We start from the raw sequence: 143,757 nt of genomic DNA, 5'->3' as shown, positions 1-143,757 counted from the left end.
AGAAGCATTTATTGAATGCTGAATTTTCAGAATAATATAGTACAAGACTACAACAACAAGAAGAAGTCTAGCAATGCTTTCTTGTTTATTTAGAACTCATTTAACTCACAGCATTGCTGGTGAAGTAAGTATAATTATTTTCCCTTTTTCCAGAGCAGGAAACTGTGGTGCAGGGAGGTGTGTGGATATGCTCAGAGAAGGGATCCAGAGCCAGAAGAAGCCACCCAGCTCAGGGCTGTTGCCTGGGCCTCTGGGTCCCCCTGCTGGCTGCCAGAAGCCTGGGTATGGGGTGAGGATCTTGGAACGGCCGGCTTCCACTCCAGCAGCAGAGGCTCCCTTCCTGGGCCGGCTCTGGGCTGGGTTCCTGAGGCTAGGAGGAGGCTCAAGGCTAGGGGGACCATCAGATGCACTGTGAAAGGCTTCAGGTGGGATGCTCCAGGGTAGAATGGACAAGACCTGTGGGAGACAGACAGAGCCCATGCCCCCTAACCTTTCTAGGCTTTGCCCATCTCCTCTGGAGAGCCCACCCAGAGGGAATGCATAGACTGCTCTCCTGACGCCCAATCCAAAGTTCTTTGTTCCCCTTTTTCTAGGCAAAGCCTTCTAAACCAGCCCAAAGCAATGGGATGGCTCCTATTTAGAGAAATTTCTAGAGAAGAGGATTTTCCAGCTTCCTTTACTTTTCACCACACCTCATCTAGCAGCTCTCAGTTCTGACAGTGAGAAAGGCTAGCTTAGATCCATCCACGTCTTGTTCCTTCTGGAAATGTGGGTCTGCTGGCTTTCCGCTGGATATTTTGTTAATTCAATCCTCCTCAAGGATTATGAGTTTGGTCTGTAGTGTCAAACAAATTTGGCATCAAATCTCACTTCTGTCCCTTCTTAGTGTCTGACCTTGAGCACATAACCAAGAAACCTCATTTTTCTCACTTATAAAATGGGCTTAACTTTCATAATGGGTTGTTGGGAATATTCAGTGATATATCATAAAATCAATAGCACTGTGCATATAGCGTGTTCAGTAAATGTTATTAATAATAATTATTATTTCTGTAGTTCTTTTACCTTTCTTACTCTATCACTTAACTAAAGAGGAGTGGGATGAGGGGTACAGTAGGCAGGTAGGAGTTCTGGACAACAAAGTGTGGCGCATCCTGTCATGTGCTTGAAATGTCCCCAACCTAGTCACCTCCTTTTGCTCCTACCCTTGTCTGCAAAGGGAGGGATGGCAGCTGCTCCCCCCCACCTGCCCAGGCCCTGACCCAGCCAAAGGACTGGCACAGCTGCTGGAACGGCGCAAATGCCTTGGATTTAGGGCTAGGTAGAGGACAGCTGAGGATGGGAGAATAGGGTGAAGGGCCAGATAAGGAACACTCTTCTCTCTCATTATGTCCACTTACCCTGCAGCTTCCTAAGCCTTTCAGGTCAGCCTGGGACCTCTGACCTCATGCCTGCTCCACCCTGGGGGTTGGACAGGAGGTGCTCCCCCTCTTTCCCTCCCTTGTCCTCTGCCCTCTCATGCTTCCTCCCCCATGGCTGAACCCGCCCACCCCACCCCCATGCCCCTGCTCCCTCCCCCACCCATGTGCTGCCCAGCTGTCACTGGCCCTGAGCTGGGCACTCTGCCTGCCTGTATCACTCATGAATTGCCACTATTCACACTCTGGCTCCAGGGTCTCCACCTGTTCCCCTTGGTCTGCACAGCAGGACTGTGTGTTCTCATCTGTTGTCCTCCATCCAGGACCCAGTGCAAGAGACTAAACTTAAAAATTCCCAACTTCCACCTGCCAGGACTGGGGTAGGGAGGACTGGCTGAGAGGCAGAGTCTGAGTTAGGGGCATCCTCATATCCTGGAAGAGCAGGCCTGGTTCTTCCCTGTCCCCGGCCCACCAGCACTGTCTGAAACAAACTGCAATGCAGTGTGAAGAAAAAGCAAGAAGCCCACTCTTCCCAAAAGGACATTTGCATATTTCATAATGTTCTCTTATTACATTTCACTTATTCGTAGCCAGGGCCTGAATCAGGGGCTGGTCAGTGTACAATGTAAACAGAAAGACACACAGTGGCAACATTTTAAAAATTAATTTCTTATTATACAAGCAGTATGTGAATACACTTTCCTTGATTGGGAAAATGAAACCATTGCAGTTAAGGCTCACATTCCCTTTGATCAGTCCTCTAAATCCAGACCATTTCCCCTAAACACAGAGGTGACCACTATTACCAGCTTGTCTATATATTTGCATAATATATCCATAGAAAATATATAATTTTATCATGTGGGTTTGGGTTTTGCTGTTATTTTTTACATAAATTATAAACTACAAATATTTTACAACTAAATTCACTAAAAAATGTCTTATCTAAGTCAGTACATATAGATTTACAACAATCTCTTTAAATGCTACATGATATTCCTAGCATAGACACATCACAGTTTATTTAGCCATCTCCCTATTGATAGACATCAGGTTCTGTCATTTTCTCCCATTATAAACATTGTGTTCTGTCACATGCTTGAGGCTTCTCCAATCTGGTCCTGCCTGGTCCCATGTTCCTACCCCTGTGAAGAGGAAAATTTATCATTTATACTGTTTTAAGGGTGCAGAAATGGCAAAAGTGTCCTTAGGAGCATTTTATAACAAATTTTTAGTAACTTAAAAAATCCTGGGTCCTATTAAGATGATCTCTACATCCACCTGAGGACAAATTACTGCTCTAGGAAAGAGAGTGCACCCAGTGAGGTAGAAGGAGATGCAAAAGAGAGTGAAGAGAGTAGAAAGTGAAAGAAAAGTGAACAGAAAAGAGCAAGAAAGAGAAAGATGTAAAAGGACACGTATATGACAGTTCTCTCTGCAACAGGATAAAACTGGAAATGTCTAGCGGAAAAGAAACAGTTAAGTAAAATTTGTCATGTACATTCACCAGAATATTATGTAGCCATTAAAATGATAATTATGAAGACTATGTAGGAGTATGAAAAATGCTTCTGATATTAAGTTAAAGAGTAGAGTACAAAATTAAAACTGCATTATGATGGTAACCATGAAAAATGATGGGAAGGGAATATAGGCAAATAAAACAATTTGATTTGTTGTAGTAGCAGAATTGTGGGTATACTATTATTATTGCTTACTTACATTGTCATAATATTATTTTGCAATATATGATTAATGTTAAAGTTAAATAGCAACAGGAAGAAGGAGGGAAAAGAAAATGAATAAAAAGAAAAAGGAGAAGAGAGGTAAGGGAGAAGGGCATGGAAGAAGAAATGAGAGAGGAGAAGAGAGATGAAAAGAGAGGGATTGGAGTAAAGCCCATGTTTTGAGGGCTGGGCCATCTTTAGCAGCCACATCAGCCATAGTATTGACTCAGGCTCTTCTTCCAGGCTCTTTGGACTGACAACAGTTTTCACTGTACACAGAAGATGTTCACCTCCCACCCTCTTCCCTTCAGTATTTTTTAAAGCCTATTAAGGAGTTAGGGATACCAAGCTCAGGATTTCAAGAAACTCAGATTCTAGTGGCTAGAGAGAGATAGGGGCATAGATGTGTGAGCAAACAATTACAGCCAATCAACAAAAGCTCAAATAGAGGTCTAAATCTCTGTAGGTGGAGGCCGTAGGGTCCCAGAAGGCTTCATGAGCAAGCGACATTTGAGCTGCGTTTCAAAAACTGGGCAGGAGATTATCAGACAGAGAAAGGGGGGTAGCATCCTAACATCCTAGGCAGAAGGTACAAGTGCAAAGGCACCAGGGCCTAAACACACACATACACACACACACACCACATATACTACCATTTAGTATGGCTAAACATAGGGTTCAGGAGGAACAGAGGCAAGAGATGCGGCCTTGAATTTATCCTAAGGGCAATGAGAAGGATTAAAGCGTTTAATCAGAGCAATAGCACACTCTAATTTGTGCTTTAGAGAGATGACTGTTGAGGCAATGAGGAAAGTGGGTGGTAGTAGGGCAAAGTGGAGAGAAGGAACATAAATTAGGAGGTTATTGTAAGAGTTCGATAAGAAAGAGTAAGACCCTAAACTGGGGCAATTAATGGCATAAGGGTGGAGGGATTAACTCAAGAAATCTTTATGTAGAATTAATAGAACTTTATTCATTAACTCATTTAGTGAACAACTTTTGAGAGCCTCCTATGGCACTGGGTAGTCAGTGATCAAAGACAGTGTCTGTCTTAAGTGGGGAAGATAGACAGAGAGACAGCTGGTTACAGATCAGTGTGAAAAGTGCTATGATAGAGATAAGCCAGTGAGGGATAGGCCTTGAGAGATCAGGAATAAATGGGATATGGGAAGGGAGGGAGGAGGGGTCTAGGATGACTTCCAGGTTTCCACCTCAGATGTTGAGTGGAGAGTTGAGCCACTGGCTAAGGTGAGGAGCACAGGGTAAGTGTGGGTCTGGAGATACATGGTCATTTTGATTTGGGTCTCTCACTCTTCCTTTGCCACCACCCCATTGAGAAAGGCCAACTGTGGTTTAGGGAGCCTGTTGTTGCCTTCCCAGTTGGAAGAATTGCATGGAAAACACCTAGTATAGTTCCTGGCACATAGTAAGTGCTCAATAAATGTTCAATAAAGAAAACTAGTAAAAAGTGCAGAAACTTAAAGCAAGATTCATACTTACCATGCTGTCTCTCTCCATAAAACCACTGAGGGATGTGTGGCCCACTGGCCCTGAAAGGCAGTCCACCAGAGACTTTTGACAGAACCTCAGCCTCCCAAGAAGAGGTTGTTAAAAAGAGTATGGATATAAACATGCAAAAACTGAGCTCACTGTTGGTAGATTGGGCTCCCACAAAGAAAAGGATAGATGGGGCAGAGGGCTCTCAGCAGTTTATTCCCATCAAAAGGCATCAGCATTGCATCATTTGTTTAAAGAATATGTACTGTGAACTTTGAAAACCACCTCATTGCATGATACCATGGAGGACGTCACCAAAGTTGTGGATTTTCTTTGTTCTTGTGCTTTTACTATTGTCGCTTTACTGAAATTTTAGAAAAAGATGAAGCAGAGTATGGAGACCTTGTTTATGTCGATGCTGTTGGGTAGTAAAGTCATGGAAAACTTATTGAAAGATTTACTGAACTGCTTCTCCACCACAGGGAATTAAAAGACTTTGAGGGACCCAACTCATCAGACCTCAGGCAGCTCATGTCTTCCAGATGTGACAAGACTTGTAAACACTCTAATCTTGAAAGTGAAACACTGCTGATGCATTGGATGGAGGAAGTGCTCATGTTGAGCTTAAACTGGACATGTGGACTGACTGACCACTAGAACCTGCTTTCATTTCTTATTGCTTCACTACACTGAACGCAATGAAATCACCAACAGTGAAGAAATGCAATGCTGTTTGATGGACATAAAGTCACTTTTAAGAGAAATTCTCAGATTTTGGTAAGTATGAATCTTGCTTTAAGTTTTATATTTTTTTACCTTTTTGAAATTAACATGTATTGAGTGCTTATATGCTCCAGGCACTAGTCTAGGTGTTTTACATGTACTCATTCATTCCAGCCTCACAACAAACCTAAGAGGTAGTTTCTAGCATTATTCCCATTTCACAAATATTAACAGTGAGGTTAAGAAGAAAGACTTTTAAGTGGGGCAGCCTGGACTCTACCCTGGCAGTCTGACTTCTGTGCTCTTAACCACTCTGTGTAAACTTGAAGATGTGTCTAATCACCAAGCATCAACCCTATCAATGGGGCTTCATTTCCAAGGAACTGATTATAGTGAAAGTCAATTATGCTCACCAAGAAGACTCAATTTTCCTAGAATTTTAGAAAGCACTGAATAAATCTCAGAGTCTAAAATATCCTACTCTGTGGTCTAGCTCTGGGCAACACTTGGGTCCATTTTCTTTTTCTCATGAAACCACTGAGGGCAGTGTTGAGAAACATCACTAGTGAGTAAATCTGGAGACTGTGTTGAGAGGTGCCCTGCTGCAGCACCCTCCACAACTCCATTTGTTTAAATTCCTGTCCTCATGGACTTCATCAGTGCTCTCAAAATCAACCCACATCTAGCATAGGCCTATAAGAGTGCACTTTTGTATAAATTATGTTAATCTAACTGCTTTTATACTGCTTTTGTGTTGTTGTTAAAAATCCATAAATTTGTTCAGCCAGCTTCACTATTGTTATTAATTTTTAAGTTACAGACTTCATGTTCTGAGGTATAGCAGCTTACGTTGTTTTTTTTTTTAATTTTTATTGTAGTATAGTTGCTTTACAATGTTGTGTTAATTTCTACTGTACAGCAAAGTGAATCAGCTACACGTATATATATATCCCCTCTTTTTTGGATTTCCTTCCCATTTAGGTCACCACAGAGCACTGAGTAGAGTTTCCTGTGCTATACAATAGGTTCTCATTAGTTACCTATTTTATACATAGTATCAATAGTATATATATGTCAATCTCAGTCTCCCAATTCATCCCACCACCCCCCCTTTCCCCCTTGGTATCCATATGTTTGTTCTCTACGTCTGTGTCTCTATTTCTCCTTTGTAAATAAGATCGTTTATACCAATTTTTTCAGATTCCACATATACGTGGTAATATACAATACTTCTTTTCCTCTTTCTGACTTACTTCACTCTGTATGACAGTCTCTAGGTCCATCCACATCTCTACAAATGACCCAATTTCATTCCTTTTTATGACTAAGTAATATTACATTGTATATATGTACTACATCTTCTTTATCCATTCCTCTGTTGATGGACATTTAGATTGTTTCCATGTCCTGGCTATTGTAAACAGTGCTGCAATGAACATTGGGGTGCATGTGTCTTTTTGAATTATGGTTTTCCCTGGGTATATGCCCAGTAGTGGGATTGCTGGATCACATGGTAGTTCTAGTTTTAGTTTTTTAAGGAACCTACATACTGTTCTCCATAGTGGCTACATACTGTTCTCCATAGTAGTTGTATCAATTTACATGCCCACCAACGGCGCAAGAGGATTCCCTTTTCTCCACACCCTCTCCAGCATTTATTGTTTGTAGAAGGTTTGATGATGGCCATTCTGACCAGTGTGAGGTGATACCTCATTGTAGTTTTGATTTGCGTTTCTCTAATAATTAGCGATGTTGAATATCTTTTCATATGTTTTTTTGCCAACTGTATGTCTTCTTTGCAGAAGTGTCTATTTAGGTCTTCTGCCCATTTTTTAAATTAGGCTGCTTGTTTTTTTGCTATTGAGCTGCATGAGCTGCTTGTATATTTTGGAGATTAATCCTTTGTCATTTGCTTCATATTTTCTCCCATTCTGAGGGCTTTTTGTCTTGTTTATGGTTTCCTTTGCTGTGCAAAATCTTTTAGTTTAATTAGGTCCCATTTGTTTATATTTGTTTTTATTCTCATTACTCTAGGAGGGGTGTCAAAAAAGATCTTGCTCAAAAAAGATCAGATTTATGTCAAAGAGTGTTCTGCTTATGTTTTCCTCTAAGAGTTTTATAGTGTCTGGCCTTACATTTAGGTCTTTAATCTATTTTGAGTTTATTTTTGTGCATAGTGTTAGGGAGTGTTCTAATTTCATTCTTTTACATATAGCTGTCCAGTTTTCCCAGCACCACTTATTGAAGAGGCTCTCTTTGCTCCATTGTATATTCAGGCTTCCTTTGTCATAGATTAGGTGGCCATAGGTGCATGGGTTTACCTCTGAACTTTCTATCCTGTTCCATTGATCTATATTTCTGTTTTTGTGCCAGTACCATACTGTCTTGATTACTGTAGCTTTGTAGTATAGTCTGAAGTCAGGGAGCCGGCTTCCTCTGGCTCTGTTTTTCTTTCTCAAGACTGCTTTGGCTATTCAGGGTCTTTTGTGTTTCCATAAAAATTGTAAAATTTTTTGTTCTAGTTCTGTGAAAAATGCCATTGGTAATATTATAGTGATTGCATTAAATCTGTAGATTGCTTTGGATAGTATAGTCATTTTCACAGTATTGATTCTTCCAATCCAGGAACATGGTATATCTCTCCACCTGTTGGTGTAGTCTTTGATTTCTTTCATCAGTATCTTATAGTTTTCTGCATACAGGCCTTTGCCTCCTTATGTAGGTTTATTCCTAGGTATTTTACCCCTTTTTTGTTGCAATGGTAAATGGGATTGTTTCCTTAATTTCTCCTTCTGATCTTTCATTGTTAATGTATAGGAATGCAAGAGATTTCTGTGTATTAACATTGTATCCTGTGACTTTATTAAATTTGTTGATTAGCTCTAGTCTGGTGGAATCTTTAGGATTTTCTACATATAGTATCATGTCATCTGCAAACAGTGACAGTTTTACTTCTTCACTGCCAATTTGGATTCCTTTTATTTCTTTTTCTTCTCTGATTGCCATGGTTAGGACTTCCAAAACTATGTTGAATAATAGTGGTGAGAGTGGGCACCCTTGTCTTGTTCCTGATTTTAGAGGAAATGCTTTCAGCTTTTCACCATTGAGAATGATGTTGGCTGTGGGTTTGTTATATATGGCCTTTATTATGTTGAGGTAGGTTCCCTCTATGCTCACTTTCTGGAGAGTTTTTATCAAAAATGGGTGTTGAATTTTGTTGAAAGCTTTTCCTGCATCTATTGAGATGATCATATGGATTTTATTCTTCAATTTGTTAACATGGTGTATCACATTGATTGATTTGCATATATTGAAGAATCCTTGCATCTCTGGGATAAATCCCACTTGATCATGGTGTATGATCCTTTTAATGTGTTGTTGGATTTGGTTTGCTAGTATTTTGTTGAGGATTTTTCCGTCTATGTTCATCAGTGATATTGGCCGGTAATTTTCTTTTTTTGTAATATCTTTGTCTGGTTTTGGTATCAGGGTGATGGTGGCCTCCTAGAATGAGTTTGGGAGTGTTCCTCCCTCTGCAATTATTTGGAAGAGTTTGAGAAGGATAGGTGTTAGCTCTTCTCTGAATGTTTGATAGAATTTGCCTGTGAAGCCATCTGGCCCTGGACTTTTGTTTGGTGGAAGATTTTTAATCACAGTTTCAATTTCATTGCTTGTGATTGGTCTGTTCATATTTTCTATTTCTTCCTGGTTCAGTCTTGGAAGGTTGTACCTTTCTAAGAATTTTTCCATTTCTTCTAGGTTGTTCATTTTATTGGTGTATAGTTGCTTGTAGTAATCTCTTATGACCCTTTGCATTTCTGTGGTGTCCATTGTAACTTCTCCTTTTTCATTTCTCATTTTATTCATATGAATCCTCTCCCTTTTTTTCTTGATGAGTCTGGCTAAAGGTTTATCAATTTTTTGTTTAGCCTCTCAAAGAAACAGCTTTTAGTTTGATTGATATTTTCTACCATTTTCTTCATTTCTATTTCATTTATTTCTGCTCTGATCTTTATGATTTCTTTCCTTCTACTAATGTTGGTTTTTGTTTGTTCTTCCTCTAGTTGCTTATGCATAAGTTTAGGTTGTTTATTTGAGATTTTTCTTGTTTCTTGAGGTAAGATTGTATTGCTATAAACTTCCCTGTTAGAACTGCTTTTGCTGCATCCCATAGGTTTTGGGTCATCGTGTTTTCATCGTCATTTGTTTCTAGGTATTTTTTATTTCCTCTTGATTTCTTCAGTGATCTCTTGGTTATTTAGTAACATATTGTTTAGCCTCCATATTTTTGTGTTTTTTACAGGTTTTTTTTTCCTGTAATTGATTTCTAATCTCATAGCATCATGTCGGAAAATATGCTTGATATGATTTCAATTTTCTTAAATTTACCAAGGGTTGATTTGTGACCCAAGATGTGATCCACCCTGGAGAATGTTCTGTGTGCACTTGAGAAGAAAGTATATTCTTCTGCTTTCATATGGAATGTCCTATAAATATCAATTAAGTCTATATCTGGTCTAATATGTTACTTAAGGCTTCTGTTTCCTTATTAATTTTCTGTCTGGATGATCTATCCATTGGTGTAAGTGGAGTGTTAAATCCCCCACTATTATTGTGTTACTGTCAATTTCTCCTTTTATGGCTGTTAGCATTTGCCTTATGTGCTCCTATGTTGGGTGCATAAATATTTACAATTGCTATATCTTCTTCTTGGATTGATCCCTTTATCATTATGTAGTGTCCTTCCTTATCTCTTGTGACAGTCTTTATTTTAAAGTCTATTTTGTCTGATATGAGTATTGTTATTACAGCTTTCTTCTGATTTCCATTTGCATGGAATATCTTTTTCCATCCCCTTACTTTCAGTCTGTATGTGTCCCTAGGTCTGAAGTGGGTCTCTTATAGGCAACATACATAGGGGTCTTGTTTTTGTGTCCATTCAGCCAGTCTGTGTCTTTTGGTTGGAGCATTTAATCCATTTACATTTAAGGCAATTATCAATATGTATGTTCCTATTACCATTTTCTTAATTGCTTTGGGTTTGTTTTTGTAGGTCTTTTTCTTCTCTTCTGTTTCCTGCCTAGAAAAGTTCCGTTAGCATTTGTTGCAAAGCTGGTCTGGTTGTGCTGAATTCTGTTAGCTTTTGCTTGTCTGTAAAGCTGTTGATTTCTCAGTCAAATCTGAATGAGAACCTTGCTGGATAGAGTAATCTTGGTTGTAGGTTTTTCCCTTTCATCACTTTAAACATATCCTGCCACTCCCTTGTGGCCTGCACAGTTTCTGCCGAGAGATCAGCTGATAAGCTTATGGGGATTCCCTTGTATGTTATTTGTTGCTTTTCTCTTGCTGTGTTTAATATTTTTTCTTTGAATTTAATTTTTGTTAGTTTGATTAATATGTGTCTCGGCATGTTTCTCCTTGCGTTTATCCTATATGGGGTTCTCTGTGTCTCTTTGACCTGACTGACTATTTCTTTTCCCATGTTAGGGAAGTTTTCAAGTATAATCTCTCCAAATATTTTCTCAGACCCTTCTATTTCTCTTCTTCTTCTGGGACCCCTATAATTCGAATGTTGGTGTGTCTAATGTTGTCCCAGAGGTTTCTGAGACTGTCCTCAATTCTTTTCGTTCTTTTTCTTTATTCTTCTCTGTGGCCGCTATTTCCACCATTCTATCTTCCAGCTCACTTATCTGTTCTTCTGCCTCAGTTATTCTGCTATCAATTCCTTCTAGTGTATTTTTAATTTCAGTTATTGTGTTGTTCATCACTGTTTGTTTTTTTCTTTAGTTCTTTTAGGTCCTTGTAAACGTTTCTTGTATTTTCTCCATTCTGTTTCCGAGATTTTGGATCATCTTCACTATCATTACTCTGAATTCTTTTTCAGGTAGATTGCCTATTTCCTCTTCATTTTTTTTGATCTTGTGGGTTTTTACCTTGCTCCTTCGTCTGCAACATATTTCTCTTTTCGTCTTGTTTATGGTTTCCTTTGCTGTGCAAAAGCGTTGAAGTTTCATTAGGTCCCATTTGTTTATTTTTGTTTATATTCGCATTACTCTAGGAAGTGGATCAAAAAAGAGCTTGCTGTGATTTATGTCAAAGAGTGTTCTTCCTATGTTTCCTCTAAGAGTTTTGTAGTGTCTGGTCTTACATTTAGGTCTCAAATCCATTTTGAGTTTATTTTTGTGTATGGTATTAGGGAGTATTCTAATTTCATTCTTTTACATGTAGCTGTCCAGTTTTCCCAGCACCACTTATTGAAGAGACTGTCTTTTCTCCATTGTATATCTTTGCCTCCTTTGTCATATATTAGTTGACCATAGGTGCGTGGGTTTATCTCTCGGCTTTCTATCTTGTTCCATTGATCTATGTTTCTGTTTTTGTGCCAGTACCATATTGTCTTGATTACTGTAGTTTTGTAGTATAGTCTGAAGTCAGGGAGTCTGATTCCTCCAGCTCCGTTTTTTTCCCTCAAGACTGCTTTGGCTATTCGGGGTCTTTTGTGCCTCCCTACAAATTATAAGATGATTTGTTCTAGTTCCGTAAAAAATGCCATTGGTAATTTGATAGGGATGGCATTGAATCTGTAGATTGCTTTGGGTAGTATAGTCATTTTCACAATATTGATTCTTCCAATCCAAGAACATGGTATATCTCTCCATCTGTTGGTATCATCTTTAATTTCTTTCATCAGTGTCTTATAGTTTTCTGCATACAGGTCTTTTGTCTCCCTAGGTAGGTTTATTCCTAGGTATTTTATTCTTTTTGTTGCACTAAAAGATTTTTCATCATTAGTGTATAGGAATGCAAGAGATTTCTGTGCATTAATTTTGTATCCTGCAACTTTACCAAATTCATTGATTAGCTCTAGTAGTTTTCTGGTGGCATTTTTAGGATTCTCTATGTATAGTACCATGTCATCTGCAAACAGTGACAGTTTTACTGTTTCTTTTCCAATTTGTATTCCTTTCATTTCTTTTTCTTCTCTGATTGCCATGGCTAGGACTTCCAAAACTACGTTGAATTATAGTGGTGAGAGTGGACATCCTTGTTTGTTCCTGATCTTAGAGGAGATGCTTTCAATTTTTCACCATTGAGAATGATGTTTGCTGTGGGCTTGTCGTATAGAGCCTTTATTATGTTGAGGTAGGTTCCCTCTATGCCCACTTTCTGGAGAGTTTTTATCATAAATGGGTGTTGAATTTTGTCAAAAGCTTTTTCTGCATCTACTGAAATGATCATATGGTTTTTACTCTTCAATTTGTTAATATGGTGTATCACATTGACTGATTTGCATATATTGAAGAATCCTTGCATCTCTGGGATAAATCCCACTTGATCATGGTGTATGATCCTTTTAATGTGTTGTTGGATTCTGTTTGCTAGTATTTTGTTGAGGATTTTTGCATCTATATTCAGCAGTGATATTGGTCTGTAATTTTCATTTTTTGTAGTATCTTTGTCTGGTTTTGGTATCAGGGTGATTGTGGCCTCATAGAATGAGTTTGGGAGTGTTCCTTCCTCCGCAATTTTTTGGAAGAGTTTGAGAAGGATGGGTGTTAGCTCTTCTCTAAATGTTTGATAGAATTCACCTGTGAAGCCATCTGGTCCTGGACTTTTGTTTGTTGGAAGATTTTTAATCACGGTTTCAATTTCATTACCTGTGATTGGTCTGTTCATATTTTCTATTTCTTCCTGGTTCAGTCTTGGAAGGTTATACCTTTCTCAGCATTTGTCCATTTCTTCCAGGTTGTCCATTTTATTGGCATAGAGTTGCTTGTAGTAGTCTCTTAGGATGCTTTGTATTTCTGCAGTGTCTGTTGTAACTTCTCCTTTTTCATTTCTATTTTTATTGATTTGAGTCCTCTCCCTCTTTTTCTTGATGAGTCTGGCTAATGGCTTATCAATTTTGTTTATCTTCTCAAAGAACCAGCTTTTAGTTTTATTGATCTTTGCTATTGTTTTCTTTGTTTCTATTTCATTTATTTCTGCTCTGAACTTTATGATTTCTTTCCTTCTGCTAACTTTGGGTTTTGTTTGTTCTTCTTTCTCTAGTTCCTTTAGGTGTAAGGTTAGATTGTTTATTTGAGATTTTTCTTGTTTCTTGAGGTAGGCTTGTATAGCTACAAACTTCCCTCTTAGAACTGCTTTTGCTGCATCCCGTAGGTTTTGGATCATCGTGTTTTCATTGTCATTTGTCTCTAGGTATTTTTTGATTTCCTCTTTGATTTCGTCAGTGATCTCTTGGTTATTTAGTAACGTATTGTTTCGCCTCAATGTGTTTGTGATTTTTATGTTTTTTCCCCTGTACTTGATTTCTAATCTCATAACATTGTGGTCAGAAAAGATGCTTGATATGATTTCAATTTTCTTAACTTTACTGAGGCTTGATTTGTGACCCAAGATGTGATCTATCCTAGAGAGTGTTCCATGCGCATGTGAGAAGAAAGTGTAATCTGCTGTTTTTGGATGGAATCTCCTATAAATATCAATTAAATCTATCTGGTCTATTGTTTCATTTAAAGCTTCTGTTTCCTAATTTATTTTCATTTTGGATGATCTGTCCATTGGTGTAAGTGAGGTGTTAAAGTCCCCCAGTATAACTGTGTTACTGTCGATTTCCTCTTTTATAGCTGTTAGCAGTTGCCTTATGTATTGAGGTGCTCCTATGTTGGGTGCATATATATTTATAATTGTTATATCTTTTTCTTGGATTGATCCCTTGATCATTATGTAGTGTCTTGTCTCTTGTAACATTCTTTATTTTAAAGTCTATTTTATCTGATATGAGTATAGCTACTCCAGCTTTCTTTTGATTTCCATTTGCATGGAATATCTTTTTCCATCCCCTCACTTTCAGTCTGTATGTGTCCCTAGGTCTGAAGTGGGTCTCTTGTAGACAGCCTATAGATGGGTCTTGTTTTTGTATCCATTCAGCGAGCCTGTGTCTTTTGGTTGGAGCCTTTAATCCATTCACATTTAAGTTAATTATCGATATGTATGTTCCTATGACCATTTTCTTAATTGTTTTCGGTTTGTTTTTGAAGGTCCTTTTCTTCTCTTGTGTTTCCCACTTAGAGAAGTTCCTTTAGCATTTGTTGTAGAGCTGGTTTGGTGGTGCTGAATTCTCTTAGCTTTTGCTTGTCTGTAAAGCTTTTGATTTCTCCATCGAATCTGAATGAGATCCTTGCTGGGTAGAGTAATCTTGGTTGTAGGTTCTTCCCTTTCATCACTTTAAATATATCATGCCTCTCCCTTCTGGCTTGTAGAGTTTCTGCTGAGAAATCAGCTGTTGACCTTATGGGAGTTCCCTTGTATGTTATTTGTTGTTTTTCCCTTGCTGCTTTCAATAATTTTTCTTGTCTTTAATTTTTGCCAATTTGATTACTATGTGTCTTGGAGTGTTTCTCCTTTGGTTTATCCTGTATGGAACTCGCTGCGCTTCCTGGACTTGGGTGGGTATTTCCTTTCCTATGTTAGGGAAGTTTCGACTATAATCTCTTCAAATATTTTCTCTGGTCCTTTCTCTCTCTCTCTCCTTCTGGGACCCCTATAATGCGAATGTTGTTGCGTTTAATGTTGTGCCTGAGGTCTCTTAGGATGTCATCATTTCTTTTCATTCTTTTTTCTTTAGTCTGTTCTGCAGCAGTGAATTCCACCATTCTGTCTTCCAGGTCACTTATCCGTTCTTCTGCCTCAGTTATTCTGCTATTGATTCCTTCTAGTGCAGTTTTCATTTCAGTTATTGTATTGTTCATCTCTGTTTGTTTGTTCTTTAATTCTTCTAGGTCTTTGTTAATCATTTCTTGCATCTTCTCGATCTTTGCCTCCATTCTTATTCTGAGGGCCTGGATCATCTTCACTATCATTATTCTGAATTCTTTTTCTGGAAGGTTGCGTATCTCCACTTCATTTAGTTGTTTTTCTGGGGTTTTATCTTGTTCCATCATTTGGTACATAGCTCTCTGCCTTTTCATCTTGTCTGTCTTTCTGTTAATGTGGTTTTTGTTCCACAGGCTGCAGGATTGTAGTTCTTGCTTCTGCTGTCTGCCCTCTGGTGGATGAGGCTCGGGTCATAGTTACTCTTGCTTCTGGTGTCTGACGCCAGTGGGTGTGGTTGGTCCAGTCGCTTGTGTAAGCTTCCTGGTAGGAGGGACTAGTGCCTGTCTCCTGGTGGGTGGAGTTGGATCTTGTCCCTCTGATGGGCAGGGCCGCATCAGGTGGTATGTTTTGGGGTGTCTGTGGGCTTAGTACGCCTTTAGGCAGCCTGTCTGCTGATGGGTGGGTTTGTGTTCCTGTCTTGCTTGTTGTTTGGTGTAAGCGTTTAGCCCTGGTGCCTGCAGGCAGTTGGGTGGAGCTGGGTCTTGGAGTTGAGAAATAGACCTCTGGGATTCCCTGGGGTTGGGAATTCTCTGGCATTCCAATTTCCTGGACTTGGCACTCCCACCCAAGGCTCAGGCCCCACTCCTGTCCTGGGAACCAAAGCCCTGCAAGCCACACATCTTGGCTAAAAAGGGGAAAAAAAGAAAAGAAAAAAGAAGAAAAAAAGGGCAGGATGAAAACAAACAGACAAACAAGCCCCAAGACAAATAGCAAAGCAAAAACAAGCAAACAGCAGCAACAATAATTTAAAACAAACAAGCAAACAAACAAAACCCCAGATAAATGGTAAAAGCAAAACTGAACAAACAAAAACAAAAAAAACCACACATACAAAAAAGAAATATAAACAAAACAGAGAAAACAAAAAACAAGAGAACAACCAGACAAACAAAAGGACCCCAAAATGAAATCAAACAGTTAAAAACAAAACATAAAAAACAAAAGAAAAGCAGAATGCAAACTGAAGGAAACAGGAAAGAAAACAAAACAAACACACAAAAATGATTTTTAAAAAAGGATTAAAAAAGATAACACATAGAAGAAAGGAAAAAAAAGATAAAAACAAAATAGAACAAAGGAAAGAAAAAAAACAAGGAAAAAACACAGAACAACAAATAGGTAACATAGAAATAGAAATATAAAAAAATAAAAAAAATTTAAAAACTAAATAAAAACAAATAATAATTTAAAAAGCAACAGCAGAACAGAACAAAGCATTAAAAAATAGTAAAAATTACATTTTTCTGGTGTTGCAGCTGTCATTGCCCCAACTGTGAGTCACTGCCAACCTCCACCTCCCCAGGAGGCCCTCAAAAACCTCTAGGTAGGTCTCTAGTCCCTCTGTGGGCACTATGGGTGCATCTCAGACTCTGACGTGGCCCAACTTCCACGGGTACTAATCCCCAAAGTCCACAGCTGCTAGAGCTAGACCGGTTTCAGTTGTGGGAACACTCATTGTCCATTCAGATATTCCATAGATGCAGGGTTTACCAAGCTGACTGTGGGGTTTTAAACTGCAGTTTGTGCAGTGACACAGAAAGATTTTCATTCCTCTTCCTTAGTTGCCTTGCCCCTGGGGCTCAGCTGTGTTTTCAGCTCCACCTCTGCATGTGGGTCATCCACAGGAGTCTGCTCCCAAGGCTGCCCTGGAACACTCTGGTCTGCCCCGGTGAGGACAGGGCATGGAGGTTTCATGACTGCCTGAGTCATAGGGGCCCCGGTGGCAGCAGGTATGCAGGAAAGCTGGTGGCCATGGGCGCGAGAGATCCGGCCCTAGTGGAAGACTTCCTTATCGCCTGGCAGCCAGCACAAGAGGGTCAGCCCTGGTGGGGGCTTTTCCTAGCACCTGGCAGCAAGTGCAAGAAGGCCAGCCCTAGTGGGGGCTTTTCCTAGTGCCTGGTGGGGCAGGGGACTGGCATGTGGGGAGAGAGAGGCTGCAATGGTGGCTCCAGCCCCTGCACATCACTCAACAGTGGCACCTTGCTTCTATGGCAGTCTGGGTTTCTTCCACAAGCATTTCCAGTTGTAGATTTCCTCCCTCTTGTCCCCTCAGGCTGTCTCCTCACAACCAACAGCATTTCCACCCTTGGGTTTTCTCTCTAGTCCTCACGTTCAAGCTCTCAGCCCCAGTGTGCACCAGTGGACACATGTCCCAGTCTGGGGCATGCAAGGCTGTGTCACGGACTGTCTGTGTAGGTCTCACTCTGTCCTGTCTGCCACAGACCAGCCATTTCACGCTCCTCTGACAGCCACAGATATTCCCCTTCTGTCCCAACTGATTTCCCCATTGGTGAGGAGGCTTCCCTGAATGAGGGAACCTCTTCTCTGCTTCAGTTCCCCCCCCAGGGGTACAGATCCCATCCCGTTTCATCTCCTCTTCTTTTTCCCTTCTTTCTTTTGTCCTACCCAGTTATGCAGGGATCCTTCTTGTCCTTTCCAGTGTCCAAGGTCTTCTGCTAGTGTTCAGCCATTGTTCTGTGAGAATTGTTCCATCTGCAGATGTATTCTTGATGCATTTGTGGAGAGAGATGAACTCCACATCCTCCTACTCCTCCACCATCTTGGTGAAATCCAGCATAGTACTTTAGTGATTGATCCTCTCACTAAGGAAAACTAAAAATGCTGGACAAAATAATTAAAACCTATTTTTAAATGCATCAGTAGACTGGGAAAAATTACAGGTAAATGCAGAAGCCTTAACATCACATAAAAACCAGAAATATAAGCCTGTACTAATGTCAGCATTTATAATGAGTTTCAATTTTCACAAATCTTGCAAGGCATGGAGGACTTGTTAAAGGTAAAAAGTCTAACAGGAGTCCACACTCCCAGTATAAACCCATAAACCTGGAACCCAAAGGCTACAAGTCATCATAAGGGTGAATTAAAAATAAGTCTGTGCTCTACCCACCTGCCTTAAACCTGGCACTGAATAGAAGGGAGGAAAACATCTCTCTTGAGAATTAGTAACTACCAGCTAGCCCTTGTGCAGATTTGCTGCCCAAAATTCTCACTATCTTGATGGTTCAAAAAACCTAAATCTAAATATTTATTTTTTGTGTGATCCTGAGCTGGCAGAATCCTCAGGTGCCTGGCAGTAGCAAATGGAAAACAGTCCCAAAGGAAAACATTTCAATCTAGGCATCAGAGAATTCTCACAGATATAGGTTTAAGAAACATGAGCTTACCTAAAAAAAATCACAAAACACAAGGAAACAAGACACCATGAGTGAGGTCCCATAAGGGAAAAAGTAGAGGCCATATAGTTGTTCACAAGCTGGGGCAATATTGCCCTCCAGGAGACATTTTTGGTTGTCGCAATTGGGAGGGGAATGTGTGTGCTCTTGGCATCTAGTGTGTAGAGGTCAGGGATGCTGTCAAACATCCTCTAATATGCAGGACAACCTCTTAAAATAAAGACTTATCTGGCTCAAGATGTCAATAGTGCTAATGCTGAGAAACCCTGAGATAGCAGAATCATGCCTTCAAAGTTTCTATTTTGGAATCATCTGAAAAAAACATATATAATAAATATAAACTTAAGGAAAATGAAAGAAGAAATTTAAAATATGCATAAAGAGCAAGGGAATATATTATCAAGCAGATTTGAAGAATGAAATAAAATTTCTAAAAATGAATTAAGTAAAACAATTGAAATAAAAATTTCAGTGGAACAAATATTTTGAAAAATAGCTTGGAATTATCTAGTAAAATTAAAGGTATACATAACCTGTGACCCAAAAATTACACTCCTAGTACATAGTCTTAAGAAATTTATGCACATGTGTTTCAATATACATATACAATGATGTTCATAGCAGCATTGTTGAAAATAGTCTCCACAAAAAGGGGAAAGAACTAATCCAAATATTCATCAAAAATAGAATAAAAAATTATAATATTCTCATGAACTATACTACCTCCCAGCAGGGAAAGTTAGTGAACCACAGGTACAGACATGCATTAATTTTAAAATATTATGTTGAATAAAAGATGCAAGACTCATAATACAGAGTATTACATTAAAACAAACAAAAATTGATATAGCTGGTAAACTATAAAGAAAAGCAAAGAAATGATTACACTAAAGTCACAGTGATGATTTTCTCTGGCAGAAGAAGTGGTGGTTGGGGATCAGAAACAGAGACACAAGGGACTTCTGGACTATTGATAATGTTCCATTTATAGGGTGATTATTTGGTATTTGTTTCATAATTAATTGTTAAGCTATACATTTATATTTTTGCACTTTTTTGAATTGTGCTACATTTTCTCAATTTAAAAAAAGTTTAAAAAATGAAGTGGACAGGTTTAACAGCAGCTTAGACAAAGCTGAAGTGAGAATTACTGTATTGGAAGACAGATCTAAAGAAATTGTCCAGAATGCAGTTCAGAGAGACAAAGAGATAAAAAGTAGGCAAGAAAGATTGCATTGGAATTCTAAAAGACATGAGACAAAAAAGGGGCAGTATTTGAAGGGTTGATGGCTAAAAATTTCTCAGAATTGAAGAATAGATAACTGACAAAATTGGGAAGCCCAGGTAATCACAGACAGTTTAAATAAAAAGTAATCCACACCTATAACACATCATAGTGAAACTTTCAGAATGTCTAAAATTTAGGAAAAAAAAGGTCCACATATGGGAATGCTCATGGTACTTGGCCCAGCTTCTGTCAAAATGTCTACTGCTTATGAAATTCTGTACAAGCCCAGCCTGAAGGGTGATTACACTACACCCTCAAGTACATACAGGTCAGTCAAAGCATACAACTCTGATGCTGAGTAGAATGCTTTGAACATTGAAACAGCCATCAGGACCAAAGGTATAGATGAAGTTATCATCATCAACATCTTGACCAAATGCAGCAATGAACAGAGACAGGATATTGCCTACCAGAGAAGGACCAAAAAGGAACTTGCATCAACACTGAAGTCAGCCTTGTCCAGCCACCTGAAGATGATGATTTGAGGCCCACTGAAAACACATGCTCAGTATTATGCTTCTGAACTGAAAGCCTCCATGTAGGGGCTGGGGTCTGATAAGGACTGCCTCATTGAGACCATTTGCTCAAGGACCAACCAGGAGCTACAGGAAATTAACAGTCTACAAGGAAGTGTATAAGACTGATCTGGAGAAGGACATTGTTTCTGACATATCTGGTGACTTCTGCAAGCGGACGGTTGCCCCTGTAAAGGGTAGAAGAGGAGAGGATGGCTCTATCATTGATTTTGTATTGATTGACCAAGATGCCTTGGATCTCTATTGTACTAAAGAGAAGAGGAGAGGAACTGAGGTTCTCAAATGGATCAGCATCATGATCAAGTGGAGTGTGTGTCACCTCCAGAAAGTATTTGAAAGGTACAAGAATTATGGACATTATAACATGTTAAAGAGCATCAAGAAAGAGGTCAAAGGAGACCATGAAAATGCTTTCCTGAACCTGGCCCAGTGTATTCATAATAAGCCCCTGTGTTTTGCTGTATACGACTCCATGAAAGGCAAGGGGACTCATTATAAGGTGTTGATTAGAATCATGGTCTCCAAATTGCTGTACTACTACATCCAGCAAGACACCAAGAGTGACTACCAGAAAGTGCTCTGTACCTGTGTGGTGGGGACGACTGAAGCCTGAGACAGTGTGAATGTCCAGAAGTGGTGCTCCTATGCTTCCAGCTAACAGTTCTAGAAAATCAGCTTGCTACTAACAGCCTCCTTGTGCCCATTCCCTGTGAGGATGATGTTAGTATTGCTCCCCTTGGCCCCAACCTTATTTTAGTTGCCTAAGCATTGCCTGCCTTTCCTGTCTAGTCTCTCTTTCAGCCAAAGAAATGAATATTCCAAGGGGTGGGAAGTGCAATCTATGATGTGAAGCACTTTGCCTTTTGTGTACCTTGTCATAAATAGATGATAAACTAAATTTTTATTTTAAAAATTAAAAATTAAGAGAAAAGAAAAGATATTAAAAGCAGTCAGAGAGAAAAGATATATAACCTTCAAGTAAATGACAATTACACTGACTCCTATTTTCATCAATAGTGAAAGCTAGAGAACAGTACAACAATATTCTTAATGTGCTAAAGAAAAAGTAAGTCTATTCCTAGAATTATTAAACTTAGTGAAAATAACATCCATGAAAGAAAGAGATCTAAAAACATTAAATAACTCATGGATTAAAGAGTAATTATAATTGAAATTAAAAATATTTAGAAAGGCTTAGAGACAAAACACTACATGTCAAACCCGTGAAATATAATTAAAGTGGTACTTTAGAGAAAAATTATAATCTTAAATGCTTATATTAGAAAATAAAACAGAAGGGGGATCAATATGGTGGAGGAGTAGGTCGTGGAGCTCACGTCCTCTCACAAATACATCTCTGTGTGGAACAGTTCTCATAGAATATCTACTGAACACAGGCAGAAGACCTCAGACTTCTGAAAGGGCAAGAAAGTCTCCATGTAACCAGGTATGACAAAAGAATAAAGAAAAAGAGAGAGAGAGAAAGGAATCGGAATAGGACCTGTGCCTCTGGGAGGGAGCCATGAAAGAAGAAATGTTCCCACACCCTGGAAAGTCCCCTCACTGGCAGGGAGACCAGTCAAGATAGAGGGGGAACTTTGGAGCCTTGGAGGAGAGCATGACAACCGGTTTGTGGAAGGCAAAACAGAGAGACACCTGCACGGATGGTCGATACCACCACTGTGCACTCCCCAGCCTGAGACGCTTGTCCCCGGTGTGGTCGGGGGCTGGGTGCTAAAGCTTGGGCTTCAGAGGTCAACTTGGGGAGAGAACTGGGATTGGCTGAGTGGAGACAGCCTGAAGGGTCTGGAGCAGGGAGTGGCTGCAACTGAGGGTATATGCAGAAGAAGCCTGAGCCAGCCAAAATGGCAAGGCACCATTGTTGGGGGGTGCACAAGGAGAGGGGTGGGACCACATAGGAAATTCTTTCCCCATTCAGGCTCTCAGGTAACAGGACGGCCTACACAAGCTCTGAGGGTGGGCATGAGCCCCCACTGCCATCATGGGCTTCGGAGGTGGGTGTGGGTCCCTGCCACTTCTGAGAGAATCGGGAGTGAGTGCCAATCACTGTCCCCACCCTGTCATGGGCCCAGGGAGTGTGCTCAGACTGCTGCCACTTCTGAGAGACCCATGAGCAAGAGTCAGTTGCTGCCTCTGCTGTTGCAGCCCCCAGGAGTATGTATGAGCCACCACATCTGCACACCCCCTATCAAGGGGATAACAACCAGGACATGCTGAGGAAAGAGGTGGAAGGCATCCAAACTAAAAGCAGCTCTCATGCCAAAAATATTAAACCCACACAAGTTACACAGGGATGCTCCCACATATATCTAGCCTTCCAAGACTACAGTAGATAACTGTTTCTCCTAAACTCACAGAGTAAAAGAAACAGAAGTAAAATGAAGAAGCAGAGAAACCACTCCCACTTAAAATACCAAGAGAATTTCCCTGAAGGAACAAACAATGAAACAGACCTCTTCAGCCTAATAGACACCAAGTCAAAAAGGGGTAATGAAAACACTGACGGAATTAAGAAAGGCTATCAACAGAAATGCAGAGTACTGTAAAAATGAATGAGAAAATATAAGGAGGAGGCAAGAAAAATTAGAAAATTCATTTGCTGAGACAAAAGCTGAACTAAAGGCAATGAATAGCAGAATGAATAATGCAGAAGAATGAAGAAGTGATCTGGAAGATAGAATAATGGAAATCACCCAATCAGAACAGCAGACAAAAAGACAAATGAAGAAATATGAAAGCCATATATGAGACCTATGGGATAATATAACAAGCCAATCTACACATAATAGGGATTCCAGAAGGAGAAGAAAGAGAAAAGGGGATTGAAAATGTATTTGAAGAAATTATGGCTAAAAATTTCCCAAACCTAAAGAAGCAAACCAATATCCAGATACAAGAAGCACAGAGGGTCCCAAACAAGATGAACCCAAAGAGACCTACACCAAGACACATACTCAAAATGACAAAAGTTAACAAGTTTTGAAAGGGAATAATCTGCAACCTAGAATACTCTACCCAGCAAGATTATCATTTAGAATAGAAGGAGAGATAAAGAATTTCTCAGACAAGCAAAAACTAAAAGAATACAGCAATACTAAACCTATCCTAAAAGAAATAGTGGAAGGTCTTCTCTAAATAGAAAAGAAGCAAGAAGAAATAGGAAAGAGGAAATCACAATTGGAAAGTAAATCACTTAAATAAGCCAGTATACAGATAAAAAAGGGAAAAAAAATCCATCTGTGAAAACAATGATAAACACAAGGAACAGCAAAAGGATAAACATGAAGATGTAAAAAAGGACATCAAAATCATAAAGTGTGGGGGAGGAGAGTAAAAATTGTAGATTCTTTTTTTTTTTTTTTAGAATGTGTTTGAGCCTATATAACTATCAGCCTAAAGGAAGCAGATATAGGAAGGGGTTAACATACTTGAAAAAAAGGGTAATCACAAATCAAAAACATAAAATAGATTCACAAAAAACAAAAAGAAGAGAACACAAACATAAAATAAAAGGAAATCATCAAACCACAAAAAGAAAAAGAAAGGAACAAAGGAGAAACATAGAATAAACAGGAAAACAAGGTTTAACATGGCAATAAATACATGTTTATCAATAATTACCTTAAATCTCAACAGACTAAGTACTCTAATCAAAAGACATGGAGTGGTAGACTGGAAAGAAAAACAAGAGCCTACAATATTCTGCCTATAAGAGACCCATTTTAGGGCAAAGGAGACACATAGATTGAAAGTGAGGGGATAAAAAAAGATATTTCATGCAAATGGAAATGACAAGAAAGCAGGGTTCACAATACACATATTAGACAAAATAGACTTTAAAACAAAGGCCATAAAGAAAGATAAAGAAGGACACTATATATTGATAAAAGGATCAATACAAAAAGAGGATTTTACAGTCATCAACATATACGCACCTAATATAAGAGTGCCCAAATACATTAAAAAAATACTAACAGACATAAAAGAAGAAAATGACAGGAATACAATAATAGTAGGAGATTTAACACCCCACTCACATCAATGGACAGATCTTCGAGACAGAAAATCAGTAAGGCAACAGAGATCCTAAATGATACAATAGAACAGTTAGACTTAATTGATATTTTCAGGACATTACATCCAAAAAAAAAAGCAGAATACACATTCTTTTCAAGTGCACATGGAACATTCTCTAGGATTGACCACATACTAGGGCACAAAACAAAACTCAACAAATTTAAGAGTATAGAAATTATTTCAAGCATCTCTTCTGACCACAATGGCATGAAACTAGAAATCAATCATAGAAAAAGAAATGAGAAAAACAATGATTACCTGGAGACTAAATAACATGCTACTAAAAAAAAATGGGTCAATGAGGAAAGCAAAAAGGAAATTCAAAAACACCTTGAGACAAATGACAATGAAAGCACAACCATAAAAAATCTATGGGATGCACAAAAGCAGGTATTAGAGGGAAGTTCATAGAGATACAGGCCTTCCTCAAAAAACAAGAAAAATCTCAAATAAACAACCTAACCTACCACCTAAAAGAATTAGAAAAAGAAAATTAAACAAAACTTAAAGTCAGCAGAAGGAAGGAAATAATAAAGATAGGAGAGGAAATATATAAAATAGAGATTCAAGAAAAAATAGAAAAGATCAATAAAACCAAGAGCTGGTTCTTTGAAAGAGTAGAAAAAATTGACAAACCTCTGTCTAGGCTCACCAAGAAGAAAAGACAGAGAACACAAATAAACCAAATGAGAAATGAAAATGGAGAAATATCAACTGATACTGCAGAAATACAAAACACCATAAGAGAATACTATGAATAATTATATGCCAACAAATTCGGCAGCCTAGAAGAAATGGACAACTTTCTAGAAACATACAGCCCACCAGACTGAATCAGGAAGAAATAGATAATTTGAACAGACCAACCACTAGAAATGAAATAGAATCTGTAATTTAAAAACTCCTTACAAACAAAAGTCCAGGACCAGATGGCTTCACAGGGGAATTCTACCAAACACAAAAAGAAGAACTTATACCAATCTTTCTCAAACTCTTTCAAACTCAAACTCAACCATCACGCTGACACCGAAACCAGACAAAGATACCACCAAAAGAGAAAATTACAGGCCAATATCTTTGATGAATATAGACACAAAAATTCTCAATAAACTATTAGCAAGCTGAATCCAGCAACACATAAAAAAGATCATACACCATGACCAAATGGTATTCATCCCAAGTTCACAAGGATGGTTCAACATACACAAATCAATCAATGTGATAAACAATTTCAACAAAAGAAAAGACAAAAACCACATGATCATATCAATAGATGCAGAAAAAGGATTTGACAAAATTCAACATCGATTCATGATAAAAACTCTTACCAAAGTGGGTATAGAGGGAACATATCTCAACATAATAAAAGCTATTTATAACACAAACACATGGAGGATAAACAACATGTTATTAAATAATCAATGGATCACTGAAGAAATCAAAGAGGAAATCAAAAAATACCTAGACACAAATGACAAATAACATGACAATCCAAAACCTAGGGGAGGCAGCAAAAGCAGTTCTAAGAGGGAAGTTTATAGCAATACAATCCTACCTCAAGAAACAAGAAAAATCTCAAATAACAACCTATCCTTACACCTAAAGAAACTAGAGAAAGAAGAAGAAACAAAACCCAAAGTTAGCAGAAGAATAAAAATTATAAAGAAGAGCAGAAACAAATGAAATAGAGATGAAGAAAACAATAACAAAGATCAATGAAATTAAAAGCTGGTTCTTTGAGAAGATAAAAGAAATTGATAAAACTTTAGCCAGACTCATCAAGAAAAAAAGGGAGAGGATTCAAATCAATAAAAGGAGAAAGGAAAAAGGAGAAGTTACAATGGACACCACAGAAATACAAAGGGTCATAAGAGATTACTACAAGCAACTATACATCAACAAAAAGAACAACCTAGAAGAAATGGAAAAATTCTTAGGTTATAACCTTCCAAGACTGAACCAGGAAGAAACAGAAAGTATGAATAGACCAATCACAAGTAATGAAACTGAAACTGTGATTAAAAATCTTCCACCAAACAAAAGTCCAGGGCCAGATGGCTTCACAGGTAAATTTTATCAAACATTCAGAGAAGAGCTAACACCTATCCTTCTCAAACTCTTCCAAATAATTGCAGAGGGAGGAACACTCCCAAACTCATTCTAGGAGGCCACCATCACCCTGATACCAAAACCAGACAAAGATATTACAAAAAAGGAAAATTACAGGCCAATATCACTGATGAACATAGCCGGAAAAATCCTCAACAAAATACTAGCAAACCAAATCCAACAACACATTAAAAGGATCATACACCATGATCAAGTGGGATTTATCCCAGAGATGCAAGGATTCCTCAATATATGCAAATCAATCAATGTGATACACCATATTAACAAACTGAAGAATAAAATCCAAATGATCATCTCAATAGATGCAGAAGAAGTGTTCGACAAAATTCAACACAAATTTATGATAAAAACTCTCCAGAAAGTGGGCATAAAGGGAACCTACCTCAACATAATAAAGGCCATATATGACAAACCCACAGCCAACATCATTCTCAATGGTGAAAAACTGAAAGCATTTCCTGTAAGATCAGGAACAAGACAAGGATGTCCACTCTTGCCACTTTTATTCAACACAGTTCTGGAAGTCCTAGCTATGGCTATCAGTGAAGAAAAAGAAATAAAAGATATCCAAATTGGAAAAGAAGAAATAAAACTGTCACTGTTTGCAGGTGACATGATACTGTACATAAAAATTCTAAAGATGTTACCAGATCAAACTACCCCTGGCATTTTTCACAGAACTAGAACAAAAAATTTCACAATTTGTATGGAAACACAAAAGACCCTGAATAGCCAAACCAATCTTGAGAAAGAAAAACGGAGCAGGAGGAACTAGGCTCCCTGACTTCAGACTATACTACAAAGCTACAGTAATCAAGACAGTATGGTATTGGCACAAAAATAGAAATATAGATCAATGGAACAGGATAGAAAGCCCAGAGATATACCCAAGCACATATGGTCACCTTATTTTTGATAAAGGAGGCAAGAAAATACAATGGAGAAAAGACAGCCTCTTCAATAAGTGGTGCTGGGAAAACTGGACAAGTACATGTAAAAGTATGAAATTAGAACACTCTGTAAGAGGAAAACATAGGCAGAACACTCTATGACATAAATCACAGCAAGATCCTTTTTGACCCACCTCCTAGAGAAATGGAAATAAAAACAACAATAAACAAATGGGACCTAATGAAACTTAAAAACTTTTGCACAGAAAAGGAAACCATAAACGAGATGAAAAGACAACCCTCAAAATGGGAGAAAATATTTGCTAATGAAGCAACCGACAAAGGATTAATCTCCAAAATTTACAAGCAGCTCATGCAGCTCAATATCAAAAAAACAAACAACCCAATCCAAAGATGGGCTGAAGACCTAAATAGACATTTCCCCAAAGAAGATATACAGATTGCCAACAAACACATGAAAGAATGCTCAACATTATGAATCATTAAAGAAATGCAAATCAAAACTACAATGAGATATCATCTCACACCAGTCAGAATGGCCATCATTAAAAAATCTACAAACAATAAATGCTGGAGAGGGTGTGGAGAAAAGGGAACCCTCTTGCACTGTTGGTGGGAATGTAAATTGATACAGCCACTATAGAGAACAGTATGGAGGTTCCTTAGAAAACTAAAAATAGAACTACCATATGACCCAGCAATCCCACTACTGGGCATATATCCTGAGAAAACCATAATTCAAAAAGAGTCATGTACCAAAATGTTCATTGCAGCTCTATTTACAATAGCCAGGAGGTGGAACCAACCTAAGTGTCCATCAGCAGATTAATGGATAAAGAAGATGTGGCACATATATACAATGGAATATTACTCAGCCATAAAAAGAAACGAAACTGAGTTATTTGTAGTGAGGTGGATGGACCTAGAGTCTGTCATACAGAGTGAAGTAAGTCAGAAAGAGAAAAACAAATACCATATGCTAACACATACATATGGAATCTAAGAAAAAAAAATGGTCATGAAGAACCTAGGGGCAAGACGGGAGTAAAGACACAGACCTAGAGAATGGACTTGAGGATATGGGGATGGGGAAGGGTAAGCTGTAATAAAGTGAGAGAGTGGCATGGACATATGTACACTTCCAAACGTAAACTAGATAGCTAGTGGGAAGCAGCCGCATAGCACAGGGAGATCAGCTCGGTGCTTTGTGACCACCTAGAGGGGTGGGATAGGGAGGGTGGGAGGGAGGGAGATGCAAGGGGGAAGAGATATGGGAACATAGGTATATGTATAACTGATTCACTTTGTTATAAAGCAGAAACTAACACACCATTGTAAAGCAATTATACTCCAATAAAGATGTTAAAAAAAACAAACAACAACAAACAAACAAACAAAGATGTTACCAGAAAACTGCTAGAGCTCATCAATGAATTTGGTAAAGTCTCAGGATACAAAATTAATTCACAGAAATCTCTTGCATTCCTATACACTAACAACGAAAGATCAGAAAGAGATTAAGGAAACAATCCCATTTACCATTGCATCAAAAAGAATAAAATACTTAGGAATAAACCTATCTAAGGAGGCAAAAGACCTGTACTCAGAAAACTGTAAGGTACTGATGAAAGAAATCAAAGATGACATAAATAAATGGAGAGATATACCAGGTTCTTGGACTGGAAGAATCAATATTGTGAAAATAACTATACTGCCCAAAGCAATCTACAGATTCAATGCAATCCCTATCAAATTGCCAAGGGCATTTTTCACAGAATTACAACAAAAAATTTTACCTTTTGTATGGAAACACAAAAGACCCCGAATAGTGAAAGCAATCTTGAGAAAGAAGAATGAAGCTGGAGGAATCAGGCTCCCTCACTTCAGACTACAGTACAAAGCTATGCTAATCAAAACAGTATGCCACTGGCACAAAAATAGAAATATAGATCAATGGAACAGGATAGAAAGTTCAGAGATAAACCCATGCACCTATGGCCACCTAGTATATGACAAAGGAGGCAAGAATATACAATGGAGCAAAGACAGCCTCTTCAATAAGTGGTGCTGGGAAAACTGGACTGCTGCATGTAAAAGAATAAAATTAGAACACTCCCTAACACCATACACAAAAATAACTCAAAATGGATTAAAGACCTAAATGTAAGGCTGGATACTATAAAACTCTTAGAGGAAAATATAGGCAGAACACTCTTTGAAGTAAATCACAGCAAGCTCTTTTTCAATCCACCAATAGAGTAATGAAAATAAAAACAAAAATAAAGAAATGGGATCTAATTAAACTTAAAAGCTTTTGCACAGCCAAGAAAACCATAAACAAAATGAAAAGACAGTCCTCAGAATGGGAGACAGTATATGCAAATGAAGCAATTGACAAGGGATTAATTTCCAATACATACAAACAGTTTATGCAGCTCAGTGTCAAAAAAACGAACAACCCAATAAAAAATGGGTGGAAAACCTAAATAGACATTTCACCAAAGAAGACATACAGATGGCCAACAGGCACATGAAAAGATGCTTAACATCACTAATTATTAGAGAAATGCCAATCAAAACTACAAAAGGTATCACCTCACACCAGTCAGAATGGCCATTATCATAAATCTACAAACAATAAATGCTAGAGAGGGTGTGGAGAAAAAGGAACCTTCCTACACTGCTGGTGTAAATGTAAATTGGTAGAGCCACTATGGAGAACAGTATGGAGGTTCCTTACAAAACTAAAACTAGAACTACCATATGACCCAGCAATCCCACTCCTAGGCATATATCCAGAAAGAAACATAATTAGAAAGGATGCATGCACCTCGATGTTCATTGCAGAACTATTTACAATAGCCTAGACATGAAAGCAACATAAATGCCCATCGACAGAGGAATGGATAAAGAAGATGTGGTACATATATACAATATTACTCAGCCATAAAAAGGAACAAAAATAGTGCCATTTGCAGAGACATGGATGGACCTAGAGACTGTCATACAGAGTGAAGTAAGCCAAAAGGGAAAAATAAATATTGTATAATATCGCTTATATGTGGAATCTAGAAAAATGGTACAGATGAATTTATTTGCAAAGCACAAGTAGAGTCACAGATGTAGAGAACAACTTATGGTTACCAAGGCAGGGAAAGGGGGTGGGATGAATAGACAGATGGGGATTGACATATATATCTATGAAAAATAGATAACTAATGAGAATCTACTGTACGGTACAAGGAACTCTACTCAATGCCCTGTGGTGACCTGAATGGGAAGGAAATCTAAAAAAGAGTGGAGATACATATACATACATCTGGTTCACTTTGCTGCACAGCAGAAACTAACGCAACATTGTAAAGCAACTATACTCCAATAAAAAATCAAAATAAAATAAAATAAAAGCTATTTATGACAAACCCACAACCAATATCATACTCAACAGTAAAAACCTGAAAGCCCTCCTGCTAAAATCTAGAACAAGACAGTGATGCCCACTCTCACCACTTCTTTTCAACATAGTATTGGAAGTCCTAGCCACAGCCAACAGACAAGAAAAAGAAATAAGATGTATCCAAATTGGAAGGAAAGAGGTAAAATTGTCATTATATGCAGGTGACATGATACTATATATAGAAAACCCTAAAGATTCCACACAAAAATTACTAGAATTGATCAATGAATTCAGGAAGGTAGCAGGATACAAGATTAACATACAGAAATCAGTCCCATTTCTTTACAGTAACAGTGAAATATCAGAAAGAGAATGTAAAAAAAAAAAACCAACCTTTTAAAATTGCATTAAAAAAAATACTTAGGAATAAACCTGACCAAGGAGGTGAAAGAGTTATATGGTGAGAACTGTAAAACATTAATAAAGGAAACTAAAGATGATTCAAAGAAATGGAAAGATATTCTGTGCTCTTGGATTGGAAAACTTAATATTGTTAAAATGGCCATACTAACCAAAGCATTATACAGATTTAATGTGATCCCTATCAAATTACCCATGACATTTTTCACAGAACTAGAAAAAATAATCCTGAAATTTATATGGAACCATAGGAGACCCAGAATTGCTAAAGCAATCTTGAGGAAAAAGAACAAAGCATAACCCTCCCAGACTTCAGACAATACTACAAAGCTACAGTAATCAAAACAGTGTGGTATTGGCACTAAAACAGATATACAGATCAATAGAATAGGATAGAGAGCCTAGAAATAAACCCACACACCTATGGCTAATTAATCTTTGACAAAATAGGCAAGAATATACAATAAGGAAAAGACAGTATCTTCAGCAAGTCGTGCTGGGAAAGTTGGACAGTTGCATGTAAATTAATGAAGTGAGAACACACCTTCACACCATACACAAAATGGCTTAAAGACTTAAACATAAGATAAGACACCATAAAACTCCTAGAAGAGAACTTAGGCAAAACATTCTCTTATATAAATTGTACCAATGTTTTCTTAGGTCAGTCTCCCAAGACAATAGAAATAAAAACAAAAATAAACAAATGGGACCTAATCAAATTTACAAGCTTTTGCACAGCAAAGGAAACCATAAACAAAACAAAAAGACGAGATACGGAATGGGAGAAAACATTTGCAAACAATGCAATTGACAAGGGCTTAATTTCCAAAATATACAGACAGTTCACACAACTCAACAAAAACAAAAAAACAAACAACCCAATTGAAAAATGGGCAGAAGACCTAAATAGACATTTCTCCAAACAAGACATACAGATGGCCAATAGGCAAATGAAAAGATGCTCAACATTGCTAATGATTAGAGAAACTCAAATCAAAACTACAATGAGGTACCATCTCACACCAGTCAAAATGGCCATTATTAAAAAGTCTACAAATAAAAAATGCTAGAGAGGGTGTGGAGATAAGTGGTAGTATTGCCACCTACACTGTTGGTGGCAATGTAAGTTGGTACAGCCACTATGGAAAACACTATGGAAGTTCCTGAGAAAACTAAAAATAGATTCACCATATGATCCAGCAATCCCACTCCTGGGTATATATCCAGATGAACCTATAATTTGAAAATATACATGCACTATTCACAATAGCCAAGACATGGAAACAACATAAATGTCCATCGATAGATGAATGGATAATGAAGATGTGGTATATGTATATGAGTGAATACTACTCGGCCATGAAAAAGAATGAAATAAGAGGTTATCATACTAAGTGAAGTAAGTCAAAAAGAGAAAGACAAATACCATATGATATCACTTATATGTGGAATTTAAATATGACATAAATGAACTTATCTCCAAAGCAGAATCAGATTCACACCTGTGGTTGCCAAGGGGGTGGGATGGAGGAGGGGTGGACTGGGAGTTTGGGGTTAGTAGATGTAAACAATTACATATAGAATAGATGGACAACAAGTTCCTACCATATAGCACAGGGAACTACATTCAATGTCCTTGGATAAACCATAATGGAAAAGAATATAAAAAAGAACCTATATATGTATATATTAGTCACTTTGCTGTACAGCAGAAATTAACACAACATTGTAAATCAACTACATTTCAATAAAAAAAAACAGACTGAAAATCGATGTGTTAAGCTTTGAACTTAAGAAATTCAAATCACCTCACACTCATACCTGTCAGAGTGGCTATCATCAAAATGACCACAGATAACAAATACTGGCGAGGATGTGGAGAAAAGGGAACCTAGAACACTGTTAGTGGGAATGTAAATTTTTGCTGCCACTATGTAACACAGTATGGAGGCTCCTCAAAAAACTAAAAACAGAACTATCATATTATTCAGCAATTCTACTCTGGGTATGTGTCAGAAGAAAACAAACAAACAGAAAAACAAATCTGAAAAGATGTATGTACTCCAATGTTCACAGCAGCATTATTTACAATAGCCAAGATATGGAAGCAACTTAAATGTCCATCAGCAGATGAATGGATAAAAAATATGTCGTATATATGTACAATGGAATATTACTCATCCATAAAAAAGAATGAAATTTTGCCATTTGCAACAACATGAATGGTCCTGCGAAGATATTATTCTTAATGAAATAAGTCAGAAAAAGACAAATACGCTATGTTATCACTTATATGTAGGATCTAAAAAATGAAACAACAAATGAATATAACAAAACAGAAAAAGACTCACAGATATAGAGAACAAACTAGTGGTTACCAGTGGGGGGAAGAAAGGGGGAGGGGCAAGAGAGGGGTAAGGGATTAAGAGGTACAACCTACTATGTAAAAAACAAATAAGATACAAGAATATAGTGTACAGCACAGGAAATACAGCAAATTTTTACAATAACTTTAAATGGAGTATAAATTATAAAAATATTTAATCACTACGCTGTACACCCAAAACTAATATAATATTGTAAATCAACTATAATTAAAAAATAAATAAAAGAAATTCAAGAACGAACAATAGATTAAACTCAAAGAAATTGAAGGAAGAAAATGATAAGAACCAGAATTAATAAAATAGAAAACAATACAGAGGATCAATAATATCACATTTTGTTTTTTGAAAAGTCTAATAAAACTGCTGAAACTCTGGCAAGAATGATCAAGTGAAAAAAAGAAGACACAACTCAAAAATATCAGGAATGTAAAGGGATGACACAAATTTACATAGGCCACAAGGGCTTTAAGAAGATAATAAGATAATATTAAGAAAAATTTTGTGCCTGAAAATTTAGGTGAAATGGAAAAATTTCTAAAAAAAAAAAATAACTTACCAAAACTAACTCAAGAAGAAAAAAATCTGAATAGTCTTTTAGCCAGTAAAGAAATTGAGTCAGTAGTTCTACCAAAAATTCAAGAATTAAGTAGTTCCAATCTTACAAAAACTCTTCCAGAAATATAAACAATGAAAACTTGTGAACTCATTTTATGATCCTAGAATAATCTTAATACCAAAGCTAGATTTTAAAAAAGCATGAGAACAGAATTTTAGGCCATTTTGTTTATTAACATACATGCAAAATCTAAACAAAATATTAGCAACCAGATAGAGCAACATGTAAAAATGTACTACATCTTGACAGAGATGGGTTAATTCTAGAAATAAAAGTTGCCTTATAATTTTTTTAAAAAATTAATTAATACAATTCACCACATTAACAGAGTAAAGGAGAAAAATAATCTTACTTGCTGCTGAAAAAAGCATTTGATTGATTCTCCATTCATGATAAAAACTCTCAGCAAACTAGAAGCAGAAGGAAATTAAAAGATAGCTTTTTAAAACTCACAGTGAGGGCTTCCCTGGTGGCGCAGTGGTTGAGAATCTGCCTGCTAATGCAGGGGACACGGGTTCGAGCCCTGGTCTGGGAAGATCCCACATGCCGCGGAGCAGCTGGGCCCGTGAGCCACAATTGCTGAGCCTGCGCGTCTGGAGCCTGTGCCCCGCGACGGGAGGGGCCGCGATAGAGAAAGGCCCGCGCACCGCGATGAAGAGCAGTCCCCGCACCGCGATGAAGAGTGGCCCCCGCTTGCCGCAACTGGAGAAAGCCCTCGCACGAACCGAAGACCCAACACAGCCAAAAATAAATAAATAAATAAATAAATAAGAAAATCCTTTAAAAAAAAAAAACTCACAGTGAACATTACTCTTAATGGTATATACTTGAAATCTTCCCTACAAGACCAGGAACAAGAGGAGAATGTACATTATCACCCCACTGACCTGGAAGTTTTAAGCAAGACACAGAGGAGGGAAAGGAGAAAAGGAAGAGAGAGAGGAAAGTTATAAGAATTAATAGGGAGGAACCAAAATTGTTATTTTTCACAAATGATAAGATCATCTATTGGCAAATCCTAAGAAATCCACAGATAAATGATTAGTATAAATACAAGCATTTTGCAAGGTTACTGGCCCCCAAAAAATCAATATATGAAGATCAATTTCACTTAATTTTATTTCCATGAACCAGCAAAAACAGATAAAGAATGTAACCTTTAAAACTATAGCCATTTAAAATAACATCAAAATATAAGTAACTAGGAATAAATCTAACAAAAGACTGCATGATTTTTATGAAGAAATATTTAAAACTTTATTGAAAAACATTAAAGGAAAATTATTATTTCATGTAACAAACACTTGTGCAGAACCCACTGTATGTCAAGTAATTCTAATGTTTTACAATTATTAACCTAATAAATCCTCATAACCACTCCTATGAGAAAGGGACTTTTATTATAATCATCCCATTTACAGTTAAGGGAACTAGAAAATATCACAAAGTTACAAATCCACTGAGTGACAGAGGTAGGATTTGAACCAAAGCAGCTTGGCTATAGAATCTTGTATTAGATTGTCTTTCTTGGTGAACAAAATAAATGGAGAGAGACATCCTATTTATGGTTTACAATACACAAAATATAATATGTCAGTTCTCCTCAAAATTATAAGGAAGCCAAATTCTCCCCAAAATTATTTTATAGTTTCAATGCAATTCCAATCAAAATTCCAAGAGATGCCATTGTGGTTCAGGTGCAGCATCCAACCAGGTTTTGAAGTTCACTTGCAGTGCAGGGGGCAAATCAGATAACTGCTGTGACCCATGTAGAAGCCAAAGACTGGGCTGTCCCATTTATTAAGCACCTACTATATTCTAGTCACTGCTCTAGACACTAGGATACAGTGATGAACAAGATAGACAAGGTACTTGCTCTCATTGAGTTTTTCATCTAAGAGGGAATATATGTCTACCTCTGAAAAAATAATTGGCATCAGATTACTCCTCATACTGAGAACTTTAAAAGCTGGATAAAAGTGTTTGAAGGCACAAAGCTGGCAGCCAGGACTTGAAGAGCCAAGATCCAAAGAAAAGGGAAATGTGCTCCATTGAGCCCAACATTCTAAAGACAATTTTCAATCAAGACAAATGTGCCTAAATTGTGCACATGTGAGGAAAAGCTTCAAGAAAGCAAGTAGAAAACAATAAATGCTGGAGAGGGTGTGGAGAAAAGGGAACCCTCTTGCACTGTTGGTGGGAATGTAAATTGATACAGCCACTATGGAGAACAGTATGGAGGTTCCTTAAAAAACTAAAAATAGAAATACCATACAACCCAGCAATCCCACTACTGGGCATATATCCTGAGAAAATCATAATTCGAAAAGAGTCATGTACCACAATGTTCATTGCAGCTCTATTTACAATAGCCAGGAGGTGGAACCAACCTAAGTGTCCATTGACAGATGAATGGATAAAGAAGATGTGGCACATATATACAATGGAATATTACTCAGCCATAAAAAGAAACGAAACTGAGTTATTTGTAGTGAGGTGGATGGACCTAGAGTCTGCCATACAGAGTGAAGTAAGTCAGAAAGAGAAGAACAAATACTGTATGCTAACACATATATATGGAATCTAAAAAAAAAAAAAAAAGGTCATGAAGAACCTAGGGGCAAGACGGGAATAAAGATGCAGACCTACTAAAGAATGGACTTGAGGATACGGGGAGGGGGAAGGGTAAGCTGGGACAAAGTGAGAGAGTGGCATGGACATATATACACTACCAAATGTAAAATAGATAGCTAGTGGGAAGCAGCTGCATAGCACAGGGAGATCAGCTCGGTGCTTTGTGACCACCTAGAGGGGTGGGATAGGGAGGGTGGGAGGGAGGGAGATGCAAGAGATATGGGGATATATGTATATGTATAGCTGATTCACTTTGTTATACAGCAGAAACTAACACACCATTGTAAAGCAATTATACTCCAATAAAGATGTTAAAAAATAAAATAAAAAGCAAAAAAAAAAAAAAAAGAAAGCAAGTAGAAACTTTTGGTAATGCTTATGGATCAGGGGAGACAAAATTAGAGTTCAGGGCCCCAGGCTTTCAGTTTAGCCACCAGATAGCCTAGAAGTAAGGATAACATGGAAACAGATAAGTCTCAATTGGCTCAAGTTAATCTGATCATAACCTACCACAAGACAATTAAAGCCTTACTTGGAGGAAGTTAACATCATTGAGAGCTTCTACAGTTTCTGAGAAAAACAATATCCAGCAAATAATTGAAAATTGACAACATAAGAAAGATTAAAAGCCAAGAAAAAAAAGACCCCTCCCTCCAAAAGAAAACACAGACACATAGGTGATTCATATTTTTTATTTACCAGATACAGACTTTAAAATAATTATGATTAATGTATTTAAGAAAAAAATTTGAATTGAATGGAAATCCTGGGACTGAAAAATACAATACCATAAATTCAGAATTCATTTGATGAGTTTAACAACAGATTAGACAAAGCAAAAGAGAGTATTGGTAAATTGGAAGATGAAGCAATAGAAAATATTCAGATTAAAATACATACCCCCAAAAGGGTGGAAAATGTGTGAGACATATAGTACATAAGTTAAAATCCCAACATACGTGTAATTGGAGTGCCAGAGGAAAGGGAAAAGAATAAGACAGACGCAGTATATGAAGAGATACTTCACATAGAAGTATTCCAAATCTTAGAATATTTCAAAATGAAGCCACAGACTGAAGAACATCCATAAAACCACCCTCCTCCCCCAAATCTAAATATATCATAGTAAACTAGAGAAAACAAAACCAAAGAGAATATGTTAAAAGGAGTCAGAGTAAAAACAAACATTGTTGCAAAGGAGCCACTACAATACAATTAGTGACCTTTTCAAGAGAAACAATGAAAGCCAGATGACAATGGAATGACATCTTTAAAGTGTGGAAAACAAATAACCATATGTAGCATTTTATAAACAGCAAAAATAACCTTGGAGTGACATCAGCAAGATGGCAGAGTAAGAGCAGCACTTTTCTCCCAACAAATAACAGACAGCTATCTACAAACAAAAATAACTCTGGGAGGGCCCAAGAGTCCAGTTAAGAACTACAGCAACACCGTGGAACAAAAAACAAAGATAATCTTCCACACCAGAAGATTATTAGGGAGATTGGCCTGGCTGAGATGTCTGGAGATGACTAGGAATAAAGAAGAAGGGAAGGAGCTATAAGTATCAGTGTCATCACAGTTCCCAGTGGCCTGCTCTATGGAGAACTCTGGAAGCCTTTGTCACTAAGGACCTCAGCAGCTCCCATGACAGCTGCAGACTCCCCACAACTTTCACAACAGAGGACCCTGTAGTGTTCATTGTCACAGATCTCAGAGGCCTGCTCCACAGAAGACATGGACAGCTTTCACCACTGAGGTAACCAACAGCTTCACATCACATACAAAACTCAGTTCCAGACAAAGAGACCTAATGTAAAGGTTAAACAATAAAATTTCTGGAAGAAAACAGAAAAGAGTACCTTCATGACCTTGCAGTAGGCAAATATTTCTTAAATAGGAACTAAAAGCATTAACTCTAAAGGAAAAGAAGTGGAAAGGCATCTTAAGAGAGTGAAAAGGCAAACCAGAGTGGGAAAAGATATTTGTAATACATATATCTGACAAAGGACTCCTACTGAGAATATATGAGGAGCCCTTAAACCCCTACAATCAATAAGAAAATGACAAACAATCCAATGGAAACATGGGCAAAATACTTGAAGAGGAATTTCACAAATGAAGAAATCTGAATAGCCAAAAAAAATCTCAAAAAATATTCATTAGTCATCAGGGATATGAAAATTTAACCACAAGAGATGCCATTTTGTTCCCTCCAGATAAACAAACAAACAAACAAAAATTAAGTCTGAAAATATCATCATTAGTGGAAGTATAAATTGGTGCAAATACCTTGGAAAACAGTTTTTACATTATCTAACAAGGTTTAAGATGCATATACTCTGTGAGCCAGCAATTCTATTTCTATGTATATAGCCTAGAGCAACTCTTCCACACATGCATCAGCACACATGAAGAAGAATATTCGCTGTAGCATAGTATTCAGTACTCTCAAACTGGGAAAAAAATAGTTTCTATCAGCAATAGAATTGAGAAGTTGGTTGTGATGTATTCACACAATGGAATTCTGCACTACAAAGAAAAGAAAATGAATTGCAGTACACATAACACAGATGAAAGAAGTTAGTCACAAGAGAAGATGTACACTTTGATTCCACTGATAAAATGTTTAGAAACACATAAAATCAAGCATTATGCCATTTAGGGATTAAAAACATGATAAAACTGTAAGAAAACCAAAAGAATTATAAGAACAAAATTAATGATGAGGGTTACCTCAGATTAAGGAGGGAATGGATGAGATCAGGGAGGCATTCAAAGGCAATGCTGTTATGTTTTCTTTTTTAAACTGGGTGGTGGGAATACAAGTGTTGTTTGGGAATACAAGTCTGTGTACCTTATAAATAAATATTAATTTTTAATTAGTAAATTTTAATACAATTAAAACTTTGTCTTTTATGTAAAATATATGTAAATTATATATTTACATATAAATATATGTAAAATATAAATCTTTAATACAGATTTCTGATCATGTGGCTCATGATGGAAAAAACATGGCTGCCTCTGTACCAGGTTTCACTAAGGAGCAGACCACAGTTGTTGACATTGTCTCCAGGAAGGCCCTGTTGAAATGCTCTTCCTGAGAAGAGGGAATATTCTAACCATTCTGTTTATATAGAATATAACACTGGCTCAGGCTGCCATAAAAAAATACCATAGACTGGGTGGCTTAAATAGCAGAAATTTATTTTCTCACAGTTCTGGAAGCTGGAAGTCCAAGATTAGGGTGCCAGCATGGTCAGATTCTGGTGAAGACTCTCTTCCTGGCTTGCAGACATCTGCCTTCTTGTTCTGGTCATATGGCCTCTTTTTGGTGCATGTAGAGAGAAAGCAAGTTCTCTGGTACCTCTTCTTAGAAGGGCACTAATCCACTCATGAGGGTCCTACCCTCATGACCTCATCTAACATTTCCTCCCAAAGGCCCTATCTCCAAATATCACCACATTATCATATCATTCACATATGAATTTGGGGGGGACAAAACATTCAGTCCATAACAAATGGTCACCCAGATTAGCTAATTATCACTTTGGCAGGTTGAGAGGGGCTGAGGCACAGAGGCCTTATGCAGAATATGTGTTTTTAGGGGTTGGGAATGAGAGTGAAGAAAGATCCCAAGGTCTCTCACCTTATTCCCTCCAACAAGGTTGAGGGCTTGCTTAGCTCTAGGGACTTAGAAAGCCATTGCTTCTGAGTCCCTTTGCCTTGGGTGATACCTGTCTCACAGTCCCCTCACGTTTTCTGTGCACATTCCATCTGCCTTGCAGCTGCTGGTCCTGCCTGGCCAAGGGTTGTGGAGGGAGTACACTGTTTCCATGCAATTTCCTTAAAAGGGCACTTCCTTCTTAAGAGAACTGTTCCCCAGAGATTTCCTCAATATTTGCAATGACAGAAAGTGCACACACAGGCTTGGGGTTGGGGAAGAAGGCACAAAAGGGAAGAGATTTAAATTCTAAAGCAGAGAAAATTGAAATCCTGCCAGAAGCAGAATAAGATGGGGAAGGATAGGGAAGCTTCTGCTTTTGGTCTCAGTATTGGGGTTTCAGAGAACAGATGGCTGGGGGTTATTTATAACTTATAACAGGCAGAGCTGAGATCCGTGAAATGCCAGTGGCTTGGCTGACAATGGATTGAGCCAGGGTAAGGACTGAGACTTCCACAAGGACTCCTAGAATGTGGGTTTTGGTGTATTTGGGGAGGGGGTGTTCCACCATGGAAAGGTTATGGAGCCTGAGCTCCATCCTCCAGGTTAGGTGGGAAGCCCTCCCAAGAATCGCTGCTTTTAGGAATAATAATAGTCCCACTAATAATAATAACTAACATGTTATTAGCTGACTGGGTGCCAGGCACTAAGGTAAGTGCATTTATTTGTAAAATGAGAAAACTGAGGCTTGGCGAGGGTAAGTAACCATCCTAAGACCTCATAGCTGTAAGTAGTGAAGCTTTCTGTCTGGCACCCTGGCTTGTGTGGGAGGGGGGAGAGGCAAAGGGTCTAGATATCTTCCCCTGTCACATCAGCCCTTAGCGACCTAAAGAGGCAAGATCACAGGGATAGAAGTCTGGACCAGGAACTTTGATGGGGGTGGGGAAGGGGACAGGGAACTGGCAGACCCAGGAGAGGTGCAGAAGGGCAGCTCTGAACAATGCAGCATGTGTGTGTGTATATCCAGGTGATCACCCAGATAAAGGCAGTGTGATTATAAGTAGAAGACATTAAATGCTTATTAAATAAATAAATCCTGGCTCTTGAGGACAAGGCAGGCAGGGGCTGAAGTTCAATATGGCTTATTCCACTCTGCCATCTGTCACCTCAGGCAGGCCACTTCCTCCTCTCTAGTTCTCAGTCTTTCCTCTTTAAAACAAGACAGTTGGTCTAAGATTCTTCCCAGCTCTGATTATCTATGCATCTATGATCTCACTGTAGTTAGCAAATGTGGGGAAGAGGAGTGTTGGGGATATCAGACGTCAAAAGTCAAGATCTTGGCTATCAACCTCCAAGGCCAAGAACCAAGCCTTGGCAAGAACAGCCAGCAAGAGCAAAGCAAAAGGAAGACAAGTCAGGAGGCGCCATCTGTTCCATGTGGCAGGGAGTGAGGTGCCATGAGCACCACTGATCATGCCAACATCCACTCCCAGGGCTATGCACTGGTGCCAGGCATGCCCGCCAATTGGTGGATAGAATGCTCCCAAATTCATGACTCCAGGAGTGAGGCTGTCTGTCTCAGAATAAACAAAGCGCCAGGCAACTTGATGCAGCTCATCTACTCCTCAGAATGCAACAATCCTTTTTAAGGTCAAGGTGTCGGGATTCTTGCCTCTATTAGTCTACAATTCTATGTCCCTCTGAACCACATCTCCGTTTTTTTTCCCCAAAGGGTATCAGTAACATCCAAAGGGCCAGGAGTTCACCCCAGGTCACAAAGCATGTGGGCCATGATGTTCAGGTCAACCCAGAGGAGAAGTGACCCTGAACGCTCACTCTGTGCCATGGAAGGGACTTGCTTTGATGACGTGGGCTCCATTGTTTAGCTCAGCTAATTAGTAAGCATGTAGTGTACAGCCACCATGTGCACTTGCTGAGTACCTACTATATACCCAATCTGAAGAGGAGTTGGTTACCAAGGTCATCCAAGGCCTGAGTCTGAGGTAGCAGACCATAACAGAAAAGACTGTCCACTGAATTTGAGGTTGGTCAGGCTGGGTTCTAATCCTGCATCTATCCTCAGTTAGTACCATTAGAAAGTTTCTTAACTAGAACTCGCAGTCTGAAAATTGTAAGATACCTACTTCATAGAATCATTGTAGAGACAAAATAGTGCCCGGCAAACAGGAAAGTCCTAAATGATGATGTAGCTGTTGACGATGACATGGTGACGATGGTCACATTGTCCCCCCTGAGTCAATCCTACTTCAGGTCCAGGGTACTTCCCTGACTATCCAACACCCACTGGGTGATACTAGATGGAGAATGCAGCTGGCTATGGGTTCAGGAATACAAGAAAACATTTCTCCTCACTCCTGGACCAGGAAGCATGAGAACCTCACTAGCAAACAAAGGAAACTGTCACTTTCAGAAATCTGGATACAGTCAAGAAAGATGAGAAAGACAACTGGAGACTTCGGAAGCCAGACACAGGTTTGTGAAAGCAGCCCTATTAAGAGACCAGGGATGGAGGAACAGGGTGAGGGAAGGGCAGATGCCTGAGATCCTATCACAGTCTGGTCCCCTGACCCACCTCTCAAGATCTCGACTTCCCCATCTATAAATGCAGAAAAGCAAAGTTTGCTATGTGAGCTATGGCTAGAAATTTGAAGTCAGGGCTATGTCTCCACCATTAAGGAGCCAAGATGGGGTGAGGACATGGAACATACGAGCTGGTGAACGTTTTGATGTGTGAATTCCATGGGTGGTCTGAGAGTGTGAAGCTTGGAACTTTAGGAATGGAAACAGCCTGCTGAGGAAAAGTCCCTGGACCCAACTACACATTTACTACCAGGAGGCCACATGCTTTCAGAGGCAGAAAAGCAAATGGGTCCTGCCTTGGGCTGGCCCAAGCGCCCACAAAGAGGGGAATGCAGAGAGGCAATATGGCTCAGGGAAAATACTCCAGGCACCAGGATCTGGAGAGTGGAATGCAGTGTTCCCACAGCTCGCTATGCAGGGAACGCAGCAGATGGAACTGCCCTGACTTGGGGAAACATTTGGTTCCTTGTCTCACACAGACTCACTATAGAGGATTGTGAGGATGGCCTGGAGACAGACTAACAAAAGAAAAGGTCAGGAAAGGGAAAGCCAGGAAGCTGTGCAGAAGTTTCCTAAGATCCTTCCAGAGGCCTTGAGCAGGTAGTGACAAAAGGTCAAACTGGATGGGACCTTCCAGAACACGGAATCTAATTCTTTTATTTTACAGATCGGGAAACTAAGGCCCCTAAAGAAGTCAGCATAGCACAATTGAAAGAGGCTGTGGAGTCAGGGAGACATGAATTCACCGCTTAAAAGCTGTGTGATTTAGTACAAATTTCTTAACTTCTCTGAGCCTTAGATTTCTTCTTTGTAAAGGGACTGTGTCACTTGTAAGAAGTGAGTGAGGTAATGTATGTAGACCACTTAGCATAGTGGCCAACTCACAGTAGAGACTCAGTAAATATTAGCTTCTGTTTCTCAAGGTCACATTGGGGTTAACAGCAGACCTAGGACTAGAGTCTAGATGTCCTGACTCTTGACCCAATGAGTTACACATTCTACCATCCAGCTACAGAAAAGTGTCGAAGACAAAACATGCCTGTGATGTGCCGTTAGAGGTGGGGTAGGGAGGGGATGAAGCGATGTTAGAAGGGATTTTCTCATGACCAAAGAATGGGAATGTATTACCAAAGGTTCCATTTTGGGAACTTATTTAAGTGTGTGCTTGGAATGGATTAAAGGCTGCGAGTGAACTAAATGTCATCTTGATGACCTGTTTGGCTCACAGATGCAGGAATCAACTTACCAGAGGCAGGGCTGGTTATACTGTTCTCTAAACCCCCCAAAAGAAAGGAAATGAATATGCAATCATTCATTCAACAAACATTTATTGAGTACATGACATGCCCAGAGAAACAGGGTTTCTAGTTACCATTTTGCCTATGAGGAAATGAAAGTTCCAAGATATTAAATGAATAAAAGGTCATACAGCTAGCAAGTGTCAGGGCTAGGATTCAATGCCATCTTGATCTGATCTTTGCCCTGCACCACATTGCATCTCCTGTCTTCTGATAGAGAGAAAGGAGTAAGATTGTGTCTGGGGCTGACATCCTCAGAATGGTGTGCATGGACAGAAGGTCTAGGGAGAACACCCGGCTTGCCCCTTCCTAAGAGCAGAAGTAGTCCTTGGAGGCTGCCTTGTGACCTTGTCCCTGGAGCTGCCCAGCTCGCTCTGGGGGCCACCCTGCCCTGAGTAGGAATCTCTGTCTAGGATCCCATGGTTTTCTCACCAGGATCAGACATCTCCCAGGACCACTCTCCAAGACAACCTCACTGCCCAGGAGCTCCACTGGGACTGACATATTCACACCCAGAGTGATTAGGGGCAGGCAAAGAAGGAAATTCAGGCACAGACACAGTTCCTGTGCGAAGGGGGAGACATCAGGTAGCTCTCACTCTTTAGGGAGATTCAGCCCCTTTCCCCAGAGAGCTCCCAGGAGGACAGAGTGATAGAATAAACACTACTTCTGCTCTTAGAGAGCTCCCAGTCTGATGGGGGACACACAGACAAAGGTAGGTTCAATAATAATCATGGAGCTAAAGCTTACTGAGTACATACTACATGAAAAGCATTCATATAAATATGAACTCATTTAATCCAAACAATAACTTTATGAGAGAGGTCTTATTTTTATCCTTATTAAACAGATGAAGAAATGGAGGTACAGAGAGGTCAAGCCACTTACACAGCTAGAAAGTGATAATGCTAGGATTAAAACCCAGGCAGTCTGGCTCAAGGGTCTCTAAAATAAAAGAGAAAGAAAAAGCAAGCCCCTAGGCAGAGCTGGACAGTCTGGGGATACTCTGACTACTGGTGATTCCAGGTGACCAGCAACAGTGGTTCTGGTCCAAGAAGGCTGCCTCAGGAGCATGGGCAGTCTTAAGGCTTGTTTGGAGCTCAGAGCCCAGGGATAAGGGGCAGAAAGCAGGCCTGGGGCAGAAAGCAGGCCTGCTGAGATTAGGAAGCCAGAAGTGAGGGCAGTGAAGGTGAAACTCCTAGAGGAGGAAGACCAGGAAGTCTTGTGAAGAGTTTAGATAGAGCACCTGAGAAAGGCCCATGAGCCTGCCATGGAGAGAGCTGGCTAGGGACAGAGGAGCCCCAAAACAGAGAGGAATTGGGGTTGGGAAGAACACAAGGAAACATCCAATGGGAGATTTTCCATAGGGAAGGCTCTTGAGCACCAAGCCTGAAAGTGATATTGGGGATGGGGAGTTGATCAGGAGACAACAGCATGTCAACAGCTGAGCCACATACTCCCCTACCCCCAAGCCCAACAGGGCTCTCTCTGGGGCACCCATCTCAAATGCTCTAACTAGTTGACTGTTAAATAACATACTGATCATGAGCTGGGCGTTGGCATTAGAGAGATATGAGTTTCTGGTCCTAGCTTTACAACTCACCAGCTGCCTACCCTCTCTGAATTCTGGGTGTTCATCTGCAAAATGGTGGTAATAGTACCTTTAAGGAATTATTGAGAGGATTAAATGAATTACAGGTTATCTAGCACCTAGCATAGGGCCTGGAAGAAAGGGCTCAATAGGTAATGACCCATGAGTTATTTAAAAGTTTAATTTCCAAATATTTGGGGGGTTTTCTAGAAATTTCTGTTATTGATTTCTAATTTAATCACATTGTGGTCAGAGCACATGATCTTTATTATCAATATTTTTAAATTTATTGAGACTTGTTTTGTGGTCCAGCATATCTCAACCTTGTGCAGCTATTGTTGGGTGGAATATCCTACTAATGTCAATTGGCAAAATTGATTGATAAAGTTGTTTAAGTCTTCTATTTCCATGTTGATTTTATCCACTTGTTCTATGAATTACTGAGAGAGGATTTTTGAAATCTCTAGCTAAAATTTTGGATTTGTCTCTTTCTCCCTTCAGTTTTGTCTTTATGTATTTTGCTTTATGCATTAATTTTTGTTTTATGTATTTTGAAGGTCTGTTATTAGGTACATATACATTTAAGATTAACATGTTTTACTGATAAATTGAGCCCTTTATCATTATATAATGTATCCCTTTATGCCAAGTAATATTTTGTTCTGAAACCTACTTTTTCTGATATTAATATAGCCACTCCAGGTTTCTTATGAGTAGTGTTCTTATGGTATATATTTTTCTATCATTTTACTCTCAACCTATCTGTGTATTTGTGTCGTTAGTTTCTTCTAGACAGCCTATATTTGGATCTTATTTTTTTTAATCTAGTCTATTTATATTTAATGCAATTATAGATATGGTTGGGTGTAAATCTACCATCTTGATAACTGTTTTCAATTTATCCTATCACTCTTTGTTCCTTTTTGCCTCTTTTCCTGTCTTCTTCCAGATTAACTGAGTAATTTTTAATATTCCAGTTTATCTCCAGTATTGACTTATTAGCTATAGCTCTATGTTTTATTTTTTAGTAGTTGCTCTAGTTTTGACAATATTCTTCTTTAACTTATTACAGGCTACTTTCAGATAATATTATACCACTTCACGTAAGTAAGAACCCTACAACAACAACATACTTCTTTTCCCACCTCCCATTCTCTGTGCTATTGTTGTCATATATTTTATTTTTATGTTATAAACCCTACAGTATATTGTTATTATTTTTGCTTTAAATAGACAACTATCTTTTAAAGAAATTTTTTAATGAGGGGGGAAAGTCTTTTTATATTTACCCACATGTTTACCACTTCTGATACTCTTCATTCCTTTATGTAGATGCAAGTTTCAATTTTGTATCATTTTCCTTCTGCCTAAAGAACTTCCTTTAACGTTTATCATAGTGAATATCTCCTGATGATAAATTCTGCCAGCTTATCTTTGTTTGAAAAAACGCCTTTATTTCACCTTCATTCTTGAAAGATATTTTTTGTTGGGTATAGAATTCTTGTTTGATAGATTTTCTTTTCTTTCAGCACTTTAAAGATGTTGTTCTACTGTCTTCTGTCCCTCATAGTATCTGATGATAAATCAGCAGCTTTTAAAAATCTTTGTTCCTCTTTACATAGTGTGCCTCTTTTTCTCTGACTGCTTTAAAATTTTTCTCTTTATCACTGATTTTCAGAAGTTTGATTATGATGTTCCTTGGTGTGGTTTTCTTTCTTTTTATCCTTTCTGGGGTTCATTAAGTGACTTAGATTTGTGAGTTCATAGTTTCCATCAAATTTGTAAAAATTTTAGTCATTATTTCTTCTAATATTTTTCTGTCCCTTTCTGGGACTTCAATTACATGTCTGTTAGTCCACTTGATATTGTCCCACATGTCAGTGAAGCTCTTTTTAAAATATTTTTTCTCTGTGTTTCATTTTTTATTTTTCCTATTGCTTTGATTCAGATTCAATGAACTCTTTCCCTGCAATGTCTCATCTGCTATTAATCTGTTATGAACTGAATGTTTGTATTCACCCCCCTCCCAATTCATATGTTGAAACCCTAATCCCTCAATGTAATCAATGTAATTGTATTGATATTTGAAGATGGGGCTTTGGAGAGTTAATTAGGTCATGAGGGTGGGGGCCTCGTCTGATGGGATTATTACCCTTATAAGAAGAAACACCAGAGAGCTTGATCTCTCTTTCTGTGCACCAGGGAAAGGCCATGTGAGCACACAGCATGAAGGCAACCATCTGCAAATCAGGAAGAGAGCTCTCACCAGAACCCAACCATGCTGGTACCTTGATTACAGACTTCTAGCCTCCAGAGCTGTGAGAAAATAAAATTTTGTTTAAGCCATCCAGTCTATGGTATTTTGTTATGGCAGCCAAAGCAGACTAATATATAATCTTATCCAGTGACATTTTGATTTCTTTTTATATCTTCTATTTCTCTCTTCATTATGCTCATGTTTTTCTTTAAATCCTTAAGCTTATTGAGCATATTTATAATAGCTCTTTTAATGTCCCTATCTGCTAATTCTATCATCTCTATCATTTCTGGGTCAATTGACTATTTCAATTTACTAGTTTTTCTCCTGATTGTAAGTCACATTTTTTTCTGTTTCTTTGCTGCCTACTAACTTTCGATTGAATAACTGACATTGTGAATTTTATACAACTGAGTGTTGAATTTTACCATATTCCTTTGAAGAGTGTTGGACTTTGTTCTGGCAGGAAGTTAAATTAGTTCGACCCTTTGCTTGAGGCTTATTTTTAAACTTTTTAAAAGCAGATCTAGAGTACCTTTTACTTTATTTTACTACTAAGGTGTGACTGTTTTGTGAGGTTCTTGCTAAAACTAGTGGAAGTTCAAACAATTCCTAGCTTTATGTGAAGCTAGGAATTGTTAAGATACAGAGGGGAACAGAGGTTGAGGGGCTTTTGACTAATTCGATTTGGAAGGATAAGAGATAGAGAGGAACTACTGGGTGGTGGCATTAGTCATCTACAGTAAATAGGTGGCAAAACCACTATGGTTGACAAGGAAGACATTACTCATCATCCCCATTTTAAAGATAGAAAAATGAATCCCAGAGGGGAAGAGATTTGCCTCAAACCATACAGCCTGGGACATGGCAGAAGAGATCCTATCCCCTACACCTGGCCACCTGACTTCCTATCCCACAAGGCTCCCTCCATATCAGTCTAGAGCCTTGGTCACCCCTGCAGGAACCTAGGAAAAGCTGGATGCCTGAGTTCCAGAGAGAGGAATGCAGGGAGGGTCTTATAACACATTCTGGGAAGAGGTGGCTATTGGGAGAGGTATTGGGGAGGAGAAGACAGAGCTGGGAGAAAAGCAAAGGCACCTCCACCCAGTCAGCAGCTGCTCCCAAATATGTCATAACTTGTCAAAGAGGCAGAAATAGAAGCTGTCCAGGGAGTAGAAGGGGGGTGGGGTGGCATGCTAGGGCTCTTGGCCCACAGGGAGGGCAGAATTGAGAGGCTGGAAGGGAAGGGGGACAGGAGTGGGGGTGTTGTTCAGAGATGAGTATGACAAATACATGCCAGGCAGTTCTAGGTAGGCTGAAATGGGTCCAGAGAACATTCCAGTTGCCTTTCAGTGAGATTAAATATGGGAGCAGAAGTGGAGATGGGATGGGACAAAATATCCAAGGAAACCTGCCCTCTCTGATCCTATGAGTTCACCTTCAGAGCTAGGTCTGATTCAAACAACACTCAAAACAGCCCTCCTACCCCTGACCACAGGAGCACTTCCTCCAGTCCCACATGCTGAGTCAGAAAAAGAATGTCACCTCTCAATGGGCTGTTTGAATCATTCAATCCAGCATCTTGATTTACAAACAGGGGAGTTGAGAACCAGAGAGGAGAAATGACAGTAATATGCCCTGACTCCTTATCCAGGGTTTCTTCTTCCTCTTTCCCTGAACTTTCTCACAGTATTTGTCTCAACCAGGAGCTGAAGTTCCAGCCCTCATAGGGATTTCATAAGAAATCCTCACCTATATTTCTAAAGGCCCTCAGGTTCACACTGCCACACACTCTCCCAAGCTCTGGTCTGGTTATTTAAAAAACTAGCTCTGTGCTTTGCGTCTACCAATCACCTCTCCATGACCCTAACTTCCCAAGGACCTATCCCCTTCCACCTCCAGACCTGCACTTCCCCACCCCAAGGCCAGAGATTCTTGATGAATGAGCCTGGCTCTGAGCTCCAGATTCCAGGCAGGGACGGATTTCCCAGTGGTTATTTGATGCTCAGTTCTCAATGGAAACAATGTGTGGCCTCTGGAGGCCTGGAGCCCTCCCCTCCCCTTCATCTCTCCACCCTGGCTCCCATCTGCCTCCAAACCTCTCCTCCTGTCTCAAGCCCTCAGGATTCCCCCTGGTCTCCCCAGCCTATTGTCTCTCACCTTTCTCTTGTGTCTTCTTTTCATCTCTCCATCACTACCTCTCCTGATGTCTCTCTGAACGCTCCATTTGAAACCTAGAGCACCTCCAATTCCCTCACTGCCTCCCACCTGTGGCCCCAGCCTCACCTGGAAAGCATGTACTCACCTGCAGCACCCTTCTTCACCTGTCAGCCTCAGAGAAGGAGATGAGTCACCTTCATTCAGCCCCAAGGCCTAAGAGGCAGTCCAAGAGCCTAGGTAGTCCAAGAGCCTACGCTCTTCACACTTCTGACATTAGTGCTCTGCGCACCCAGTATGTAGAAGGAAGAAGGTGCACTAGCTGATCCTTAGACTACCTTACACCTCTGACATTCTATGATCCTGTGATCTGTTCTCACCCTGCTACAAAGCCCCACAAATAATGCTGATTTGCATGACATGTTCTTGCATCTAGGTCCTATTGAAATGTACATGCATACCTGCCACCCGCCTCCCACCTGGTCCTCATCCATAATACCAGAGAACTAGCCTAGGCAAACAAAATGTGGGGCCTGTTTGGAGAAGCCGGAGGCTCCCACTCTTCCAGAACCTTCTCCTTGATCCTCTATACCTAGGTATGTGAGACTCTGGGATGGGAAACTTGCTTTGATGTGAGTCAAGCAAACTAGCAGCCCAGATCAGCCCCCCTGTGCGGTCAGTAGGGACTGGAAGATGCTGGGAGTCGGAGGCCTGGGACTGGGTATGCAGCAGATGTGGAAGGGTAGAGTCAGGAGCAGGTGAAGGGGATCTCTGAGCATTTTGAAATCCAAGCACTACCATGCAAATGAGATCAGCCCAGCATGCAAATAGACAGAATCAAGTTGAGACAGTCAGGGTGGGGGCACAAACGACCTGGCCCTGGAGCCCCAGCCAGGGATAAGGGCTTCCTCTGGAGGGAGCAGGACTGCTGGAGGAGGAGGCTACAGTCAGAGCAGGGGGCCCTGAGTGCCCAAGCCAGCAGGGGTGGGGATTAAGGCCTGACGCCCTGCTGTCAAGTTAGAGCTGATGGATCACCACTGGTGGCAGAGCACAAAGGCTGCTCTGTGCTTGGCACCAATATGTTCCCATCCATCAGAGGGCAGTTTTCACGGGGTGGAGGAATATGCAGGGGGAGCCTCTAGGGGCAGCTTTTCCTCAGCTCAGTTCTAAGAGAGGAACAAGGAGAGAAAAGGGTCAATCGCTCCATTAGGGTTCTGAGGTGAGAGACACCTGGGCCACCCTATCTTCTAAGTTCTGGAAGGGTCTGTGCCTCACAGCTGAGATTTGACATAGTCCCCAAGCCACTTACTTAGACAGACATACACAAACACATCCACAGACAGGGATTCATTGAAACCTAGACACACAAGGTCACCCTAACCTCCCAGTCCTGCCCTCACATTTGGTCAGAGGCAAACGTCACACAGACCTAAGGCCAAACTCACACCCAAACTGAGGGCAGGGACTCATCTTATTTACTGCTCTTGCCTATGTCCAGTAATGCCCGGGGAATAATTGAGAGTGGGCTCTCAGGAAATTGAGTTGAGCAGAGAAAGGAGTAAATGAATAAATTCCTTCTCTGGATTATATTAGCACTTTTTCTAGCCTACTCTGTTATCACCTACTTTGTATAATCATCTTCCTCACTCAACTGTGAGTACCTGGCAGGCAGAAAGACCACATCTTATTCACATCAGTGACTCTCACAACCAGCACAAGGTGCACAATACCTGTTCCTTGAATGAAAGAGTGAATGAATAAATATATACACACATGGGGTGGGGCCAGGTTTTCCCTGCTGTTTTGGTCCCCCAGAGGCAATGAAGACAGCCAGGGAAATAGCCTGAGGGAGAGGCCAGGAGTGGAGAAGGGGACAAAGCAAGTAAGGGGACTAATGTTTTGGAGGTGTTTCCATGTGCCAGGTGCCCTTTCATCAATACAACAACCACTCCCCTATAATACGCATGTACCATCCCTTTACCAGCTGAAACATACATCCTCTCCCAGTTGAATCCATCCTCTTGCCTCTGAGTGGCTTGTTCAGGTCTTCAGCACTTCACTCCTGGGTCATTGTCATGGTCTTCTGTGCCATCTCCTTGCCTCAGATTTCAAGTCCCTCCATTCTGCCTAGGTGGGCCTCCTCTCGTCTTTGTAGGCTTGTCCAATCATCCACTTACCTGAACCCTGAGCTCCATACAAACCCATCTACCCAATGCTCCCTTCACCCTCCTCTCCTCTTCTCATCCAAATCCTACCTTTTCTCCAAGACCCAGCCCAGGGCTCTCCTCCCCTTCCAGCCTTCGGTGATTTTGATTTTCTGTAAACTTCAACACTCATTTGATGAAGCCACTCATTTACAATCGGTCGTGGCCCCCATGTTTACTGCTGAATTAAAATAGCTCTCTCTTGCATTGTAATTTAACATTCACACAGTGTCCACACTCACCAACCAGAGAGTAAGATCCTAGAAACAATCACAGAACAAGCCCAGTTCTCCTGCTTCCATTTTTAGAGGATGTGGGCACATTGTTTAGGGGTGAGGCAGACTGGATCCCAAAAGGACAAAATAGTGCAATTTCTGGGTTTCTATAGTAATTTCAACATCACTTTTTTTCTCAGCGCTCAGAGGATTAGAGTGTAAACTGAGACAAGGGTTTTCTTTTATTTTTTCTTTTCTTGATGGGATGTATGTTAGAAATAGAGATTCTTCTTCAGCCTATCTGGTCAGAGTCAAAGCAAGGTTTACAACCCACAGCCCCAAGGCTGCCACTTTGTATCACAGTGGTAAGGCCAAAAACCAAATTAAGACCTTGCTGCTCCCCCTCAAAATCCTTGGGTTTTTTAAAAAATTGTCTAGTTATGTCCCCTCCTCATCTCTGTTCCTTACCCCAAAAGGACACCAGCATTTTCCTGGCTCCTCACCACAGACAATGAGAGGGAGAAAAGCTGGGTTTTTCAAGCTCCATTCAGATCTCACCTTCCCTGGGAAGTCTTCCCTGAGTCCCTAGCACAGTTCCTCTTCTTCTTGTTATCCTTACCACTGGTTGGAACTTATAACATCAGGCTTATCTGTCTTAGGAGGAGGAATCAGACTTAGTCCAGAGTGTCCCAGGGAAAAAACTGGGACCACAGGATAGAAGATAGTAGAGGGAGCAGATTGCAGTTCAAAACCCAGAAGGCCTCCCTGCACATCAGTGGAATGGGCTGCCTTGTGAGGACAACAGATGTTGGACAATGGCCACTGGGAAGGGGATTTGGGCATCAGGGGTTGGGTAGAACCAGGTGACTAGCAGGGTCTACTAGATGGTAAGGTCCTCAAGGGTAGAGACCTTGCCTTGAGCATCCCTGTAATCCTTCAGTCCCAAGATTGAGCCTTGTTCACTGCTGATTTCTGAGGTCCGCCTACTATATTGGGACCACTGTCCTCTCAGACCCCAAAGCTTCTGCTGAGAGATATCCGTGGACTGAGAAGCCCGAAGATTAAGTAGTCTCTCCTCCACCTGATATTTGAGATCTGCATGATATATATAAAGCTGATGGCTCAGAAGGGAAGACCAGAACAACCAAGCCAAGTGGTCAAGGAGAGGGCATATTTAAACTGAGTTTGAAGGTCTCTGCTTTCTCTCCTTTCTACCCCACCCACAGTAAGGAGCCAGGAAAATCCTGGTGTCTAAATGGGGCAGGAAAGAAAGTTGAAGAGGTGACATAGGAGGACAGATAAGTGATTCAGAGTGAGAAAGGGAGGAGACAGAGGGCTTAATAGATCTTGACCTTGCCTCTGTGGGGAAGGTGGAGATGTGTAGACTGTAAGTTCTAATCTCTGTTCTGACCCTGGCCAGCTGTATTAAAGAGAAAACTTCCACTGACACACACCAAAAGGGAAAAATAAGACCAAAAAATTCCTTTTGCCTCAATTTATCCCCAATCACATGAGACTTAAGCGACATATGATGTCAAAGCTTCTTTGAAAACCCGGAAGTTGAATCCATCAGCCAATCCTTGTTACCTCAGACATTGAGTATCAATACATGCCCCAAATTTAAAGCACTCTCACCCTCTGGGAGGGGAATCTCTCTAAGAGTTTCATCTGACTGATATAGTCTGGGTAAGGTGTTGTGAGGAAGCAGGGGGATGAATAAGTTGACTTCTTAAGGCCTCTTCCAGCCTAAACTTACCCCTTCCTTACGCCTCCCTCCACCCCCATCCCGCTTCTTTGGGACTAGAAGCAGGCAGGCCGCCCAGCTAGGAGTAATTGAAAGGAGCAGATGAGAGGAGAATGTGTGTCCTCCCCCACCTCCCCAGCCCCCATGGAGGCTGTTGAGAAATGAAAACTAGTCAAATTACACCCTATGGCCTCCCTACCCGTGCACAAGAGCTGGCTGGGGGTAGGCTGGCTGGGGGCAGGGGTGGGGGTGTGCAGGGGGAGAGGGAAGGGGAATCACATCTAATCCATTGTAAACGTCTTGATGTGCAGCAACAGCTTAGAGGGGGGCTCAGGTTTCTGTGGCGTTGGCTATATTTATCTCTGGTTCCATGCCAGCGGGGAGGGTTTAAATGGCACCCAGCAGTTGGCGTGAGGGGCTGCAGGAGCTTGGGGGCTGGTGGCAGGAACAAGTCTTTTCTGACCCCATGGAGCTGTATGAGACATCCCCCTACTTCTACCAGGAACCCCACTTCTATGACGGGGAAAACTACCTGCCCGTCCACCTCCAGGGCTTTGAGCCACCGGGCTATGAGCGGACTGAGCTCAGCCTGAGCCCCGAGGCCCGAGTGCCCCTCGAAGACAAGGGGCTAGGGACCCCCGAGCACTGCCCAGGCCAGTGCCTGCCGTGGGCGTGTAAAGTGTGCAAGAGGAAGTCGGTGTCTGTGGACCGGCGGCGGGCAGCCACGCTGAGGGAGAAGCGCAGGCTCAAGAAGGTGAATGAGGCCTTTGAGGCCCTGAAGAGGAGCACCCTGCTCAACCCCAACCAGCGGCTGCCCAAGGTGGAGATCCTGCGCAGTGCCATCCAGTACATCGAGCGCCTGCAGGCCCTGCTCAGCTCCCTCAACCAGGAGGAGCGCGATCTCCGCTACCGAGGCGGGGGCGGACCCCAACCAGGGGTAAGTGGCCATCCCACCCACCTGCCCCAGGGGGAGGGGGGACAGGAGGCACCTGGACAGCCTTGGAGGACCCCGCGGTGGGGCTCAGTCAGATGGCTAGAGCAGGAGCCAGACAGGGTCTTAAGAGGCTGCAGGATGCCTTCCTTTGTTAGAGCTGGGCTGCCCAGCTGACCTCCTGTGTCTCTGTGTCCTTTCCAGACAAGATAAAGGCAGTGGGGAGAAGAAGCATGTGGAGGGGGATGGAACAGGACTGAAGGAGGGATCCAGGAGCAAGTCCAGAGTCAGCTGGATGAGGGGGAAGACAGGGCCTAAAAGGCAAGGCCGAGTGTACCTGAGAAGACTGCTTTGCCCCTCACCCGACCCCCTCCTGGGTATGGCTGAACAGAGAGCAAACCCACTCAGTCTCTCATGGAACCCCAACGGGCCTGCACAAAAGTGGCCCTGGTTGGGCCAGACATTCTGCCTCCTTCACCCTTATCCCAGGGTCAAGAAAACCACAGACCCCCTTAGGCTGGGTGTCCTATGAGGGCAGAATCACCACGCAGGATGGGTGCTAGGAATGGCCCTGAAGCAGGGGCTCTGTGGCCAGAGAAAGGCATGAAAGGAGGTGAATTTGAAGATTCTGGAACAGGGGGTGGGCCAGGCTGGAGGGCTGCAGCTTGTGGCCCACCCTCCAACCCCACCACAGGTACTTCTGCCCATTGGGACTGGACAAAGAGACACCACCAAGAATGGCGGTGCCCTGACCTTGGGCCTTCGCCCTGTCTTGCAGGTGCCCAGTGAATGCAGCTCCCATAGTGCCTCCTGCAGTCCAGAGTGGGGAAGTGCACTGGAGTTTGGCCCCAACCCAGGGGGTAAGTGAGACCAGGACCCTGGTTACTTTGACTCAAATCCCACAGGCTATCTCTAAGCCCAGTTCTCCCCTCTTATCTTACTCCCTGCTCTAGTCCTCTTCCCTTGGCCTCTCTAGGGACCTTTTGAATCCAGGGCCCCAAATGGTGGGCTAGAAGGCCATGTGCCTCCCTGAAGCCTTGACCAGCTAAGGAGTTGTCTAGGCCTCCTGCAACTCCCCAGCTGGTGCCTGGTAGATGACCTCCCCCACGGAGAGGACAATGTCCCTGCCCCAAGGGTCCCTGGGAATTGCTGAGTCAGTGCTGCAAAACTGGGCCAGCAAAGGGCAGTTCTAGTCTCCCAGGATACACCATTCTGGCTCCACTTCGGAATAACTGCTTCCAAATTCTAACCCCACCAGGGGATATCAGAGAGGACACACTGGCGTTCACACACACATATGCACACACACGTGCACATAGCACTAGGAAAGGCATGGGCTGGGGAGTAGGACCCTGAGCTTTTCTCAGCCATCTGTCCAGGAAAACCCGTGCCACTCCAAAGGGCTCAGCCCCTGTCTTGGGTCTTAAGACACTTTTATCACCCAGGTAACATCTTCCTACCTTCTCCTTACAGATCATCTGCTCACAGCTGACCCTACGGATGCCCACAATCTGCACTCCCTCACCTCCATCGTGGACAGCATCACAGTGGAGGATGTCGCTGTGGCCTTCCCAGATGAAACCATGCCCAACTGAGATTGTCTGCCAAAATGGGCAACCATGAGAGCCCCCCAAGCTGGCCACAGATGCCACCACTTCTGAAGCAGGGCTCTCCTAAGCCAGGCTGTCCTGATGCCAGGAAGCCAGTCTTGGGGCTGCCAAATGCCAGACTATCCCCCTCCTCATCCATATAAGGTTAACCCACCACCCAGAGAGGGAATGGATGCTCTCATTTAGCTAACTCCTTAGAGCAGAGAGCAGTTCTGTTTCCAGGGAGATAAAGCAGGGGACCGGAGTGCCCCCTTGTGTAAGCCCCCTGGCTCAGGGGGCAACTCAGGAGCTTCCCTTTGATCATAATGCAGCCTCCAATTCCACCCCCTGAAAAGATACACTTTGAGAGACGAAGACAGTGTCCTGACCTGGACAAACTATGCACATCTCCTGTTGTTGTCTCTTCCTATGCCAGGGTTAGGCTGGGCCTGCCCTGAATTGAGAGAAGGGAGAGGAACAATCCTCTGTTCCCAAGTCACTGGGGGGCCAAGCTTTTGCAGTGAATGCTGGGAACCTTCCAATGGTTTTATGTTTTGTTTTGTTTTGTGTGTTGTTTGTAAAGCTGCCATCTGACCAAGGTCTCTGTGCTGAAGTTGCCAGGGACAGGTGGGGGGGGCGGGTGGGCAGGGACTCCTGGGGTGATTTATTTTGTTAACTAAGCATCGTGTGGTTTTGCCATTGTTTTGTATATTTTTTTTTTTTTTGCTAACTTATTTGGATTTCTTTTTTAAAAAATGAATAAAGACTGGGTGCTAGAAGAGTGTCTGTGATGATATAGAGGGAGGAGATGACTAACGTTATAGCCTCTCCCACCTCAGTGGTCCAGACACGTGGCAGGGCCAGGGCTTGTGGAGCAGATGGGGCTCCAAAAGTGTCAGAGGCACCATGTTGCTGGTGGTCACTAGGCGCTGGGATCCCTGCTCTTTTTACCATTACAAAGGAAGCCAGGTCTGGTCCATTGGCTGCGCAAAGACAAGATTCTACAGAAATCCTTGTGGGACATGAAGGAAATTCCGTTGAGCATTCTGTTGCACTCTAATTCATAGACACTGTTCACAGTCTACTGCACTCCATCTTATATCCCAATAGGTCCATTCCCTTCCAATTAACTGAGCATGCTCATATGCCTAGCACTCAGACCACAGCCTGCATACAGGGGTGTAGAGCTGGAATTTGTGGGTTTCCCCTCTCTAATCCCTGCCTCTCCTCTGGTGCCACATTAGCAGGAGTCCTGTGAGGAAGTGGGAGGTAATTCAATCAGGGTGATTAGGGTCAGACATTCTCACTTTCTTCCAGGTCAACTAGCATGTCCCCTCACCACACCCTTCCATTCCTCCAGGCTGCAAGAGATTCTGGTCCCTGTCTACAGCTCAGAGGATGAAGGCAATTCTGCTGGGGGTAGGGGAAGGGGCTTACAAAGGAAACAAAGCTGGGGCTCTCTTCATATGGGATGCTATTTTCTGAAGACTGGCTTCCTGAGGGGGAGAAGGTGGGTGAAGAATTGAGGAGAAAGAATTTGGATAGAGATCACATAATATTAACTGAGAAGGCATCAGGAGCTAGAATTTGAATGGACTAAAGCCTTTATTAATTCCAACTGCTTCACGCTAAGTGTGTCTGATTTATTGCAAATTATAAGTTTTAGAATCATTACAGAAGTCAGGGGATTCAGAGTGTGGTACATTCCAGCCTGCATTCAATTCTTCAGGGCGCTTTATAAAACACTCAACCCAGTTTTATCAACCAGGCCCTGATGCCCATTCTGCACTTGCTCTGGGCTCAGCTGGGCCTACCACACCTGTCCTCTTGACTTGCTCCTGGAGAGGGGAGTCAACACACTGCTCCCAGAGGTTTCTCCAGAAACTCCATTTAAGCAAAAGGTGGACTAGGCTCACAGAACTCAGGTGAGGGTGCAGAAAGGAGGATCTCCCCCAGGGCCTGCTCATCCCAAACCAGTCAGGGCTGGGCCTGCTGGGAATCATAAACTGGCCTAATCTGTCCCCGTTTGTGGGATTTTCTTCGTGGGTTTATGTCATTGTGTTTACAGCTGTGGACAGGGAATGTTGCCTGCCATTCTAGTAAACAACAAATGTTGCCTGCCATCAAACTATCATCCACTGTAGTGGCAAGGTACTCCCCGAGGGGAATCCAGGATGGAGAAAAAACAGGAAGCATTATGTGCTTCAGATACTGGCCCTAGATTGTCAAGATGCATACCTAAAGAATAATTTCAATGAGCCTGGACTCTTGCATCTTCCCATACATAGAAAAGCACTAAAATCATTAATTTGATACACCTGTGTTTTGTGATTAGCAGTAATCTTTGACACTTGACTACATTTTTTTTTTCAGCAAAAACTCCACTATATCCTGGCTCCTCCCTTAACTCTTCAGAACGGTTCCTCAGAGTTATCTGAGAGGCTGTCTCCTGGGCTATAGTCCTCAGTAAGTTCCCTGAGTAAAACATATCTTGCAACTTTTAGGTTGTGCATTTTTCTTCAGTTGACACAGTTTTACCTTCTTGGAAAGGCTGGAGAGGAATACCTAGGTCACTGTCACAACTCTTAGCTCTCCCTGGCTCACTGCCCTTGGAGATGAGGAGAGTAACATGTGTGGGTGCAACACCTTGGCTCTCCAATCTATACTCACTCCCTTATTATGCACCAATAATACTGAACTACCCATTCAAGGGGGATCTTCTTCCCTCAGGTTCATTTCCTCTGCCCCTGGTACCTCCCAAGCTCCTAGGGTAGATACAAGCCGGCTGCCTTCAGTTGCCCTCCTTCTTACTGTGGGCTTGGTCTGGCCAAGAGAAAGGCACTCATCTCTACTAAGGAACTGATAGGCTCTCAGGTTGCTGGATATATTTTTTAAGTTTATTCCTCTTCAGTTATCATGTCAATTGGAATCTGAGGTTCATATTCATAATCTGTTACGAATGAACAGTTCTAAGCAATGGCTATTAAGGTCGATTGTTCCTGACCATTGTCAGGTGTAGTCATTGTCTGCTTATTTCTTTTTCAGTCTTCAAGTCCTTAAGCCTCCCACCAGGAAGAAACAATTTGCTAGAACTTCACCTGTGTGAATGGCAAACTTTGCCAAACTGGAGCCCAGCCTCACTCATTATTTTCACAGAAGAAACATTTGTTATCAAAGCACAGGGACTTTCTTAAATTAACAAATGCTTGACCTTCACAACTGAATTACAGATAAGACTCCAATTAATGAGTAATGAGTGATAGTTCTTTGGGGAAATTAGCTTAAATCTGGTCTCCAGTGGAAGCACATGCAATAAATCAAAGTTAAACAAATGTTGCCTAATAACGGACTTTAGGGAATCTGCTAGAATAAAAAGATAAAATTTGAAATTGACATACCAATTGTCAGTGTGTAGAGCCTAACTTCTTGGAGTGTTTACATAATTAGTGTGAATTGCAGAATGCTTAAAGTACTATTTGCTGCACTCCAATAAACATCCTTAGGTATCTAACTTCTCAAAGTAACCTATTTGGCAGAGTGAAAAACCTTTTTAAGTGCTGCAGGTACAGTAAGTGGTTGGACCAACTGGAGAGGGAGGTAAAGGGGGTAAAATGGAGGGTGAGAGAAGAGGAGCCCCCTCAGCTCAGGTATCTGTTTCTTGGATAAGACCCACCATGTCACGTCCCCTGGACTTGTCTGAATTCCTGGTTTCTGGGCTCCAGGCTAGGGCAGAGATGCCTGGAGGTGAGCTAAAGCTCAGAAAGAACTGAAGGCTGTGAATTGGGCTAGGATCTTGGCTAAGGAGGCACCACCTAGGCCCAAATGGGATCCCCAAACCCCACAGCGATTCTGGCTGTCCCTCACCCCTCAGCCACAGGCAACCACCTGATCCAGATTCTCTGCCTCTCACTCTGCTGGGGCCATTCCTAAGGAAGGCAAAGGAGAGTGTTCTAGGAAAGAAACCTAGAGTCTTCTTTCTTTTTTACAAATGCTGACAGAAACATGATGTTGGGGTCTCATCTCAAATGCAGCATGTCCAATATCAAGCTCACATTTTCACATAAGCCTGTTCCCTCTACATTCCCCACCCCAGTAGATGGCAACTCTGGGAAACTGTAGTTTTCTTGGATTCCTTCAGATCTCACTCCTGTAGCCAGCTGGTCACCAAGGCTGGTCAACTCTACCTTTGATCATTGAGAGGGTGGGAGGGGACCCCCAGAGGCTTGTAGGCACTAGGCCAGCATCTTTCCTTGCCTGTTTGGCCTCCCTGAGTCACAAGTTGCCTTGTCTTGCTCCCATCCTGCCATCTGTGCCCATGGACTCTGCCATCCTGTATCATCAGTGGGTCAGTTAGCCTTGGAGAGGATACAAGGCTGGATGGTGGATTATGCTGCCCTCAGGGAGTTCACCATTCAGGTGAACAGAAGAAACAAGGCTCCATGAAAATCACAGGAGCCAAGTACCGCATGAGTGGTACAGATGTAAGAGTTTGAGAGAGGGAGCTACGAGAAGCTTAACTTCAGGGCAGGGTCTTGGGCTCACTTAAAAGAGAAGCAAGTAATATCTGTTAAGCACTCCTGGAACTGGGCCTGAAGTTTTAATAAACATCTGTACATCTATATCTTACCAGCTGCATTGTCTCAGCTTTAGAATTTCCTGTTCTGCAAAATGGTGATGATGATACATCACAGGGTTGGGAGGATTTAATGAGCTAATACATTTAGCATGCTTAGAACAGTGTCTGGCACACAATAGTTCTCAATAATTTTTAGCTTTATTTAATAACAATCCTTATAAAACCCCTCTGAGATAAGGTTGGTTCATTTATTCATTCAAGTATATACATCTAGGGACACAGAGATCGATGAGATTGACCTAAAGGAGCTTCCCCACAGCCCAGTGGGAAACAGACAAAGAGAGGACAATGACTAGGCAGCATCACAATGTGCACAGAGTGCCAGGGGTGCAAAAGGTTGCTGGTTATCTAATTCTTCTGAGGAGAGGCAGGCAATGCCTCCCAGGTGATGCTTGAAGTGGGTCTGGAAGGTTCACAGTTGCAAAGGCAAGGAAAGAAGTGTTCTGTGCTGCCTTCTGGTGATGGGCCTGGGTAGACACAACATTTCTGAGTTACATGGACTCAAGACTGTTGGGAGGAGAGGGCACTGGAACAAGTCATGATGGCCTCTTGTCCTACACCGAGGAGTTGGACCTCAGTGGTAGCAGTGGAGCTGCTACAAAAGCGAACAGCAGCGTGATATGACTAATGGGTGTTTAGCATCAGTAACTCTTGCATCAGTATGAAAGTCTATGAGGATAGTGAAGCAGGTGTGTACAGAGGAAGAAAAAGAAATAAATCAATCCCAGCAGTCAGGACTCCTCACTCCTTTTCCTATACTCCCTTGGCACAAATAGCTCAAACACTAACCTATCAACCCATGGTTATGTAAGTAAACAGAAGGTTACTGATTGACTACAAGTTTTAAAAACTCTGATATTTACTTTCCAGATTACAGCAGCCCTTAGGACTGTGGAATAAGCTAGATGTATCAGGTAAGCTCAAAGTTAAAAAAAAAAAAAAAAAAAAAGACCAAAGCCATTTGTATGTTGTCTCAAAACCAGGTTATTTATTGGTATGTACACACACACACTCACATTCATACACACCCATACACCCATTCCTGATGCACTGTGCCAGCAGTACGGTACTGAGAAGGGACCTGACAAGATACAGGAGGCTGGTGAGGGGGTATGGGTCACAAGTGACTCCCCAGATAAAAAGTACATTGACTGTGAGGCAAGGGATACACCAAGACAAGAGCCTTCCATCACTGTATGCATCACCTCCCTGCAATAATCCCAAGATGCCCCGAACAGACCTGGGTCCTGCCAGCTGCTGCCTTATGACATGACTAATTAAGATAGGGTTGAGTTGTAGAGGAGAGGCTGGGGCTGAATTTCCCACTATGCTAGCCTATCAGAGTTCCCTGAAGGAGTCAGATGGCCTTGTGGTCTCCAGCTTCACCAATCTTAGGAATCTGGGGTTTCTCCATAATCTTAACATCCATTAACCAGAGATAGGAGCTCTTTCTCTCCATCCAACTTATTTTCTGCTCAAGAACTCCTCCAGCTCCATTCCCAGTGGCCTGACAGACAGGAAGGGCAGGGAACAATGAGGGAGAGCAAGGGAAGTTGGATGCCTTGTCCATATCCATGGGAGCCCACCCAGCCCCACCACTGGTGGGCCTCTCCTCTACTGAAAAGCAGCAGAAACCTGTAAGCCTGGTACTGCCCCAGGCTCCAGCACTCCTTCTGGACAGGGTGCTCTGACCCATCATCCCATCTGCTAGCCTAGCCACCACTCAGAATCCAAGTCATCAGCTTGCAAACCAGCTGCTCAGCCACCTGCAGGGTGGCACTTCACTGGCTCCTCTCCAGGAAACATGCTTCAGGCACTTTTCCTCTCCTTTCACTTGGATGAAACCTTAGGTTCCATCAGCTCACCCTGAACTTGGGTCCCAAACACTTCCAGGCACCTTGGCAGGATGAGTACATGGGTTAAGAAGAGGGATTTCTTGGAAATAACATTCCTACCAAAGTGGGACCTGTATCCCTCGGCCCTGGATGTTGCCGTGCTACTGGGGAAAGCAACTGAAACTGGGCAGGTCTCAGGAATTTCTGGACGAAGCAGTCCCTGCACACTAAAAGAGCCCTGAACAAGGGGTAGTGGTTTGGGGACAAGCAGGAGAATGACAGTCTTCACCAACACTGGATTTCCTGGACCTAGGACATGATTCACTAGAGGGGAAGCTTTATTTTCTTCCTAGGAGATCAGAGGAAGGAAGCCTCAGATTACCTTTTTCCCAAACCAGACTTTAAGGTCAATGTATATACTCAATCCACCCATTAGGTATATTCTTATGGGGCTGGGATTATCAAAGAAGTGGGGCAAAGGGGGACAGAAAGGGAAGGAATATTGGGAGCATAGCTGGCAGTGCAAGGTTAGCTTGATCCAGAGCCAAGATACACACAATTCCCCCTCCCCCCAGCCCAGCAGCAGCTCTACCCTACAGCTGGGGCAGGAGGCATTCCCACTGCCATTTGGGCTTAAGGCTACCACAGGCCATTGGCTCTCCCTCTAGCTGACCTGCCTGCACCTCTCACTGGGCAGGAGGGCTGAGTTTCCCCATCCTTATGCTTGGTGTTTGGGATTCAACTTAAACCAGGGCCTAGAATCTCCACCTTAGCCTTCCCTCTTCCCAGGTTCATCATCCTGAGGAAGAATGGGGCCTTCTACAGCCCTTCCCAGCCCTCAAGGAGGTCCTGGAGATGAGGCAGGAGCTGCAGCTATGCAGATGAGTTGGGGGAGGGATAATGGCGAGGGTGCCAAAAGCAGATGTAGACCATCTAGTACAACCAAGAGGTGGACAGAAACCAGAAAGCCAAATAACCCGAGCAAGGCAGTCTGAAGTGCCATTTTCGTGGAAGGGCCATCCCCAGCCCTTGACGCGTGTCCTGGTCTCTGGTGGAGTTTGCAGTCCAGACCAGCTAGATGCAGAAGAGAGAAGGTGGAGTCCATCCATCTTGGGCTGCCTTCCTCTCCCTCCCGCAGACCCACAACCTGGTTGCCTCCACAACACCAGGAAACCCAGCCACATTCCAGAGAACCTTACAAGGGACACACGTTGGACTTGGGGTAGTGGGATGGCTAGGGGGTAGAGAGTATATTCTGAGATATGAGACCAGGAGCCGTGGAGTAAGGGGACCGAGCAGGAGGGTTAAGGGCTCTCCGAGCCTGTGAAACCAAGCAGGAGAAAGCTGGCCTTGGGGGCTGTAGCTAGTCCCGGAAGGCGGAGAGCATGTGTCCGTAGAGATAGTGAGAGTGAGCTAAAAGAGAGAGAAAGAGATAGGCATTGCACGGTGAGTTGGCAGTGAGTCCCTGAAAGACGGGTTGCAAGGTATCTGCGGCGTGCTTGCAAGCTCCAAGCGCCCAAGGCCAGAGAAAGCAGGAAGGGCAAGCCGGGCAGTGGGCGCGAGCAGAGCTGGAGCGGCACGGCCGGCCGGAGGCCAGGGACAGGCGCGGGAAGGCCTTGTGCGGGCGGAGGGCGGGCCGAAGAGCGCCCGTGACCAGGGCCTGGCCCACTTACCCCGAGCCACGGGCACAGCCCCGTCAGACCCGGGCCGGGAGGCGGGGTCAGCAGGAGTAGGTCCGAACCGTGGAGGTCTCCAGTCTCTGCGCCCCCGCCGTCCCGGCTGGGAGGAGTCGGCAGCCGCGGGAGAACACAGAGCGGCGGGTTAGTGCGCGCACAGCTCGCCCGTGGGACCTTCCCGGCCGCGCCTGCCCGCGGCGGCCATTAGTTAGTGCAGCGCCGGCGCGGGAGCTGCGCGCCCGCCTCGGCCTCGCCTGAGCGCCAGCGCCCGCCCCACTCCGCCGCCCGGGCACCTAGGTCCTGCTGGGCCGCGGCCATGCCCAGCTAGCCTGCCACTCACCTTCAGGCATGATCTTCTTTGGCGGGGCCGGTGGAGGCTTCAGTGGCCCCAGCGTGGACACGCGGAAGCCTACCGGGAGCGTTTCGCGAGAGGCGCTGAGCATGGCGCTGCCGTGGTGGTCCCGTGGCCGGAAGCGTTTCCTCCAGGAGGGCGCGCGGCGGAACACCTTGTCCTCCCCCTGCACCGTGGGGACACGCAGAGGACCAGGGCTACGTTGGAACTGCCATCCTCACTCCCTGCCTGGGGTAGGATAGTCAACGGCTGGTTCTAGGGGTACCTTTCCCTTCGGAAAGAAGGGAGCAAGGTCACGTCCGCTTTCAGGCCCTCAGCTTTTCCTAGTGTAAAGTGAATGGGGCAAAGTGGATGACTGCGGGGAGCCCTTGCCACTCTGAAGTTCCCTGTCTCTAGGCGGGGTGGGGTCCCCCTGTTCGGATGTGGCATCCTGCAGTTGAACTCGGTTTCTCTGCCCACCCCAATCATCTCAAACTGGGCTTGGGATGCCCATTGACCTTTAAAGTATTCCTCCTCTCAGCCTCATCCATGGGAAGTAGTCACCAGCCAGCCTCCGTTCACTCCTCCCTGCCTTTCTGGGGCCTCCGTATGGCTGCAGCACCGGTGTGCTGAAGCAGCGCTGGGTCAGGAGTTAGGAGACCTGGCTTCCATTTTATCAATACTAGCTATGTGACCCTGAGCAAGTAACCTCTCTGAGCTTCAGTTTCCTTATCTGTAAATGTAAAATAGGAATAACATCATCTGCCCTACATATTTCTCAGGCTGCCTATCCCTGAGGGGATCAGGGGAGAACACTGACCCATTGACAGTGATGGGTCAGGCAGATGGCCAATCAGAGGCAGGTTCCTCCAAAGGCTCCTGCTATCTGCCCTCTCACCCATGCCAGCCAAGTCTCCAAAATAACTATCTCTGCCAGAGGGCACCCAGAGCCATAACTCTACAGGATGTCGCTCTGCACAAGGCTCCCACCCCACCCTTCACAGCTTACAACCATCCTGCTTGGCAGCCATGCCTAATCCCCCTCAACGCTTGTGTTCTTGGAACTGGTGCAGGTAGAGTGCTAGCAGCAGGAGTAAGAGACACTAACCCACCAGTTCTCACCTAAACAACCTCTCCCAACCCCATTAGGGTTTGTTGTTTGTGCCCTGAGTAGGCCAAATGCCCCCATCAGTTCTTAGCACCACGTATGTCTGTCATAGCATTCATCATAGCATTTTTAAAGGTACTTATGAGATTATTTCATCAATTCCTTTCTCTCCCTCTCTTCCTCCCCCCACCCTACCCCTTTCAAATTCTATGCTTCATGGGACAGAGATTTTGATCCTTTTTGTTCCAACCAATATATCCGCAGACCTGAGTAGTGCCTGGGAACACAGTAGGCACTCAATAAATATTTGCTAAATGGCAGCTGGCTCCCTATGCAGGCATCCCATCCCTGAGTTTATCAGTAACTTTCCTCATCATTTCTGTCTTCGCCATGATCCTATCTTTAACCTAATCTAGAGACCCTTCTCTTCTGCACGCTCTCTCTCTCTCCATTTCTATCTTCAGCCAACCCTAAGAACTTGTTTCTGTTTTTCTCCCCTGTCCCCTAATAGTCAGATGTTCTTTGTGTTCCTCATCTCCTCATTTCCCTTGAGTCCTGACATCCATGCATGGGAGAACTGGATATAGCCCTCCAGGGCCTTGAAGCTTGAGAGGGGAAACTGAGAACCAGAACTGTCAAAGGAAACCGTTGCAAGAGACAGCTCAAGGTTGCTGATGATGTGCTGGACGGCTGGACAGGAGGCAGTCTCTTGGATCTCCAACCTCCCACCTGCCACTCCCCCCACCCCCAAATCTCACCTTATTCCTAGGACCTGGCCTTCTACTTAAGCTTCCTTTTAAAGAATCAGTTCTCTCCAGCCCCACACCTAGCTGCATCCCAGAAAGCCCACTGCATTGCCAAGATGATATCACCTACTCAGTAACTCCACCCCACTGCCTGAAGCCTGATAGGCCAGCTATCTCCACTTTTAGGAGGCAGCAGGAGGTAGGAAAAAGAACACAGGAATCAGATATACTTTTGCTCCAGTCTGGCTCTGCCACATGTCAGCCTGTGACTGCAGGTAAGTTATCTGTGACAGCAAGTAAGTTACCTCTTTGAGCTTCAATTCCTCATCTGTAAGATGGCATGATAACCTGTCTCACATGATGATTGTTAGCATAAAATAAGATGCCTGTCCTCACTGCACCACCATGCCTTGCCCAATGCCTGGCCCAGAGTAGGCATTCAAAGAATATTTTTGTAAGGATTGAAGGAGTAAAGAGTTTTCTAAATTAGAAAGCACCATTCAAAGATATATGGGAAAGCTGTATCAAAGAAAGCTTAAAACCTAGTGTGTGGGGAATAAGTAGGAGGGTCCACCTTGCAGGGGCATTGGGAAGATTCAGATCTCAGAGTGGAGACATCTGGTGGGGTCTGGCAGTTTCTCTCCTTGACTGGAATACACACACACACATATACATATGTAATATGTATGTAATATATGTGTGTGTGTGTATGTGAATAACACAATCCAAATTTCAAGGTACCTCTGTGAAGAAAACACCCCTCCACAAATTCTGTATGTTTCTGAGTGTGTCCTACCTACCGAGGTGCAGTAGTCATTCCACAAAGGTGGGTTTTAGCCCTGTTAAACCCAACTAAGAAGAGACTAATTGATAAGTAGATAACACTAATGGTGTCCCACAAGGAGGCCCAGAAGTCTAAACAGAGGCATTGGTAGGGGTAGGGGTGCTGCAGAGAAAATGGGGATCAGAAACAGATCTGACTGAAGATGGAGAAGCTAAAAATAAACAGTCTGGGCTCTTTTTTAACTTGGTTGGAACCAAGGCAGCTAAGGCAAACCTGACAGCGAAGGCAGGCAAGGTTAATGGTAGGAAAGTGAGTAGGGAGGAGGGAGGGGAGAGGAGGCAGGGGCTGGGGAGGGGGCTGTGCCCTCAGGAAACACGTATGTTTTAGGAGGCATCTCTAACAGTTCTAGCATTATGGCCAGAACTTTGGAGTCTTCCAAGACATAGTCCAACCTAAACTCAAGGAGAAGGCCTGATGAAACCCAGTTGGAAGGGACTGTTTCTTCAGTGACCTGGGGCATAAGAGTAAATCTAGAAAGGAAGCTGGGATGATAGAAGCCTGAGCCATGTGTTTAGCTGTGTCAAACTGCACTGAGGAACATGTGAGCAAACCTGTCATTTAATGACCTCAGAATAATGTCTACCTCCAAACAACCACACTATTGGATGGGTGGGAAACTTAGCAGGCTGGAGATATGCTATGCTCACAGCACTGAAGAGAGGGTGTCTAAGAGATAAAGAAAAAGGTATGATCCCAAAGAGATGACCTTTGGGGGAAACCTCTGATCCTGCGTGGTTAGGAGATTTGGGGCACAGAGTTGGAAGAGGCTAGAGGTACCCAGAAGGAGTGTCATAGAGACTTCTCCAGGCCTATTGCTAGGCCTGTCCCTGCCTCCCCAACCCCCTGATATCATCCCCATCCTCTATGGCTCTCCTCCCTTAGGCCACCCCACCAATCATTAGCCCAAGGAAAGCAGAACTCATGAACTCCAACAAACCAACAGTGACCAGATCCTCAAGGCCCCCAGTTCACAGCCAGGTACTCACATCATCCAGCTTCCGGTCTGTGCCCAAGGCCAACAGGTTGTTGAACTCTCTCTCCATCACCTGGCGTGCCTGGAGTCCACAGGGTGAAAGAGGGAGAGAAGGGAGGCGCTATGGTTAATGACCTCTAATGCCATCTTTCACCTGTTTCCTAGGGGGTCCAAGGGCAGAGATGGGGTTTTCAGTGCATTTAACCCATTAGCCCTTGATGCCACTCCTTTGAGCTAACCTTGGTGTCCTCTGAGAAGTCAAAATGTTAACCTTATGATTTTTTTCATATGGAGCAAATTAGAAAACTATAATTTTTTAAAAAGTAGGATCATAGAACACGTGGATGGACAGACTTCACCTACTGGGGAAAAAAACCCCACAGTTTGTCTCTATAGGGGAATATCATGCCATACTATCTTTCTGGAGGGGTAAATAAGCATGTAGACCATGGATAATGAAGATTTAACTTATTTAGATTATATAAATGTATTTTATAAAGTTTCACATCAAAAATTTAACTTAGGAAAACTGCTTAGTCATGGATATTGGTGGCCCTTGGGCTGAGTGGGGCATAAAGGCCTTCTCTAGGCCTCCCAGCTATTTCTCACTAGGAGATTTGAGAAATCCCAGAAACAAGAAAATTTTCAAAACTACCACCAGATATTCTGAACCATTTTTTAAATTAATTAATTAATTAATTTATGGCTGTGTTGGGTCTTCGTTTCTGTGCGAGGGCTTTCTCTAGTTGTGGCAAGCGGGGGCCACTCTTCATCGCGGTGCGTGGGCCTCTCACTATCACGGCCTCTCTTGTTTCAGAGCAGAGGCTCCAGACGCGCAGGCTCAGTAATTGTGGCTCACGGGCCCAGTTGCTCCGCAGCATGTGGGATCTTCCCAGACCAGGGCTCGAATCCGCGTCCCCTGCCTTGGCAGGCAGATTCTCAACCACTGCCCCACCAGGGAAGCCCTTCTGAACCATTTTCAATGAAGGATTCCATATTGGGTCAGATCCTACTTCCCCTAATAGCTAAGCTAAATGAATGGGTCAGAAAAATAAGATTGGTTAGAGAGCAACAGACAGTAGCCCTGCTACTGTTTACAGATGTACTGCTGTCCACAAATGTATTTAGAGATAGGAAATGAGAGAAAAACAAGCCCATTTCTGGGTAGATAATATTAACCATAGAATTCTGTGGGGACAGTCTTTGTTGGTATTGGGAACATAATATTTTTTAAGTGATCAGAAAGGAGAAGCATAGTTAATTTTCAAGTATCCAGATGACACTGTTCCTCTGGGTAGTGGAAGGTGACTATGACATTTACAAACTTCAGAAACATTTCACAAAGTTGTATGAGTGGGCAAGAAAGCAGCTGCTGGGGTTGGAGATTGGCAAGCATAGAAAAATTGCATTGGGATTTCCCTGGTGGCGCAGTGGTTAAGAATCTGCCTGCCAACGCAGGGGACATGAGTTCAGTCTCTGGTCCGGGAAGATCCCACATGCCGTGGAGCAACTGAGCCCGTGTGCCACAACTACTGAGCCTGCACTCTAGAGCCCACGAGCCACAATTACTGAGCCCGCGTGCCACGCAGCCATAAATAAATAAATAAATACAATTAGAAATGACTTCTTGATTAAAAAAAGAAAAATTGCAGCTAGGGGGAAATCTCAGCTCTTCCTAGAGAATGAGGCGAATCTGTGCTATCCATTCTGGCTGGTTGGGATGGGTCATTGCAAAGAGACTGTAGGACGCCCTGGCCCTGTGTGCTGCCATCACCCCTAAAAGGCCAACACTCCACCCAAAATTATAAGACAACTCAGCCCTATCCTCACACAAGTGAAAACTCGTCTGCTCCCAGAATAGCTTGTGCAGCTCTGGTGGCTGAATTTCAAGAGATCTGACAGCTGCAAACAGTCCAGACAAGGGCAGCTAAAATGATCAGGGCATGGAGACAAGTCTATATGAGGAAAGGCTAAAAGAATTAAGACCACTCTGTCTGGAGAGACAAAGGCTTGGACCCAGAGGCAACACAATCAGAGTTTATGAAATCACAGAAGGTGAGAAATAGTCAAATACAAATACCCATACTAAATCGTAGACAATTAGGATGAGGCAATTCTCTTCCCCGGGGGAGCCCACTGTGGGTACATTTAGGACAAATAAAATTAGGAAGTACTTTACACAACAGGTAGTAATTCTAGAGTCCATTACCCACAGGAAGTTAAAAAAGCCAAACATATAAATAGGTTCAAGAGAATTTATATATATTCTTAGATGACAGCTCCATAATAATTATCAAATGTAATGGAAGGAGATGTCTAATCTTTTGAGCTGTTGACAGGGAGACAAAGCCCTGACATGGAGAAGCTCTGGGCTGTGTTATTTGGTATATTTAGCTTTCTAAAACCTAGGGACCCAGGAACAGATCCCCGGGGGTGGGGAACAAAGGGGATATGGGTTCTCTGGTCCTTGTGGGCCCCAGGGCTAGTTTTCTTCTATGAATAGTCAGGTCAGAGAAGCAAGTAGAGGAAAAGTGTCAGCTGTAAATATGGGGCTGGGAGGAGATGGGGGTGCCCACTGCAGTGTGGGGATTCACACAGTATTCCAGGCCTGTGCTGAATGTGCTCTGTATGTGAAGGGCACTTGTTTCCTGGGGACTTGGTTATGCATAGGGACCACTTGGAGGTTTGAGGACATTTGTGATCCCCTCTAGAACAGGCCTCCAAAAAGCCCTCCCACCAATCCATAAACTTGCTCATATCAGAGGGAGAGAGAGCAAGATTGAGACTGATGACCAAGATCAGACTGATTGAGACTTACAGCCTACCTGGGTATTCTGCATGGGTATCTGGAGGACCAGGGCCAACGCATTGTGGTCGAAGTTCTCGTCCAGGGCCAGCAGAGCACCATGCACACCACTCTCGTGCAGGTTTCCTGCATAGTCCCGGAGCCCAATAGACTGGACCCAATGAACCACCTGGTCGTTGGTCCAGACCAGCACATCTGGAGGGCAGGGGAAGAAAAGGAGTAGAAAGAGACAGGTTTGGCCAAGGCCCCTCCAGGGACAGAAATAGAGGTCCCTAGACCCAGAGCCCCAGTCCACCCTGTTCTCTTGGCTCCTACCCACCCCTACCCACCTCAACTTTCCACATCTTCTTTCTGTCCTCCCTGGCACCTGGGCTCTTGGAGAACCAGCCCCATACCACTCCATTCTTGCCACTGCAAGACTCAGGGTCAGGCTAATAGGCTTTCTCCCCAGAGCCCCTGTACCAGTCATCCCCTGCCCCCAGGCGGGAATGGCCCTCTTCTTATTCTTTCTACCTTCAAGGTCTCTTCTAAGACTTGCCTTTCTTTCCTGTCCAGCCCCACCCAGATCACCAAGTTCCACGAGCACTTTCTCACACCAGTCTATAGCATTATCCCAAGGGGATCATTGCATTTGTCTAGTTGGTGGCCATTGTCTAATGTGTTGGGGAGGGGGATGTTGCAGCTGATTGGGCAGGGGCTATTTTTCCTCCACCAGATGGCAGCATCCTTTGGGCATGGATTGTGTCTCCCTCATCAGACTGGGAGCTCCCTGCTCCCTAAGGGCTGTGTCTTCCCTCTTAGATTTGGAGCTTCCCTGTGGCACAGAATGCCTCTCCTCCCTTCACTCAGCCCAAGGCAGGGATCAGTGAGGCAGGTCCCTGCTCCCCCAAGGCCACTCCCACCACAACTTTCAGAGGAGGCTCCATTGAGCCTGACAAGCTTACCCTTGATCTCATGCTGGCTTTCTTCCCGCCTCTTCTCCAGCTCCTTCCGGTCATAATTCAGCCTCTTCAGACACATGATGCCATACTGAAGACTGGTTCTGCAGGGACACAGCCCCCCTGAGCCAGAGCCTCAGTGGGGCCACGTTTCTACCACATCTGCCCCATATCCAGCACCAACCACAGCCCATCAAGACCTATATCCTCCAGCACAGAGAGCATCCCAGCCTGCTCCTTCTCCTCCTTCCTCCAGGGCTTAGACATAATCCATCCCAAGGCCACTTCCCTCTCTCTGCCTACCCCAAGTCCTCCCCCTCAGCCAGGGTGTGGGCCTGATTGACAAAGGAAAGTTCTTTGAATGATAGCAACATGTCCCTCCCTCTCCAGGCACTGGAATGACAAAGAACCCTACAGATATTCTTTCGTGTCCCCATTTCACTCAGAGTCATTACAATGGCCTACAATGTGATACATGATCTGCCCCTATACTGCTAGCCCTGCTGTTCCTCAAACATGGCAGGAATGCTTGGCCTATGTGCCTTGGGGCCTTTGCAGTGGCTGCTCCTTCTGCCTGGAACACACCCCCTCCCTGCCCCCCAGTCTGCTACGTGGCTTACCCCCTTGTCTCCTTTAAGTTTTTGCTCAAATGTTATATTTTAAATTCAGTAGTTACCTTGTCCACCTGATTTAAAACTGCAACATCACCAGCACCACCAATCCCCCTTACGCTGGTCTAATTTTTTTTTCTACCACCTTTTATCTATTAACATTCTATATATTTATAATTCCTTGTTTGTCTCTCCCAGTTACAATGTAAGCTCCACGAGGGCAAGGAGGTTTGTTTTGTTCACTGATGTATCTCAAACCCCTAGGATGGTGCCTGACACATTCCACAAATGTAAACACCATAAATGCTAAATGAATGATGTGAAATAATTCACATAAAGTACTAAAAGTACTTTAAACTGTACCAGGTGCATAGTAAGCACTCAATAAATAATTACTAAGCCAGGCCACGAACCAAAGAATCTGTAGGTTAGAAGGGACCCCACACACTATCAGTCCAAGCTCCCCCCCACCTAATGCAGGAGTCACCTCTGTAACATCCTTTTGAGTATTATGAACACCTGTGCCTAAACACCTCTGGTGACAGGGAACTCACTACCTCTTGATGCAGCTCATTCCATCTTGGGCAGCTTTCCCTGTAGTGTTCTTCTTTAAACTTGAACACTACTCTGTCATTCAGCCTCTCTGGGTTTTGTCATCTACAAAGTGGAGGAATAGAATAGAAGGTCTCGGGCTTCCCTGGTGGCGCAGTGGTTGAGAATCTGCCTGCTAATGCAGGAGACACGGGTTCGAGCCCTGGTCTGGGAGGATCCCACATGCCGCGGAGCAACTGGGCCCGTGAGCCACAACTACTGAGCCTGCGCGTCTGGAGCCTGTGCTCCGCAACAAGAGAGGCCACAATAGTGAGAGGCCCGCGCACCGCGATGAAGAGTGGCCCCCACTTGCCACAACTGGAGAAAGCCATAGCACAAAAACGAAGACCCAACATAGCAATCAATCAATCAATAAAGAAATCTTAAAAAAAAAAAAAAAAAAAGTTGCTTAAAAAAGAATAGAAGGTCTCTCCCAATTCCAAATACTTTTGACTCTATCATTGAGGCCATTGCTTTGTGAGATTAAATTATGCTTGATTGCTCCCTACTTCTCTCCCCTCAGTTCTACCCAGGTAGCCCATCTGCCTAGAACAAACCCTTATAGCTCAGAGACACCACTTCTAAGGGATCTGGCTCAAGGCCACTGGTTTAAGCCTTGGTCCCCTGGAGGGGGCAGATGCACACGTACCTCCTAAATGGAAATGCCTCTAATTTCAATCTCACTTACTATAATTTTCAGTTCAGTTCCTATGACTTTCAAAGCTGTTGCACAGCTTAGCAAAAATATAAAGGCCTTAAAGTCAGATCAACCTGGATCTGAATGCCAGCTGTGCCACTTCCCAGTTGAGTGGCACTCAGCATATGTGAGATGGGGGTCATACCTCTCCTGCAGAGTTACTGTGAGCATTAAAGGTGACCCTGTATGAAAGGGCTTAGACCAGCTCTTGAACATCAGAGGCATTCAGTAATGGTACCACTTTTGGGAGGACATTACTAATTATTGTGTGTGCTTTTTCTCCTATCAAAATAGGAGATTCTCATGGAAACCTGCTCAATAGAACACTATGGTCTAAGGAAAAGAGCTCTGAGTTGGGTGTCAAGAAAGAAGGATGCTGGCCCCATTCTATAACCACTTGGCTGAGTGACCTGGTGACACTCAATCTCTATTGGACTTGTTTTCCCCATCTGTGAAAGGAGAGTTTTTAAATAACTCTTTCTCATCGTTAAAGAAGTATGATTTAAAAGAATTTTTAAAGATATAAGAACATGCTTATGAAATAGTAAGTGGAAAAAAAGCAGTTATATACCTAATTGAGGTAAGGAATGTGGAAATGTTTTAGAAACTGTGAAGTACCCAAGATTTAGAGCTAAATCTGGAACCGTGTGTATAGGCTGAGAGTCTCTCATGGGCAAAGGGTCGGGGGAGGACTTCCATAATGCTGTATAGGGTTGGGCTGCCTGATCCTCTAGCAGCCGAGGCACATCTCAGCTTGGTGGGGAATGGCCCTTCTCTCCCCAGCCCTATCAATCACTGAGGAGGGAACAGGTGCAGCTAGGCCTGGCAGCCTCCCAGATTGACAGAAACAAAAGATTCCCTTTCAGCCCCGGTGGTGAGGGAGGGGTGGTGCTCAGGACAGACACAGCTGGGGGTTCCAGCATAGGCGGCTCTGCAATGTGGTGGCAAGAGAACTGGATTTCAGTCAGGAGACTTGCATTTTGCTAGCATCCCTGAGTGACCTCGGGCCGCTGCTCCTTCCCATGCCTCAGTTTCCTCACCCATAAAATATGGAGGCTAACTAGATCCCTTCCAAATATAACTTTCTGTTGTTTATGAGTTGGAGAGACCAAGGGACACCTGCAGAGCCCTAAAAGAACCTTGAAAAGCCACACACTCCTAGCTCCACCCTTTGTCACATTAACTACTCAAGATAAAAGACCTGGCTCAAATAGCAGCCTGTGTGATTTGAAGTTGGATGTTAAAAAGGACTTCCTAAAAACCATCAACTCCTGGAACCATTACCGAAAACCTATGTCTTAGGAGGGCTGCCTCCCTAGCTCCAGCTGGTTGTTTCCATGCTGGGATGTGCCCATAGAGCTTTCTCTTTTTCAAGAGAAGCCAGACATCCAGAATTTTGTTTAACATTTCCTAGTGTTTAAATATTGGCAGCTATGGTCATAATTTTAAAAATACAATGTAGGCCAAACAAATTACATGTGTGAGCCAAATTCTGCCCTCAGGCTACCAGCTTGTGACCTCCACTGCAGATACTTTTGCAAGGAAGATCTTTTCAACAAAGAGGAGGAGAACACTGGATGACTTCCTGTACAAAAGGATGTGTGTTTAAAACTGAGAGGCTCAGATCTGGGATGTTGGCAGGGCAAGCATCCAGAAAGAACTTTCCTCTCATCTTGTAAGGAATTAGACACCTAAAATAGATGCTGGGTTCAGTGTGAGTCTTCTCAGGGTAAATGTAGAGAATTCAGCAAGCTCAATGACAAGAAATAAAATTCATATCTAGGGGGAAAATTTTCCAAATGAAGCTAAAGAGAAATGACTGTGTCTTAAGGGTTGGAGGTGAGAGGACTAAACCCTCAAACTGCAGGGGAGACAAAGATTTGGCTTTCCCCAAAGGGAGACCTGTTACCACCCAGAACAGGCAAAGAGATGGAAGCACCTCTATTCTTGGAGACAGACCCCCAGAGTTGGGGGAGACCTGTGTAGGGAGGTGGCCCTGGGTTCCAGCCTGGCTCACCGGTGGAAGCTGTCCACCATCTTCAGATGGACCCGCAGGTCCTTCTTGGTGAGGTGATCCAGCATGCGAGCGTCCACAAGGCACTCCATGAAGTAGCTGCGGTACTGGGGGAGCCCCAGGCTGGGCAGCCACTGGTTCCCAATCCACTCGTGGTTCATGTCCCCATAGGCCAGGGTCTGGAGAACAAGATGGAGGAGGCTGGGGGCAAAGGCAGTGACAGCAGGTTGCAGCTAGCAGTTCAATAAAATTTCAGCTTACTTTCACTGAGGGGCTGGTAGAGGCGGGAGGTGGGGATTTTAAATGGAGCTTTTTAAGATCCTGAAATGATATATTCCCACTCACTTATCAGTTATCTACACTAATGAACAGAAGCAACTACCTAGGCAGCAAATCATAGGAAATCCTTCCCATCGACTCTGAAATGCATTTGTGGTGCTATAAGGCAGAGTTGCCTTCCTGATTTTCAGTCAGCCTCAAGCCTGCTGAGCCCAGGGGATAGGCTGCATTACAGAGGGCCTGCAGAGTGACAAAGAAAGCCAGTCTCACTTGGGAAACTGGCCTCACACGGTCCACAGGGAGTTACGTTTGGCTAAAGATATAAAAAAATGAAGTAAGGTGAACTGCACCTGCCAGCGCTCTTCTCTAAGGCTTGGTTGTCTCTCCAGAGATTCCCTAGGTCCTTCGTGTGCCGCCTCCCCACCCCACCACACACCGTGCGCCCCACCTCCCACCCAGTCTGGTTCTGAGAGGCCTGCTCCACTTAGTCATTGCCTCCTGCCTTGAGGGCAGGGACCTCCCTAACCATCTATCCTTAGAATGAATTTTAATGGTAACCCTCCATCACTCTCTTTCCTTACCCAACTTGATTTTTTTAGAATTGAAAATTTTATTTTGTTATCTTTTAAAATAAAACGATTGATACATATAAAACATATGTAGTGTATGTTCATTACTAAGCATAAAAACGAAGTTAACATCCTTGGACACCATCCATGTTATCCACACTGTTGCATCCATCCTTATGTTCTTCTTCCCCATCTTATGCCCTACTGCCCCTCTAGAGGTAACCACCATGCTGAGTTTTCTGTCCATGATGCCCCTGCTTGAAAAAATGTTCTTATAGTCAGCAAGGTATATTTCTCTAAATAATATGATTAACTTTGCTTGTTTTTGAGTTTTAATAGAAAATCTTTTGGGACTTACACTTTTCACTTTACACTATATGTCTGAGTCATCCATTCCCTTTGCTAAATAGTGTTTTACTGTGAGAATATACTATAACTGATCTGTCCAGTCTCCTGTTGATGGGGTTGCCCAACAAGTATAAACAGTGCTACATGCTTCATTTTTATTCATGGCACTTACATCTATCTGATATATTGTCCATTTATTTGTTTGTTTACTGTCTGTTTCTCCCCTAGAATATAAGCCCCATGAGGGCTAAGTTTGCTCACTTCTGTATCCAGAGGGCATAGAAAGGCCTAACACCTAGCAGCTGCTCAATAAATCCTTGCTCACCAAGTGAATGAATGAAAGCCCTTTGCTCAGCTCACCAGGGGTACCCCTGAGAGGGACAGGAAGAGGAAGAGGATTCATACTAATCTAAGTCTCATTACTCCTGGGAAGAGGGTCGAACTGAGGGGAAGAGGGTCGAACTGAGGGGAAGAGGCAGGCATGCTGGGGGCACAGCCCTCCAAGGCTCCTCACCTGCCATAGTGAAAAACCAGAAGTAGCTAAAGGGGAATGAAGAAGGATGGAGGCGGGTGGCTTCAGCGGAGGAGAGAACCTGTGCCCAGGGACAGGTGAAGAGGGACCTAAAAGACTGGGGCTCAGAGAGTCCTGCAGGGGAGCGAACCTGCTGGGAGAACACTACCCCAAACTGCTGAGAGTTGGTTCTGGACAAGAGGAGGGGGTCTTACCTGAGCCCAGCTGCCCTCCTCACTGTCCTAGGAATGAGTGCAGCATGTCAGGGGGAAACAGGCAAAGTCAAGAAACCTGGCAGCCTCCACCCAAGGTCCCATCAAGAAGGAGGAGCAGACACCCCAGTAGCTGGATGGGTGACTAGGGAAAGCTTGTTGGAAAGGTTAAGAGAGCACAGAAGGCTGGTGCACGTGCCTGTGTTTGCAGTGAGGGGGGATCAAATGTGTGTGTGGCAGAAACACAGTCAGGCAAGGTGCCAGGTCCTCCCAACCCTCCCTGTTCCTCCACCAAGGATCAAGCACAAGGGTAAGGACTCTGTGGCTTCATGCCGATAGCAGGGCAAAATGCTCCCAAGCCCTGCTCTTCTTCACTGGAGTATACCAGTAGCCCAGGGTGAACTTGTGACCCCCTGGAATAGACCACCCCCCCACACACACAAAAACTGTTTCCATTCTCACTTCTTTCCCACCAACCCACCACCCTGAGAACAGAACTCCATCACACATCAGGGATACCAATCTCGTATTAGATCAGCTACAAGCCCCTTTGACTTCCCACAACCTTTCCCTCATCCTCATGCAAGTCATCAGCCCTAACCCCAGGCCCAGGGCCCAGGGCCAGACTCACTGTTTTAGTGGATGTTGCCAGAGTTTCCATCTCTTCATGGGTGACCCAGACATTCCCAGAAGACTGTAGGCAGAGAGGAGACCTAGCTGATCCTGCGTGTGAGCTCCTAGGCTCCCCATCAGGCTGGGAGCCCTAAGGACAAGACATAGCTCCCTTCCCCTGAGTCTTCCCACAGGCCCAGCCCAGAATTCTGCACATTGTCTAGCTCTGAGCGACTCTGTTTTATTACTGTATCTGCACTGCTTCACACAGTGCCTGGCACATAGAAGTACCCAACAAATGTTTCCTGAATGAATATGAATAAATGGTGTGAATCTGGAATAAGGGCTGACCCCAATCACAGAGATGGACTACAGTGAAAGATTTTACCTTGGGGGGGTCCATGGAGAGGTTTACATTCTTGTGGAGAGGTTGGAGGACCAGAATTTACAAATGCCCTACTCCCTCTGCTACCCCAATCTGTCAAAAACACAGAACCCAGAAGTCCTGTCTTTGGAAACTCTGCCCAAAGATCTAAAATTACCGGCAGAGTAGGTATGGGGAGATGGAGCTCATGGGTGGTACGTGGGAGGCAGGGAACTAGGCCTGCTGGGATTCTGCTAGCAACAGTGTTACCTCCTCTTGGAGACTGGGTGGAACCCTTTGTGGGAATGGGAAGTAAGGGGCAGGACTCAAATGCTGCCATCTTCCCAATGACCAATATGAGACTCTGTAAACACTATTTTGGGGCTTCTGAAAATGTCCTGGGTGAGGGAGAGGCCACTCACAGTCCTGGAGGTGGGTGGGGCAGAGGGGCTGGTCAGCGACACCATCTCCTGGATAGCCAGCCGGAGCTTGAGCCGGTGCAGGGCATTGCTGATGCCAATTTCCCGCTGGATCTCTGTGTCCGAGAGGGCTGACATGATGGCGCCACTCTTGACGTTGGCCCGGCAGGCTGCCACATACCAAGCAGGCATCCCCACCCAGAGCTGCAGATATGGGGCACAGAGGGTAAATTCAGCCCCTTTCCCAAGATCTGGGCTCCACTGCAAAAGTTTGGCAATACTGAGAGGCAAGGGCCAGGCCTCATCCATGGTCTCAGAACAGCAAATGAAAAGCAGAGGAATTTAGAAATGTGGAGATGACCATCATCAAATGCCTCTTCTTCCCATTTTACAGATGAAAAATCTGAGGCCTGGGAAGGTGAAGGGATTTTACCAACATTGCATGGGTGATTAGCTCCTGGGGGCACCTATAGGAAGAATGAAACCACCTGTGTAAGTCTTAATAGCTCAGTGAAGATTAATTCCCCTTATCCAGACTTAGCTACTCGAGAGGCATCAGTACATAGCATTGACTCTGGCTAAGTGCTAGGTATGGCACTGTGCACTTGGCAAGGGAGAAACATGCTGGGAAAACTCTAGGAATACCACCCCTTTGCTCAAGGAGTCCTTGTCCCAATCCACACATCCTTCCCACCAGACCCCTGAGTAGACTTAGACTCCCTTTGCCCAGGTTTACCTCTAGCCAGGAGACCACAGTAGGGCCGTCCCACTGGGCAAAGGGCATTCCTTTTCTGCGGGCATCTTCAAGCAGCTGGTGTCTTGCAGGAAGAGGAACAACAGACTCACTAGTCCTTCCTTCTTTCTCAACCATGCTTACTCCCAGGGACCATGGGCTGTGCCAAGAGTTGGACTCCCACTACCCCTTCTCCCCACCATTGGACTGCCACCCCTGCTCTATTCCTGAAGCAGTGTGACACCAAGACATGAAGCAGCAACACCTCTCCATTCCCCGAGGTGAGGGCTCTCGCTTTGTTTGCACATGGCCTGAAACACAGACATTCTACTCTGCTCTGCCAGAGAGCCCCAGGTGCTGGGTCACTCTCCCACAGCACCCTTGTCTCTTTCTCACTCAGGTCATCCTAAGAACAACCTCCCAAACCCTGCTGTGCCCACTTAGACCAGGCCAACTCAGTCCAGAAAGGGCTTTGCTGGGCTCTGGCTGCCTGAGCTCAGTCCCATAGCAGTCCAGGGAAAAGACAGTAGGTGAGGGGTTGGACCCCACCCTGGCAGAGCCTGGCCAGTGGCTCTTACTTCTTCTTCAGCCGCCGGTCCTTTTCTGCCTGGGTCCCCAGCTTGGTAGGTACCATGGGCTCCTGCAGACCGAGCTCAGAGTCTGTTAGCAGAACTAGAAGGGAAGAGATGGCATATCAGCTAGGCCCTCTGCTTCTCCTCCCTTGGCCTGCGCCAGGACTAGGGAGCAGACCAGCAGGAGGCTCCTCAGCATGTGACAACCCGAGGGTCTGATGGGACAACCCATTATTCTTGGAGCCTCCACATGACATCCCTACAACCAGGCAGTCCCACAGCGGCATCGAGTGGGTCACCCCAAGCCCAGAGAGCCTTCCCCTGGGAACCTCAGCCCTGGAGGTGTTTTTCAGCCAGATGGATGGAAGTTGTTCCACCCTAACGGCAGCAGAATCCTAGCCAGAACTTGTCCCTCCTCCAAACCAAGGGGAAAAGGAAACCCAGAGAGCCAGAGTGGGCTTCGAGGCTTAGACAGAATTGTCCTGACCTGGGTTGAGGGTGGGGAAAGAGGCACGTTCAGAGATGTGTGTCTGGGCCTCTTTCTCAGGGCCACTCACTTGCACAAATCGCAAAAGGGAACATGCATAGCTCTGTCCTCTTCTGTTAAAGATTTCCTGAACTGATGCTAGAGTTCATGGCAGGGGCAGCATTTTACAATTTATTTAAGCCCTGGTCACTCCTCACAAGTGCACAGAGGACAGAGGGTGTTGGTAATCCAGAAGCCAATCTGGGATGCTGTCTTAGGTTTAGGTGCCAATGTGGTGTGGGGAACATAGGAAATCATAAGGCTTCAACACGAGATGCCTCTTCCGCTGACCGGACCTTCTCAGCCCTGCCCCCTCCCATCTGTGGCTGGCTCCACAATATATTTTGCAAGGCCCTTATGAGCTGGCCCCAACCTAGGGTCTAAACTCACCTCTTCTGCTCCCCCCACCCACTTCCCTCCCCACTCTGAATAAACTCAACTGCTTACAAAACTCTCACACCCATGAATCTTTGCCTTTCTCAGACCCCCCTACCCCATCCCCTTCCCCTCACACACACACACACACACACCTCTTCTTGGCTTGGCCAATTCCCACTTAGCCTTCAAGCTTCTGCCCAGGTGTTGCCCAGCAGAGGAAGCTGCTCCTGTCGCTCCCACCACTCCATGGCTGACCTCTGAGTTCCAGAAGCACCCAGAGCATATTGCTATCTTAATATTGTTTTAGAATCATCTCTTTATTTTTTCCTTTTCATTAGAAACTGAGCTCCTTGAAGGAATGCACTATTGCTCTGATACCTAATACTAAGCCTTGTTTACAGTAGTTACTCAATACATGTCTATTGAACAAATAACTGAATAGATGAGGGAAAGAGAAGGAGGAAGGGAGGGAAAGGAAGAAAGGGAAGAAGGAATAGGGGAAGGGAGAGGAAGACAGCTAACATTTATTGTGTACCTACCACACACCAAGCACACACTGGAACTTTATATCATCATAGAGGTGTTAATAATGCTACCCTTGCCCAAGCACTTACTTGACTATAATGTCTACAAAGTCATGATTAGGCATTGTGATATTTTGAGTCCTGGAGGCAAGATGTACTAGGAATTAAGAACTGACTCTCTTAGAGAAAGAACTAAGAAATTTCTCCTGAAGGTCCTCAGCATAGTACCTCAGAAAACCTCCAGATTGGAAGAAACCTCAGAGGTCCAACCTCACACTGAATACAGGAACCCCTTCTACAGCATACTGAATAAACAGCCTGATACTGATGCCTGACACTTCTCGTGGCAGAAGCTACCACCTCATGAGGTAGCCCTTCCCGCTGTGAAATAGCTCTAACAGAAAACTTCTTCTCCAGAGCTGAATCTCTGTGTCTGTGGCTTCTGCCCACTGGTCCCTGGGAGGCAGGAAGAGAAGACTGGATCCAAGGATACCCTCCTGCTTCTGCCCTCTACTCGCACCCATTTACTAGGAGACAGAGACCATGGCCCGTGGCTCCGTCCTGGCTCAGCTGGATCAGCCTGCCTTTCTCCTTCTTCCCAAACAGGCGGCCGATGGATGATTTGATGCCCTTGCGCTTGGCGCCCTTGTGCAAGGAGTCCTGGCTGCTGTTGCTGCTGCTGGGGTTGCTGCCTGGATCCTCCAAAGCACTACAGGATGACAGCCAGGAGGGGGTGGAATGAGAAGAAACATACTTAAATTACAGCATGAGAGATGGAAGTTAGACTTCAGGAAGAACTTACAGTAAGTGTCAGAGTTGGGAGGGTTAAGGGGATATGATCAGAGCACGTGACCAAAGGAGACATGGGACTGTCCTTCCCTGATGGTGTTTCAAAGACAAGTGAGATGTTCAGACACCTGGGACAAGTGAGATGCAGCCTGTTCAGAGGCAGAGAGAGGGACGAGATAAACTTGGTAATGGAGAGGCTCAATATGGGGTCTGCTCCATTTACCTCTTGCCTTCTTCCTGGCTCAGGGCTGGGTGGCCAAGCTTCTCTAGCTGCAGCATCCTGGGTGAGGAAGGAGGAGAAGTCTCACATTTTATGGTGGCTTTATCCTCTCTGTTCTCTTCCCGAGACACTGGTGACTGAACAGACAGTGAAGCCGTCAGGGGATAGAGGGAGAGATCTGGGGCCTGCCTACCCAGCCCAGACAGGCAGAGGAGCATGGAGAAAAGCAGAGGGGAGGCCCTACGGGCCTCTCAGAGTTCAGACTCAGACTCAAGGGCCCAGTGGGGAGAAGCCAAAAGGGAAAGGCCTGGGAGAATTAACCTATTAGTACCTGGGTCATCAGGCAGCACTCACCAGCAGCTTCCTCCTATGCTTTCTTAAGTCACTGGGCTGGAAGAGAGAGTGAAGGGTGAGCTTGGACTCACCCTTTGGATGCTTGAAAGTCTACCCCAAGGGGAGCCCAGTGGTCTTAGGATGAGAAGATAGGATTCAGTGCCTCACACAGGCCTGAAGAGAATATCACAGCAAAACAAAACAAAACAAAACAAAACAAAACAACAACAAAAAACTGGCTTGAAAAAATAAATCAGGGCTACCTCTGGAAAAGAGAAAGAGGTATGGGCATTGGGTGAGTTTCTTAAGCATTATCCAAGGGAGAGGGTAAGGAAGATACTACATAGCCCTTTCCAGACCCAGAAGGACATGTTGGTGACCTGGTATGCCAGGGTCTGCACACATCATGAGAAGAAGATGCTGGGGCCCAAATGAGAGAGAGTGAGCCCTGCTGTGCCTTGTCAACTCCCCTTGGCCAAGCCCAGTGATGACAAGGTTGTTCATCAACTGCCCCAAGACTCTCACCAAGGTCATGACCCCCATTCGGTCCAGGTCCTGGGTAGCACTGCGGGAAGTAAGCTTAGGTGTGGAGCGGCCGCTGAATGGAGGGGACACGCTGGCCAGGGACAGGGCAGTCAGAGAGGTGGGGATGGAACCACGTTTGCGCAGCTGGGTCAGGTTTAGGGCCTCCATGCTGCCACTAGTCACTCGTGTCTCAATCTCCTCAGCACGGAGCTCTGTGGACTCCTTCTCTTCCTGGATCATCCTGGGAGGCAGGCAAAACCGGATCTCATGATTAGCCCCAGAGAGGACCAGCAGGAGGCAGATGTGGGCACTGCCTGCAGTCACCACCCAGTGACCCCAGGTAGAAGGCAATGGCCAGGTGTGCCCCATTGTTTTCGGCATTGCAGGGACATACAAGGCCTTGTGGGCAGAGTTGGTTCTATCCCACTGCAGCTTAGACAATTTTCTCTCTTTCTTGTTAACTGGCCTAATGTAACAAAATTCCCTAATTTAACAAAAGCAGTTGCTGGGAAAGGAGGCAATTTAGTCAGTGGAATATTAACCTTCCTGGAAGTCAGAATTCTTGACCTACCACTATCTATAGGGCCTCAGTTTCCCAATATACCCAATGTCAGGAATGGTCTAGGTCAGTATTTCTCAAACACAGGACCTTTAATTGATACTGATCCCTGATGGAGCTTTCCCTGTTCCATGGAAAAGTTAGAATAATAATGATAATGTTATGTGTATGAAGGGGGCACTCAGAGAGGAATGTGTGTATGCACACTCACACACACGTACACACTCTCACACACACACACACACACACACACAACTAATGTAAAGATGCCAACTATTCTTTAGGAGCAGGACCTATCTTTATTCTCAGAGCATGTCTTTCCAACTTTAGGGATGTTAAAATATCGTTTCTTTTGTAGAATGGTTGTGATAGGAAATGGTAATTATCTTTAATGTTTCATTTTGCAGAATGAAAGTTGGCAGTCCTATGTTAGTACCCTTCTCTTTCTGTGTGTGTGTGTGTGTGTGTGTGTGTGTCTAGTGTTTTCTTCTTAGCTCGTCTGTGAAATCCAAAAGTGTGGGAACCATTGAACCAGATGACCCCTACAGCCCCGTAAAGCTCTGATGTTCTCTGGTTTGGATTTTCCCTTGCTGTTTGTCACGAACATTAATAAACTCTCTACAAAGGCAGGGTAAAGTGCAGGTCTTCATAACATTCCCTGCAAATGGTTTCTGTTTGATGCCTCATTAGGAACCGGAGGCATGACACAGTGCACTGAGTTTAGACCCGAGTTTGAATCCTGGCTCTGCCACTTACTGCATCGCTTTGGACAAATCACTTAATCTCTCTGGTTTGTTTCCTTGTCCATAAAATGGAAATAATGTTGTCTCCTCCAGTGACTGTGATTAGACTGACAAAAGCTCTCACCCTGAGTTGGCCTCAGTATGTGGGAACTACACTCTTAGTGATTATGTTTAGCTTCAGGAGCTTCAGGAACACAGTCTCCATAGACCTGCGAGAGAAAATGAAGCCTAAGAAGTCAATCTGAGGTCCTACCCCTCTCTGTCCAGCACTGGGCCAGAACCTTGCCTGATGCTCCACACAGGGTCCCTAAACTGTGGCACTCTAAGGTGCAGCTGTAAGAGACAAGCAAACACATGTAGAATCTCTCTTGCAGTGACCAAACACAAAGAGCCTCTGTCCTTCAAGGAACCTCCCAGGCCCTCCACCCCTGCCCTAACCTGATCTCCTCGTTGATAGCATCCAGCTGCTCCTGCAGCATCATGGCCAGGGTCTGGGCGTCTGAGTGGCTGCTGGGGGAGACAACGTCCATGGAGCCCACCAGACCCCCTGGCTCATCCTCATCCACATCAGAGATCTCAGGGTCACTGTCAAAGGCAGGGGTGGCTGTGGGGACCAGCACCCCAGGCAGTGGAGATGGCTCCCAGTCCTTAGCAGAGAAGGAGAGCAGAGGAGTAGTAATAAGACACACCAGATGACTAAGGGGCAGGACCCTCCCCACCTATACCAGCAGCACTGGCATCTCCTAGGAGCTTGTTAGATATGCTAAATCTCTGGCCCCATCCCAGACCTACTAATTCAGAATCTGCATTTTAACAAAATCCCTGGGTAACTTACTTGTATGTTAAAGTCTAAGAAATACTACTCAAACTCAAGCAGCCAAATAGCAGAATGGTTAGGAACAGATTCCAGATACTGCCTTGCTTTGAATCCTGGCTCCACCAAATACAAGCTATGAGAGAGTTGTTTCACCTCTCTGTGCCTCAGTTTCTTCATCTGTAAAGTGGGAAGTAATAGTACCTACTTCATAGGTAGCTGAGGATTAAATTAGGAAATGCATGTAAGGCACTCAGCACAGGGTCTGGCACCAAGTAAGCATTATGTAAAGGCTATTTGTTTCTACTCACACAAAAGGTGACTTGATATAGGGAACGAGAAAAAGCCAAGCAGGTCTGACTGTCTTGTGTCTCAGAGTTTCAGCACATTACAGGACCCTCTGATCAACCCTCAGAGGAGGTAGCTTCTCAGCAATCATTCTACAAACCCCTTCGGTAGACAAAGGCCCAGAAGCAGAAAGAGCACAGAACTGGGCTGGGAGTGTGAGAAGAGCAGCAGAAGAAAAGGAAAGAGGCCATCTCTAACCCCATCCTGTATGACCCAAACCCCCAAGATCCCCTTAGGTCTCTTTTCCCAGTCCTGCAGCCTTTAGACTGAGGTCCTGGGCAGCTGCTGTGTTCTTATAAACAGAGGAAAGGGAGAGAGGGGAGAGAGAAAAAGAGATGACTTCAGACTTCAACTCCCCCCTCACACTAGGGGTTTCCTAATGGCAGAGATGAATCTTCTGCCATCAGACTAGGAGTTCCCTCCCTCTCCACCTATATCTTCTAGTGCCCTAGAGCATGTAGAGGATCTGGGCTCGAGACAGAGCATGGTTAACAATTATGGGGCTAGGAAGGAATCAGACTTCCCCGAAAGATTGAAGTCAGTCCTTTTCTGCCCCTAATCTTTCCTGTTCCCTCTAAATCTCCCTAGGCAGACTCCACAGGAACTACATGCTTCTCAGAAAACTTCAGGTGCCGTCCCAAGGCCAGTTAACCTGTCATCCTCTCTCATCTACCCATAAACCACAGCTTTTGTTCCAGAAAGCTTGCCAATTCCATCTTGCCCCTGCATCCCCCACCCCAACCACTAGAAATACGTGCCTGCACACCCAGGTACACATGCACAGGCCTCAGTGGGGCCTCAGGGACTAGCTGACCACCCACCAGCCTCTACCTCTTGCCCACCAGGAGGTCGAGGCGAGACACAGCTGTTGCAGTGATGGCCCCAACCCCAAGGCTGCAGCTGTCGTTGACACGGGGGAGGGTAGAGGGAGGATTTGCATCACACACCAGCCGTCTGTGAAACTGGAGCAAGGCACGTGGCTGAATTGACCCCAAACTCCCCAGGGTAGACCCATCCACACTCACCCCTCCACCCCCTCACCTTGGCAGACTCTTCCCGCAGTGCTGAGTAGCAACGATGCAGACCTTGAGGTGCGTGGGAGGTTGTGCTCAGGGAGAACCGCACATCTGCTGCACTGCCTATGTGCGCCCTTGAGTGGCGAATGGGGGAGAAAAGACAAGCCCTGAGGACTGACAGCCCCAGCTTACACCCACTGGGCCCAAAGAGTTAAGGGATCTTTAGCTTGGAAAAGAGAAGTCTTAGCAGGACATGAGCTTTTGTTAATGACTTAAGGGCTGCCACGTAAGCAAGAGATTAGGTTTATTCTCTGGTGCTCCAGGGATCAGTATGATCCAAGGGAGAAAGTTCTAGGGAGGCAGCTTTAGACTTAACACAAGAGGCACCTTCAAATAGCAAGAGTTGGCTTATGATGCAACTGGTAGCTTTAAAAAAGCTGAACTCGCCTCAGAGAGGTATTCAGGTGGAGACTCTCTGGCCATCTGACAAGAATGTGTGGGAGGGATCATGGCACCAAGAGAAGTTGGAAGGGATGATCTCTAAAAGTCCTTTGAACTCTGAGCGTCTTTGTTTCTTGGTCTTCTCCCTAGCAACTACCTCTGGTCTTCCTCTGGACTAAGTCCCTGGCCAAAATTCAAGCCAGGCATACTCCCTATCCCCAGGAAGCTTCAGGAGGCCCTGACACTGTATCAGAGACATGGGCTAGAGAAAGCATTTTGATTGCCCCAAGGGTCTATCCCAACCCTGAAATTTTAGGATCACAGTAATGATCCTCTGGAATATCTGGAGCCTCCCCTACTGACATTTCTTTCCTATGCCTTCCCAGTTTAGAACTTGAGGGAGCCCAGAGCAAAGGAACAGGGTGAGCCTACAACAGATTACACAAGGTATCTGGAGGGATGGGGGAGTTTCTGCTTATCACCCCCTTTTCCCTGCAACTCAGTCCCAATTCCATGATGGGGCCAGTGCCTCTATAGTCAAAGCCAAGAATTTCCAACCATTAAGGAAAGCAAGCAGTGCCAAATAGCTTGGTGTACTCTGGGCTATGCCTTTTTAATTGGCGTAGGGAGTTGGTCTCTTCTGAGCAACCTACAGGAAGGGAGAAGTATGAGGAATTCCAACTACCATTTTCTGTCTCTATTCCCTGCTTCTCTCCACACTCCTATACAATAATTCCTAACAAACTTGAAATTGATACCCAAATCTCTAACACCCCAGAAACCCACAGGCTTCTCTTCTTCAAGTTCAACATCTCTTTCCCTAATTTAAGCCCTACCCCTCTGCACATATACATGTACACTTTTCCTTTAACCTCTCTTCAAAGAAGCTGATCCCTATTTCCCTGATATAACAAGAGCATGACCATAGGGAACCTTATGTGTTCTGATCTAAGAGACTTTGGTTTGGACAGAAAATATCCAGGAGCCATGAACCTTGAGTGGCACTGTCTACTTCAGTCTCCTCGATCGTCAGCCTGCCTCTCTGGGCAAAGAACTGAGGGCAGTCTTGAGGTCTGAGTTCACTGCCAAATGCTTCACAAAATATGAAGAAAAATCCAGAAGTTCCCTAAAACATGGGCCTAATTTAAGCATTAGGTTCAGAGCCCTAAATAAGGTGTCTCAAAGTAACTATAGTGAACCCAGATATTCCCTGTGAGCAGGCCCTGTGGGACATGGGTGAGCATGTAACTCAGCAGACCCCTCTCAAGGGTGTGCCCTCTGTCAAGGAAGCAGGAATCATGCTCTGTGTCTCATGGCAGTGGGGAAGGATCATCCTGTGCTTTACTTGCCTCTCAGCATCCCTCAGAGGACAGGTGCTCCCTTCTAAACTGCCCAAGTGAGCTGGATGACTTTACAAAGTTCTCGAAGCCTCAGTGTCCCATCCTGAATATAAGGAGGACCCTGAGGTCCTGGGCGGTATTTTGGTGGGAGGAAGTCTCCTCCCCCAGGGTCCATCTAGGTCCGTCCAGGACTCCATCACAGCACGCTCAGCCTCCTGAGCTCCAGTACCTGGAGTGGATGCCATCCACAAATGGCCCTCCTCGACCCTTCAGCTGGTCCACCTCTTGGCGCAGCTTCTCAATCTCTTCAGACAGGCGGCCCTGTGCCAGGCAGAGCCATGGTTGGGGTAGGGGTGAGGGAGGGGAAGAGAGATGAGAGAAGGACAAAGAGAACAGCAGAGTTGGGGAGAAGCAGAAGAATGCACTGCAAAGTCCAAAGCCAGGGACCAAAGGCCAAGCCCACAGATGACACCAAAAGAGAAGAGGTCCAACTGGAAAGTGAGTAGAAGGGTTGGCAGGGGCAGGGCCAGAAGAGAGGTCTGTCTGGAAGGACTCTACCAGAACAGGCCTGCTGAGCCCTCACTAACAAGCAAATGCATGACAAATAAGGCTGGGCAGCAGAGGGGCCCTCAGTGAACTCCCAGACTTCACAGACATTGCTAGCATAGGGATAGTGGCTAATCCGCCCCAAATCACCAGAAAGCAAGAGCTTCACCAGGTTTGAGGCCCCACCAAATCCTTTTGTCGAGTCCTTCACTGTGTCCTGCCTCTCTGCTACCCACTCTCTGCCCTATGCTTATGGCTAAGTTTCTTCTTTACAGGTGGGTGGTGGTGACGCATCTACTATGATAGGCTTTAGGGAGGATTAGTGAAATAATGTGTGTACATGGACTAACAAACTGGCTAGCACAGTGCTGGGTTTCAGGGCAGCTGCTTGAAACACAGTCCTGTTCTTTCCTCACAGCAAGCTCAGCCCTCCCAGGCTGGCAGGGCTGGCCAGCAGCTGGGTACCTTGTGATGGTGCTGCTCTTCAATCTGCCGCTGGGAGCTCTCCAGCTCTTGGATCAGTGTGTTCTGGGGGAGAACAGCTGTGAGCCAAGAAGTCCCCTTCCCCTCCACCCCGGCTCCTCTACTCCGGCTCAGGCCTTCCCCTTCCAGCAAGATCTGCCTTCCGGTCTGCTCTCCCAGCCCTACCTCTCCTTGCCAGACCACCCCACCCCCAGACCAGGCTGCTCCTCTTCAGCCTAGCTCCACTCCACACCCCTCCGCAGTCCCCGCCTCGCCCAGCCCCCCACCCCCGCCCCGCTCCTGACTAAGCTCTCACATCCCAACCATTCCTGCTCGCCCGGCTCCACCCACACCTTTACCCACTCTGCCCCTTTCCGCCAGCGCCGTCCTTCTGGGCAGCCCTGCCCATCCAGACCCGCCACCCACAGCACCTTCTCCTCCAGGGCCGCTATGCGCTCCTTGAGGTGGAGCTGCAGGCGCTCATTCGACTCGCTAAGCAGTCGGTCCACAGTGTCTGACAGTCGCTTGTTGTGGTCCTCGTTCATCTTCTCCCGCTGGCGCACCTGCATAACCAGACCACCTTGCACCAAGCCACCCGAGGGCCATCTCACTGCAATCCCAGGGAGCCACTCATTCCTGCTGTGGTTCCAGCCCACTCATCTGTCCCCTTCTTATCCTCTGGGGGCCCCTGTCTGCAGCTTTCCTGACCACCTCCTCCCACCCCTCTGTGGCTCTGTCTCTGTCCCTAGCCAGGTCCTTCCCTAGCTCTCACTCTTCCTCCTTTCCCTATCCACAGACCATCCTGGGATGCCGCCCTGGGGTTGAGAGGAGGCTCGAGAGTCTGGCCCAGTAAGCTCACCCTTGCCAGCTCTTGGTTCTTTTCCTGCAGCTGTCCCTCCAGCTGCCGCAGGTGCTCCTCAATGTTGCCATGCCGCTCTTCAGCCTAGAGGGAGGAATGGGTCAGTGCAGCCTGAAGATCATCTGCCTTCCTGCTCAGACCTTGTATCCCATGCACCCAGGTGCCAGAGCCGCCCTTGGGAATCAGGGCCTCAGGGACCAATGAAGCCAAGCTCTCCACTTACCATCTTGGAGCATAATTGCCACCACCATTGCCTTTCTTCCCAAGTACCCCAACCCTGCCGCTTTCCCCCCACCCACACCCTCTCCTTCCTGCTCAGGGCTAGCCTTGAAACATCCCGGAGCTGGCAGCTCAAGAGGCTAAATTCTCCCTACGCTTCCAGAAAAAAACTCCACTCGAAAGTATGAGCGACCATAAATCTCTATGCCTCCAGATAGATGGAATTGCCCTTAAGAGCATGGACTCAAACCAGACTGGTTCAAATCCTGGCTCCCTCCCTTCCCAGCTGTGTGACCTTGGGCAAGTTACTGAACCTCTATTGAGCCTTTATCTCCTCAGTTGTAGTAACAGCACCTATGCCCATTGCAAGGACTAAAGGTGATAATCCATGGCAAACACTTAGGACACAGTAAGCACTCAACAAATGTTAGCCATGGTGATTACCTTTGTTATTAAACCAGCCTGAGTAGAGTGGTCTCCCCTTCCATTCATGCATCTTCAGAGATGGAGACCCCACTGCCTCTTCTGACAAGGTATTCCAGACAATCACACATCTTACAGTCAGGAAATCCCTCCTTAAAGCCCTTCTACTATGACTCCCTTGAACATATTAATCACTTCAGTCCATCCTTTCTTGTCAGTTTTGAGAGTTACTAAACCTGACTGTTCAGCATCCCACACATAATGTCTTCTGCTGCACTTTAAACTCTGCCCTTCATTCCTAGGGGCCTGAAAGGCCTTAGAGATGATCAAATTCAACCCCATAATTATAGAGATGATGACATCATCACAGAGATAATGACACAGACACCCAATTAGGGAGGGAGTGACTTTTCCCAGGTCACAGAGCAAGTCAGTGGCAGAAGCAAACGTGGTCCTGAGTCTACTGAGGTACAGCCAGGCTGCAGGTTCCATCCCCAGAGCCCCCAAGCTGCCACACTGGCACAATTGGCCAGCCTCTATCCTCCAGAGGCTCTGGGGTCTGAGGCTTACTAAATATTGGTTTTCTTCTCTCCATTGCTTGAGTGGGTAGCTATGGTGATCCCACATGAGGCACCCCTGAAAGCCTCTGACCCACTGTAAACACTCCTAAATTCTCTTGATTAAGCCACCACATGTAGATGTCCATGCATTTACATAGCTCTTCCAGACCTAGGATGTTTTCAGCCTGCATACCTCCATGAAGTTAACTATCCATTGGGTAAAATTATATTCCCTTTTATTTGTCCAAAAGCTGAATCCTTCAAACAGCTAGGGATGGTCCCTAGATCTAGAATGCTTCAATTTGACAAAAAAAAAAAAAAAAAAAAAAAAGATATGCTCAGCCTAAACTCCCACCCCATTCAGAGATGTATAAACTTTGATCATATTTCCTCTCAGATTTTACCTTTCCAGAAATGAAAGTCCTATTTTTTCCACTTCAGAGCCCCCCAAAAGGAAGTATTAACTACAATGGTATAAATGATAATAAAAATATTTTGCATCAGCAAAGTTTCTTCTACTTATTAAAGTACTCTTACATCCCTTCTTATGGGACTGTCACATCCCTGTGGGGTGATGAGGGCAGGGATTACTCTTCCATCTGACAGACACAACAAAGTGTGTTTCCTGGAGTCATGCAATGAGAAGCAGTTTCCTGGCCCCCAGTCCAACGTGCCTCCCACTCTCTCCATTCACTGCCTGGCTACATAAGAGCTCAGGAAGCAGGGAACAGAGGAAGATTCCCAGGCCCTTGGCCCACTTGCCTTGGTGAGGGCTGCAATTCTCTGGGCCAGCTCAGCCTCCACCTCTGGCAGTGTCTCAGCCTTGCGCATCGTCTGCTGCAGTTTCTGCTCTGCTACCTCCAGCAGCTCCTGCAGATGTTGGGCTTTCTCCTCACACTAGCAAAGTGGGGGGTGGGGAGAAGAGTCAAGAGGGAGCACTGAAGCTTCCCCCACCCCCTGGCCCATCCTCAGTAGAGAGCAAGTGATAGGTCAGAAGCAGCAGGGGGCAATCTTGATTCTTGGCTACCCAGAGATACCTGACTTTCCCTTTCCCAAGGTGACCAGCACCTCAGGGTCTCCTGGGCCACCAAGGGGAGGTTCCAGCACGATCATTAGGACCTCCAGGGTCAAGTACAGTGTCCCCCAACCCCATCTGCATGAGTTACCTGGCGGTGCAGGGACTCCTTATTGGCCAGCTCATTCTCCAGTTTGTCGTTGAGGTCATGAATCGATGTAGCCTCACGCTGAGCAGCCAGGTAGCGCTTCTCCAGTGTGGTTATTCGCTCCTCCATGTCCTCCTTCTGGGCTAGAGCCTGAGCGGTACAGGAGAGGATGAGATGAAGGTCATCATCTGTTTCCTGCCCTCATCCTGTCCGCACCTCCCCACCAAATCTGGCTGGCTATATCTCCTCCACTTTACCTTATCAGTTTCTGACCTTGATCCATCCCTCCCACCACTCCTCCCCACATTGGACCCTACCAAGTGTTCAGTCTTACACTCCTCAGCCCCTGCCTGGCTCTCCCTCTACACCCAGGACATCCAGCAGCTACCTTCCTGAGTGCCAAATACCTGCACCCAGAAAGATAGGGTCAGGCCCAGGCCCTTGCTCACTTCCCGGAGGTCCCGCTGATGTTTGCTGCTCAGCTCCTCCGACTTGATAAGGTCCCGGCGGGCCGTGCCCAGGTCCTCCTCAAGTTCGGCCACGGTTGCTGTCAGGGTGACCAGTCGCTCCCGGGCCTGGCTCAACTCAAAGTTCTGCTTCTCCAGGAGCTCCTGCAGCTCTTCTACCTGGCCCGCATCATGCTCCAGAGACAGTGAACTATCAGTCAGTCATCAGAGCCTTGGGCATCCCATTCCCCTGCCCTGCCCTGGGGAGGTGGGAAGAGGGACAGCACAACCAGAGCAGATCACAGCTCTGCCCTCAATTTTAGAGCACACCTCCAGGTACACCCTTCTTCCTCTGGGCTCCAGAAGCTCATTCCAGACAATGACCGAACACTCTCACTCTCCTGTGTATCTCTTGAAATCATAATCATTTCTAGTTTTACCTGCTATTTCAGCCTCTTGTAACCTAGAAAGGGGCATGACTAGGGGAACAGAGGCTCAGAAAGAAAAGTGATCTCTTAGGTACATGGCACCTAACAATTCAAGTGGACAAACACATTATATGCTTAGCAGTGTATGTACTGGGCACTAAAACAAAAATCTGTAGATTTCTTTGCAGATGGGGTAGGGGAAAGCAGGAAAGAGAGATGGTAACATTGGAGAAAGCTCCAAATTTAATTCAAGCAGTTGCTCTACTGCACTAAGGCAGGGCAGGGCCCCCACCTCCTGTCTGGGGTAAGACATGTCCCTTCTATGCAGCTCCCCATGACCCACCTTCCACAGGCATTTCGGTCCCAGTTCCACAGTCCCCTCCTCTTCTGCCACTCCATCCTGAACCCCTGCCTCCTGCTGTAGGGCAGACACCTGTAGGGCACAGTCCCCAGGGCAGTGAGTCAAAGAGAAGAGAACCTCCTATATATTCTAGACCCTTCCAAGTCTCCCACTTCCTAGAGAGAGATGTCTCCTGTTGGCTAACAGTCTCCAGTTAAGACAGAGGGGAGAAATCTGATGAGGAACAGAGTGGGGAAAAGGGGTAAACCAGCCTTGGCTTCCAGGAGCTGTAGTCTACAGATGGAGAGAGGGCAAGCAGCTTACCTGCTGGTGGGCACCCGCCAACTGCTCTTCCAAGGTGGTCACTCTCTCCAGGGCCACCCGGAGCCGCTCTCGCACCTGTCCAAGATAAAAGGGGAGATGAAGAAAGAAACAGGGACCCCACTGGACTCAAGCTGGAGAAGGCTGGGTTTGGTCTACTACCACTGAGCATAAGGCAAAGAGAAGGACCTGCCAAGAGGCAAATTTCTGAGAGGGAACCTAATAGGAGGACCTGGAAATTGGATTAATTGTAGGAGGGAGCCAGTTACGAAGCTAGACGGCAGTTTTCCCTAAACACAGGATTCAGAAATCTCAGAGAAGGGATGCACAGAGGCTCTGGGGAAGCCTGGCTGGATTGGGGGTAGAGGCAGGCTGTGGGCCAGCCTAGGTACCTTCTCATCCAGGGCCTTGTGGTGCTCAAACAGTGACTTGAGAGCCTTCAGCACCTCCACCTCACTGGAAACCCCTGAAGGTGACTGAGCCTGACGCTTCACCACAGTCATCCTCAGTGACCGCTCATGACGGGACACTAGGCACTCCAGATGTTCCAGAAGCAACTGGCAGAGAGAAGGGGAGGGCAAGAGGAAGGGCTGTGAGCCTATGCCCCAGGGGCTATAAGCAGGGTCCACATGAACACCCAGCAGACACGAGTACTGCCATGTGTACCATTGTTAGAATGGTGAAATACTTCCATGTGGGTAAACAGCTGCTGCCCCAACTGAATACCTGCCCTAGCCTCTCTCCCAAGACCCTGACCTTTCCCATGACCCCGAACTAGAGGTGAAAAGCCTAGCACTGATGGTTGAACAAACTGACTATCACCCCAGAATATAAGGCAGGAGGAGTTTAGGATAGGGCTGGGGATGTCCTGGCCCTGGCCATGCCTGCTCCCTTGGTCATACCCACCACCCCCAAAGCACAAACACACGCCAGGTCACCCCACTTACCCTCGTGTTATTCCGCTCTGCTTTCAGCTCTGATATCTCTTCCTCCCTCTCTAGAAGCTGCTCCCGACACATACTCAGCTCCCGGGTTAAGGTGGCAAATTCCTGAAAACCCCCAAGGCCCCTCAGTGCTTGGGGATCCACCACCTAAGCAGTATCCTGCACGCCCAAGTCAGTGGTGGGATCCTCTCACTCGTCCCTTACTTCCACCAACTGTCCCCAGAAAAATCCCTCTCCATCCATACTACTAAGCATGTGCTTCTCAAGAGGGGAAGCATTCCAAGTATGTAGTAGGGTGCAAGGGAATACAGTTAGATATAAAAGTGAGAAAGTCACCAAGTCAGCCCTGCGGCCCCTTCCCCCTCCAGCCACCAATATAACCTGATTATGTCCTCCCTCCCATTTTGTATTTCTGTTTCTCCAACAATCCAGTGACATTTCCCTTTAGAAGTGGATGGAGGGGAGTTTCACTTCCGGTTTGGCATTAGTAACATCCCTCCCCAACTCTAACCCCTCTGACACACTGCTGCCAGGGTAATCTCCCAAAGCACAATGTTGTTTACACCATTAAATACAAACTTCTTATCCTGGTTTCCAGCTTCTCTCTCACAGTTCCTTTCCATACACCCTAAGACCTGGTCAACCTGGGTAACCGCTGTTGACAGTCACTAGTAAACTTCTTAATTCCACACCTTTGCTCAGTGGGCTCCCCCCACCCCTGAAAGCCCAATCTTCTGTCAACACCTGATCTTTCAAAGCCCATCTCAAAGGACACACCTCCTTGGGACCTTTCCAGACTTCCCAGTGGAAGGCTTCCTCCCTCCTCTGAAAACTGTTAAGAACACCAGCACTGTGAGCACCTACCATGTACCAGCTCCTGTGCTGGTCACTGGAAACACGGTAACAGGAAAGACATAATCCCTGCCCTCATGAAGCTCCCAGTGAGAGGTTGAGATCAAATCTCAGCTCTGCCCGTTTGTGACCTTGGACAAGATACCTAACCCCTTTGAACCTCTAATCCGAAAGACAATCCTCCCTCAAGTGTTGCTCTGAGGATCAATTATCTGGCAGCTATTTTAGGTCTTGACACTGTTTTAACAATCCTTTGGGGGCCCCTCTTCTCTTCCTCCACATTTTCTTCCTATCATTTGGGCTCTTGTCTATCTCCTTTCTAGTGTACGAGCTCCCTGGGGGCAGGGACTGAGTCCTTCATCCTGGGGCTTGTTCAGGGCTCTGAACACAGTGGGGTAGGATGGGCCCATCTCCCACCCCAGTTCCTCACCAGGGCTCCATATTCCTATCTACAAAGCATCACAAGACTCTGCCACCCGAACCCTTCTGGACCCTGGGTAGGAAACTCAGCCACTCTGGTTCTTCTCCCCACACATGGGGAGAGGGCCTGGAGCTGAGTCCTGAGCAGTGTGGCCCCTCACGGCTGCCTCCCTAACCCTTGCAGCACCCCCACAGGCAGGGTGGCCATGAGCAGTTTACCAATCTCCTCAAGTTTCAGCTTCATCATTTGTAAATTAGAGATGATGGCGATAACAGCACTAACTTCATCGCTGTGGAATTTAGTGAAGGAAATTCCAGTCAAAGTGCTTAGCACACAGAAAACACAATAAATGGTGACTATTATTGCTAGTAGTCATGTTGATTGAGGAGAATAAGAGGGGTATCACAGCTCTGCCTATAATTTTCCATGTGATGCCTCTTGTTTTTTTCATCTGTGCAATGAGAGGTGGACTAGATAACCTCTAAGGCTTCTCCCATCTCCATTCTCTGTGGTTCGCCACCCACCACTTCCAAGAATAGGACACTGGTGAGGAGCAGCCAAGGTGGAGGTGTCTTTCCAGTACAGCCTGCCACCTTCTGGCTGCATGGGTTCACTGCAGTTGGCAACTAAGGCTGGGTTTTCTTCCTGCATCAAAGTCCATCCTTTTCTCCAGGTGGAGCCAATTTCAGCCTGAGGAGCTTGGGAGTAACAGGGAAAAGTATTATGAAGCAAGGTGAAGGAGAGTAAATGCTCTGTGAATTCCCTTTGTTGAGATGCTAATAGATGAAGAGAGCTGAGGACCCAGAAGTTGAGGGCTCTGAAAGGCTGGGTGAGGGGAGGGGATGAGGGAGATGCAGACTATCAGGCCTTACCTGGGGAAGGGCAGAGTTAAGGTGGCGCTGGAGCTGGTCTCGCTCATGCAGGGCATCCTGGAGCCAGCTCTGTGTCACCGCCAAAGTCTCCTGACTCTCCCGAAGGGACTCTAGCAACTTCTCCCGCTCATCCAGCATGTTCACCATCAGCTGCTCAAAGTTGGCGTCAGCATCCGTTCCATGGGGAGGCCCCAGGGGGTCCCCCTCGTTGATTGTGGGCATCACTTCACACATGGTGGGGGTGGGCAGGGCTTTCTCAGTGTCAGGGCACAGGGAAGGGGTTCACAGGGTTGGCACCTCCAGGGCGACCCGTGTAGGGGTCTCAGAGCAGGCAGTGCCAGGTGAGTGAACAGATGGGCAGGGGCTTCTCCCATGGCATCAGTTGCTCTCGGTCTGAAAGGGGCCTGGTGCCCAGAGTGCCCCTGTGAAATGGAGCGAGAGGGCCTGGTTTAACCTCTCAGCGCTGGGGCTGGGTGCTCTATGTCCCCAGGCAAGCAGGCAGCAGCTGAGTGTGGCCATGACAGACAGGGAGAGCAGGGCTGGAAGAGGGCCCTTTCCTTAGACTGAGCACTGGAGCCTGGCAGAGTCCCAGCTGGGTCCAGCGACAACCATCGTTTCTGGAGGGCAGTGGTCTGTTGGAGAAGAGATTGTTGTGAGAAACAGCTGAGCAGAGAAGGGCATCCAGGAGGTGGGTGAGGGGAGAGGAGGCAGGAACCTGGACCAGAACGTGGGGGAAGAGGGTGAGGAGTTGGCGCGTGCCGCTTCTCTGGGCTTACTCACTCAGATGGTGCCTTCCTTAGTTCTCCCAAGAAATGCACATGCCCACTGCTGTAGCCTCTGTCACCAGCTTCCCCCACCCACAGCTGTCAGAAGTGCAGCTGCAGTGGAGTGGTTCCCCCACCCATGTGGCTTGCTGGCCAAATATAGAAATAATTCAGTAAGCGGCAAGGGAGCAGCCGGAAGGCTGTCCAGAGTCCTCCTGAGACCTGGGGCTTTGAGAGTGGGAGGAGAGGAAATAGGGTCCCTGCCCCACCCCATAGGTTTCTCCCCCACATTCAGGCCAAGGCAAGCACAGAAGGGGTTAAAGGGCTCTTAGTGGGTATGAGTCCCATACAGGATGGACTACTGGGTTCATAGGAAACAGGGAGAGAGTAGCTCCTACCCTGACCACTGGCACAACATGGCTCCTTGAAAAGGCACAGGCTGGACACTGGGGCAGGCAGACAGCCCTGACCTGCTCCATGCCCATCATTCAGGGAGGAGGCCCTGGCTCAAGTCATCCCCTACTCCTGAAACCTGGCAGACAGCAGGCTTCCATTCTGAACTCATGGCCTACCACCTCTGGGTTGGAGCAGAGGCAGAATGATGTAAAGGATTGATGTTGGTAGGTGGGGGAGATGTTACTCTCCTAGGGCAGGGCTTCCATGTGGGGCCCCTGCTCATGTCTGGGAATCTTCTCCCTCCATGTAACTGCCCAATGCTGGCACTGTCAGAAGTCACCAGCTAGGGTGGTTAGCATGTGCACAGCCTGGCAGTAACGCCTTGAGCCTGGCACAGGGAACCCAGTGGTCAGAGCAAAGGAAGGTGAACCGAGGAAGGCAGCATGCAGCTAGGGATTTCTGCCTGCCATCAGGTTCCAACCTCCCTGCTCACTGCTGGAAGGCTACCACCTTAATCAGTTTTCAGAGGGAGCTGTCTTCAGAGCTCCTGTTTTATGAGAGATGGGATGTGAGACACCCAGCACAGTGATGAACACTCAGAGAAGCCCTGTAAATGGTTCTTTCCTTCCTTCCCTACCCCATCCCCATTTGGGAGACACAGGGACAGCTTCCTGTTCACCCCTCAGGTAGCAGACTGGGCAATAGGCAGACTGGGAGGGTCAGGGAGAGGACAGGCGGCATCTGGACCCAGTGTGAGGTGAAAAGTCAGACACAGGGAACCTCTGGCCTGTGGCAAGGTTGAACCTAGCAGGGGAACCAAAAATGGGCCAAGTCTCTTCTACCTGAACCCCCTGTCATCCTCTTATCCCCTCCCCCAGAAATGGGGGATAGCCAAGGTGAGGCTGGGGAGGAACTTGGGCCTGGATAAGATAAAAGTTAGAGTGCCAGCTTGAGAACTCCCAAGCTCATACCCACAGCCATTCCCAGAGGGCCCAGTAGTTCAGGCAGCATGTGGGCGTGCCCACACATGCACACAGGGCGACACAGGAACTTGGAGACTTAGGACATACACATGTTCCCAGACACAGAAACTGGATACACACTCTGATCCAGGGATCCATTCCCCAAGCCGCACAGTCACCGTAAAGGGCAGGGTTCCAAGAGGTGAAAAGTAGCACCTTTTCTGCACCCTACCTTACCCCAACGTCACTGCCCCACAGAGCAGCTGGGAGCAGATAGGAGGGGCTGCTACCCCAGTCTTGCCAGAGGTGCCATCTCACTAATGCTAATAACAGCAAGTCCTCTGATTCTCCCACCCACTTCACCCTAAAGCTCCAATCTGTGAGGTTTAAAGGCCACATTGGCCCCATCATACCTCTCCAAGCTCATCAACAGCCAGACCTTCATCCCTTCCCACTCCCCTACCCCCATCCCAAGAAGAAATGAGAAGCAGAAGAGAAGGCCAGTCTGGGGAAGGGGGCCCCTGTGGCAGAGGCTGTCTTTTGGAGAAGAGTATAATGTGCTCAGGAGCTCAGGGACTCAATCCAACAGATCTCCAGGCAGCCTGCAGTGTAATATAGAGGAAGGAGCCCAGAGCGGGGACTCTGGAGACCTGAGCTGCAGTTCTGCCACAGACCAGCTGAGTGACCTTGGGCTTGTCATGACCTACTAAGGCCTCTACTGTAAGACAGAAGCCACAACCCTTATTTAGTCCACCTCAGAGGGATGAGATCATGGATAAAGAGTTTGGAAAAGCAGAAAGCACCCCACAATTGTAGGGGAGTATGAATTACCTTAGTAGTGGGCAAAGGTGGGCCTGTGGGTGGGTTTTTTATGGTTCCTTATAGGAAAGCAGTTGGGAAGTTCTCAGGAAGGAAACATAGGACCTCAGGCTGCCTACAGTGATGTGCTGGCTATTTGGTCTGACTTGGCCTCCTCAAATCCTCCTAGTCATTCTGGTAACTGAGAAGCTGGCTTCAGTGCCATCAGCCCTTTCCCAGCCTCCTTCCAAACCAAGAGCCAGGTAGCGACTCCACTTCCCCTAGTGAACTGGCATCATGTAGAGCAGGTTGAAGATGAGGCCAGAGATGTATGCCAGACAGATGCCCCTGAGATGACTGTCCAGGACTTCCTATCCCTGTCCCCACAAACTGCACAAGCATGGTGAGCAGAAGGGAGCTTGAAGACAGCCACGTCGGGACACCTGGCTCTTTCTGGTTCCATGGCCATCTTTAAATAGCGCAATTATCATCTCAGCTTAACAGAAGCCTCCTCAACTCCTGCATAATTTCTAAGTAACACTCACAAGTCCTGATTCAGAGGCGAAAGCTACCAGCCCCCAAAGCAAACATATGTGAGGGGTTTTGCCAGTGAGGAGTGTGGGCAGGCTGTGACACAACAGAGAAGGGCTCCAGACTGAGCTTATGTGTGTGTGAGGAGGGAGGGGTCAGATGAAAACCAGGCCTCTGGGCTTATAAACACAGAAGAGGCAGACTCTGAGGCCTCTTTGGCTCCCCAAAAATCACCCCCATCTTTCCCTAACAAACAGGAGGGATGGGCACTTGGGTCTGATGCTCTAGCTGGCCACATGCACACACAGACAGGCTGGCTCCCCACTGCCCTGCCAGATGGCAGGCCCCACCACGGTGAGACAGCTCAGCAAAGGCAAAGCTACCAGCTCCCATAGAAGCCAAAGGGCCAGGGCAAAGCTTCCAGGAGCTGTGCTCAAGTCTAAGTGGGCCATGAGCCACACAAAGTGGGCGCTTCAAGGTAAAGAGGTAAAAGAGGGAGGTCACCCACCCAATTGGAGGTAGGGTGAAGACCTGAGAAAATGGGGAGGGAAGTGGTCATCTAGGAAAATAATAACAATTATAATAGCAACTATGATTTATTCAATATTTACCATGTGCCAGACACTGTGTTGTCAGTGGATATATATTAACTTACTTTAATCCTCACAGTTCCTTGCAAGGAAGACACAATTCTTCTTCTCATTTCACAGATGTGAGAATTGGGACTTAAGTCATGTAATCAAGTCTATACAGCTAGTAAGAGGAAGAGCTAGGATTCAATTCCAGTCTGACTCCAAAGAGGGGTAGGGGATGGAGGAAGAGGGAGTGGACATGACTCCTTCAGGCGTCGTGTTTCTTCCAAGAGGCCAAGGCACTTGGGCCCCGGCCCTTCTCGCCTTCATCCAGGGAGATGGCAGCCTAGAGATAGCTCACCTCGGCCCTCCTCCACTGATCCTCCTCTAGCTTGAGCGAAGGCCTCTGCATAGCAGGCATCATGGTCATGAGGCAGCCACTTCCCCATTGGAAGTGACCTGTCTCCAAAGCCTCATCTACCACCTACCCAATTCTCTCCATCTACTGCCTAGCTGGCTTCATACTGAGTTGTAAGGAGGCTGCCTGAGTTCCCCATACCATACCACATTCTCACAGGAACTACAGAACACATTCTTCTGAGCCCTCAGCTCCCCTCACCCTGTGGGGTTTTCAGATACCATCCTCCCAGTGGAATGAAGTCTCGCTCCCCTCCTCTCTTTCCCTCTAATCCAGAAGCTTCTCCTCCTCCCTTGTTCCTCTCCCTATCCAGCTCAACATCCCAAGAAGACTTGCCCTCACTCATCCTCTTCTCCAAAGCCCAGTCAAGCCCCTTCTCCCCTGCTACTCCCTAGCTCTGCTCACTGTCATGTTCCCAGAGCCCACCTATTGCTCATGAGCTTCTAGCACCTCACCTGGCCTGCCTCAGTCTTCCTTTCCATGTTAGTCTAAGGAACTCCTGATCACCCTTCTAAGCTCATCTTAAATACCACTTTCTCCATGGAGCCTTTTCTGATTCCCCCCCATACATAAGATTGGCTCTTCCACTGACCCAGCACAGCCTTTCCCTCTGTTTGTGCAACATAGACTCATCTGAAGACTCTAAGGTGAGAACCATAACCTAATTATCTTTGGAGGCTCCAACACTTACCATGGTCCTAACATACATGGAGCTGAATGGATACATGTGACAGAGTCATTCTGGGAAGTGCATCTCTGACCAACTTTAAAGAAGGGGAACTCTAAAATAGAAAATACTGACTCAAGGCTTGGGAATAGGTTCATTTATCTTCCCCTCTGAAAAATTAAAGTTTCTTTACAGCAAGATGGAGGCCACTCCTGCCTTGAAAGGAAGACTCTGGAGCAGGTTGATGGGCTGTCTCCTCCACTGACATGTGACTCTGGAAAGATACCTAATCTCTCTGAGCCTCAGTTCTTCATCTGTGAAATGGAGATGATAATAATATTCACCTCACATAGCTGGTGTGAGGATTACTAGAGTTAACATATGCAAAGTGTTGACATCAGTGTCCAGCAAACAGTAAGTGTTAACTCTTAGCACCCCAGGCTCCTGAAGCACCTCAAGGCTGGGCCCACTCCAATTACAATAAGAAAACTAAAAATCTATATTAGCTACAGTAAGCCTTCCAAGGGAAAAACACTCTTGGAAAAGCTTTATTGACAGTTTCTCACTGCTGGCCACAAATCACTTCTAAATCATCCAGTTCCCTGGGCCCCTAAGAGGCCAGCAGTTAGACTTTCTCTGGGCATCAGGTTCCCAAATCTGGAAAATGAAGGTCATAACACACAACACGATACAGTGATCATACAGGGTGTCATGAGGGTCAAAGGAGTTAAGAGACATGAAACTGTTCTGAAAAGTATAAAATGCTACCCAAGCACAGGTTAGCACTGACTGCCAGCCCAGATACTCAACTTCTGAATGTCGGCACATTCAGTTGATTCAGGAAGAGGCCTCTCTATCTGACAGGTTCCTCTGGGCCCATATCTGTGAAGCCCATCTCTCCAGCTGCTCCCCAGGAGCTAGTTATGAACCACCTCTTGCTAAGACATGGCCTATCATTTGGGTAAGCAAACAACTTTCTGTCCAAACCAGGATAGTGAATGGAGGCACTGTTAACAACCACACCAGGACACAGATATAAACTGCAGCTGCCCCGGGCATGCCTAGCCGTATGGTTACTCGCATTCTCACCACCCCAGGAGGACTAATGTCAAAGGCTAGTGGGGAAAGGAGGACTGAAAGTCTCTGTGCACCTCCAAAATAGTTCCACTTCTAAAATAACCAAAATTACAGCCATCACAACTACCTCTTTAAATTAAGCCAGGGATTTGCAAACTGGGCTTTATGATAGAGTACCTTTGGGGCAGCCCAGGACGAAAAAAGGGGAAAGAGGTGAGACAGACACAAAGGGCTCTGAACTCCCTTTCCTTTCTTTAATCTCATCAACTCCAAGTCTGTCAATTTTACTGGACATCTGATTAAGGTTTCATTTGTATAAAAGGGTTCCAAGCCTAAAAAGAGGTTAGAAGATCCCTGGTAAGTATTGTCTACAGAGACCTCTGCTAAAATAAATACATGTTCTCTCAGAGAGGCAGCACATCAATGCAACAGAGAAAAAAACCTGGGAAGGCTACACAGGTGACACTGGGGACCCACATTCTAAATGTCTAGTAGAGATCATTTATTTACAAAAGCTAAGATAGGCAGGACCTGGCTTTCGCTGAACTTACATCATTAAGTACAGTAACCCTAACCATCTTCTGTTAATCAGAGCCATTGATTAACACTTATAGATGTCTTCAAATAATGTTTGCAAAAGAAGAAACAAAGTAATAAATGTCATTTATTTAGAGGATAAAAATCTTTCAAACTAGAGGTCTGTGTGGGACGAATATGGGTCCTCTGGTGTTCACAAAAAACTGCTCAGAAGTTTCTGCATTAGTAGGTCAGCCCATCAGATTAGAGAGCTGTCACATAGCAGAAAACAGAACTGCTCAGGGGTAATCAGGAACACCAGAAGGGAGTGCTGCCAGGTGCTGGGGTGTGAAAGGTCCAGAGTACACAGAACTGCCCAGAGAAATGTAGGCACCACCAAAAGTGTGTAAGTGTATGTGGTCACAAAAGTGTGGGGGCTATATGTGGTTATGACACAGAGAGAACGTGGGGGAAGGCATGTATATTCACACAACAGAGTGTGTAAGTGCATAGTTATGAGAATTTGTAGTGTAAATGTGTAATCATGAAAGAGAAGCATGTGTGTGTGTGTGTGTAAGAGTATGGTCATGAAAATGGGGTCCTGAGCACATGTGCATGAGAGAGCATAAGTGGGTATGTATAACGGTGAGATTGTGTGTGGATGTGTGTAGTCATAAGTGTATGTCAGGGCTCATGATGGTATACGACTGTGGTCGTGAGAATGCATGTGTGTGTGCAGTCATAAGAATGCATCTGGGAGTCATGAAATCATGTATGTTCATAAGAGCTCATGGGTGCCGTGCGAGCTTTGTGTGTGTGCATGATCATGAAAGCGTATCACTGGTCATGAAAGAGTATAAGAGTATATGTGGTCCTGAATTTCTGTGAGAATGTATGAGAGGGAAAGGAGGGAAGAATGAGGATAATAATGAAGGAATGAAAATTCCACTTGTTCCATGTGCTCTGTCCCAAACAAGGGCCAAAATTTTGGGGTACTCCACAACTGGCCTAGTGTGAGCTGAGGTCAAGGAACTGGTCCCAACCTACCCTTCTACTTACCACCATCCATCAGAGCTCCACTGCCTAATCTCCCGAGCCCAGGGCTCCGTGTGCTTTAGAGATGGCGGTGGTCACCCCCTAAGTCTCCCAGAATGCTCACTCTTCATGGAACAGTCAATGCCAAGCTCCTGGCCTGGCCGCACTTCCCAGGCCCTCCTCTCAGCAGCTATCCTCTAAGCCAGCGGTCCGCAACCTTTTTGGCACCAGGGACTGGTTTCGTAGAAGACAATTTTTCCACGGACGGTGTTGGCGGGGGCATTGTTCAGGTGGTAATGTGAGAGATGAGGAGCGATGGGAAGCGGCAGATGAAGGTTCGCTCGCTGGCCCACCACTCACCTCCTGCTGTGCTGCCTGGTTCCTAACAGGCCTTGGACTGGTACCTGTCTGCGGCCTGGGGGTTGGGGACCCCTGCTCTAAGCCAAACACAGGAAAATCCTCTTCTGTAGTAGCTGTCAAGAACCTCTATCATCCAGTGCCCACGCCCACCCCTGCCCGTACTTGGAACTGCAGATCCCTGCTTGAATGGTTTTCTGACGTCATGCAGGCCAACCTCCCACCCTGGGAGGGAGCTCCTTCCACAACATCCCTGACAGTTCAGTCTTTACTTGATTATCCTTCAGGAATAAGGAGCTCACTACTAAATGAGGAATCCCTCATTGTCCTAAGGAAGTTTTTCTTAAATTAAATGGAAACCTATCTCTCCTTTAAAATGACAGTTATCTATCTGAAGACAGTGGCCATGAAGTCACATCAGACATGCATTTAATTTATGAGAATAAATAAAATTCCGCTGGCTGGGCAAAGTGAGCAATAAAGGCCTCTAAATGCAAACCAGCTATTTCATCTGACACTTAACTACAAAATTATACTTGTACTTAAATACTCTTTTAAATCATTGTATACATTATGTATTTTTATAATTACTCTATAATATATACTATATCTGTACATTAGTATTATTATTCAGAGTTATAAACCTAAACCACATACCATGGCTTTATGGGAGATTTAGGAATTTTCACTTCACTGCCTATAGAATCTAATTCTCCCTCTGATGTAATACCACTGTATTGGGTCCCCAGAAGATCCTCTGCTCCTGGTTAAATATTTCTAGTTGCAAGGAGGCTTCATTGAACCCAGGGGATCTGAAGACAGACCTCTTTAATTCAATCCAACGGCTACTGTGAGTAGATTTCCTATGCTGTAGTAGATTACTTACTTAGCTAGGAATTGTTATGGATACAAAAGGCAAGTAAGATACAATCTTTACCCTTAAGAAGTTCACAGTCTACTTGAAAGAACACAAGATATACAAGTAATCATTTGGGAGCAATACAGAGTAGCATGTGATCAAATATTCAGTCTCTGGCACAGCCTGGGGGTCAGCACTGAGCACCACTTGGAGTATGACCAATTGAATTAAGTGGTGATAGTTTCTCCTCCAGCTCTTTGAGAATGAAGCAACCCCAGCCAAGGCCTCTCAGCCCCTGACTGACAGGCAAGAAGCTGCTCTGGATTAGAACTAACTTCACCTGGGGGAACAGAAGACACTTGAGGGAGGTGGGGGGCTGCAGCTCCCAATGCTCTCTGAAAGCAGAGCAACGAGCTGGGCAGCAATCATGCTTCTTGTGTGACTGGTGAGCCAGCGGCCAGAAGATAAGAGGGGAGTCCTCAGGCTCTGCCAGCCCTGGAGTTTCATACCATCCTGGCTTAGAGCTCCTTCCCCCACTGCTATTTCCCCATGACATTCTCAGTTCCTAACAGGCCACTCCCAATTCAGCAAAGGTCCCCTAGAAACACCCCCTCTCAGAGTTCGCCCAGCACCAGCACCTCTCTGAGTACTCTTTACTCTGCTGGCCATCCCAAGTGCCACACTCCTGTGAGCCAGCACCACATGCCCTCCAGAGCTAATTATAGCTCAGTGAGCAAGCAGGCCAGAGGGGGGACATATGGTGACTTCATGTGGCTGCAGTACGCACTCACCCCTCCCTCTGACCCCACTCCCTCCCCTCCATTTCTCCCAATTCCCTACCTGGGACCTAGACTCTGAGGCAGCTTTCACTCAGGCCTCCCTGCTCCATACCAACTCCTCCTCTCCAGCACACACACACCACACACAACTCCATACCACTCAGAAACCACATGTTGTTTCTATGTCAACCCATCCAAGGGCCTAAAGCCCCAGAGTAGAGTACCCCTGGCACAGAAAGACCTCAGATATCTCCCCCATATCCTAAAGCCCCATTGGCCCCCACCTCCCTGGCCCTGCTCCTCTCCCTAGCTCTCACCCTGCTATCCTCAGAGGCTCTCTCTGAAAGGATCCACAAGCAATCCCTGACAGCTCTTTCCAGCTCTAAGATTTCAGCAGTCTCCTAGAGAGGAGACCCAGCAGCCTGGCTGCCTGCCCTGCCCTGCCCCTCCAATCCCTCCTTAGCACCCATCTGCCAGACCTTCCTTATACATACCACAGTTCCGGCATCATGACGTGCTCAGCTGCACATGCCCAGATACCACTGGACGAGATTTCCCTTTCACATCCCCCCACCCCCACTCTTCTATCTTCCAGAGATGGTGTCTCCCATTGTGCTGGGTGTCTAGTGCATTCTTGGCCCCCGATAACCATTGTGCCATTCATTGTCTCATTTTATCTTGAGATACCTTTTATCCCAGGCAGCCTCCTCACACCTCAGGACAAAGTCCTAGAAAATAGCCAAAGGAAATCATTCAAACTGTTCCTTTTGCTAAGGTAGCTTTCCTTGGGATTGCCTGCTGATTAATAGTGGTAGGGGGTGGATGGGTTGGAATCCAGTTCAGACAGTTATTTGAAAGGATGTGGACAGGGCTCTGGATTTCTCTAATCCAATAGCAATGTAACAAAATTGGGGCTGGGGGAGGAGGGGAGGGGGGGCTGGCGGTGTGCAGAGCTGTTAACAGTGTCTACTGTGTGTACCTTTCAGGTGCTCCATAGCCCTAAATTGCCTTCAGAAGACTTAGCACCTAGCATGGTGTCTGGCATTATAGTAGGTGCCCAATTAATGTTTGTTGGATGTCAAACAAAGTACTAGGTACCAGTTCCAACGGGGAAGACTGGGGGAAGAACCTGAAACGTGGCTACTGGAGGAGCCCCTTAAGCTCCCGCCAGGAGGGCATCTCCATGCTAAGCAGAGTCTCCTCCTTAACCACTTGCTCACCACATAGGACAGCAGCCCCAATTCCCCGACCCCTCTACCAGCATACCTCTCCTCAAAGGTGACATTAGCACCTGGTGGCACCTTGTCCTCAATCCCTCCTCCTCAAAACAAAAAACCCAGCCACACCTCGTTTCCAAGTCCTTCAACCGGACCTCTCTCTTCCCACCCACCACCAAACTGTACGGGGAAAACATCCCTACTGCGTGGTGGAAAGTCAGTTCCCCACTCCCACCCTCCCAGCTCAGGAATCTGTATTCCAGCACTCTCTTATGGTTGCGCCCACCCTCAACCCCACCTTCACCAGACCTCGGATTGGCCGCTCCTTCCACTCCACCGCCCTGGTACTGCAGAGACGGGGGCATCTCTGGCACAGCCTGAGACTGGCAGTTCGAGGAATGGAGAGCTAGCAATATTAAGAACGGGTGATATGAGCAACGTGGGAAGGAATAAGACCCCCGGGAAGAGCGAAGACCTCAGTACCTCTTGTGCCAAAGGAGCGGACCTGGCCCAGGCGCTTCTTCTCTGACTCTCCTGGAGGGGAAATGAGGGCGCAGTCCATCCAGTTCCCACCGGGAGAGTTGCCAACTCAGCCCCCCCTCCCCCAAGCTGATGGAGCTGAAGGCGAACTCCACGCCCTCCCCGCAAATCGGGCATCGTCCCCCCCATTCTCACCTCCAAGGGCACAGGGCACTGCAAAGGCTGGTGAGGGGCGGCAGAAGAAGCAGTAGCGAAGTCTAAAGGAGACGACACATTTGAGTAAAAAGGTGCTGTTTCCCAAGAACCGCTGGACTGAGACCCCCTCCCCAAACTGTGAGGGGAGCTGGAAGTGGGAAAAAGAGGCATCCTTCCCCAACCCGGGCTCTGGACGCTCACCTGCCTGCAATCACTGAAGGCCGGGCAGCTCGTATCCGAGCAAGAAGCCACCCCGGACCCCGGGAGCCCGACGCGTCCTAGGGAGCCGAGCAGGCGCGGACGTAGCTGCAGCCTCCACCAGCGCCGGGGCGCCCCTCCTCAAGGTCCTACCCCCTCCTTCTACTGACAGTCCCTGGCCCCACCTCAAGGGCGGGGCCTGACCGACTCCCTCGAGGCCACGCCTCCGCCCCCGGCGCTCCCTCACACGTGACACAGGAGCCTCTTTGATGCTGCGCGCCATCTTGGTTCTGCCCGGAGGGTCCCTTACGAGGTGGCCGAGAGCCGAGGTTTTTACCCAACGCCAGTAAAGTTTCAGAGCCCAGCGGAGTCCTGCCTCCTTCCCAGTGAGGTGCAGCACATAGCCCTTTGAACTTACCTTTGTCTCTAACCACCTGCTCTCGAATTTGGCCTCAGTACTGGCTTTGTAATTGTTTGCCAATGGTTTGTCACCTTTCACACTCCCTTGCGCCCATTTACTACTTTTACTCTGGTTGCACCCATTTTTTAAGTGGAGAAACTTAATCCAGATACATTTCCATAGGGTGCACTTCAGTGAATTGTGTTGCTTGCCTGAATTCAGGTATTTGGCTGTGCTAACACTATAAAATGAAATGTTTGTCTATTATATATACATAGTATGAAGGCAGTCTCAATGCCAAAATTCATGACAAATTTTGGTTAAATCTGTACATTTTCTTGAATTGCTCCTTACCGTCACCTGTGGCTATTAATGCATCTTTCCCATCTGGTTTGTGAAGTATCATCACAGTGCCCCTTTACAATACCCAGTACACACTGCTAGAAGTGTGAAGGATTTTTATATACATGCCATGTGTACAGACTTATACACACACATGTTCTATATCAGCAACAAATGCTGTAGTTGAGATCAGTGGCACATATAATCATTAATTAATTAATTTTTTTCTTTCCCCCAATATATTCACCTTTTGGCTTAGTCTCCTTGTATCTTTGGTAGAAGGCAGGAAAATCTGAGTAATTCTGATTTATTTGAGGGGTAAGAAATGAAGCTAAATATTTTGTTTGTCTGACCCTTAGAGCAAAATCAAGGTACATATTTAAGGAAGTGGCAAGTACAAAGCAGTTTTTACAAAAGCAGTCCAGAAAGTTCCAACTCTTCTCCAGGTAGTTTCAGGTTCTCATCAAAAGGAAATCCCTGAGACACTTCATATCCTTTCACTAATAAAACAGGAATCATCCTAGAAAAGGCAACTCAGTCAGTGCAGAGGGAAGGCTGAAGCCATGATAACCTTTGATAACATACTTTACCAAGTGTTTGTCAATATTATATTAAAAGAACAGCTGAGGCAATATCATCATACCATGGAGTTTCATACAAAAACTAGGAAGTTCAGTCAGAACACAATTATTAAGCCAAATTTATTTCACTCCCCTTCTAAAAGTAACTCCTAAATGGGGGACACAAAATCCACCAGGACAACTCCCTTCTGCTCCATGGCATCTTTAATTCAGGGAACTAAGGACTGTGTGCTTCTCTCCTCCTGCCTCAAAGAGGCAACTTCTGATTGTAGAGATGGTGCTTATTGTTCAGGGTTTTTTTGTTATCATTTAACTACCCAAATTCTGGTTTTCACTGACCCAGGCTCACTTTCTGTGTGAACAGCTTTAGTACCACCCTCAGTGCAGGGTAAGGTTAGCTGTTAGCAGCTGTATTAAGCAGATGCTTCCTAAGAATATTCTTTAAATAGCAGGGGGTAGGGAGAATGGTAAGGAAAAAACAACACACTAATTTAGCAGTCAAGCTCATGATAATAACTACCCCCATGAGATCTTCATGTTGAAAGAATATGGTCGTAATACCCACCTCTAGCTAATATCCAGCTCCCTAGCTAATTTGGGTGGGGGGCAGGTGCGAGGAGACAAGCAGCAAACTTATCTTGTTAGCAGAAACAAAACAAAAACATGATCCTCTTCTCAGAGTACACAAGCTATAAGCAAGTCCTCTCACCAAGAGAACATGAGCATTTCTGCAGGGATAAAAGGCCAAGCTCTCATAGGCAGCACAGGGCAGAGCAGAGCAAAGGAGTCACTAAATTCTTATAGTGCAGGAGTCTGGTTTCAATATGAGAATGCAATTTTTTAATGACCTTCATAATAAATGCTTTTCTAACAATTCAATGAAAATATCACTATCCTTCCTGCAATAACTGTCTTGATTTGTTTTACATTTTACTTGGAAGCACATATTTAAAAGATTCTTTCATCAATCTTATATACCTTTAAGGCTGATTAGGGATAAGGTATACCACAATCAACTTTTTACTCACCCTTTTACTCTTTCTATCTATGTACACTCTGCCTACTCCCCTGTGCCACCATCTACCACAAGAATAATGAGACTGACCTTTTTAATTGTGGCACAGCAAAAGGACCTGGGTCAGAATTCTGGCTCTGCCACTTATTGGAGAGTATGGCCTTGGGTAAGTCACTGATTCAGCTTTTTCAGCCAGAGAATGGGAATAGTATCACCTACCTTGCAGCACTGTGAGAACTAGAGATATTATGAAAAGTTCCTAGTGTAGCACAAAATCATTATCATTACTATCAGCTTCATGCAAAAAAAATACCTAAAATCCAAAACTGGCAAAAAAATATTTATGTGACAAATATTTTTAAAGAAAGATACACAAGTCAATCTCATAAGATTATGAAAACCCTGTCACCTGCTTTATTTCTAGAGAGGGGTAAAGGGAGAAGAGGAAATATTCACTTGAATTTGAGGGGCAGCTAAATTGGAAGCAACAGTAGCAACAATTTTAGGCCTCTAAGGTTACTCTGATCCATAAGGGAATGCTGAAATTTCCTTGTTTGGAGATTTAAGAGTTTAATTTTCCCCTAAAGCGAGATCATCCACTTTGGCTGGGATAAAAGAATAAAGAACAACAAACTCAGTAGCACCAAATGGGGTTTAACACAGAAAATAGGGCCAGGTTTCACTTTTCAAATGCAAAATTTTACATTAAAATATGTTTATAAATCATAATGTTTTTACTCCTGATTCAATCCTTCTCCTTCCCCTAGCAGGAGCCCCAGAAACCTGAAGAGCATGTGCATTACTGACCAGATATACAATCCAGCTGCCCCTTCCAAACTGGAATCTGATTACAAACGGACTGGCCTAGCTCAGGGCTGCCCTCAGTGATGGGAAGCAGTATCTATGCTCTCAGGGAGAATGGATACTGAGGATGCCACCAGTCAAAAAGTCGAACGCTGTGCACTGGGTCCAGGATGACTTGCACACCCTGTTCACTGCGCAATTTCCGACCTCCATGGACAGGAGAATCTTGGAACACCAGTCTCACTCGATGATGCCGCATGTCCGTGCTCACATTGATAGTAAACTGGGAGGGAAAAATAAATTCAGTACTCAAATTAAACAACCTTGTTTTCCTATGACTCACTCTAAAATGAGACAATCTAGACAACTGACATGAACTAGGCCACAAAATAATCTCTTAGTTATACCAACAGCACTATACTATCTTTTTTTGCAAAGATATTAAAAATTAAGGGTGATTTTTGTAAGTTTTTCTTAGCTTCATATATTTAAACTGTGCTAAAGAAAGCCTCTTAAATGGCTGAACAGATTAGCATACATGCACAAAGACTACCTTAATGACAATTTTAAAAAGCTGGATTAGAGCTATAAGAGATGACTTGAAGGGATTCTGATGAGATATTGTTGAGCAAGTTAAGCAAGATGCATGAAACTGATCTGATCACATTGTTTTGGAAAATAAACCACAAAATCTCTAAATATGTTTATGTATATGTAAATCTGTATAGAATTCTACGAGTAGGAAGTATATGGAGTATAAGTATATAAATAAGTCATTAATGTGGCTTAATGAGAGGTGCCTACAATAAAAACAGATATATGACATAATCTCAATTATACAAAATTATTTAAGAGAGTGGGTGTATACATGTATTGAATATATATTAACAGATACATTAAAGAACAGTTCCCCAAAAGTTAACTGCAGTTATAGGATAGCGGAAGTCTAAGTCACCTTCACTGTCTCAATGTGTTTATGTATTATTTAAATTCTTCACATGAAGTATGAATTATTTATTTTACCATTAAAAAAAGAATAAAGCTATTTTCAATGTGGAGGGGGAAACATATCTCTGAACATAAGCCTAAAATACAGAGAAGATAAATTACATGAACTCTCCAGTTGCCAATCCAGTTAAAAATGTTAAAAACATGGAAAATACACCAGAAGCATATTTGTTGTTTACTAATCTAATTCTTAGCTAAACCTTGAATAGTCAGAGCATCACACAAAAGACAGAGCTGGTAACCCTACATTTTAATATTCCATTTATGATACCACATGCATGCCTCAGGTCCTGACATACAGTGTTCATGTATAAGCTTCATCATTAACTTTAACGGGATAATGTTTCTCAAACATTAATGAGCACCACACAGGAGATGCAAAAACATTCTGTTCACTATAGAGAAGGAAACAGAAGTAAAATATTCTCAGACATAATTAACTTCTCCACAAATATGTCTGTTCCTAGTATACAAGTCTGCTTTCAGATTTTGTTTAAAATTATTCTTCAAAGATTTCTTCCTCAATGGTTAAATTTACAAATTTCTTTCAAACCCGAAGTATAGTGAGAGTCTATGAAAGAGCTGAGGATGACATCCTGTCTCCACTTACCAGGGTAAATATCATTCCCATGACAATTGGAATAAAGATGAAATTGAGGGTGGTGACCTGCAGTAGGCAGCAATCCTGGTCTGGGTTGGTATGAACATCTTCGTACTGAATGGGAGGCTGCAATCCTCCCATACACTTGCTCTTTAATCTAGGGGACTGAAGAGAATTAAGAATTACTCTAATGGGTTAGAGGAAATGTTTATGGTTCTAAGACTCCACCAATGAAAATGCTATGGCTTAACTAAAGCTGCTGAGATCCATTTTTCTGTTATCTCTTCTCTCTTTAATATACATATCAGTTTCTATACAGATCAAGGAAAATCTGACCTTTGAAAGACATGGAAACACATTTGGATGAGAAATGTGACAGTGGGTGCTTCATTTAGATGGTGTTTCCTACCATCTGGCAAGAAATGGAAACTTATAGCTCTATCAGAGGCTCTCCAATGTTTGAGAGATCACAAATTCCTTGTGACTTGTCAGACTCCAAAGAACATCTGCTGCACAAAAAGGGATGGAAGCAGAAGTGGCCATCTAATTCCAGGCATCATAAAACAAGAGTCACAACTCTCAGAGCTAGAGGAAATCTTAGCATTCACTTTCCTGCAGCAGTTCTGGTCTTAGCTTGTATACACTGTGAAGACTGCTCCTCAGTTCCCTCCCAGAAAGGTGCTATGGTGGACTTTGTACCAACATCTAATGGATATCATAGATTGTGGACATCTTACTAAAAGCAAATGATCAGAGCCAAAATTCGTCCCTAGAACCGTGTTTTTGAAAAATCAATATAAAAATATGATTTACTTTAAATACAAACTTATCTGGAACACACTTGTCATCAAGTGAGAGATAACTATAATTTTATTTGTAATGTGTTACCTCAGTGAGATACTAAGTAGGGGAGACAGATGGAGGAAATGAGGCTGCTGAGGACAAGAAGTAAAGACATGCAGAACAGATCTTCACTGTAGCCAAGATCTCAGGTATAGTCCAAGAAAAAGGCAGAGACAAAGGTGCAATAGTATCTACTCTTCTTATAAATAGACTCTTGGCAGTCCCTCTCCCCATGGCTTGCCCAAACTGCCTCAGATATAAAACCATATGAATTATTGTTGTTTACAAATACATTTGCTTTGAAAAACAAGAAAATTCTTAGTCAAATAACCTCAGTACATTGTTATAACAAGTTTTTCCCTTTTCCCCACTTTTAAAGTCTTCAAATATATAGAAAAGTTAACAAAACCGTGCAATAAACCCCTGTATACCCTTTACCATTGGATATTTTGCCACGTTTGTTTTCTCTCCACCTCAGCTCTCATTTTATATATATTCACATATTAAAAAAAAAAACACATGAACTCTTGGGGTGGGGGAGGCAAAGCCATTTGAAAGTAACACTGGCATTCTACCCTTATTCAACATGAATAAAGACACTTATATATAACCTCAGTAACATTATCACACCTAAGAAAATTAACAATAATTTCATATAATCTAATATCCAGAGCATACTCAAATTTCTTTAATTGTACCAAAAATGTCTTTTATTGCTCTTTGTTCATTAATCCAGGATCCACTCAAGGTTTACTCTTTGCATTAAGCTATTGAATCTTTGTGCCTCTTTCATATAAAATAGTTCTTTCTTTTCTTTTCATGACATTATATGCTTTAATATGTATTATCTGATTTTAATGAGGCAATTTTATGTCTAGTAAAATTAGAGCAAGATATTACCTGAAAAACAAAGAGATGATAAAAGCACACACCTGCTTTTTGAACTTGAAGTTGAATTCCCACATTGGCTCCTGTCTGTTCCCAACAATCTTTCTGCACCAGAAAAGTAAGCACTGTAAGAAAATAAAAATAACCTTTCTGTTTGCTAGCTCTAAAGCCAGCCACGGTCCCAATGCTGAGATTTTACTTTGGCACGGATAGAAACCCCCACCTCCCCCGCACCACCACTGCAATTTGACACTGGTGCAACATGAAAAGAGACAATCCCAAGACTATTCAGTAAAGAGAAGAGGTACCAATATAAGTCAACCTCAGATGCTATTGAGGTCAACCCCTACTGTTCTCATCTTTAAAGACAGAAACATGGTCTCTAGAGACTGGGGCATTATCTGATTCAGCAGGCCACTCCTCTATATTAAAATATAAGGGCAGCCAGTAGCCACCAGACAAGATGATAACAAAGCCATAAGGCAGGCAGAGACAGCCAGCCCTGTACGTAATAGGAGCAAACCACTCAGGACCTTCTGGGAGCAGACAGCCGGTATGGAAACTACAGAGGTGAGCTGAATTCAGTCTAGAGTAAGCCCCTCAAGGAAAGTCAGGCTACAGCTAGGGTTAACACAAGAAGTTAAGTACCTCCCAGGGGATAAGGGGTGGGTCGTCCGCCGTGCCAGCTGTCCTGCCCTTCAGACATGCCCTGTACGTCCTGCTGTTCCATCAAAAATAATGGGCTTGGCTTTAAGGGGCAAACACTTCTGCTGCCAACACAACGGCTCCAGTGTCCCACACAAGCTATGCTACTGAAAAGAGAGAGAGGGAGAATCAAATACGAAAAGGTGGAGTCCAGGAACATGGGACAACTTCCTTTAGGCATGCTGGCAACTTCCTGAATGCCATGCGATGTGGTTATACTAGCAAGGCCATGCATGGGACACCTGCCACTGCAGGTCCCACATCCTCTTCAGAAGATCTCTAACAACAGGCACAAAAGCAGTAGACAGGTGGCCTAGTCTTCCTGTCTGGATTAAGACCTTAGTTATCACCACCTTGACTTTTAGCCACTTAAAAGTCACTTTTTTAGTCCACTTAAAAAACTTAATATACAATTATAAGAATATGAAGACATGGGTATTTTAGATTTAGGCAGTAGCACTTGCACTGTGCACTGGAGCCGCGAGGATGTGTCAAGCATGAGGAGTTTGCCCAATGCTGCTCTGCTCCCAACAATTGATTTACCCCTAGCATGGTTAGCTTTGGGATGATCCCCACCTCACCTGATACGATCAAATGTTTTTTGGGGGAGAAAAACTATAAATGTGAAATGATACACTGTCCACTCATATTACAAGGAGAAGGAATGAAATTCTACTCACCCAGCATTCTAATCCTGCCCTAAGTCCATCAGCTAGTGTGACATTAAATTGGCTCAGCCAATGGCCCTGACCACCTCAGTCTGCAACCCTGGGGGGAACCATGATGATCTTGAAATCAACAGTACCCTTTTAATCAATATGTATCAGGTAGAATGTTATCACACTAGAGCTGAACTAGGGGAAAAGAATCATTATGTAACATCCAAAGCATAAAAACAAAACAGAAGAGAATAGGAAGTGCTATAGAACACCAGACTTTGGGTAGGAACAGAGTAATAAAAATTATTAACAAACTCAAGATACAAAATTTAGACAACAGTATTAGTTGAATGAGAAAAAGGCCGAGACATCAACTTGCCTAAATAATCATATATGCTATACTAGTCTAGCTTGGCAAAGGTGTGTTCACTAGATATTTCATTATGGCAGAAAAAAGGAGAGAATGGACCAAAGGCTTATAGACCTACTTACAAATCAGAAGAATGCCAGGACCTTGAATACAATGTACAAATATAAACTACTGGGGAAATCCCAAGATATAAGGAATGGCCTAGAACACAGGAAGAATTTTAGAGGGCTAAAGTCTATGCCCTGAAGTAACTTATAGTCTCTGAAACAATCCACCCCTGAGCCTGGCAATAGTGGGCACTTTGCAAATGCTGAAGAAGTCTACACCAGAATCTTTTAAGGTTAACAAGAAAGTGGAAATCCAGATGTCAAGGTCACATTAGAAAAACAAAATTAGTAAGTTGTTTTATATCTTTGTATCATGATTTAAAGCACCTTTTAAGAATTATAGTTTACATCTACCATTTGAGTTGTGTTCTTCCTAGCCCAAACCATCAAACCATCTAAACCATCTAAAGTGGCCCAATGTATAAGGCATGAAAATAAATTAAAATAAAGAGAATAAGGAATATGCTAAAAGCACAAGAAAGCTTTAAGGTAAAGATAACATCAGCCAACCCAGCACAGCAGGAATGTCTTGGAGAAGAGATACCCACGAGCCCTGAAAGTTTACGTTAGTCCCTTAGCAGCCTGGTACCTACGGCCCTAGACCACCCCATCAAGGAAGCTGGAAACAAGCCATGATAACAGGCCCATTATACAAGAGTCCATTTGTTAAACCCCAACACTAATTGTCACTTACTTTGGAATTCTTTAATGTGCTAGGAGTGCTTTCTGGAATGGCTGGATTCTTGGAGATTCGAGCAGCAAATGGCTCATACATATGGTACAGAGATCGGATCACACATGCCCGGAGACAGCGCAGCTTCTCCATTGACTCTGGTCGCAGGCGCAAAGGCAGAGAGGCATCCAGCGTGTAGTGCCTAAAACATGACACATTACTCCTACCAATAAGTGACCTCTCTCTTCTGCTCTAAGACAGTCTCCTAGGACTCCTGGGCTCAGTACAAATTTTACTATACTATTCCACTGGCCAGTAGTTAGTTTGTCCCTAGTGCTCTCACATACACACACACAAATCACTATCTCCTTCACTTCTTAGCTACTTTTGCGTCTTTGCTATGCAAAACCCAATCATATATACCTTGTAATCCTGCACTTCTCTATTCATTTAAAAATTTTAAATCCTCACTATTTCACTTTAAAAAAGGGGCAAGTCTCTGACTTTATACCAGTACAATATACTTCAGCTGCTCAAAAAGAATCTGCACTGGGGAAGATCCACCAAGTTCTCTTGTCACATGTCTCAGAAAGTTCTCTACTCCCTGATACCTCACCATCCCCTTCCACCACATTCTTACTGACGGTTTATAATCTTCACTACACTTCTAACCCAGCATCAAAAGTTAGCCCTCTTACTAATCACATCATTCACTCCCTCTTCACCACTACAACTATACACAGAGCAGCATAACTACAAAGACTATATGATACTTCAAGATGACTAGCAAATCTAAGAAACAACAAATCCAGTTGCAAAGATAAACCGATGGGCATCTATAACTTCTGCAAAATTCTAGCTAAGATAAACCGCTGAAGAAAAGTGGGTCACCATAGGGAAGACAATTACCGGATGAATTAATAATATCAATTTTAAATTAAAGAGTAGCTCAAGGAATTCAAAGCTAGGTTCATGCCCAGGCATGCAGTAGAGAAAGTGAAAAGAGGTCACCATCCAGGGAGTAGCTCCAAATCAAAAACAACAAGAAATAAGCAACGCAGCTAACACAGTGAGCTCTCTGTGGTCGCACCTTCGGTACAACCTGGTCCAAAAGGCAGCAGTGCAAGTGACAGTCCAGGCATTCTTACAAATCAGGGAAAAATTCACAATGTCCTCAGGACGGATATAGGAGGCCAGCAAGAGCCAAATATCCATGGGATACTCTTCTCCTCCAGCCCCATCCAGATCTTCTGAAACAGAAAAAAGAACTATAACTTTTGACCTTCTATTATATGCACATATAAAGATCCCCAATCATTTCAATTCTCCCAGGGCTTGCACAGTTAAGAAAATGGTTTAAATAGGTCCAAGGAAGCCTCTCAGACTCATCATTTCCTGCTTATTCTAGCTACTGAAAACTTTTGTTTCCTGTTGCCCAAGTGAATAGGTCTTGTTCTTAAGGCCTTTATTTAACCACTATTTACATACTATTTTGAAGTTTTCAAAGTACCTTTGCATACATCATATCATTCAACTATAATAATTTTTCAGTGGAAATAAGGAAAATATTACTGTGTCCATTTTACTATAAGAAAACAGAACCTTGCAAGTATTCAAGGTAAACAGAACCCAGTTTTCTCCAAAGTCCAGCTTTTCACTATAAATTCTGCCCTTGATTTCCCTTGCAGTTCCCATCCACCGAACATTTTCTTCAATTCAGTCATTTAAAAAATAAAACTGGGGCTTCCCTGGTGGCGCAGTGGTTGAGAGTCTGCCTGCCAATGCAGGGAACACGGGTTCGAGCCCTGGTCTGGGAAGATCCCACATGCCGCGGAGCAACTAGGCCCGTGAGCCACAGCTACTGAGCCTGCGCGTCTGGAGCCTGTGCTCCGCAACAAGAGAGGCCGCGATAGTGAGAGGCCCGCGCACCGCGATGAAGAGTGGCCCCCGCTTGCCGCAACTGGAGAAAGCCCTCGCACAGATACGAAGACCCAGCACAGCCAAAAATAAAAAAAATAAAAAAAATAAAAAAAATAAAACTGATTTTAAGATGGTATGAGGAAACCTCAAAGTACAAACTAAATTAAAAAACCAAGTAAGTTACAGTGTAATTTCATTACTCAGTAATTGCCTTAGATATGTTTCTTTTCTTCTGGTTTCTTCTTGTTTCATTGTCAGCTTGATCTACAATTCTGGCCACAAGCATCCAATATTCAAGGATACCCTGTGATGATGTATCCCCACCTCTTCCTCCTTCAGACCTCATTAGTGTTAATTCTCTTGACCCTGAGGTCCACAACACATGTCAGGTTCAAATAAAAATTCACACTCCACAGAGATACCAGAATCTGGGCTAACCGTAAACTTTAACTGAGACTTGGTTATATAGCTATCTAAAACACAGCTTTCTTCTTTCTGTTTCCTGAGCAAAAAGCCCCTACAACTACCTCCCTGAAGCTGCCTCTGCTTTTCTAGCTGCTTCCTGTAGCTCTATGACTCAATCAGGTTCTTGCATTAGGTTCTTCATAGCAGAGACCAATGCTTCTAAAACAACATCGTCTTTTCTGGTTCTTATGCTTCTTGAAATCTCCAGTAACCATTTAAGGCTCAGCCTACCACATTTGGGGCCCCCTTCTCCCACATTAAATCTCTCTCTAAAAGAGAAGGCAAACAACTATCAGAATTTCCTCCACTGAGACCCATGAGGACTTTTACAAAGCAGAGTACTATTAAAATTTTTCTGTCTTTGGGGACAAAACTAAGTAATTATAAAAACTGCCAATGTTTTACACACAATTATTAAGAAATTTCAAAACGTAGGAAATGGAATCAGTAAAGGAAAGCTTCATGGAGATAAGTTATGAAGGACAAAAAATTTGATATTCATAGGTTAAGGGGAAAAGTATTCCAAGTGAAATAAACAGCTAACATGAAGCCTGGATATTTAAAAAAACAAAACACATGTGAGGGCAATAAAGAGACAAGTCTAACAAGATTTTGATGATATTAAGAAATTACTGTTGGGCTTCCTTGGTGGCACAGTGGTTAGGAATCTGCCTGCCAATACAGGCCACACGGGTTTGAGCCCTGGTCCGGGAAGATCCCACATGCCGTAGAGCAACTAAGCCCGTGTGCCACAACTACTGAGCCTGTGCTCTAGAGCCTACAAACCACAGCTACTGAACCCGTGTGCCACAACTACTGAAGCCAGCGCGCCTAGAGCCCATGCTCCTCAACAAGAGAAACCACCACAGTGAGAAGCCTGTGCACCTCAATGAAGTATAGCCCCCGCTTGCTGCAACTGGAGAAAGCCCACGCGCAGCAACGAAGACCCGACACAGCCAAAAATAAATAAATAAATTTTTAAAAATAATAATAAAGTAGCTTTAAAAAAAAATTAATAACTTTTTTAGATGTGATAATTTTTTAAAGAGCATTTATCTTTTGGAGGTAACTACCAGAATATTTACAGATATAAAAACGGAATATCTGGAAATTGTTTCAAAATAATCAAGTGTGTATGGGGTGTGTGTGTGTGTGTGTGAGTGTGTGAGTGTGTGTTGAGGTGGGGATGAGGGGGTAGTGGCTGAAACAAAAGTGACCAAGAGTTGAAAACGAAGCTATGTAATAGCCACATTGGATTCATTACACTATTCTCTCTTCTTTTGTATATGTCTCATTTTTAAAAAGCTAAAAGAAAAAAGAGGGGGAAAAAAAAGACCAGTTTGATGAGAATGAAGGACCCTAATGGGGGTAAAGTGGAGCAAGGAAGTAAAAGATGAATTATAGCTAAGAGTTTGTAAACCACAAATCATGTATCTGATAAGTGACTGGTCTCCTGAATACATAAGAATTCTTACAACTCAGTAATAAAAAGATAACCTGTATTTGTTTGCTAACACATATATATGGAATCTAAGGGAAAAAAAAAAAAAGGTCATGAAGAACCTAGTGGCAAGACGGGAATAAAGACACAGACCTACTAGAGAATGGTCTTGAGGATATGGGGAGGGGGAAGGGTAAGATGTAATAAAGTGAGAGAGTGGCATGGACATATATACACTACCAAACGTAAAATAGATAGCTAGTGGGAAGCAACCGCATAGCACAGGGAGATCAGCTCTGTGCTTTGTGACCACCTAGAGGGGTGGGATAGGGAGGGTGGGAGGGAGGGAGATGCAAGAGGGAAGAGATATGGGAACATATGTATATGTATAACTGATTCACTTTGTTATAAAGCAGAAACTAACACACCATTGTAAAGCAATTATACTCCAATAAAGATGTTTAAAAAAAAAAAAAGATAACCTAATGTAAAAATGAGCGAAGAATTTGAATAGACATTTCTCCAAAGAAGATATACGAAAGGCCAATAAGCATATAAAAGATGCTCAACATCATTAGCATGCAAATCAAAACCATGAGATACCACTTTACATCAACTAGAATGCCTATAGTTTAAACAGTTAGACAATAACAAGTGTTGAGGAGGATGTGGAGAAACTGTAACTCTCATTCATTGCTGGTGGGAATATAAAATGGAAACTTCATAAAAAACTTGGCAGTTCCTCAAAAAGTTAAACATAGTTACCATGTGATCCAGCAATTTCACTCCTACTGGACAGAAATGAAAATATATGTTCACACAAAAACTTGTCCATGAGTGTTCATAGTAGCATTATTTATGATAGTCAAATAAAAAGCAATAAAAAGGAATAAAGTACTGATATAACTACAATATGGATGAACCTTGAAAACATTATGCTAAGTCAAAGAAGCCAGACGCAAAAGACGACATATTATATGATTTCGTTTATATGAAATGCCCGGAATAGGCAAATCTATAAGGACAGAAAGTAGATTGGTGGTTGCCTGGGGGAAGGGATGGGTGGGAGAGAGTTCTGGGAGGGAATGAGGAATGATACTAATCGATTTGAGTTGATAGAAATGTTCTAAACTTAGATCATGTTGATGGCTACACAACTCTGAGAACATACTAAAACTACTGCATTGTACACTTTAAAGGGATGAATTTTATCTCAATAAACATGATTTAAAAGTCTGTAAGCTCTTCTGTGGAATGTGCTCAAAACCAAAAAGGAAAATCAAGAGAAATATCTAATACAATGGTGATGATGAGTAGGGATTTAAAGCAAGAAATTAAGGAACAAAGAAGTGTGAGGAATGTCTATTAACATTCTTGGTTCCGGAAAAGAGCAGTATCACTGACAATAATTGGTATAACTTCAAAGCAAAGTCAGTTCATTGATTCATTAATTTATTGATTATTTCAATATATTTTAACATATGCAAGAGTCTGTCATCTGATTCTCAAGTATAAGTGAAAGTTCTCAAAGATCTGACACCAAAAATACACATATCATTTATTATATTAGTTTCCTCCTAACTCTAGCTGATCATCAGAACCACTTTAGCTTTAAGAATTCTGGGCTCTACCCCAAGAGTCTGATTCCTTAAGTCAGAGCAAACCAGTGAATGATGGGTTGGCACACTGTATACCACTAGTTTACCTTTCTTTGTTTCATTTGTGTAAGTTTTATTGCCACTAATACATAAATATCACACATTTTTCTATTTCCTACAGTACCTACTAGACATAAAGCAGGTATTAACAATTACAGAGCACTTAAGAGTCCACGATAATAATCTAACTTTAGCTGAAATGAAATTGGTTACATACAATCCACATATTTGGAAGAGAGAACATTTTTGTCACAACTCTGCTTCCTTACACATTCAGAAATCCAGAAATGCAAAGGCTTTTTGTTTTCCTGTTGCGACATGGATTTTACCTGATAATGATATGTTCTCAATGAATGGCTACTACTGTTACCAATCTCCTTTCCTCTCAACTTCAGATATAAGTAGAAAGCCCTGGTATATTAAAGTCCTGTCCCACTACAAAGATCCAAACTCTGGTTCTCCACTGGTATCACCTCTTGTGCTACTGAGAAAGTGACAGCTTCAAGTTATCACCACAGATAGGACTAATAATCCAAAAGAGAGCGAGCCCTGTACCTTTGTGCCTCTTGCTTTTCTTTTTTCTGGAGGCAGTTCTCTCATGGATGCTTTCTTCCTGGGCATCAATCTCATCACTGCTGTCGATGATGTCACAGGGCTCACCAGCCCCAGAAAGAGCTTCTACTGCAGGAACCTGGGAGGCTTCCAAGCCACAAAGAGATTTTACTAGAAGAAAATAAGAAGAGAATGAGATGGCAGAGTACCATGGCTTAGGCAGGATATCAGCATCCATAAGGAAAAGAAAAAAAAAGCAAAAGCAGTGTGAGAGTCTGCTAAAGGAAGCTGAGAATCTTAGAAAAAAAAAAATAGCATTTTAAACACAAAAAATTGGAAAGTAATGAGCAAACTGACTCCAAAGTTGCAGAAACTGCTTCAGACCTGAAGAAAAAGGGATTGAATTATTCTCCACTATAAACCCTTCAGGGTAAAAGCAAAAGGTGAACGCTATTTTCATTTGCATAAATTCTGAGGAGCAGTGTTTGAGAGGAATTAAACCCAATTTAACCTTATTCCTGGGCTGGAGACAGTACATATCACGAAAAGACAAGTTTCAAGGACCCCTGAGTAAGAAGCTTGAAAGTAAGAGAAGCATGAGAAAAGGAAAAGAATACTTCAAGGTTATTACACAAAGAAGCAAACAGCACAGTTAAGTAGAGAATATATGTGAACAACAGGAATAAGATTAATAACCAGGAAGAAAGCAGTGGAAACCACAGAAGAGTATGCAAAGGGTTTTTGTTTGTTGTTTGTTTGTTTGTTTTTTACGGTAAGACAGAAATAAAATATTTCTGCTACAGAAACTGCTACTGCTCTTGGCTAATCCTTCCCCTCCCCTGAATATATGAGTAACCATCGAGGAGAGCAAACACGTTTACGGGAAGATGCCTAAAGGATTTCAAGAAAAACACTGAGGCAGAATCCCAGGAAAATAAAGCACCGAGTTCTCTCTTCACTGAGTCTGAAAAGACTCGTCGGAAGCCTACCTTCCTGCTGAACAGCATTGGCGACGGCTTTCTTGACCCTTCCAGACCTCACGACGGCCGGATCCGAGTTGGCATAATCCGCCACGGTCACTGAAACACAGCACCAAACCTCAAAGGAGGAGGCCTTCTCTCCTCAGCTTCCTCCCCACCAAGATTTCCTGCTCTCTCCAAGTCCCCAGTCCAGCCGCCCTCCCGTCGCCGGCAGGCGAGCACTCGCCTCGGTGCTGTCCAGCCCCCTCCCTGCTTCCAGCCCCAAGCCTTTCAACGCCCCCGCCCTTGCCCACCTCGCCCAGAGCAGGCGTCTTGGGCCCGGAACTTGAGTCGCTTTCCTCTCTTGGGCATGGCGACTGTGTCGGGGCGAGGCCGGGTTAGCGGGCCAGGACCCCGGGCCATGTTTCGGGCCAGAGACTGGGAAGCAGGAGCCAAGGGCGAACTCTGCCCGGCTCCGCGGCCATCCCGCTCCGGGACCGCAGCTCTCGCGAGGCTTAGGACAGGGCTCCGCGTCGCACTGGCGGCCAACTCCCCTCTTCAGAAACCAATCACCACCTGGTCTAGGGGTACGTCATCACCCAGCGCCTAAGGATCGACCTGCGTCTGGTTCCCTAAGGGTAGGTGGCTGTTCTGGGCAGTGTGGGTTTTTAATCATACGTCTTGTAAGGTGATTTGGTGTCTCAGACCCGAAACCCACAACCCCGTTGATTAGAACTGAGTTTACATTATGGTCTCCCCGATTTTTCTGCTACTGCCTCTGTCCACACTCCAGGTTCACTTTAGTATCCCAAAAGCACATCTATTGTCATCTTCGTGCTCCATCTCTCAGGCCACGTAGACATAGTCCAACATGGGTCTAAAAGAGTCTTCACTCTAATTTATTATACAAAAGCTATAAATTTCTGAATTCTCAAAGCTGGGGGAGGGGTTCTTAAAAGTTTATTAATTTACCACCATCCTCCAAACTTAATACTAGAAAGATCGATGAGGAAAGAATGGTGTCTTTCCTTTGTATTGAGATAAAAAACCGAGAGAAGGTTACAGAACTGTGAGGGAGCAGGATCCTGGTCTAGTATCACCAGTACGAATAAGTTATTGTATGTCCTAAGTTAGGTTCTTTGTCCTTCTAAGTTCTTTGCAGCTCCCAAAAGGTGCTAATCCCTGGCTTGAGAAGCATGGTACTTAGGGACCAGGAATCCAAACTGTTGGACCCATCAGACAGTGCCACCCTAACATATTTAGAAACAGACTTCTGTTTTTAATTACTTAATACATAGACATTCATTAGGCGCAAACCACTGGCCTTTTACTAACATCGTGTAACGGGCTATCACTAGAGATGGTGCTAATAGGGTTGAATCAACTAGGAATTATAATTGAAACTGAGTAATTGATTATAGTCGTGAACTATTCAAATTTATCTAAAGTTATAACATGAACAAGGGTCTAATAGACTGAACTAAAAGAAAATTGTTTCAAATAATTTTTCCATGATTGATGTTTGTAGTCAAAACACAGCTGGTAAAGCACCAAGGCTTCTCATTTCACAACATTAATAAAAAGTTCATAACGCCCACATGCAAGTATATTTCTGCTAATGTGGTACCCTGTTGAAAACACCGAGGCATTGAGACTCTGGAGGAAATCAAAGGTGCAAAAGAAATAAACCCTATTTTTATGCCGTCACTATCGGAGACTTAAAGGTTTTAACTGAAACATTCATTTTCAACCTTATAATTACTATTTTAATTCATTTGAATGAAAGAAGTGCTAACCCCAAAACTGTTTATCTTTCAAATTTCAAGAATATGAAGATCTAAAGCAAAGCCCCCTCTTAAGTCCTTTGGCCACATTAGTGGAACCAAACACATGTAAATCTTTTATTTCACCTTTTACTAAAAAGCAGCAATTTTTAATTAATGACACTGCTAGATTCCAAACTCAAAGATACACATTCTTTCTAGAAAGACAAGTTGTAAAAGTTACTAAAAGAGCTGTTATGTTTTTGCAAGTTCCAAAAAGAATTTTATTGAAAATTTTTATGAAAATTTCCTTCAGCTTATAGACTTGATTTGGGAATGAATTGACATCTATATACTATTGAGTCTTTCCACTCAGGAACTTGGTATGCATCTCCATTTAGTAACATCTTCTTTTATGCCCCTTAATTTGTTTTTACTCAAACTTATTGTTTATTCTTGTCAATGTTTTCTTTATCTTTTTATTGAAGTATAGTTGATTTACAATATTATATTAGTTTCAGGTGTACAACATAGTAATTCAATCTCTTTATATATTATTACTCCATTTACAAAGTAATGGCTATATTTCCCTGTACTGTACAATATATCCTTGTTGCTTACTTATTTTATACATAGTAGTTTGTGTCTCTTAATCTCATACCCCTGTCTTGCCCTTCCTTCTTCCTTCTCCCCATTGGTAGCCACTAGTTTGTTCTCTGTATCTGTGAGTCTGTTTCTGTTTTGTTATTACATTCGTTTTATTTTTTAGATTCCATATATAAGTGATAACATACAGTAGTAGTCTTTATCTGACTTATTTCACTAGGCATAATCTCTAGGTCCATCCACATTATTGCAAATGGCAGAATTTCTTTTTTTTTTATGGTCAAGTACTATTCCATTGTGTGTGTGTGTGTGTATACACATCTTCTTTATCCATCCATCTTTTGATGGACATTTGTGTAGCTTCCATATCTTGGCTATTGTAAATAATGCTGCTGTGATAATTAGCGTGCATGTATCTTTTCAAATTAGTGTTTTCATTTTCTTCAGATATCCAGCAGTGTAATTGCTGGATTATATGGTAGTTTGATTTTTAGGTTTTTGAGAAACCTCCCTACTGTTTTCCAGAGTGGCTGCACCAATTTAAAATCCCACCACTAGTGTACTAGCGTTCCCTTTTCCCCACATCCTTGCCAGCATTTGTTATTTATGGTCTTTTTGATGATAGCCATTTTGACAGGTGTGAGGTGATATCTCGTGGTTTTGATTTATATTTCTCTGATAATTAGCAGTGTTGAGCATTTTTTCATGTGCCTGTTAGCCATCTGTATATCTTCTTTGGAAAAATGTCTGTTCAGGTCTTCTGCTCATTTTTACATTGGGTTCTTTGTTTTTTTGATATTGAGTTGTATGAGCTGTTTATATTTTTTGGATATTAATCTTTTATCAATCATATCATTTGCATATATTTTCTCCCATTCAGTAGGTTGTCTTTTTGTTTAGTCAATGATTTCCTATGGTGTGCAAAAGCTTTTAAGTTTAATTAGGTCCCATTTGTTTATTTTGCTTTTATTTCTTTTGCCTTAGAAGACAGATCCAAAAAATATTGCTATGATTTATGTCAAAGGGTGTTCTGCCTATGTCCTCTTGTAGGAGTTTTATGGTTTCTAGTCTTACATTTAGGTCTTTAATCCATTTTGAGTTTATTTTTGTATATGGTGTGAGGAAATGTTCTAATCTCATTGTTTTACATGTAGCTGTCCAGTTTGTTCAGCACTATTTACTGAGGAGACTGTCTTTTTTCCGTTGTATATTCCTGCCTCCTTTGTTGTAGATTGATTGACCATAGTGTGTGGGTTTATTTCTGGAATCTTTTTTCTATTCCACTGATATATGTGTCTGTTTTTGTGCCAGTACTGTGCTGTTTTTATTACTGTAGCTTTGTAGTATGAACGGAGTCAGGGAGTGTGATACCCCCAGCTTTGTTCTTTTTTTCTTCAAGATTGCTTTGGCAATTTTGTATCTTTTGTGGTTCCATATAAATTTTAGGATTATTTGTTCTAGTTCTGTGAAAAATGTCATGGGTATTTTGATAGGGATTGCATTAAATCTCTAGATTGCTTTAGGTTGTATGGACATTTTAACAATATTATTTCTTCCAATCCAAGAACACAGAATATCTTTCCATTTCTTTCTATAATTTTCAAATTCCTTCATCAATAATTTATAGTTTTCAGAGTATAGGTATTTCATTCCTTGGTTAAGTTTATTCCAAGGTATTTATTCTTTTTGATGTGATTGTAAATGGAATTGTTTTCTTAATTTCTCTTTCTGAGAAATTATTAGTATACAGAAATGCAACAGATTTCTGTCTATTAATCTTGTATCCTGCAACTTTACCGAATTTGTTTGTTAGTTCTAGTGGGTTTTTGGTAGAGACTTTAGGATTTTCTATATATGGTATCATTTCATCTGCAGATAGTGACAGTTTTAAGAATTCCTTTCCAGTCTGGATGCCTTTTATTTCTTTTTCTTGTCTGATTTCCATGGCTAGGACTTCCAATACTATGTTAAATAGAAGTGGCAGGAGTGGGCATCCTTTTCTTATTCCTGATTTTAGAGGGAAAGCTTTTGGCTTTTCACCATTGAGTATGATGTTAGCTGTGGGTTTGTCATAAATAGCTTTTATTATGTTGAGATATGTTCCCTGTGTACCAACTTCGATGAGAGTTTTTACAATGAATGGTTGTTAAATTTTGTCAAATGTTTTTTCTGTATCTGTTGAGATGATCATGTGACTTTTATCCTTCATTTTGTTAATATGGTAAATCACATTGATTTGTGATTATTGAATCATTTTATGTTTTTAAAATTAATTTTATTTATTTATTTTTGGCTGCGTTGGGTCTTGGTTGCTGTGCATGGGCTTTTTCTAGTTGCAGCGAGCGGGGGCTACTCTTCATTGCAGTGCACGGGCTTCTCACTGCGGTGGCTTCTCTTGTTGTGGAGCACAGGCTCTAGGCGCTTGGGCTTCAGTAGTTGTGGCACGTGGGCTCAGTAGTTGTGGCTCTCAGGCTCTAGAGCACAGTCTCAGTAGTTGTGGCACACGGGCTTAGTTGCTCCGCGGCATGTGGGATCTTCCCGGACCAGGGCTAGAACCCGTGTCCCCTGCATTGGCAGGCAGATTCTTAACCACTGCGCCACCAGGGAAGCCCGCGATTATTGAATCATTCCTGATTCCCTGGAATAAATACCACTTGATCATTGGTGCATGATACTTTTTATAGGTTATTGAGTTTGATTTGCTGATAATTGTAGAGATTTTTTTGCATCAGAGATATTGGCCTGTAATTTTCTTTTTTTTTTGTAGTGTCTTTATCTAGTTTTGGTATCAGGGTAATGGTGGCCTTATAGAATGAATTTGGAAGTGTTCCATCTTCTTCATTTTTGGAATAGTCTAAAACTTATAGGTATTAGTTCTTCTTTATATGTTTGGTAGAGTTCTTCTGTAAAGCCATTGGATCCTGGACTTTTGTTTGCTTGTTTTTGTTGTTTTGTTTTGTTTTGTTTTTGTTTGTTCATTTGTTTTTACTGATTCAATTTTACTCCTAGTGATTAGTCTTGTCAGATTGTCTATTTCTTCCTGATTCAGTCTTGAAAGGTTGTATGTTTCTAGAAATTTGTCCATTTTTTCTAGATTGTCCAATTTGTTGGCATATAACTGTTCATAGTATTCTCATGATGTTTTGTATCTGTGTGGTATTGGTTGTTATTTCTCATCTTGTTTGTTTAGGTCCTCTCTCTTTGCTTCTTGGTGAGCCTGGCTAAAGGTTTATTAATTTCGTTTGTCTTTTCAATGATCCAGCTCTTGGTTTCTTTGATATTTTCTGGGGTTTTTAGTCTTTGTTTTATTTATTTCCTCACTGATCTTTATTGTTACCTCCCTCCTGCTGACTTTGGGCTTTGTTTGTTTTTCCTTTTTCTAATTCCTTTATATGGAAGTTGAGGTTGTTTATTTGAGATTTTTCTTATTTCTTGTGATAGGCCTGTATTTTTATAAACTTCCCTCTTAAAACTGCTTTTGCTGCATTCCATAGATTTTGGAAAGTTGTTTCCATTTTCATTTGTCTTGAGGTATTTTCTGATTTCCCTTTTGATTTCTTCATTGACCCATTGGTTTTTTAGTAGCATGTTGTTTAATCTCCACATGTTTGTTCTTTTCCCATTTTTCTTCCTGTAATTGATTTCTATTTTCATACCACTGTGGTTGGAAAAAATACTTGATATAATTTTTATCTTCTTAAACTTGTTGGGACTTATTCTGTGGCCTAGCATGTGCTGTATCCTGGAGAATGTTTTTTCTTTTTGCTGTTCTAATTGGGTGATTTCCATTATTCTATCTTCCCGATCACGTGTGCATTATTTTGTATCACCAAGACTGCTGTTCATTTCTTCTAATGTGTTTTCATTTCAGTTATTGTATTCATCTGTTCTGACTGGTTCTTTTTATTTATATTTTATAGTTCCTAATTAAAATTCTCACTATGTCCATCTATTCTTTTTCCCAATTCCATTAGCATTCTTATCACTAATGCTTTGAATTCTTTATCGGTAAATTGGTTATTTCTGTCCATTTGTTGTTTTTTCAGGGTTTTTCTCTGGCTCTTCAAATGAGACAAATTCCTCTGTCTTCTCATTTTGCTTATCTTTCTCTGTCTCTATGAAATTAAGTTAAACAGTTACCTATAGCAGTCTTGAAGGAGTGTCCTTATGTAGGAGCTTCCCTATAGTCTGTGTGTGTCCAGTGGCTTTGGTGGGAGAGTTGTATTTGACATGAACACAAGTCCTGTCTTTCCTCAGGATGTGCTGGCAGCTATCACCTTGGTAAGAAGTGGGGCTGAAAATAGAAGGGCTAGGGCCAGAGTTGGGTGTGAGGCGGGACTTTCTCTCTGCTTAGTGGCTGTCACTGCCCTACTGGGGGTGGGGTCAGGTCCCAAGCTACTGGAGCAGAATCCCTGAGGGTCAGTTCCAAGCTGAGTCAGTTCCCTTTAAGTGCGTGCTCTTCCCCCTCCCAACACTGGAACCCTCGCCCCAGAGGAGAGCAGTACTGGAGCATGAGGGGTTGGTGTGGGTATCTGGTGAGGGTCAAGCATGGTGTGTGGCTGTCTGGCTGCTGTCAGAAATCGAGACTGCCTCTGATGGGCTGCCTTTTGCAATCATCTATAATGGCTGCCCCCTCCCTGCTCAGATGCTGCTTTTGGTTTGAACTACTTCGGCATCTCACAGCCAAGCCTTTTCCTTAGTCATGGCAGCCCTTGCTCCAGTGTGGAACTACAACGCCAGGTAAGTGGTGCTGGAGTGTTCACTCGGCTCAGGCTGGGGCAGGTACCAGGGCGGTCACAAGACACCAGTCAGCCACTCAAGCAGTTTCAGTCTGCCCTCTCTGCCCTGCTTTGGAAGCAAGCAAGTGTTTATGCACTCCTCAGCAGAGTCCGGGCTTCCCACAGCCCTCCTGTTAGTCTCACTGGTCCTCCAATCAGCCAAGGGGGCTCATCATCCTTTTGTTGGATTTGAGTGTTGGGGCACCCAGTGTGTGGCTCAAAACACTCACTCTTTAGGAAGGGTCTCCACCTGTGTAGTCTCTCTTTTACTCTGAGTCCTCTCCCAGGCGCACAGATCCTGACCTGATTGCTTTTCTTCCCTTGCTACCCAATTCTGTGTGATCTTTCTTAAAGCCTTGGTTGTGCAGGAGTCCTTCTGCTAGTCTCCAGTTAGCTTTCAGTGAGAGTTGTTCCACATATAGATATATTTTCGATGTGTTCACAGGGGCAGATGAGTTCTGCATCTGCCATCTTGATTCAAGTCCAAGGAGCCGTTTTTCTTTATTTAATACAATTATTTCTTTTTATTTAATTTGCAATACCTATCACTTCTTTTTTTAATCAGATCATATATACATATATTTATTAAAGTATAGTTGATATATAATATTATATAAGTCTACAGGTGTACAATATAGTGATTCACAATTTTTAAAAAATAAATTTATTTATTTATTTATTTTTGGCTGTATTGGGTCTTCACTTCTGCGTGGGGGCTTTCTGTAGTTGCAGCCAGCGGGGGCTACTCTTCATTGTGGTGCACGGGCTTCTCATTGCAGTTGCTTCTCTTGTTGCAGAGCACGCGCTCTAGGCATGCAGGCTTCAGTAGTTGTGGCGCGTGGGCTCTAGAGTGCAGGCTCAGTAGTTGTGGCGCACAGGCTTAGTTCCTCCGTGGCATGTGTCGCCTGCATTGGCAGGCAGATTCTCAACCACTGTGCCATCCAGAAAGCCCGTGATTCACAATTTTTAAAGGTTATACTCCGTTTATACTTATAAAATATTGACTATATTCCCTGCATTGTACAATATATCCTTGTAGTTTATTTTATATCTAATAGTTTGTACCTCTTAATCCTCTACCCTTATATTGTCCCTCCCCCTTCTCTCTCCCCACTGGTAACCACTAGTTTGTTCTCTATATCTGTGAGTCTGCTTCTTTTTTCTTATATTCACTAGTTTGTTGTATTTTTTAGATTCCACATATAAGTGATATCATACAGTATTTGTCTTTCTGTGTCTGACTTACTTCACTTAGCATAATATCCTCTAAGTCCATCCATGTTGCTACAAATGGCAAAATTTCATTTCTTTTTATGGCTGAGTAATATTCCAGTGTGTGTGTGTGTGTGTGTGTGTGTGTGTGTGTGTGTGTGTGTGTATACATACACACATACCACATCTTCTTATCCATTCATCTATTGATGGACATTTAGGTTGCTTCCATATTTTGGCTATCGCAAATGATGCTGCTATGAACATTGGTGTGCATATATCTTTTTGAATTAGTGTTTTCATTTTTTTTTCTTGGATATATACCCAGGAGTTGAATTGCTGGATCATGTGGTAGTTCTATTTTTAGTTTTCTGAGAAACTGCCGTACTGTTTTCCACAGTGGCTGCACAAATTTACATTCCCACCAACAGTGGAACCCAGTGTTCGAGGGTTCCTTTTTCTCCACATCCTTGCCAACATGTGTTATTTGTGTTCTGTTTGGTGATAGCCATTCTAACAGGTGTGAGTTGATATCTCATTGTGGTTTTGATTTGCATCATTTCCCTGATGATTAGCATTGTTGAGCATCTTTTTATGTGCCTCTTGGCTGTCTGCATTTTCTATTTGGAAAAATGTCTGTTCGTTTCTTCTGCCCATTTTTTGGTTTTAATTGAGTTGTTTGGGTTTTTTGATGTTGAGTTGCATGAGTTCTTTATATATGTTGTATATTAACCCCTTATCAATCATAGTATTTGCAAATATTTTCTCCCATTCAATAGGTTGTCTTTTTGTTTTGTCCATGGTTTTCTTTGCTGTGCAAAAGTTTTTAAGTTTAAAGTCCCATTTGTTTATTTTTGCTTTTATTTCCTTTGTTTTAGGAGATGGATCAAAAAAATATTGCTACGATTTATGTCAAAGAGTGTTTTGCCTTTGTTTTCCTCTAGGAGTTTTATGGTTTCTGGTCTTACATTTAGGTCTTTAATACATTTCGAGTTTATTTTTGTATAGGGTGTTAGAGAATGTTTTAATTTCATTCTTTCACAAGTAGCTGTTCAGTTTTCCCAGCACCATTTATTGAAGAGACTGTCTTTTCTCTATTGTATGTTCTTGTCTCCTTTGTTGTAAATTAATTGACCATAAGTGCGTGGGTTTTAGCCTAGCTATTAGGAAGAGGGTGGAAAGAGAATGTTGTTCTAAAATTTTTGTCCTCAACAAAGTGGAAAATTTAAGGACAGTACATGAATATATATAGCATTAGGATGGTATCTTTCTAGATTATACCCATCCTACATTTTTGGTATTAAATCAGCCTTTATTTTGTGCTATTAGTAAATGATAATGGTGGTGTTTGCTTTTTAAAGTCCTTTCTTGTCAAAACTTAAAAGTGGCAAATCTATATGGTTTGCCAGAATCTTCTTTTAAATTTTAACAGTCTGTGAAATTCTAAAGCCTAGGCACCATTGCTTTGGCGGCATTGGAAAATTATCCCTTCTGATTTAGAAAAATGTGTAACAGTAGAATTTCCTTTCGGGGGCAGTGTAGTATAATAAAACAATATAGAAAAGTAATAGAGTGTGGATTCTGAAGCCAGACTTACCTGGGTACAAAAAAAGTATCTCTGCCACTTATTATCTGCATGACCATGGAAAAATTAATATTTAATCTCCCTGGGTTTCAGTCTCCTTTATCTATAAATTAAAGATAATAAAAACACCTGCTTCATTGGATTAAATTAATTAATCCATGAGAAGTTTTAAAATAATAAATCACTCAATAAATGTCAGCTACTATTATTGTGGTGGTGGTGATGGTTAAAACTGTGGTGGTAGTGGTTGTTATTTGAGAACACCTTAGGTAATTAATTTCTTTTTGCTTTTACTTCATGAAGAGAGAAAATATAGGGAAATCAGAAGCAAGACATATCATTTTTGCTGATTAAAATGCTAGAAGACTAGCTGATATTTATTGAGTGCTTGCCATGCAAGTGACAGAATCACAATTCAAACTGATGACTGCCTGGCTTCAATGCCCATATATAAAACCACTGTATTATACTGCCTCTAAAATGAAGAAAATCATATTAAAGCATTGCCTTTGAATAATATTAGGTGTCTAAATAGGTGTGGAGTCAAAACAGTGGCTAAGATGGAGAAAATCTGTAAGATAGAAAATAAATTGAAAGGGTACTTAAACAATGAGTTTCTATGATGTGCCAAAGCTATGGACAAGGTCTGAGAAGAATCTGATTCAAAATGAGATTAAATGGCACTAGAAAAAGTACATTAATTAAATCTGGAGAAAACTGCTTTTGAATAATTTTTTATATATCCTATTTAAAATATGATAGAATAGTTTTATCTAGTTAAGATGGAGGCCAAGTGCTTTTCAGTTAAAAAAACTAGAGTAGTCTAGTAATGGAGAACTCAGATTCTAGAAGCGTATATCTGGGTTTGAATCTCTGTTCCTCCTCTTAATAGCTACATGACCTTGTAGGTGAGGAAAAAATTTTTCCTCTACCTTCTTAGGTTCTGAATCTTAGGAGTCCTGCAAATTAAACTGACAAAAGACAGATTAACAAGACAAAAAAACCCCAGTTATTTACATATGTAACATACATACACGGGGAGACCTCAGTGATGAGTAACTCAGAGAGGTGATTATAATTTGGGGTTTATAAACCATTAAGAGGTGAAGGGGAGGAAAAGGAAGGCACTTACAGGAAAACAAATTACTTTTTGGAAAGATAAATGGGCTTTCAGGAAAACAAACAGGCTATAAGAAAATTTGTGATAATGTTTTTCTATCCAGGTGTAAGTGGCTTTTCTGTCTACTTTAGGGCCATACAACTCCCCTAAATAAGGGATTTGGGGTAGGTTTTATTTGCATTCTCCCTTCTGGGAGTAGATCTGCCCTGAAGAAGAATTTACGGTAGCCTTGTTTTCCAGAAGTTGCTGCTTTTAGTCAGATAAGGGAAACTCTGAGAAGGTTGTTTTTGTTTTTGTTTTTTTTCCTGTATCTGTTGAATCTCAAATGTCTTTAGCTTAAAATAATCTTTATACAAAGGTGACATATTTAGGGATGGCATATTCTTATCTCCTTTGACCTTGAGCAAATTACTTTATCTTACCAAAATTCAGTGTCCTTATTTATTAAATGCGCATAATAATGGTACCCAATTCATAGAGTTGTTGTGAGCATTAAATGAGATAATATGTGGAAAGCTCTTAGATCAGCACCTGGTACATAATAAGCATTCAATAAACATTAGCTATTCTTTTTTTTTTTCACACACACACACACACACACACACACTGTGTTTTATTTTTACAAGAGATAAATAAACTGACACCAAGCATTGTAAATGGATGACCACAACAAAAGCAACAATGATTGCAATTACCAAACACAAAACACACTCATACTATGTCATAATATTGACATTCAGTCCAATAATCCTCCACTGTAACAGCTCCTTTACTTTGCAGTGAAAATTGATTTGTATATTTTTTGCCTCTGAGTCCTTGTGGGATTTTTCTTTTATTCAAACAGAAAGTCACAAAAATTATAATCATCCTCATCAGTTCACTCAGTCCCATGTAATTAATTTTTTATCTTGATCTTTTGTTAGCACTTTTATGAATTCATCAGTTTTCCATTAGAGTTCTGAAAATGCTTATTCATTCAGTTCAGCAGTATAGTCAGTTACCAGAAACCTGTACTTATCAGTCTTTTCCATGAATTCCTTGAAGATGAAACCCTTCTATAGGAACATTTTTGCAAAAGCATCAGAGTACACCCAGAACTGTCTGTAAATGACAAAAGACTTAAAAATGACCATGGTTAAAGATTTGATGAAAGTTTATAATAATGCAATTGACAAGGAAGTTTAGTTATTTCTGAGATATACATTTTAAAGTAATAACTAGAATTATGACTTATAACATTAACCAGAACATATAAGATTTTTAGAAATTTCATGTAATGTCTGAAACATTTATATTAACATATTTCCATACAAATAACCCAAAGAAAGTTTAGTATTAGTTGTTTTTTTGTTTTTTTATACTGCAGGTTCTTATTAGTCATCAATTTTATACACACCAGTGTGTACATGTCAATCCCAATCGCCCAATTCAGCACACCACCATCCCCATCCCACTGTGGTTTCCCCCCCTTGGTGTCCATACGTTTGTTCTGTACAGCTGTGTCTCAACTTCTGCCCTGCAAACCAGTTCATCTGTACCAATTTTCTAGGTTCCACATACATGCGTTAATATACGATATTTGTTTTTTTCTTTCTGACTTACTTCACTATGTATGACAGTCTTTAGATCCATCCACATCTCAACAAATGACTCAATTTTGTTCCTTTTTATGGCTGAGTACTATTCCATTGTATATATGTTCCACATCTTCTTTATCCATTCGTCTGTTGATGGGCACTTAGGTTGCTTCCATGACGTGGCTATTGTAAATAGTGCTGCAATGAACATTGGAATGCATGTGTCTTTTTGAATTATGGTTTTCTCAGGGTATATGCCCAGTAGTGGGATTGCTGGGTCATGTGGTAATTCTATTTTTAGTTTTTTAAGGAACCTCCATACTGTTCTCCATAGTGGCTGCATCAATTTACATTCCCAGCAACAGTGCAAGAGGGTTCCCTTTTCTCCACACCCTCTCCAGCATTTGTTGTTTGTAGATTTTCTGATGATGCCCATTCTAACTGGTGTGAGGTGATACCTCATTGTAGTTTTGATTTGCATTTCTCTAATAATTAGTGATGTTGAGCAGCTATTCATGTGCTTCTTGGACATCTGTATGTCCTCTTTGGAGAAATGTCTATTTAGGTCTTCTGCCCATTTTTGGATTGGGTTGTTTCTTTAATATTGAGCTGCATGAGCTGTTTATTTATTTTGGAGGTTAATCCTTTGTCCGTTGATTCGTTTGTGAATATTTTCTCCCATTCTGAGGGTTGTCTTTTTGTCTTGTTTATGGTTTCCTTTGCTGTGCAAAAGCTTTGAAGTTTCATTAGGTCCCATTTGTTTATTTTTGTTTTTATTTCCGTTACTCTAGGAAGTGGATCAAAAAAGATCTTGCTGTGATTTATGTCAAAGAGTGTTCTTCCTGTATTTTCCTCTAAGAGTTTTATAGTGTCCGGTCTTACATTTAGGTCTCGAATCCATTTTGAGTTTATTTTTATGAATGGTGTTAGGGAGTGTTCTAATTTCATTCATTTACATGTAGCTGTCCAGTTTTCCCAGCACCACTTATTGAAGAGACTGTCTTTTCTCCATTGTATATCTTTGCCTCCCTTGTAATAGATTAGTTGACCATAGATGTGTGGATTTATCTCTGGGCTTTCTATCTTGTTCCATTGATCTATGTTTCTGTTTTTGTGCCAGTACCATATTGTCTTGATTACTATAGCTTTGTAATATAGTCTGAAGTCAGGGAGTCTGATTCCTCCAGCTCCGTTTTTTTCCTTCAAGACTGCTTTGGCTATTCGGGGTCTTTTGTGTCTCCATACAAATTTTAAGAGGTATTGTTCTAGTTCTGTAAAAAATGCCATTGGTAATTTGATAGGGCTTGCATTGAATCTGTAGATTGCTTTGGGTACTATAGTCATTTTCACAATATTGATTCTTCCAATCCAAGAACATGGTATATCTCTCCATCTGTTGGTATCATCTTTAATTTCTTTCATCAGTGTCTTATAGTTTTCTGCATACAGGTCTTTTGTCTCCCTAGGTAGGTTTATTCCTAGGTATTTTATTCTTTTTGTTGCAGTGGTAAATGGGAGTGTTTCCATAATTTCTCTTTCAGATTTTTCATCGTTAGTGTATAGGAATGCAAGAGATTTCTGTGCATTAATTTTGTATCCTGCAACTTTACCAAATTCATTGATTAGCTCTAGTAGTTTTCTGGTGGCATCTTTAGGATTCTCTATGTATAGTATCATGTCATCTGCAAACAGTGACAGTTTTACTTCTTCTTTTCCAATTTGTATTCCTTTTATTTCTTTTTCTTCTCTGATTGCCGTGGCTAGGACTTCCAAAACTATGTTGAATAATAGTGGTGAGAGTGGACATCCTTGTCTCATTCCTGATCTTAGAGGAAATGCTTTAGTTTTTCACCATTGAGAATGATGTTTGCTGTGGATTTTTCATATATGGCCTTTATTAAAACATTAGCTATTCTTATTTGCTACGCTTACAACTAGAAACCTATTGGTTTGAATCAGTAATTCTCAACCTTGGCTGCACAGTAGACTCTCTGGTGGAATTTTATAAAGTACCAGCAACCTAGCCCCATACCCAAAGGTTCTTATTCAATAGGTCTGAGATAAGGTCTGGACACCCACATTTTTAAAAAAGATCCCCAGATAACTTTAATGCCCAAATATTGAGCACTACAGGTTTAGGTTAGGGGCCAATAAACCAGAGGTGCAGGACAAATATGACCCCTTGCTTGTTTTTGAAAATAAAGTTTTAATGGAACACAGCCATGCCTATTTGTTTATGTGTTATCTGTGGCTACTTTCACTCTACAAGAGCAGTTGAGTAGTTGTGACAAAGACCGTATGACTCTGAAAGTCTATAATATTTAACTATTTACAATACGTTTGCTGACTTCTAGTTTAGGATGAAGTTCCTGGGCAGCCTATACTACATGGGGGCAATATAGCTTCATTACAGCGTCAAGATTTTTGGGATTAATAAAGCTTAAAAATTAACTCTGTAAAACTAAACATATCAGGAATGATAGAAATGATTATATTTTTTCTATCTATAAGATCCTTTCTCTAGTTTCCAATCATACATAAGTCTGTTCTATCTTGGAAACATCTATGCCAAACACTGCTTCCTCCTCTATCTACCATTCATGACTAGCAAGTATAATTTTTACCACTGGTCTTTGTTTTTTCAGCACCCATCACTTCTTATGTCTCCAAGTTCTAGCTTCAAAACTTACCTGTTCATTGAAATGTTACTCTCCAGAGTTGCCAGTGATCTCCTAACTACATTTTCAGAGTTCTCTTCCTTCTTGTGTTTCTATGGAAATCTTCCTTGAAAGCATCTTCTCCGTGACACTTCACTTCCTTAGTTCTCTTGCTACCTCTCTGGCCACTCTCACAGTGAAGAAGCTCTTTGTTCTTCTCCTCTAACCTGTATTCTCTTAATATGCTCTGTTTAGTATGGGTATAAGTCCATGTCAGTGCCCTATTTTGCTTTTGTAAATTCTCTATAAAGTTTGGGAATCAGATTGCTAATTTACAAGGGGCATGGCCATGGTTTAGTATGAAATGCGACCGTTAAGAAGGAATTGATGTTAATAAAGAGGTTTGATCAAGTATCATGTCCGAAGGGCAGCCTAGAACAAGTTGGGGGCGGGTGGGGGGGTGGACACAACTTTGCTCAGCCTCATAAGCTCACACACACTTAATGACCCAGTCAACTTTGAGAGCCAAGTTCAAGTCTAACCTTAGAGACTTTTATACTGTATCCTCCATTAGGGAATTCCTGCTCCATTCCTTTCTTCTGAGTAACATTGGAGCCCTGTGGGATGCCAAAAAAAAAAATTGCTATCTGTAAACACTCCACTTGTGGTTTACTATAATTAGCTCAGAGCTCTGTGAATTATGCTTAAAAATTCCTGAAGTCATCTCACCCTATAGCTACTGCCTCACCACTGCTACCATACCAGAAAATATTTCCACTAGACTCCCCTTCAGTATTTCTCTTTCTTCCTACATATTGGAAGATGGAACACTGTTCCTGATTTACAAAAGTGTCTTAATAGGTCATTTTGGGGAGTATTGTACTTGGCAGATGTGGAACCAAATAACCATACTGGTCTATGTATGTGGTGGCCTCACCCATTAAAAAGTGGCTAACAGCATCATCCATACATTGAGAACAGGGGAGGGGTGGTTGGTTATCCATTAAGCCAACTAATTGTTTCTCTCTTTGGATGACAGAGTAGAATAAACTGTCCTTATGGGCCCATTTTCAAGGAAAGCTTGCACTAGAACCAAGCCAAAGCAATTGAGAACCACAGGTTCAGATCAGGGCTCGGCATAGGTAGATGGGAAGTAGAAATTTTATCTATGCAACCTTGCAGAGCTAAGAATGGAAAGCTCTGCCTCTCAGTTAATGCTAAGATAAACTGAGCTACATGATATGGTTTTAAGGACCAAGTCTTGACCTACCTTCCACATGGAAAGAATAGGGAATTCCAACTGTGCATGTAGGAGCACTCTGAAACACTGGCCACGTTTCCCCCTCGACACTCAGGCTCTTCTGGCTCAAAACCCACAACCACATTATTACCTAAAAGACCCAAACCTTCTACTTTACCTCACACAGCAACTTAACCATCTCTGTAAGTCAAAAACAACCTCCCTATCCTGCCGTGTTATCAGAATCCTAGATAAATAAGTCACATACCAGGAGGTGTTTTTTAACTTGAAGTAAAGGAAACTGATCCTGACATCTTAAGTATTATTGAATATAGCTGGTTCTAAGGGATTACTCTTCTGTCAAGTGGATGAGGCTTGTATAGTATAGAGAAAGCTTATTTGGCAAGAAGGAATGAAGCAAACTCTCCAAGAAACACAGTGCATGAGATAGA

The 143,757-nt window shown here is 43.5% G+C and overlaps 3 protein-coding genes and 1 pseudogene across 30 annotated transcripts; 2 read left to right on the top strand and 2 right to left on the bottom strand.

Moving 5' to 3' along the window:
• Nucleotides 1–19,911: 19,911 nt before the first annotated feature.
• LOC103011268 (annexin A2-like) lies at nucleotides 19,912–20,871 on the top strand (annotated as a pseudogene).
• A 34,137-nt stretch (nucleotides 20,872–55,008) lies between these two features.
• MYOG (myogenin) lies at nucleotides 55,009–57,897 on the top strand. Its single transcript, XM_007186009.2, has 3 exons — nucleotides 55,009–55,535; nucleotides 56,308–56,389; nucleotides 57,003–57,897. Exons 1-3 carry the CDS (start codon nucleotides 55,065–55,067, stop codon nucleotides 57,122–57,124), a joined length of 675 nt encoding a protein of 224 aa, XP_007186071.1. The 5' UTR covers nucleotides 55,009–55,064; the 3' UTR covers nucleotides 57,125–57,897.
• Nucleotides 57,898–62,720: 4,823 nt separating this feature from the next.
• Nucleotides 62,721–110,921, bottom strand: PPFIA4 (PTPRF interacting protein alpha 4). 21 transcript variants are annotated; one of them, XM_028167420.2, is made up of 33 exons: nucleotides 110,780–110,921; nucleotides 110,579–110,640; nucleotides 110,387–110,437; nucleotides 98,956–99,587; nucleotides 96,814–96,915; nucleotides 96,259–96,423; nucleotides 95,870–95,944; nucleotides 95,549–95,638; nucleotides 94,739–94,972; nucleotides 94,335–94,481; nucleotides 93,931–94,065; nucleotides 91,967–92,050; nucleotides 91,539–91,670; nucleotides 91,111–91,173; nucleotides 90,329–90,420; nucleotides 88,344–88,452; nucleotides 86,579–86,787; nucleotides 84,839–85,079; nucleotides 84,335–84,370; nucleotides 83,984–84,117; nucleotides 83,514–83,680; nucleotides 81,550–81,643; nucleotides 80,975–81,056; nucleotides 80,242–80,442; nucleotides 79,475–79,537; nucleotides 78,847–78,873; nucleotides 76,928–77,103; nucleotides 73,018–73,115; nucleotides 72,093–72,268; nucleotides 69,281–69,349; nucleotides 65,606–65,783; nucleotides 65,263–65,368; nucleotides 62,721–65,002 (listed from the first exon to the last, which is right to left on the bottom strand). In XM_028167420.2, exons 4-32 carry the CDS (start codon nucleotides 99,187–99,189, stop codon nucleotides 65,310–65,312), a joined length of 3,672 nt encoding a protein of 1,223 aa, XP_028023221.2. In that variant the 5' UTR covers nucleotides 99,190–99,587; nucleotides 110,387–110,437; nucleotides 110,579–110,640; nucleotides 110,780–110,921; the 3' UTR covers nucleotides 62,721–65,002; nucleotides 65,263–65,309. The 21 variants fall into 21 exon arrangements, 12 of the variants coding, with proteins under 12 accessions (XP_028023221.2, XP_028023220.2, XP_028023223.2 ...); XM_028167419.2 differs by lacking the exon at nucleotides 110,387–110,437; XM_028167422.2 differs by lacking the exon at nucleotides 110,387–110,437 and having other exon boundaries at nucleotides 73,018–73,109.
• A 2,520-nt stretch (nucleotides 110,922–113,441) lies between these two features.
• Nucleotides 113,442–127,297, bottom strand: TMEM183A (transmembrane protein 183A). 8 transcript variants are annotated; one of them, XM_057527938.1, is made up of 8 exons: nucleotides 127,082–127,297; nucleotides 126,798–126,887; nucleotides 125,812–125,979; nucleotides 120,863–121,022; nucleotides 119,794–119,974; nucleotides 117,303–117,383; nucleotides 115,537–115,684; nucleotides 113,442–114,201 (listed from the first exon to the last, which is right to left on the bottom strand). In XM_057527938.1, exons 1-8 carry the CDS (start codon nucleotides 127,188–127,190, stop codon nucleotides 114,107–114,109), a joined length of 1,032 nt encoding a protein of 343 aa, XP_057383921.1. In that variant the 5' UTR covers nucleotides 127,191–127,297; the 3' UTR covers nucleotides 113,442–114,106. The 8 variants fall into 8 exon arrangements, 5 of the variants coding, with proteins under 5 accessions (XP_057383921.1, XP_057383923.1, XP_057383896.1 ...); XM_057527940.1 differs by having other exon boundaries at nucleotides 120,863–121,019; XM_057527913.1 differs by having other exon boundaries at nucleotides 115,537–115,692; nucleotides 127,082–127,296.
• Between the last annotated feature and the right edge of the window lie 16,460 nt (nucleotides 127,298–143,757).

The sequence above is a fragment of the Balaenoptera acutorostrata genome, chromosome 1, assembly GCF_949987535.1.
Source record: "Balaenoptera acutorostrata chromosome 1, mBalAcu1.1, whole genome shotgun sequence".
Lineage (NCBI taxonomy): Eukaryota > Metazoa > Chordata > Mammalia > Artiodactyla > Balaenopteridae > Balaenoptera > Balaenoptera acutorostrata.
The sequence above is the reverse complement of the archived record's forward strand: the minus strand, read 5'-3'. Positions and strand labels throughout refer to the sequence as shown.

Excerpts from the sequence above, each read along its gene's own strand:
- MYOG (XM_007186009.2), top strand. The coding sequence starts at position 55,065 with ATGGAGCTGTATGAGACATCCCCCTACTTCTACCAGGAACCCCACTTC. Across the intron at positions 55,536-56,307 it reads GGGGCGGACCCCAACCAGGG|GTGCCCAGTGAATGCAGCTC; the intron begins GTAAGTGGCCAT and ends CCTGTCTTGCAG. Across the intron at positions 56,390-57,002 it reads GTTTGGCCCCAACCCAGGGG|ATCATCTGCTCACAGCTGAC; the intron begins GTAAGTGAGACC and ends TTCTCCTTACAG.
- TMEM183A (XM_057527913.1), bottom strand. The coding sequence starts at position 127,190 with ATGGCCCGGGGTCCTGGCCCGCTAACCCGGCCTCGCCCCGACACAGTC. Across the intron at positions 117,384-119,793 it reads GCACATTAAAGAATTCCAAA|TGCTTACTTTTCTGGTGCAG; the intron begins GTAAGTGACAAT and ends ATTTTCTTACAG. Across the intron at positions 114,202-115,536 it reads TGGGAATGATATTTACCCTG|TTTACTATCAATGTGAGCAC; the intron begins GTAAGTGGAGAC and ends TTTCCCTCCCAG.
- PPFIA4 (XM_028167420.2), bottom strand. The coding sequence starts at position 99,189 with ATGTGTGAAGTGATGCCCACAATCAACGAGGGGGACCCCCTGGGGCCT. Across the intron at positions 81,057-81,549 it reads GACCGGCGGCTGAAGAAGAA|ACACCAGCTGCTTGAAGATG; the intron begins GTAAGAGCCACT and ends TCTTCCTGCAAG. Across the intron at positions 65,784-69,280 it reads CAGACCGGAAGCTGGATGAT|GGGGAGGACAAGGTGTTCCG; the intron begins GTGAGTACCTGG and ends CCCACGGTGCAG.